Raw genomic sequence first — 144,179 nt, 5'->3', positions numbered from 1 at the left:
GCCTCAACTCTGTTCCAGCTGCATAATTTTGGTTTAGGACCCAGGGCTGCTGCTTCTTTTTTTTTTTAAGGAGAGGTGATATGTGTGTGTGTGTGTGTGTGTGTGTGTCTCCTTTATCGTAGGAAACGTTTCTGAGGTTTATGGAGCTTAAAGGTTCAAGTGCTTTTTGTCTCATTCTTCCTACTTCCCACGGAGAAGTAGGAAGAATGACTTGACTTCCACAGGACTTCTTCTCGTTCAAACACACACAAACACACAAGCACGCGCGCACACACACACACACAAAACACAGAGGCGGGGACGCGGGTCGAGTGCCTCAAGATATCCCCACCTAGCAGCCTTTTCAGGGGAGGGAGTGGGGGGGATCGGGACTTCTACGTATCTCTAATTAGGCTGGCTTTGAAGACCTATTCAGCCTGTCTGAAAGGCTCTGAAGATAACCGGGGTAGGCTTTTAAGGCACCTCCACCCTCTTCAACTCCTCCCCCCCTCCCTCATACACACATAAAGTGTCCCGCTTTGCCTTCCTTTCCCCCTCCCCCCGCCCCCAAACGTGTCTGCTGCTTCAGCTTCACATTCCTCAACTCTGTTCCAGCTGCATAATTTTGGTTTAGGACCCAGGGCTGCTGCTTCTTTTTTTTTTTTAAGGAGAGGTGATATGTGTGTGTGTGTGTGTGTGTCTCCTTTATCGTAGGAAACGTTTCTGAGGTTTATGGAGCTTAAAAAACTCCTTAACTGCTCAGGTTGGGAGCTCAAAAGGGAAAAATTATATGCTGGACCTTTCCCCCTCCTCCCCATCAGGGCCCTTTACACATTTCCCCCTCTGTTTATGGAGCTATTGGCAAAAGGGGATCCCTCTCGGTCCCTCCCGCTCTGCGTTCTGCTGGGCAGATTTCGCACTGGTGCGTTTTTACGCATACAGCAATTTCTCTCCAGCTTTTGGCAAATGGAATAGATTGAGGGGTGGGAAGGCATAAGGAAAGGGTGCTTGTCAGGCGCTCTCATTAACCCGATTTGTGGAGCAGTGGAAACTCCACAGAGACGAGCTTAATGATCAACATTTGTAATCGAGGGAGATTTCCTTCCTGAGGGAGCGGAGGCGCGGTTCGGATCAAAGGGGCATCGCCTGCGGGCGGAACTGCACAGCCCGAACAGTCAGCTGAAGAGGTGATCAGAAGGAAGAAGGAGAGTCCAACCGTGCCAATCTCCCCCCCCAAAAAAGACCCCAAAAGACAATTGCTCACCCTTCTCCATACCAACCGGAGCCCAACGCCTCACCCTCTTCTTCACCTCTCGACCACCCCTCTCTCGCCCCGCAGGAAGGAAATATCCCTTGAAAAGTCATTTCCGTCTGGATTCCCGTTTTTTCCTCCTTTCTTCCGCTCGCCTCTCCACATTATAACCAATTGGCAAACGGACCCCCCCCATTATAACCAATTGGCAAACATTACGTTAGCTCTATTCCATCGACCTCCCAATTAAAACCAATCAGCAAACATTACATTAGCCATTTCCGTCTGGATTTCCGTTCTTTCCTCCTTTCTTCCGCTTGCCTCTCCACATTATAACCAATTGGCAAACGGACCCCCCCCCCGTTATAACCAATTGGCAAACATTACGTTAGCTCTATTCCATCGACCTCCCAATTAAAACCAATCAGCAAACATTACATTAGCCATTTCCGTCTGGATTTCCGTTCTTTCCTCCTTTCTTCCGCTCGCCTCTCCACATTATAACCAATTGGCAAACGGACTCCCCCCCCATTATAACCAATTGGCAAACATTACATTAGCTCTATTCCATCGACCTCCCAATTAAAACCAATCGGCAAACATTACATTAGCCATCGGACCTCCCCATTATAACCAATCCTCAAACATTACCTACATTGGCGCCATTTCATCATATTACCTCAAGCTACCTCAAGTACCGGTAACCATGCCTAAGCGAAAGTCATACACCGCCGAATTCAAACTTAAAGTAGTAACACGTGCTGAAGCAACCAGCAACAGATCTGCTGCCCGAGAATTTGAAGTTGACGAAAAGTCAATAAGAGAATGGAGAAAAGATAAGCCTGCTTTGGAGAAAATGAATCCTAGGAAACGCGCCAGACGAGGTCCTGGAGCAAAATGGCCGGATTTAGAGGTAGAGCTTAAGAACTGGGTTTTAGACAGGCGGGCGAATAACCAAGGAGTTTCTACATTGGCCATCCAAATGAAAGCTAGGCTTATTGCCGTTGAACGAAAAATATCCAATTTCAAATGTGGCTTAACCTGGGTGGGCAAATTTATGAAACGGAACAATTTATCCGTGCGTATGCGCACAACAGTTGGACAACGTTTACCAAATGATTGGGAGCAACTAGTTGCTAACTTTAGAGATTTTACCATTGGGAACATTAGAGAACGTGGAATTTTGCATTCTGAAATAATTAATATGGATGAAGTTCCGATGGCCTTCGACATTCCTGCCACGAGGTCAGTCGCTGAAAAAGGAATTAAAACAGTGGCAATATCGACTACTGGTCATGAGCGGACCTGCTTTACTGTGGTTCTGGCATGTACAGCAAGCGGAATAAAACTTAAACCAATGGTTATATTTAAACGAATCACGATGCCCCGTGAAAAATTTCCACCTGGTGTCTTCGTACATTGCAACAAAAATGGTTGGATGGACAATGAAGTCATGCTGTTATGGATAGAGAAATGTTTCCGAACCCGACCAGGCGGATTTTTCTCGAAGAAATCTTTGGTAATATTTGACAGCATGGCTGCACATAAGTGCGAAAATGTTAAAAAGAAACTGAACAGCCTTGGGGCCCATCTTTCTGTTATCCCTGGTGGTTTAACTTCCAAACTTCAGCCACTTGATATTGCAGTAAATCATCCATTTAAAACTTATGTTCGCGCTGAATGGGATGAATGGATGCAGTCTGGGACTCATACTTTTACACCGTCTGGTCGTTTGCGTCGTGCAACCCATGGAGAAGCCTGCAATTGGGTGCTTAATGCATGGAAAAAAATCTCTCCTGATACTATCCTGAATGGATTTAAAAAGGCGGGCATCATTGCTGATGAAAAAGAAGGTGCTTCAGACCTAAGCGACAACTCAGACGCAGACGAAGATGACGATCTGCGACAAGAAGCTGTCACCTCCGAACACCTAGAGGCCCTTTTAGCGGCATTTAATGATGATTCGGGCGACGATGCCTTTGAGGGTTTTTCTTCATCGAGTGAAGAAGAGGACAATTAAAGTATTTTAATCAATTTATAGTAATAGGACAAATATGTTTTAAAGTTTAATTTGGGTTGTATAGGGCTCTTTTATATTGATGTGAAAATATGGTAACTTTGTTTTAATAAATAAAAAATTCAAATAACGCAACAGGTTAGTTTATTCAAGTTTTAATGGGTAGTTGGGATTTGTGGGCTGTACGCAGCCAACCAAAATTATGCAGCTGGAACAGAGTTGAGGCATGTGAAGCTGAAGCAGCAGACACGTTTGGGGGCAGGGGGGGGGGAGAAGGAAGGCAAAGCGGGACACTTTATGTGTGTATGAGGGAGGGGGGAGGAGTTGAAGAGGGTGGAGGTGCCTTAAAAGCCTACCCCGGTTATCTTCAGAGCCTTTCAGACAGGCTGAATAGGTCTTCAAAGCCAGCCTAATTAGAGATACGTAGAAGTCCCGATCCCCCCCCACTCCCTCCCCTGAAAAGGCTGCTAGGTGGGGATATCTTGAGGCACTCGACCCGCGTCCCCGCCTCTGTGTTTTGTGTGTGTGTGTGCGTGCGTGCTTGTGTGTTTGTGTGTGTTTGAACGAGAAGAAGTCCTGTGGAAGTCAAGTCATTCTTCCTACTTCTCCGTGGGAAGTAGGAAGAATGAGGCAAAAAGCACTTGAACCTTAATCTGCCCAGCAGAACACAGAGCGGGAGGGACCGAGAGGGATCCCCTTTTGCCAATAGCTCCATAAACAGAGGGGGAAATGTGTAAAGGGCCCTGATGGGGAGGAGGGGGAAAGGTCCAGCATATAATTTTTCCCTTTTGAGCTCCCAACCTGAGCAGTTAAGGAGTTTTACTTCTCCGTGGGAAGTAGGAAGAATGAGGCAAAAAGCACTTGAACCTTTAAGCTCCATAAACCTCAGAAACGTTTCCTACGATAAAGGAGACACATACACACACACACACATATCACCTCTCCTTAAAAAAAAAAAAGAAGAAGAAGAAGAAGAAGCCCTGGGTCCTAAACCAAAATTATGCAGCTGGAACAGAGTTGAGGCATGTGAAGCTGAAGCAGCAGACACGTTTGGGGGCGGGGGGGGAAGGAAGGCAAAGCGGGACACTTTATGTGTGTATGAGGGAGGGGGGGAGGAGTTGAAGAGGGTGGAGGTGCCTTAAAAGCCTACCCCGGTTATCTTCAGAGCCTTTCAGACAGGCTGAATAGGTCTTCAAAGCCAGCCTAATTAGAGATACGTAGAAGTCCCGATCCCCCCCACTCCCTCCCCTGAAAAGGCTGCTAGGTGGGGATATCTTGAGGCACTAGACCCGCGTCCCCGCCTCTGTGTTTTGTGTGTGTGTGTGTGCGCGCGTGCTTGTGTGTTTGTGTGTGTTTGAACGAGAAGAAGTCCTGTGGAAGTCAAGTCATTCTTCCTACTTCTCCGTGGGAAGTAGGAAGAATGAGGCAAAAAGCACTTGAACCTTTAAGCTCCATAAACCTCAGAAACGTTTCCTACGATAAAGGAGACACACACACACACACATATCACCTCTCCTTAAAAAAAAAGAAGAAGCAGCAGCAGCCCTGGGTCCTAAACCAAAATTATGCAGCTGGAACAGAGTTGAGGCATGTGAAGCTGAAGCAGCAGACACGTTTGGGGGCGGGGGGGGAAGGAAGGCAAAGCGGGACACTTTATGTGTGTATGAGGGAGTGGGGGAGGAGTTGAAGAGGGTGGAGGTGCCTTAAAAGCCTACCCCGGTTAAGGAGTTTTACTTCTCCGTGGGAAGTAGGAAGAATGAGGCAAAAAGCTTGACAATTGGAAAGGGCAAGGAATGAAAACGAAGGGAGAAGTTGGGGGGTTGGCTGGTTTTTCTTCTCCCTACGATAAAGGAGCCGGATTCTCCCTTCCTGCCATTTGTTCTTTGCCAGGGAATTCAACGCTTTGCCTGCAAGGATCGTGGGAGAAATGGGGGATTTTACGGGGAGAAGGACTCTGGTTCATCTCAATGGGCAGAAAGTAAGAGGGAGGGACCCTTCCTCCCTCCCTTCCATCTACCTTATTTTATTTTATTGAACTCCGTGGGAGGAAAAGCTCTCCTAGCCCCGCTCTGAAGTGAAGGAGTGCGGTATATTCTTCCACGCTACGGCAGCCCTGAAGGGCCGGGAGATATTTGGGCAGCTCTCGTTTCAGTTCTACGGGCGAGGAGATGGGGGAATCGGGAAGATATTCCCCTTCCTCCAACTCTCCCCCCCCCTTGAGCAGGCTTCCTCCTCCGTTTCTTTAGCCCCCCCCATCTCAGCTGTTTCCCTTCTGCGTTCCTCCAACTCCCCCCCCCCGCTTGAGCAGGCTCACGAGAGGGAGAAATCCGTTTCTGGCTTCTTTTTTTGCTCCCTTCTAGCGAAGGGGGGAGGGATCTGGTGCTTTCTCCGCTCCTTTGTTATTTTTTTGCTCCCTTCTGGCAGGCGAGAGAGCATCTACCGTTCCTCACGGGAGGCACTTCGAGCCCCGCCGTATCTGAGAGGCTCTTAGTCGCCGAGCGGAGAAAGCACCAGATCCCCCCCCCTTCACGAGAGGGAGAAAATATCCGTTTCTGGCTTCTTTTTTCGCTCCCTCCCTCCAGTTTTTCGCAAGTTGTCCCAAGAGAGGACGAGCTGCCGCTTCCTCGCTCTGAAGGGAGGGAAGGAAGGACGCGGGATTGGGTTGGCCCTGTTAACTGGAGAGAGAAAGGGACAGTGTTTTTTTTTAAAACCAAAATGCTCCGGCAGTGAAGCCCTTTCACAGAGCAAAGCAGAAGAAGGGAGGTGTGTGTGTGTGTGTGTGTGAAAACAGAGTATGGTAGGTCGTTTGGAGCTCTCAAAGCCGCCTAACACGGCCACTGCTTGCCCTTTTTCTGTCAGCGCCTCACCCCCCCCCAAAAGGAGATTCCCTCGTTGCGTGGCGTTTGTGGCAGCCGAGAGCGCGGAGGACGCCGCTCCTCCTGCCGCACGTGTCGTGTGTGTGTGTGTGTGTGTGTGTGTGTGTGGTCTCCCAGATAAAATGCACCACTTGGGTTGGCCCTGTTAACTGGAGAGAGAAAGAGACGGTGTTTTTTTTTGTAAACCAAAATGCTTCGGCAGTGAAGCCCTTTCACAGAGCAAAGCAGAAGAAGGGAGGTGTGTGTGTGTGTGTGTGAAAACGGAGCCACAGCCGCGCCGCCGCCTGCTCCCCTTCCCTTCCTGCCGGACTTCCAAGCCCAGAGAAGGCGAGGGGCTGCAGAATCCGGGCTTCCTCCCACCTCCTGCTTCTTCCTGGTCGCTTCGCCCATAGCCAGGGGTGGGGTTTTCACGAAGGCGTCCCGAAACCCAAGCAGGAAAAGGGAGAAAAGGAGCCCGAGCCGGAAAGCACCAGATCCTCCCCCCTTCACGAGAGGGAGAAAATATCCGTTTCTCGCTTCTTTTTTCGCTCCCTCCCTCCCTTCCGTGCCTGCCACAGTTTTTCGCAAGTTCACGCATCGTTTTAATGTCGGCGGAAGGCTGTCCCAAGAGAGGACGAGCTGTGGCTTAGGTGAAACGGTTAAACTTCTGGTACCTCTACGCGAGCCCATCTCCTGCCCGGAGTTTGTTCACGCTTCCCTTCTCTTTATAGGAAGAGTACGGTACATTGAAGGGAGGGAAGGAAGGAAGGACGCGGGAGAATCGGGATCGTTTGTAGGTGAAGCGTCGGATGTGGCTTTAACGAGGCGGGGGTCCCTTTTGCTCCGAGCGTTCCCCTCCGAGGAAGGGAAGGGGAGGCGGCAAAATAAATAAAGGCAAAACATGCCCTCAATTTACAGCAAGCCCGTGCAGCCCAGCAGCTTTAAGTTTGCCCACAAAGGATTCTTTTTATGTTTCAAAAACATTTTAACCTTTCTCTCCTCTCCCACACCGACGACTAAGAGCCTCTCAGATACGGTGGGGCTCGAAGTGCCTCCCGTGAGGAACGGTAGACGCTCTCTCCTCCCCAGCCCCCCAGCTGCACACTTTCCCAGAGTCCCGGGCCCTTGAGGGCGGGGGTGGGGTGAACCAAAGAGGAAAAAGTGTGGGGGGTTGAGGAAGCACCGGGGGCTCCGAGGGCGGAAAAAGGGGTTTCCCCGGAGCTTTCAACGGCCTTTAGAGAACTAACCTCGCCAGCCAGTACGGTAGGTCGTTTGGAGCTCTCAAGGCCGCCTCACACGGCCACTGCTTGCCCTTTTTCTGTCAGCGTCTCACCCCCCCCAAAAGGAGATTCCCTCGTTGCGTGGCGTCTCCCAGATAAAATGCACCACTTGGGTTGGCCCTGTTAACTGGAGAGAGAAAGGGACGGTGTTTTTTTTTTTAAACCAAAATGCTTCGGCAGTGAAGCCCTTTCACAGAGCAAAGCAGAAGAAGGGAGGGGTGTGTGTGTGTGTGTGAAAACGGAGCCACAGCCGCACCGCCGCCTGCTCCCCTTCCCTTCCTGCCGGACTTCCAAGCCCAGAGAAGGCGAGGGGCTGCAGAATCCGGGCTTCCTCTCACCTCCTGCTTCTTCCTGGTCGCTTCACCCATAGCCAGGGGTGGGGTTTTCACGAAGGCATCCCGAAACCCAAGCAGGAAAAGGGAGAAAAGGAGCCCGAGCCGCCGAGCCAGCCCACTGCCGCGAGGAAAGTGGTGGTCCCAAGCTCTCCCTTTACAGGTAGTTAATCTGTGTAAAATAATTTACGTATACCCCGCCCACTTTTATACCCCGCAGGGGGGCGCTGTGCATGTAAAAAACGCATATAACCCGCGGGTTATATGGGTGAAAATACGGTAAAATTACCACAATTTTTATGTTTTAGTTTAGATTAATCTGACCAATACTCTTATAATCAGCTGTTGAATATTTCTTCCCAACTTTGGACCATACTGTGGAATGTCTATCTCATTATGTGCTACAAAGTAGATGAGATAGGACATTCACTTTTCTCATTTATAGCTCTGGAACAGGGTTCCACCAGCTACTACTGCTGGTTCACTCATGGTCGCGCAGCACGCGCATGTATAGTACTATAAAAATTCAAGATGTTAGTTTGGGGCATGGCAGGCCTGGGTTGCTGCTGGTTCCAGGACCCAAGGCCACCAAACCACTACTGGTTCAGCTGAACTGGTCTGAACTGGTAGGAACCCACCACTGCTGTGAAACCTCATCTTTTGATCCTTAGCCAGTGCATTCCTTTTTCATAGATTGTCCTTTATCACTGATTAGCTGATAACCTGACACTGCCTGGGGTTGCCATGGGTCAGACATGACTTTGCAACTAACGTCAACAACAACTGCATAAAACAAATGGTGTTTCAGGAATAAGGTAAAGTATGCAGATTGTTAATGATGATTTTTCTGCATCTTGTTTTTCTTTCCACAGAGCCTGTTACAGAATTTATCCTCAGTTACAAAATTTACCTCCCCAAAAGAGAGGAACACTAAAGTCCCCTTACTGGGAAAGGCTACATCACTGTCAATGTCAGTATTTATTTAATCAATTGTTAAAAAGTATTCAAATCTAGGCCTGTTGACTGGTAAGACTTGTTAACCAGGCAAAGAGCTAAAACAGTCTGGAGAAAAGAGATAATTTTGGAAGTGGCTCAGATAGATGCCATCCTGGTATAAAAGAAGGAGGAAAAGAAAAGGGATGGGAAAGGAGACTTGTAAGATTTTGTTATTATGGTCAATCCCAATAAAAATCAGATTTAGCCTTTCATGAAGTTGATATCCTGGTCTGGTGAGGCCAAAATTTCCCTTTTCTCACAGTTTTTTCCCCCCATTTACTAGGCTAATCTAGAGGTGCCAACTTGCCATATTTTTTGCTTTACTACCAATGTTGGATTGATGCTTCTACCTGTACAAACAAATCAACCTGGACATAAAGAATATGATGCAAGTGGAAACATTTCTATAATTATCTATTCTAATTATAGTTCTCAATTTCTACTGAAGATCTTTTTCCAAACAAATATGGAACACACACATACACACACACAAGTATTACCATATTTAGCATATTTTTGTTAAATAATGTATAACACAGATAATAATATAAATGTTAATTTAGTACTAAGTTAATAATCAAAAAAAGATTCCCCTTTTCCCCAACCTTAAATTTAATTTAATTTAATTAGAACTGCCTTAATTGCATAATTCAATGCAAATTATTATACTAATTATAAAGTATGGAAATTAATATTTCATCAAGCTGTTTTGCATCATAAACATATACTGCAATATATAGATATAGATAGATGATAGATATAGATGATATAGATATAGATACAGATACGTACATATATATAGACATGCATAGGCATTTTTGATTAGGCTCTCCACCCTATCGACAGAACTTTTCACAGATATCTGGTTTCTGCAATTTGCTCAGAAGGCAATTGAAACCCTGCTTCCCACTTATCCAGACCCACTTTTGTCACAAGGAGGTTGCTGAACTAACCCAGTGGGACCATGTTTTGTCAGACTGAATGAAACATGAATTGACTTTTTCAAAGAGAATTGGAAGGAAGAAGATGACATGGCGAGTAATCGCACAAAGAAAAAAAGAAGAAGGGCTAAACATTCTCTTGGTCATTTATGTTCAGCAAGGGAAAACAAAAAGAGAAAGCAGTGAAAATGGTTCCACAAAAGCTAATTATTCTGGCATTTTCTCACTGCAACCCACAGAAAAGGGCACCACTGAGACTTTGCTGGGATGAGATACGAATTAAACCTTCAGAAGGTGTCAGAAAATATTTGTAATACTTATAAATGGTTTAGGTGTATATGTATTGCAGTATGTGAAAAAGAATGATTGAGTAGAATGAGTAAGGATTACTATCATTTTACTTATTTTTTCAAGATATCCCTGTTATTATCATTTTTAAATTAACCTCACGTTTCAAAGACATTCCAACTTAAATCCTAGCATTGAAACACTTAGTTCTGAGGCCAATGGGACACTATCAAAGACATTTGCTGGGAGTTTAGTGGGCTTCCTTGTTCAGGTGATTGGTCAATAAGCCTGCTGGACTTGATAGGGCAGGGGTCCAATCCAGCAGGATCCTGCTTATATTCTAAGACCAGATAAGTCACTTCTTCTGCTGATGCTTGGATTTAAGTTATGATATCTTAAACCTGCAGTCAGAACGTTCGAGACATGTGCAAATAATGGCCGCTTTTATTTTATTATGCTCTAAAAATATGCTGAGTGCCAGTATTATTATATGACATGAGAAGAGTTGTTCATCTCACTGAACTTACTTTGTCCTCCTACAGATATCCCAATCTATTTATCTGGAACTATAACATTAAATTAATTACAATACTGTTCTATGTCTTGCCCACAAATGAAGCATATGTTTTTGATGCTCTTGATGGACTAATTAAGACTCCAGATTATCTCACAAAGAAAATGAATGTGCTGGAGGGGTGTAAGACAAGTTTTAATAGAATTGACTTTGGGAAACATAACTCATACAATGTTATGGGCCTCCCTGAATTCTCATCACATTCATATAATAATATGATAATTAATATTAGTCTACATTAATTAAAACAGCATGCCAGAACTGCCTCTTCAAACTTAATGCCTACTTCTACAGGCAGAGCATTTAAGATATATTTGGTTAAGGTTCCATACCTAGACTGCACAAATCTAAGTCACAACTGGATGGTGGCATAAAATTCGTGAGAGTTTTTTTTAAATCTCTTTGCCATCACCTGGTGCTGGTTGGGATTTTTCAGTAACCAAAACCTTAAAACTCAGGGGAACTCTATGTAGAATGATAAACTGGCATAAAAATAATTCAGGGAAGGCTCACTTTTTTAATAAATGTCAAAATCAAATCCTAATCAATGTTGCACAAGCATTTCCTGCAGTTTGATAATGGGGCTAGGCAGATAATGGTTCTAGGCCCACCTTGACTCTTCAGGTGCTTTTCCTAAGGCCTTCAGGATAATTTCATAGCCTTCTACAAGCAACCCATTCACAAAAGTTGTCTTTACATGGAGATGAAGGAGGAGGAAGAGGAGAAGGAGGCAGAGACGATGCACAGTGAATTTCAGAAAAAGAGATAAAAGGGAGAAAAAAGAGATGTGACCTTGCTCCCTTTGAATTCTGTCATGTCCAGCTTTGGTTACCCCGCCACCACTGTCTGTAACCCAAACTTTTTTTTAGGAAAAATATATCTAAGTAGTTTCTCCAAGAAAACTCAATAACTGTCTCTCCAAGCTCTTCATCAAACCATTATCTTGCTGCTTTCGTGTCAATTTAAAGACTATTTAGAAAGGATTGTCTAGAAACTTTTAACAGTATCCCCAAATGACACCTCTTCATTTTTTAATGTTTCTTAAATAAAGTACAGGTATATTCAGAAGTAAATCCACTGACTGGAAATGTCAAAATATTGCAGAAATTGCCCCAGGCTTTTTGTTTGGAACAGCATCTACTTACAGGTGTTGGGCAGATGATGCTTTCAATCATTACCACTTAGTTTTGTAGCAACTTGAAAAATCTTCATAGTTACCAGGTGACATCAGTTCAAATGCCCGTGTCTTGGCACTTGGTCATAGTCTTACTTTTATTCATTTGTAACCTCATTTCTATTCTTTCAACCTATCCTAAGAGCGTCTTCAATAATCATGACTGCAATGTAACTAAATGCAGAAATGATTTAGACACGGGCACATTAATTTAGATTTACATTAATAATGATTTAGACATGGGTACATTTTTAATGTTGTGCCTGTTTCTGCTAATTGCTGAGGTATTTGGAAAATATGCAGAATTAATTGTCTTAATTTGGAAAGTTATCTAATGACATTTGAATTAGCAGATGGAGTCACTTTGAGATAATGCTTCCCTAATGAGAAGAAATTTTGCTTTTGCTACAACATAAAAGGTAGAAGTTGAATGTCATTGGTTGGCTGCTTCTCATCGAATAAGCAGTCACATATATCAGGAAAAATAATTAAATATACCAACCTCAGCATGAATCTTTTATTGTTGATATCTTTGTCTTTTGCTGTTAGTTAAATAATTACTATGAGATTTGGAATAATAGGTGTTTATGGTCTTGAAGAACATTCCTTTTTTAATGCTTTGGGTGTCAAAGGAGATGCAAAGTTTTCATTCTTATTCTACCATGTGATGTTATTTGATGTTGTCATTCCATCTTCTCCTGGTTTGTCTCATGTTCTTTGACTTTCTCCTCTTTTTGTATATGTCTTCTACAATATGGAATCCCATCACATCCTCTTCAGATGAGCAAACCATATTATTTGCTGTTTTTGTATGTAGTTTAAGATTGGATCTATGCAAACTCTTTCTCTGATGAGTTCATTTCTGATTTTATATCTTCTGGTCACTCCATCAGCTTTCCACAAATGTCTCATTTCTATGGTGACTACCCTGTTTTCCCGAAAATAAGATCTCCCTGGATAATAAACCCAATCAGGTTTTTGAGCATATGTGCTAAAATAAGCCCTTCACCAAAAAATAAGCCCTCCCCCAAAATATTGCAACACAGCAGCAGCCATGAGATGACCATGCTCACCGCCTCCTGCACCTCAAAAAGAATAAGACCTCCCCCAAAATAAGGCAAAATGCTTATTTCAGGGGTCAAAAGAAGACCCCATCTTATTTTTGGGGAAACACAGTAACTGACATTTATATTCTCTTATTAAAGAGAATCTCAATCTTACATGGGAAAAGACCCAAATACAACAAGACCAGCATATATATATGCTGGTCTTGAGAGCTAAATAGCTTGAAATAGATCTATACTAGTCTCCCTTTATTTATTTATCAGCACAAATACAACACAAATGTAACAAAGGCAACAGTAAAAATATTGGGTTTCTGTCTGGATGGTCTCTTGTGAAGAGCCGATAGACAGAGAATGGAAGCAGTAAACTTCCTCCCATATTTGGGCATACCAGGGGTTGTGACTCTAAATACATATATTGACTCTAAATATCACACTCTCTCTCTCTGTCTCTCTGTCTCTCTGTCTCTCTGTCTCTCTGTCTCTCTGTCTCTCTCTGTCTCTCTCTTTCTCTCTCTCTCTGTCTCTCTCTCTCTGTGTGTGTGTGTGTGTTGCGTTTGTGCTGATAAATAAATAAATAAATGCTGTATTCAGTGTATAAGATCCACCCAGATTTTCAGCCTCTTTTTTGAGGGAAAAGGGGATATTTACACTCCGAAAAATACAATATGTATTCTAGTAGCATTTAATGGTCTTTTCTTGACCAGAGTTGAATGACAACTCTTTAAGGATTTGTTTAAAGATTATATATAGGAAGAAGAAATTGTGTTGTATTTTATATATATATATAGTTATTTCTTGCAACTCTTAATAGACTTTTGCTTATTGAATAGGAGACTTTATTATTTGTTAATAGACAAAAGATGAGATATGGAATAGAGAGATTTTGGTTGAACTGTTAGAGAGAAATTTACTGTATTTACTGAAAGTTACTGAAATAGTTTATCTTGAAGAGATAAGCCATTTCTTTATATATCTTTCTTTTATATTTTCTTTTCTCCCTTTTATTCTCTCGCACATTTAATTTTTTTAACTATTTGTACTAGTTTTTATCTTTGTATTTTTAATTTTTAATAAAATTATTATAGATGCTGCTGCAAAGAGGATGACAATGAGAACAAAGGCTGGAACTTATAGTGACATAAAAAGTTCTAATGCAAGTGTAATTTCTAATTAGGCAAAGAACTTGAACAATAACTTGGACTTTTTTTAAGAATAGGAATTTAAGACTTGAATATATAATAGTAGTTCTTCTCTAGGTACACTTTTGAAAATTAAACCTTATAACTTTCAATATTTCTTTCTCTTGTTGAACATTAATATTTGATTTGCCAAAAAGGTCTTCCATGTGTGCTAGAGGCATCAGCAAGTGTTAACTAGAAAGCTACACTGTGTTTTATGACATATATATTTTAACAAGCATTGGCTGTAATTATTATTATTAATGAGTTTGCAGCTCTTACATTGAATTGGTAGCTTTAAAACATTTTCTCCTTATTATGTGGTTATTTCTGCAAACATGTAAGAAGGAAAATTGAGGACTAGCTAATAAGCCAGGGGTTATAAGAAGATTACTGTTTTCCCAGGAGGGACAAGCTTCCATGTAAGCCTTGGCAACTTTTTTGTCTCTCCCCTCCCCCTCAAAACAACTCCTGTTAAGAGCCATCAAAGTTATATCAGTTCATAAGGGCAAGTGGTTATCCATTCATGACAAGTCCAGAACTGCAAGTGTAAAAGTAAGAACTAGTTGATTTAATAGACCAAAATTGGATATATTTTCCCATTGTTTCAGTGGAATTTCTATATACTATAGGCTTCTTGTTGGACATTTTGAATAATGCTATGCTCTCCTTTCCTTTTCCCTCTCATCTTAAAGAAGTAGAGAAGACATGTTTCAAATATCCATTGGAGTGACACTGTTAAAGATATCCAGCTGCCGCTTCATGTAGTTAATGTCTTCAAAGCAGTCTAGTACAGTGATGACTAACCTTTTTTGGATCACATGCCAAAAGCAGAGGAGCACAGAGGGGTAATGCACAGGCGTGCCCAAATCCATAACACCCTGTATATGCATGCGTTACCAGCGTTCCCCCTGCTTTTGGCGCACTTTTTTTTACCCTCCCTAGTCTCCAGAGGGTTTCTAGGAGCCTGGGGAGGACAGAAACAGCCCCTGCCTCCCCCAGAGACTTCAGAAGTTTCCTTGAAGGCTCTGGAGGGCAAAAAATGGCCCTACGAGCAATCCAGAGGTCCATTTCTCAATTGCCAGTTTGCCGGTAGGGGCGGTTTTTCATTCTCCGGAGGCTTCAAGGAAGTGACTTCCAGTTTGCTCTTAGGGCTGCTTTTTTGCCCCCTGGAGCCTTTAGGGAAGCATCCTGAAGGCTCCTGAAGGCTCCAGAGGATGAAAATGGCCTTAAAAGAAGGCCAAAGTCAGCTAGCCAACACACACATGCACTCTGGAGCTGACAAGGCAATGGTTTGTGTGCCCTAACAAATGACTCCATGTGCCACCTGTGGCACGGGTGCCATAGATTCCCCATCATGGTTCTAATAGCTTCTCTCATTTCATCCTATCCATAACAAAACTGCTGCAGGAAATGTGATGGTTTCTTCATTCTAGCATGTGATGAATTTTGAACAGGCTTCAATTGAATCAGTTCTACATGGGGCTGCCCCTGAAGAGTGTTCAGTGACTACAGTTGGTCCAGAATGCAGCCGTGTGAACAATATAGGGTGTACCTAGATACACCCATGTTACACCTATCGTCCGCGAGCTGCACTGGCTTCCTATCGGTCTCCGAATGCGCTTCAAGGTGCTGGTTATCACCTTTAAAGCCCTACATGGTCTAGGACCCGGATATCTGTGAGACCGCCTCCTGCCATATACCTCCCAGCGGCCGATAAGATCTCACAGGCTGGGCCTTCTCCGGGTGCCGTCGACCGGACAATGCCGGCTGACGACCCCCCGGGGTGGGCCTTCTCTGTAGCTGCTCCGGCCCTGTGGAATGATCTGCCCACAGAGATCCGGACCCTTCCCACTCTCTCGGCCTTCCAAAAGGCCACTAAAACTTGGCTGTTCTGGCAGGCCTGGGGCTGTTGACCCCATGAACGAGGTCCAGCCCCACCTAGGTTGAGTGTATGGTGTGTTGTTTTTAAATCTGTTTTCTTTTTCCCTATATTTTAACTTTTTATTTTTACTCTTGTATTTTGTAAGCCGCCTGGAGTCCTACGGGATTGGGCGGCATATAAATTTTTTAAATTACAATTACAATTAGTTTGTCCCTGAAAATCAAGTCTTAATTTTGAATCAAACAATATCCTTTTTAAATCTTCAATCTCCTTTCAGAAACTGAAGACAATCCCCAACAGTGGCAACCAACAAGACTATTGAGTAAATGAATTGAATCAGCCCTTTCTGAAGGACTAAAGCTTTGTCTCTTTGACGTTAAACTGAAGATTCTTAATCAATATTTTTCTTTATATGTTTAAAAAATAAATCCTCCACCATTAATATTTTTTCTCAAACTAGCCTTGTAGATATCTGACATTGTATTTGTAACATGTGTCTTTTGAATCAAAACAGATTTTAAAAAAATTAACAGTCACAAAAATTAGCATTTACAAAATTTGCATCTTTTTCCTCCAATGGATAATACTGCCTTTGAAGTAGCACTTAAATATGTTCATAGCACATTGTAGTGTGTTAAAATACATTTTCCCTGTGTTCAAATTATGATCTTCTGTTCTTATATTAATTATTTACAATGGAATTAGATAAATTGTGATGAATGTAAATTTCCAGGAAGATAATATGTATTTTTTTATGGATGCATTTCTTCCATGTCGGGGTGTCAAACTCACGATGACACATTGTCATCATGTGACATTTCACAACTTGTCAGAGTTTGTTGCATAAATTTAAATCCAGAAGCACACACAGATAACTAATGCAACAGGATTCTTTAACTTCTTTATATACATAAGAATAGATGAATGAATGTACAATACCAACAGGTGGTTCTTCCAAGTAAACACAAGGCAGGAGAGTTACAGGCAAACAAAAGCAGTTAGATTCATTTCAGCAGACAAGGCCAGACAGACTACTAATTTACTTCTCAGAGCAGTAGACTGCTAAAGTTACATTTCTCAGCACAGATCTTAATACAGCTAAACCACACCCAGACTTCTTACTTAAGTTTCTGTTTCAATTCTTTGCACAGACTCAGATCTATTTAAGCTCCCATCGGCTGATTTAGTTACTATGCCTATTCATTGACTGATCTTGTTCCCATTTCTCTCCCAATCATGAGTATTTTAACACAACTTTCTCCCCTTCACTAAACTGGGGGTGGGCATGGCCAGCATGTGATGTATCTGGCCCACATTCCATGAGTTTGGCATCCCTGTTCTATATAGATTATATCTAACATGTACATGTTAATGTTTTGTTAATTAGATTGTGATGCAAACTATCTAATCGGAATATTGTTGCTCCAGCCAGTCAAAAAGTTAACGTTTTGACCTTACTTTATCACTATAATTTGGTGCCAAACAATATAATATAGCAAATAAAATAATAATCCTTTTTAATCCCTATAGATGGTAAGTGTCTTCCTCAAGCTCCTGTCCTTTATCAGAGACCTTTGACTTTAGGGGTTTAGTGCAGTATCTTAACTGTTACTAGCACTGCACTCTCCTGGGCAAAGATGTCTGATGCTGTTCTTGCGATATGGAGTCACTCTCCCAACTTAGAAGTCACAACCGCTTCTGCTCCTAGGGGTAGCCCTCCAATAGGACCACTTTGGCCTTTAGTTTTCACATACTCTTTAGGTCTTGATATTTCTCCAGCTTCTCATCCTCCTCCTGAAGTTGCTCTCACTTGGCACTGCTACATTTATCACTACCACTATCTTCTGATCCTTATCTACTACCAAGTGTCTAATTGATTGGCCAGTTATTGCCTGTCTGTCTGGATCTGGAGGTCCCATAGGATTTTAACTCTAATATTCTCCGTTACTGAATGTTGAATTGCCAATCTAGACTTGGAATGGTCTAGCCAATTTACTATGCATATGTTCCTGTACACAATGCCAGCTGCTTGGTTGTGCTTTTCAGTGTATCCTGTTCGTTCCTGCATCTTACAATCTGCTTCTTTGTGTTGGACTATCTCTGATTTCTCTCTGTACAGTCTGGTCTTTGAGTCTTGTCTAGTGTGGTAGACTCCTGCTTCCATTGATCTAATGCTTAGTGCCTAGTCTTGTATTGCTAGGATCAAGGCTGAGCTCAGAACCTAAGCATGTTTGGCCTTCCTTGGTGAGGAAGACTGAGAAGACAACCTTCCCAAAAGAAGAAAGTGGCAACCTTTATTCATATTATTGCCATGGAAATTATGCAAACATTATTAGATTTTTAATGCTTCTCCAATTTATCTGTATATGAAGATAACTTCTTATTTATATGAATATATGAGTTAATGGTAGAATAGTTAGTTCCTGTTACAGTGCCGGTAGTCCTCAACTTACAACAGTTTGTTCAGTGACCATTTGAAGGTACAACAGCTCTGAAAAAAGTGACTTATGACCACGATTCAGTTTTATGACTGTTGCACATCCCTATAGTCACATGATCAAAATTCAGACATTTGGTAAATGATTCATATTTATGACAGTCAGCATGTTGGGTCAAGTGATCCCCTTTTTTTACTTTCTGGCAAGCAACTGCAGTGATTTATTAATAACTGTGCAAAAGGGGGTCATAAAATGGAGCAAAACTGACTTAACAAATGTCTCACTTAACAACAGAAATGTTGAGCTCCATGGTGGTCATAAGTCAAGGACTATCTGTATTTCCTATAAATCTTTGGTTTCAAGTGTTAAAAGTCCCTGCTTATAAACCAAAGTTCAGGCTGAAGTAACTTGGCCATTACATAAAACTGGGAATATCTTTATATTATAAAATAGATTTTTTCCTCTCCAAAAATGGTAATAAACTATGTATTTCTGTTGACATCTTCAGGTTGTCCAAAAATAAATCAGCTAATAAAATATTCATTTTCCCAAAGCTACCAGTTTTACCACCAACTGTGAGTATTTGAGGGAAGCATCTGAAAAAACTGAAAGAAAATACTGTATATTTGCTTTATTCTAGTAAATCTTTCACACTTAATTCAAGTATCAGTGTATGGTCTTTTGAAGTGATTTATAGAACATTAGAAATTGGCCTCTTTCCTAAGAAGTGATTCAGCTTCTGCTGCAATCTCATTGACTTTAATTTGATCACTTACACCTTTGGCATTAGTTTCAGATCACTCCCTAGTACAGTAATATTCAAGTTGAAAGCTCAAAAGGGATTTTTCATGCTACATTGTCCTTCTCCTTAGTGTTGTATATCTTCAGCCACTAGACTGTGTCTTTGGGGCATTTGTGCAGAATTAAGCTATTGAGGACAGAAAAGGTGAAATGTTATACCAGTCAGACCAGATCAGACTAATAATCTATCAAGCCCTTCTGTTCCTTGCTTCACAGTAACTGATTTCAGATGCTACAAGGAAACGGGGACCAGAAAAGCCGGTAGACAGATTATCATCAGAGGTATTGCTTCTCCTTTCATTCACTTTATTGTGAAAAGGAATGAAAGATGTCCAACATTAGGGATTTGCTGTATAAGAAAGCCCAGGGAAAGGGAAGATGCAAATGTGTGGGTAGACAGGAAAAAAAAATAAAGGATGCTTTTAATAAAAACATAAGATGGCTAGATCAGCAATGGGGATTTTGTGTCTGTGTACATGACATTAGAAAACAATTTAAAACATCTACAATAAATTTAAAAAATGGACATAACATCTAAATTAAAAATTCCCCCACTCCTGTAATTTTGACATAATGTGGCATATAATAGGCACACATAAATATGGTGCAACCTTTTATTACTCTTTTACATTACACTTTGGGATAAATAATTTGTCTTTCACAATGTTTTCTCTCATATGTGGCATTGGACATAATTCAAATAAAATTGCATCCATCAGTCTGATATTTTGAAAGTCAAGAAGCAATTCCCAGCATGAATACACCATGAAGTGCATTTGAAAATATTTTAAAATTTATATTGAAATGTTTATTTTCTTATTATACACTGAGTTTATGTACTGGGAAGTGTACTTTTTCTTTGTCCTTTTGTAAGCCTTTCAAATGGGTGAACTGAACAAAGCTTATAACATTTTTCTTTAAATAAAAATCTGTAGAATATGTATAGTGTACTTTAAAGAAATTACTTTTAAAAGTACCACCTCTTCTGCCATTTCTCATCAAGTTTGCATTACGTGGTATTTTAAGTACATCCCCTTTTCAGTACCTGGATTTTTCTCCTTGTTATAAACATATGTCCATACATGAACACACATTGAAATCAACATCTTAATGTTGTAACTTTTTTTTAAAAGAACCATGTATCACATATAACTTCTGAAATGCATGATACATTTTTCTCAAATGTTTTCATAGCAGTTCCAAGTAAGATGCAATTCAGTAGCTTTGAAACCTAGGTTAATGATTTTATGACTTCCCCACCTTTTTTGGTGACCAAGTTTATTGTTTGGGAATTAATAAGTAGTAAGGATGGGAAAACAGATATGCAGGAAAGCAGCATTAAAAAGTCTATAAGAGCAGCGCCCCTTTTGAAAAATATTTGGAAATTTGTGATTAGGATTAGTCAAGTATCTTCTGGGGTTATGCTATTGCCTGCAACCTGAAAATTGTAATTCAGCAGAAGAAAAATACATTGTTTTTGTCTCTCATCTTGTGTCTGTTCACAATGTACTCCATTGAGTTTTAGAAGTGGTTTGCTGTTATTATACACTGTTCACAATGCACCCCTAAGATTTTAGAAGTGGTTTTCTGTTGCTCTCTTCATAAGGATAAGACAGGTGGCTCAAGGGCACCCAGATGACTTTGTGCTGAGATGGGATTAAAACCCTTCTCCTTTCCCATTTCTAGCCCAGGTTGCTCTCTAAATTAGTATACATAGATGTAAATTTGATTTGTCCTTGCCTGCATAGTAGAGCAATATGTCTCTGTTTGTGTATCTAGAATCTATATCTTTATATCTCTTTATTATCATTACTATCAACATGAATCAACCACTGCAAGATGAAGTCCTCTTCATTAAAGATTATGGACCGTATTCTACAGTTTGATTCAGTGAAGGTTGATAGCTAGATCTTTTAACAACTTGCCAGTCTAGTCCTGAGACAGAGTAATTGGTCTAAAGCAGAGGTGGGGAACTATGGCCCCTTTATGACCTGTGGACTTCAACTCCCAGCCTTGGAGTTCCTGGATCAGGAATTCTGGGAGTTGAAGTCCACAAGTCATAAAGAGGCCATTGTTCCCCACTCCTGATCTAAATTCACCTAACTGTCTTCTATCCCTAATGAGGATTAAAACTGAGCTATCTGCCCCTAGGACAGCAGCTTAAACACTGCACTATACAGGTTCTCGTCTCTGTCTTAGATTTTTATGTTAACTTAATTTGTTTAACCATATATATTTTCATCTGCAAATTTCCACAGTGTACATGGATTTTAATAGACATCTCACATATAACCCCCTACAACCTATCCTGGCTTTGTGATACTTTCTGAAGAAAAATATAATTGTGGAAACAATAAATGGTGTGTAAGTTAAGACAGAGCAGGGGGAGGGCCAATTAGAGAAGACTAAGAGGAAAAGTGAGAAGATGTAAATAGTGAATGAGTGAAGAACCTGAAGGACTCAAGCATGGAAGAAGCAGGTAAGGCAGAGGAGAAGGAAAATGAGCTGGAGAAGCAAAGGACGGGTGGGAAGAGCAAATGAAGGGAAATGTATCAAACATGCAGAGAGAATGAATGCTCCCTGTTACTTTTTTCACCCACTGATATTTATCCCCCACATGCTATCCTTTTGTGCCTCATTCTATTGCCAGTTTTTGTGTTGTAACATGAATAGTTATTGCAGCCATAATTTAACTATATGATGAATCAAGCTTTATTTGCTGTAGAGCAAAGAAAATATTAGAATTATTACTATCTGCATTTTGACAGCTATATCTAGCTTTAATTAAGCACCTTGGGCTAGGTCAATGCTTTCTTGTGGTTCTTCATATTTTTCTGTGGGAAAAAAGTAGATTGTTATGTTACTTAGAAGGAATTTCTGCCAACCTGTGCCATTGTGTGACAACTGTGGCTGGCAACTTTCTAAACTGTTTCAAGCTATATTTTAACAGAGAATGCTACTGTACATTTTAAATGTAGGTTATATTCGGCATCATTTAAAACAGGAGGACACAAATTGGGGGAAAATAAGATACAATGGAAGGCTACAATACCCCAAATGCCATTTAGCTTTACAGTCAAAGGGAAAAAAATAATATACATTTCTTTCCAGTTATACCTTTCTTGAAGGCTATGAATCTTGGGCTGGAAGAACATTGTTTACTGGGAACTCTTTTAAGTCTGCTTCCTTTATACCTATACAGAAACAAATTTTGGAGTCTGAGGATTTTATAAAAATAAATTGGCAAACAGACAATGTACATTTTTCAGCCTATTATTTTTCATCCTTGTTGCAAGATGCATGCAGACATAAATCAAAGGAACTTTACAAATCTAATTCATTCCTCTGTACCTCTCTGCCCAACAACTGCCTTTCATTCAGGCTCCTTTCCCAGTACACAATGATTGATTGATTGATTGATTACTCCATTTGCATGACACCCCGCTGCCCTAGATCCATCTCTCCTCCTCTCTTTCCATGCCTTGCCTGCATCATTGACTTTCTGCCACCCATTTTGCTTGCAGGGCCTGAACTGACATTAAATGATCTTTAGACATCAGTAATGTCACATTCATCACTCTTTATCAGTTGTGACAGACCTAAATTCAAATGAAAACATGAAATGTAGACTGAATCCAATCCAACCGCTGATAGACTTTTGAATGGCATCCATCAAGAAATGCTGAGGTGGAAAAAAAATAAAATGAACTGCTATTGCCCTTGGTAAAATTACACCTTTGAAACAGTTTTTCCCAGCTATGAGCATTTTCTGTCACAGAATTTAATGAAGAGGATCACAGCTTAATTTTTGTCTCAAAGTAAATGTTCATGTAAGTGTGATGATATATGATGAGCTCTTCATATTTTCTCACTTCAGTTTTGATGAGGTGTAACAGACTTCTTTTTTAAAACTACCAACTAAATGAAGCTACAAAACTGATTTTACTGAAATAGTGCTGAAGATCATACAAATGCAATTTTTTTTAAAAAAAATCAAAATTTATTGTATCCCAAAATTCTATTGTGCCTTTCTTTTGAGCAGAACTTTTCTCCTAGGAAAAGGGGGGTTCAAACAAAAGACCACTTAAGCTGCTTATATTTTTTTATCCCTAAATGTATCACTAGCTTTCAAAATGATTGGTTTGAAGGCACCTGTGTTAATTGTAGAAAAATCATGGAATAATTGCCAGGAATTTTGGATGTGTATAAGATACAAAAGAAGAAGGAGGAGGAGGAAGAGGAGGAAAAGAAGAAGAAATTGTAATGATGTAAGGAAGTTCCTTTAGGAAAAGATCAAAGATTTGTGTAATTCTATATTTTACTTTCTGTCAAACGTATCTGGGAAGCCCCAAAGCTGCAAAAAAGGACTGATCTTCTGCTACCGTCCAACCCAGCAATTGGTATTTGTTATGCTGCCTCTGTATGCAGAGAATCTATACTGCAATCATAACTAAATAGCTATTGATCATTTAATCAAATGGGTCATATGTAACAAGCTGCAGGAAGATAAAGTCAGGAGCCCAGCTATCCCACTTTCTCAGCTGCAAAACCAGTCCAGAAGACCTGGAGTTTTCTTAAATGTCATGTATTTCAACTGGTCTTTGTAAAAAAAAAAAAAAAAGCACTGCTTAATACTGAGAATTATTGTTGTGTTTTATGTTGGACATTTATTCATTGCCAAACAGTGAGCAAAAAATTGCTGAAAGACAGTAATGGTTTCCTAAAGGAAAATCTTTGCTACCAGTTCGGAACTAGGAGTTCACACACAGCACACTTCTGAGCATACGCAGAGCATCCGTGATGACATCTGGGTGGATGGGTGGAGCCTCCTGCTGCTGTCATTACTGATTCAACCGAACTGGGGCAAACCGGCAGAATGCCAACTCCGCTGAAAGGTCGGAAACAATAGTGGGCAAAGATTTGGATGACACAGAAAGACTTTCTAATTTATATCGAAAGCTACAAATTTTTAAAAATATTTTAAATATGAATGTGATGTAATACATATTGGGAAAGCCACACACCAAGTAATTATGTTTGTGTTACCTTACTTTAACTGTTCCAAACAAAATCTAGGTGCTCATTCCTTTCTTTTCCTTTCACGTATTAAACAGGTGTTGCTTATTGCACCTTTTATTGAACATTTTGTTTCTTAGCCAAATATTTAAATATTTAAAACTGGGTCAAGATGTAAATGTATTAAAACAATAATGCGCCTCTTGTATATTCTCTAATAAACTTCATGATCTCACAGGTCTGCTTCGTTGGTTTTAAGAACTACCATATGATATTTTTAAAAATGCAGAGATTAAAAAAAATATTTTAAGAATTAACCTTTCCATCAGTTGCAGTTCCATTTATTATAGTTAAATGTGCTTAGTTGGCTGTTTAAAAGATTACATTTTTCTTATGTTCTTTCCAGTCAAGATTGCACCATGCAACTTATTTCATTTGGGAGTAGATTCTGGGAGTAGAACAGAAGTGGATTCCTCCCAGTATGGTATGGTTAGTTTGAAGAGGTAGTGAAAATCTGGCATACCAGATAAGACCAGTAATAATGGTTGCTTGGCCATGCCCCCGAACCTGTTCTCCTGTCAGAAGCTTTTTTTTAAAAAAGTTTTGTTTCCTCTGCCAGTTCAGGCAACGGAAAAAAAGCTTTAAGAAGTAAGAGAGAGGGTGGGGAGGAAGGGAAGGGAGATAGAAAGAGAAAGAAAGAAAGAAAGAAAGAAAGAAAGAAAGAAAGAAAGAAGGAAGGAAGGAAGGAAGGAAGGAAGGAAGGAAGGAAGGAAGGAAGGAAGGAAGGAAACTCACTTTTCAGCCAGGAGATTCAGCAAAGGAGAAAAACAAATGGTGTTGCTTTAAATTGGAACTGAGCATGCCTGGCTATGTTATTCTGAGAGTTGAAGTCCACAAGTCTTAAAGCTGCAAACTTTGGAGTCCTGCTTTAAATTGAAAAGCTGCTCAGAAGGAGGTTTGCAAGGTGACATTCAGCAATTATTTGGGGGGGGTTGTTTTCCACCGAGGGAAGGGAGAAAGAAAAAGAAAGAAAGAAAGAAAAAGAAAGAAAGAAAGAAAGAAAGAAAGAAAGAAAGAAAGAAAGAAAGATAGACAGCACAGCAGTTTAGGACTAAAATACTACTCAGAGGTCATCTAGCCCCTGCTGCAGCAGAAAACCTTACATTGTCTGGATTATTTTGATACCTCTAACAGAGAGGAAAATTGCCAGAAAGGAGGAGTTTACTAGGACAAGACTGCCATGCAGAGGAAGGCAGTGAGAGTCCTTGATTTATGACTACAATTGAGCCCAAAATTTTGGTAGCTAAGCAAGAGCATTGTTAAGTGAGCTTCAACACATTTTACCCAATCCATGACATCTCCTGGTGAGTGACATCAAGTTGGCCATGCCCACCCAGTCACAAGAACACCAAGCCACCCCCACAAAATAGGCCACACCACAGAATAGGTAGTAAAAAGTTTTGAAACCCACCCCGGGAATGGAAGTCCACAAATCTTAAAATTTCCAGGATTAGACATCCTGACTTAGACAAGAGAATAAAAAAAACTTCTTTGAAAAATAATACAGATAGTATACACAATATAAAGCTTCACTCGTAGAAGTAGAACATTTTATAAATGTTCTTTTTTTTTAAGTGACATTATCACTTCTGAAGGAAGTCAGTTCAACCTACTTCACTAAGAATTTACTTCTTTTTTTAAAAAAAATGGAGGGGAGAATCAACTATCCCAAGACTACCTGCCCTTAATAATCAAAAGCAGTGGTTTCAACTTTTCTCTTTAGAATTTTTGTTGGTCTGTTGATTGAACCATTAAATCTAAAGGGAAGTAAAATCCAGTCAAAAACTAGTTATTCCCATGACTTTTTCTGTCAACATTTGCAGCAACATACAATGAAGAGGAAATAATAAGATCAAAAGAGCCAAAGGCCTTTCCACAAGCCTAAGGGAAGCCCACAAGCAGAACATGAACAGAATTGCATTTCCAACCATTACCAGGCATCTTCCATTCATAGAGATATTTGAGTGCATGTAGAATCATAGAGTTGCAAAGTGACATTTAGGTTATCAACTTCAGCCCCTTATTCACTCCAGATATCTAAATTAAAGCATACAGAATAGATATCTGTCTAGTATTTGCTTGAATATATCCAATATTGTCCAAGAAAATGGTTCCATTGTGAAACTGCTTTTCTCTTAGCAAGTTTCCCTCTCCCAAATCCAATCAGATTCTGCTTTCCTATAATATCAAACCATTGTTTAATGTCCTGCACTCTTGAATGAGAACAGAAAACATATATTCCCCTTTACCTACGTTCTGAAGAATGCTATTACATCTCCTCCAAATCATCTTTTCCCAAAACTAAACATATCTCCTCCAATGTCTTTTCACAGAATGGTGCTTCTATTCCTCTTCATTCCCGTAGCACTTTTCTGAACTTTTCTTAATGCTTTTGAACTTTGTCCAATTATCAGAATAATGTTCTTATGGAAGTGTGATGAAGATATAAAAGATGTATCATGTATTAACTATATTTCAATGTAGTGCATGAACACAGAAAAAACAAATTATGACAATGGTTAAATAATTAATAGCTAAAATACAAATGTATTAAAATAAAACAATATGAAAGGGGTAAAGAGGAGGGGAGAAGACTTATTCACATCATTTTCACAGAAAAGACTTGGGTGAAGAGATGAGTCTGCGGTAAGAGCCCCAAGGACATGTTAATATACAATTTCCAAACATCTGAAGAAAAGCATTCCAGGTTCCCATCACTGAAAAAAATCTCCTTATATAGTAATATATAGAAATATAGTAATATTTCAATCAATCAGAATAGAGCTGGAAGGAAGCTTGGAGGTACTCTAATCCAACCTCCTGCTCAAGAAGGGGACTCTATATCTTTTCAGATAGGTGTTTGTCCAGTCTTTTCTTAAAAGCCTCCAGTGATAAGGCACCTATAACTTCTGAAGGCAACCTGTTCCACTGGTTAATTGTCCTCACTGTTAGGAAGTTTCTCCTTAATTCCAGTTTGCTTTTCTCCTTGATTAGTTTCTATCCATGTTTCTTGTCTTGCCTGTTTTGGAAAATAAGTTGATTCCCTTTTCTTTATGGCAGCCCCTCAAATACTGGAATACTATCATGTCAGTCCTTGTCCTTCTTTTCTCTAGACTGGCCATACCCAATTCCTGCAACTCTTCCTCATATGTTTTTGTCTCCAAGTCCTTAATCATTTTGGTTGCTCTTCACTGTTTTATGAGGATATCAAAGAGTATTGGGCCTGAGATGGAACCTTGTGGTACCCCACTGTTTATTTCCCTTCATGTAGATGTAGTACCATTAAGGATTACTCATTGAGTACAGTTTGTCAGCCAGTAACAAAGTCATCTGGATTTCATAATACTTATTTATAACTTATTTTCTATTAAAATGAGCAGCTCTAATTTTGATACAGTGCATCCAGTCACTAGGACCAACATTCATTCACAATGAAAAAATATTAGCATACATTAGGATTTTTAAAAGTTTACAAAATTTGTTTTGCACACATGCAATAGCAATAGCAATAGCAGTTAGACTTATATACCGCTTCATAGGGCTTTCAGCCCTCTCTAAGCGGTTTACAGAGTCAGCATATCGCCCCCCACAGTCTGGGTCCTCATTTCACCCACCTCGGAAGGATGGAAGGCTGAGTCAACCTTGAGCCGGTGAGATTAGAACCGCTGAACTGCAGATAACAGTCAGCTGAAGTGGCCTGCAGTACTGCACCCTAACCACTGTGCCACCTCGGCTCCATGCACCAAGTATGGAATAGCAACATATTTCAGATGTGAAAAACACCTTAGTTAACATGTCTATACTTCAGCATATGGAATGTGAGGGAGAAAAAAAAACATTTTATGGAATGAAGTATTGTCTTTGCCTTTATAATTTTCTAATTTTGTCATTTAAATAGTTCACTCTGGATACAGGTAGTCCTCAGCTTACAATAGTTCATTTAGTTACTGTTCAAAGTTACAACATCTCAGAAAGGAATGAGTTAGGACCATTTTTCACACTTACAACCATTGCTGCATCTCCATGGTCATGCAATCAAAATTCAGATGCTAGGCAACTGACTCATATTTATGACGGTTGCAGTGTCTTGGTGTCATGTGATCACTTTTTGAGACAACCTGATAAGCAAAGATAATGGGGAGGTCTGATTCACTTAGCAACCATATTACTAATTTAAGAACTACAATGGTTCACTTAACAACTGTGGCAAGAAAGGTTGAAAAATGGATCAAAATTAACAAACATCTCATTTAGCAACAGAAATTTTGGGCTGAATTGTGATCATAATTGGAGGACTACCTGTATTTTATTTTTTACTGTAATCTGTGAAGAATATTGTAATTGTGGTCAATAGCAAATCCAAATAATGTTAAAAATAAAGTTAAAAATAACAGCAGCAATAATTAAACAGAGAATAGGAGGAGGCATGAGAGAAATGAGGAGAATGGGCTGCTATGTAAACCCACAGACAGAGGGGAAGAACCAGAAGTGGTGTTCAGCCAGTTCTCTCCAGTTTGGGTGAACGGCAGGAGGCTACTCGCCCAACTACCGCTGTAATGTGCGAGCACTGTGCATGCACAGAAAGTGGCATGCATATGCAGATGAGGAATGTGCGAACAAAGAGTGCACATGCAAGTGTGCTCACATTTGCAAACTGGTAGGGAAGGTAAGAGAATTCCACCGCTGGGAAGAACCCAGGAGTGCAACTGACAGACTCTGAGAAGAAAACTAGAAAAACAAAATAGAAACTGGTTGTAATTCTCTGCTTTGGGAAAAAGAAAGAAAAGAAATCTCTTTGACTTTTTATCCCACCAGAACTTTAGACTGGACAATTAAAAGTTTTTTCTCATAGATTTTATCATCAGGATAGAAGTGGGTGATCAGATAGACACCGCTAGGCATTGACATTTCTCAGCAAAATTCCTTGTATTTAATTAACAGAATAATCATGTACCTTCACTTAATTTAAACAACTATGAAGGCCCAGAACATCTTTACTCCCAGCAGTTTTGCAAGATCTCATACTTGGCTACTTTTTTTTTCTGAAAAAAGAAATGAAAATGTTTTGCCAAGACATCTGAGAAATAGAGAGAGAAAACATAAAATAAAAAATATTTCTTTTCCACAGAATCTGATACTCAGATAAAGAGGTACATTGTGAATCAGCCATGAATTTCCCTCAGGGAAAAGGGCGGCCTATAAATCTTAATAAAATACCAAAAAAAAATGAAGTTACACTTGTTGTGTTTACACTTGATGCATTTCTGAAAACCATTGGGAGTTGGTGGTATAAAAATGACATTAATAAATTATGTCAAAAAATGGGAAGATTTAATTCCAATTTCTTTTCTGAGATTCAAATACAACAGGTTTTGTTTTGAGGTTCAGTATGTGATCAAAGGGTCTAATAAAACAGCATGAAATGTGGGCGGCTCTTCCATTTTTGAGAGTAGAATAGAATGAAAATAGCAAAGATGGTAAATGATGGTTATGTCACCCAGTAATCTTTTCTTCCCAAAAATAAACATTGCCAATTCCTTCAGACACCTTTCATGGGACATATTTCTACATTTGTCCACAGCTTTTCTCTGAATCTCTTCCAGTTTCTGAAAGAATTTGCATGATAAATAATCATGGTGGCACAATCAGAAGTCAAAAGGCAATAACATTCAACTTTATACAAATCCAAACAACAGAGGTTCAGCTACTATTTGTCTTTTTTCTCTCTCTGTAGAATCATTTTCAGAAATCTATCTTTTATTAAAAAGTTCCTTAAATAAAAGAAGGAGGGACAGAGGGAGGGAGGGGGAGAGAGAGAAAAGAGAGAGAGAGACAGAGAGTGTGTGTGTGTGTGTGTGTGTGTGTGTGTGTGTGTGTGAGAGAGAGAGAGAGAGAGAGAGAGAGAGAGAGAGAGAGAGAGAGAGAGAGAGAGAAGAAAAATGTTTTCCCTTCCTTCTAATATATTTTTTTCTTAGACATTAAATGCTGATGACAGTTTGAATATAAATAAGATATAGAAATTGTTCCAGAATGTTTGACATGACTGAACAAATTTCTGAAATATTACTTAAGGCTAATTTATTTTCTTTTATAAATCCAACATTTTGTATAATGTTATTGTTTTTCTATAGAATTTGTAATTTTCGTTCAGACCTACGATGTGTGCTAAATGACAGCAGTAGCATGACATCTTGTCATTTTAAAATGATTTAATTTTGAATATCACCTATTCTGAAAGATCTTACATTTCAGTTTGCTCATGGATGGCATAAGATAAGGATGTCTACTATCAGACCACTTTCATATATGTTTCCAGATGCACAGAGGTAGGTCTATCTAAAAAGTCTATAGGTTCAGCAAACTTCTTACATGCTTCTAGTCAGAAAAATATTTCTGCTATAAAGAGAGATGATCACAGTTTCCTCACCATACAAAATGTCCCTATTGTGTATGGCCATGGTTGTGCACTTTTCATGACAAATTAAGTTCATCCCACATCTTTACAAATTTTGCAAGAAACATGTGTGGGAATATTCAAATGAGCAAATTATTCCTGGACACTTAGCTAACCCTGAATATTTATCCTGTGTCAAAGTTTGCCAAACAGGACCAGTGTGTCTTGCAGAAAATCTTTTCCATACATGTGAAAAAAATTCATGAATAGTTGCATGTGTAAGGAAGCAACTTGTTTGTCTGGGCAAAGCAGCATGGCCACTCCACTATTGAGAAACTAGTGACAGGTCATTGTATACTTTTGCTTTAACAATACATTTTTCCCAAAGCTGAATTCAAGCAAAGTTCTCATCAAAGCTTGGCATGCCTCTAGTCCACACACTTTTTGGGTCTCCCCTGTTCTTAATGTTCACATTCCCAGCATGAAATCCATGGAAAAGGCTGTTTGATGTGAAGTTTTGGTGTGAAGCTAATCAAGAAGAGAAGCAACCTAGAACTAAGGAGAAATTTCCTAACAGTTAGAACAATTAATCAGTGGAATGATTTGCCTACAGAAGTTGTGAGTGCTCCAACACTGGTTCTTATGAGATTGGATAACCATTTGTCTTTAATGGTATAGGGTTTCCTGCTTGAGCAGGGGGATGGACTAGAAGACCTCCAAGGTTCCTTCCAACTTTGTTATTCTGCTTTCTTTAATATATGAATACACATTCTTGAGAATATTTCCCCCAATGATACACTGCTTCTGAAAGAAAATGGATTTAAAATAAGCATGCATGCTTTAAGGTCTGTAAGTTGTAGAGGCTTGAAATTGGTAGATTCATCTTAAATGAAAAAGAAATTGTGAGGTGGTTTAATTTCTCACCTATCCTTAGGCCAATGTCTTTCATTGCTGCATTAATTTATATGGCTTGAAGCTTATATGCGACTAGCACAAGAAACTTCTTTAAATTACTTTACATGATGGCTCTCCCTGTGTGATGTTATGTTTACATTCAGTGAAAAACTGAGAGCTTTTCTTTATACCATCTGAGGCTTCCCCCCAACCCATATGAAATAGTGTGGAGAAAAATTACCCAATCCACAGTGCAAGCTCCTCATAAATAATTTTGTTTTCATTTCCCGGCTATTGTTTATTGTCATAGTCTAGTCATATTATATCCACAAGACCAAGATATATTTGTTTGAGTGTGTACACATGTATACACCTATTCATGCACATGTGGGTGGGTGTACGTGCATGTGTATGTATCCTGTAAATAGGAAAACAGTATAACAAAGCCTGAATGATGTTCAGTTGAAAAATGAAAAGATTGCACCCTTTATCTCATTTTTTCAAGGAACAGGTTTGGTTATTCAATCTTTTAAAAACAGCATCTCTTCTTGTTAGAGGTTCAAATTATAGCCATTCACAAAAGTATACAAAAGGACTAGAAGAGACCAAACTTTTATATACCAAAGGACAATAAAGCTAGTATTATTTTTTTAATGATGGGTGAATAAGATATAAGCAGTGGCTTCAGGGAACATTTAGAAAAAGTAGAAGTGCAGATTGCTAAATGACTCTAACAATTCAACCGGAACAAACAGAAATCTTGAAATAGTCTCAGTATTTTACTCAAAGCCATCTCTTCAAGTACTATGGCAGTGTATCTATTCTACATTTGAAATTTATCTGGTCATTTCTTTTCAGTAGCTGCAATTTTGTGATGATCACGCTCAGCATGAAAGAAACCCCATTTGATGATTTTGCTTAGGTTTGATTGTTAAATGGTCTACGGCTCAAAAAACTAGGCTTCTTTTGAATTAATAGCACGTTGTACTTTTTGACATGATAGGAACAATCAGTGTGGTCCTGCTGCAGTATTTTAAACAATTGCATTGAATTCAATCCTGCTCTCAAGATCGAAAAAGTAGGCAAGAAAAATGCAGGTGCATGTGACTATGTATGGGTGTGTGTGCAATTTTTCTCTAAGCTGGAATTATTCTAACCATATTCATTGCATTTTGCAAATTCATCGTCACTTCTTTCTAACTGAATGGCATGTTTCTATCTACGTCTTTGGTATTGAATGTTTCTGAAAATGATGTACATAAGCAAATAACACAAGGACACAGAAAATAATCTATAAATAGTCCAATGCACTGAGGTTCCATTCAAATCAATAAAGTTATGTAGACTAGGATGTATACGCACTAATACATTTATGTTTTACTGTATATTCACGTTTCTTTGAGTTACATCCCAAAAATAGTATAAGGAGCTAGTGCAGTGTTTCTCAACCTTGGCCACTTGAAGATGTCCGGACTTCAACTCCCAGAATTCCCCAGCCAGCGAATGCTGGCTGGGGAATTCTGGGAGTTGAAGTCCGGACATCTTTAAGTGGCCAAGGTTGAGAAACACTGAGCTAGTGTAACAAATAATGCTATATTATTGTGAGATCTCACATTGCTACCAACCATTAGAGGGGTAATTCACATCTTTGCTATCTAGAATCATGTTTATGAGTTTCTTTTAAAAGTATTCTTGAGCTTCCAAAAATGGTAATTGGTTGGTGCTAAACAACACAAGGAGAAAAAAGGATATGCTTGAGAGAGCCTGCAAAATATCTTGTTGGAGTTGGTGGAATTCTTAGAATTCCTTATTAAAAACATTGCTTGATGATATTTAATATTGTGGGTGATGATAGAGCTTGGAAAGATACACCAAGGAAAGACCCATTTATGGTCTGAAGCAGAGGTGGTATTCAGCCGGTATTGACAGGTTCTGGAGAACCAGTAGTGGAAATTTTGAGTAATTTGAAGAAACGGCAAATAGCTGGCCCCGTCCCTGCTGCCTCCCAGCCTCCCAATTGATCTTCTTTTGTTTACCATAAACAGGAGAACAGAGCTGGAAAGCAGGTTAGTGGGATGGATAGGCAATGGGATTTTGCAGTATCCTTTCCCTGCCATGCCCACAAAGACACACCACACCACGCCACAAAGCCAAGCGCACATAACTGGTAGGAAAAAAAATTGAATCCCACCATTGGTCTGAAGGGATAAAGGAACTAAGGAAGGATATCACTTGTTCTGTGTAAGGAACTCTGAGAGGAAAAATGCTTGAGGAAAGTTTGAGAGAAAGCTCTGCCTCATACTTTATTATCTGACAATGTCAAATAAAGCTTATTTCTCTAATTTGATTCATGGTAAACAGCAGAAAAGAGAATACTTTTTTTTCATTTTCCAGGCTGTAAGGGATGAGTTTCTCATCTGTTGAAATTTTCAGTCAGGGACTTTTTCCCTATTACTTTTAACAACAATTATTATTATCATTATTTATTAATAATGCAGGCAGTGTTGAAACAGTATGAGAGGTGACAATAAGCAAAAGTGAGAAATGTAGTGAGGCTTTATGCCAAACAGCAGTTATACAGAATATTTTTTTTTTTGGCTTTTTAGCAGATGAAAAGAAAAATGTATTGTACGTTGCAGAGAAAATGCTCATATGTAAAGTGAAAAGGCTCAATGTTTTGCATGAAAAGGAGCTGAAGGTCATTTGCTGAATGTAACTGACAAGAATAGTATTGTATATATAAAAGCCAAGTACAATTCACTCATTATGAAATCTCCAGAACTGTAAAGCTATAAACTTGAAGTTTGGCATGTATATTCCTCTTGGCTTCTAGGTGCTTGCTATGAAAGGATTTTTTTTTCAAAATGACCAGCAGATCATTAATATTTCTGATATAGTAATTAACACACTCTGATGCTAAGAAGTTCTATTCCCCCTCCCTATCTGAAAAGAACTCTGTTCCAATTGCTAGTTGCCTTATATTAACACACTCTGATGCTAAGGAGTTAGACATTCTACTCCCCCTCCCCATGTAAAAAGAACTCTGTTCCAACTGCCAATTGCCTCACATGTCATTACCATAGTTCAAACTGGCAGACATTCCATTCCTTCACTCAGGAATGGTCTGGGGCTCTTTACAGTACTAAACGTCTGTACCTCACCAAAATTTCTATGCCTTCCACCTATGGAACTGCTTCTGGACTCAAGGCAGTGGAAGTGATATTCCCTTATGTGTTTCAATCACCGACCACCACTGAGCCAATGGATTGTGAACTGAATTTCTCCTGCATAGCCCAATCACATAGTTTGGTCACGAAGCATGGGTATCCAGCTAGTAGTATATAAAACAGAAATATGATATGCTTGAGAATAAATGGAATGCCTAGCAAATGATTGGTTGACTGACATTGGATCCATTTCTGCTAATGTAGTAGCAGTCCATTAATGGTGATAGTGGTTTAATGAGGGTGTAGGGTTGAGAAGGCCTGTTTTTACTACAGGAGCTGAGTGCTATGCAAAAGCACCCTGGGCTGATGGTCCTGGAGAAGGTTGTGTATGTATATATGTATAGTGAGGTGGAGTGTGTACATTTAGGGATGGACCTTTATGGACAGGGGAGGGGGAAAGAGTCTGAAAGAATGAGGGGCAAACTATAGCACCCCAATAGTGACAGATTTGGCAAGGTATGATGGGAAAGGGACCATGCTGTGGGGGATGGTGCCACAGCAGTGACGTGCAGTGAGGTTTATGACTGGTGAGGCACTGACACAGGGGTTTCAATTTTTTTTGACTTGTGGACTTCAACTCCCAGAATTCTACAGCCAGGCATGCTCAGTTCCGATTTAAAATGACAACATTTGTTCTTCTCCTTTGCGAAAAAGTTTTCCTTTATTCTTTTTCTTCTCCCTCCCCCTCCTTCCTCTCTCTCTCCCTCCCCCCCTCTCAAACAGACACATGCACACAGAGAAGTTGGATCCCACTTTCACTTACTCACTCTCAAATGAACACAAACACAGAAGTTGGATTGAATATATTTTCCAATGGCTTGAAAGCAGCTTCTCTGCCATACCCCCCCCCATTCCCCTGCTGCCTTCCGATCCGAGCCTTTGATTGCAGGTGGAGCCACGTTGCCTTTTCAAACTTGTAAGCAGTGAATCTGGGCTTATATACTTTTATCCAGCTATGTGTGTATATGTGTGTGTGTATGTGTTTGTGTGTGTAAAGGCAACATAACTCTGCATGCAATCAAACTACACTTGGGGAGAGATCTACACTTGAGGATGAAGTTTGAATTCCTCCCCCTCCCTCCGACCCACACATGTACCTTCTCCAGCTGTTTCACAGAGGATTTCAACTCTGCTCTTGCCTGCCATCATGAAAAGGAAAAAAAATGTAAAAGGAAAAAGGCAAGAGCTGAGGTCAGGCTGAGTTAGTTGCTGCCAGAGTCACTGTGGATGACTCTGCTTAGTGCTTAACTGTTTAAAAAAGCCTCTAAAAAGTGCCCTCTATAGGAAGAGGCGGGAGAACAATGTGCCTCATCTACATCAGGAATTTTTCGGCTTTTAACCCTTGCTTAACTCTGCTTGAGTGATCATAAAACACCAGACTAGATGAGGCACATTGTTCTCCCACCTCCTTCTGTAGAGGGCACTATTTTAGAGGCTTTTTTAAACAATTAAGCACTAAGCAGAGTCATCTACAGTGACTCTGGCAGCAACTACCTCAGACTTTTTCCTTTTACATTTTTTTTCTTTTCATGATATCGATGGTGAGGCTCTGCCTCCCCTGCCTCCCCTGACTGCACGTCCCTGTGCCACAGGTACATTGATATTCATGCCTGGCATATAAGAGCAGCCATATGCCTGCTCTAGTTTTTCTGTCTGGTATGCTGGTATGTGATAATATCCAGCTTTATATCTCAAACTCATGCTGGCAGGGACCACAAGACATACCTTCTCTATCATAGCTCCTGCCTTCTGGAACCTTCTCACTCCAGAGATGAGGATGGCCTTGACCTGCTGGTCTTTCAGAAGGCTTTGACATCTTAGTTATATGCCCTAATCTTTAGTCAAAGTGATGTGATGCTCTATTTATTGTTTTAGGTATTGTACCAAAGACTAACAAAATCAATTTCACCCAAAGAAATGGAACGCAAGTTTGCAAGTTGCAAACTTGATTGCAAGTTATTTATAAATGGTAAAAAAACTAAAAAACACATATGTATTGAATCAGAGTTAATAACCAACAACTTAATATGTTTTCCCTTGCTTCCACTATCCCAAGAATAAGAGAAATCAATGAATTTGTGAGACTTGGTAAAACATCTACTGAAAATGAGAATATAGATGAGGAAAATTTTATACATCCAAACAGTAGTAAAAATATACTGAGTAGTATGTCATCTGCTGTGAGAAATGAATGTTTATCAACAGAAGCAAAAAAAAGTACAAATGTGCTTCTGTCTACTTCATTATATAGAAGTGAGAATTGAGCATGTCAGGAAAAACATAAAAGTAAGCTGAAAGCAGTCAGAATGGGGTACTTCAAATTGTGTGCGATTAAAGAAAAAGAATAAGTGCTTAAATGTATATGGATTGAGTACCAATGTATGTGACGATTACTACAGTACTGCGCTGTGGTGTTTTGATCATACAGTATGAATGAAGATCAAGCCTCAAACAAATATATTGTTGGAAGAAATGTCCATCTGGGTTCATTTCCAAGTGGGGAGAAAGACACTGGAAACATGGAAGCTGCTTGGAAAGATGTTTTAATGATGGACAGGATTACATAGTTTGAGGTCCTGGGCAAAAAAGGGAAGAGATGCGGAGTGCCTGGGTTTTATGCCATCTTTGGGCTTTTGAGTTGGAGCTTGTATTCTGATTGGTTGTCAGACTCACATGGGAACATGCAGGGGTAACTTTGTAGGTTGTCTGTTTCCCAGGCTTGGTTGAGCCTTGCTGGATGATGTAATCTTCCCAGGTGCCATGTGGTGAGTTCTGTTCCTAGATGGGTCCTATTATGTCCTGGAGGCCATGTCTTTTGTGTTGTAGCTGAGCTGGTCCAGACTTCCTGCGGTTATTGGCAAAGGTGGGGGCTGCTTTCCAAGAGCATGTTTATTCTTTTCTCATCCAGGAAGATATAATATTCTGCCTTTTTAATATTTCCTAGAATATTTCATTTTTCTAGGAGAAGGGTGGGTGTTATCTTCCTACAATATGAAGAAAGAATTAAAGTCAAAAATAAAACTCAGAAAATTACAAATGAATGGATAAGGTTGATTAGTTCATATGTATGAAGAATGGAAAAGGACAAAGTGGGTATCTCCCAAATCTCCTCCCACAATGATTATCTGGCTTTTGAAATGTGAGTACTCCAACGGTTCAAAGGAAAGAAACTGACAACAGGTTCCACTATATTGAATTGATCTTACTGCCAATAACTTGCTGCAGCCAAATAAATCATCTTGGGGTTTTGTGTTGTTGCAGTTCCCTCCTTCTATTCCATCCTCCAGAAATATAATTACTCCTTTACAGTCTCTGTCATCCTTTATTCTATGACTTCCTGGCTGGAAGTTTCTGAAACATTTTTAACACAGAGAACTATATCACGGCTTCAATTGACAACTTATTGATAAATCTGACAGAGAATACCACCTGATCCCATCAACTATCCAGAGCAAACAGCAAGAGAGCAAACAGCAAGTTAATCAGATTTGTTTTTAGAATTTCTTAAAAGATGACTATAAAATTTACTTCCAGCTAATGCAATTTAAAAATATATCTCAGTTTTCATTTGAAAACATTATGGTTAGTCACGCAGTCAGATTGGATTTGGTATTTTTTTCTACCCACCTATTGAATCCCTCCCAAGGACTTGGGATAGCCAGATGTTGATGTTTGGTGGTGTTAGATGTATTGTCACAGGATGTTCGCAGTGTAGTTGCTTTCTGCAATTGACTGATGATGATTTTGTCACTGCCAATGGCATTCAAGTGGTGTTTTAATTGTTTGTTACTTCTTATCCTATCATATGTTTCATTGACACTGAATTTTCTTCTGAGATGCTTTGTGTTGAAAGGCATCATTGAAAGTGTGAATCATCCTTCACGGTTACAAGTTCAGATAAAATAACAACAAAAACAATGACCGCTCCTCCATGGACCTCAAGTATTTCTCTGCTCAAAGAATATTCCTAAACTACCTTCTGTTGAAATTATTTTAAATTGCATTGAGCTACAGTAAGGTTTCTGTATAACTTCTACTTTATTTGCATTTGAAAATGAATGAATTTGTGTACAGAATAATATTTAGAAGTACAAGTAAAAATTCAAAAAGTAGTGGAAGTATGGTAGTAAAACATACATATGTAGTATAAGGAGATTTGAGATAAGTATATCCCCCAGGTATAATTTTTACAACACTAATACCTTAAAATAAAAATAAATATTTTCTTAGTCTATTGAGTGGGTTTGCTGAATTAATGCACAACAGGAATACCACTAGAATTTAAATTGCATTAGTTTTTTTAAAAATGGAGGAAATTACATCCAGCAGCCTCATTATTATGGCAATCAAGCTGTCATTTCCCTGCATCATATATCATCACCAGTAGAACTAATTTCAGACTCTCAATGTGTTTCCTACTCTCAGGAGATAGTTGTTGCTGGTGGTGATGAATGAAAGAAAAAAGAAAAAAACTCAGAGTGATTGAGTTTATGAACCTGCAGAGCTAAAAGTGGCAGAAGGGGGAAAAATGGTTCTATTTAGAATGCAAACTTATTATGGATGACACCAAGCACCTTTGAAAGTGCCACTGGCAGCAGTTTGTGTGTAAGGCTATATAAAGAGCACTGACATCACTAAAGGCATATCGCTCTCCTGGCTCTAAAGCCTAAAATCATTTAAGTGCTATCCTAAATATATTTACTAGGTGATTATAGCTGATTCATACTTTTATGCTTGTTCTCATTACTCATGTATCATTTCCCTATGACTAAGAAGTCAATGTTTCATTCCTTTTATGTCAGCAACTGGCACATTGAATGTTTTGACCTTGAAACATGATTGTGTTACACTTGGGAGCATGCTAATCTTCTATGGCCTGTGATAGACAATAGCAGCCAAAACAACATAGAACCTGAAATAGGGGTGTTATTTAAATTAGACAACAATGAGTTTTGATGATATTTTCCCCTCCTTGCCCTTGCAACTCAAAGAACACGAGGTGGGGAAAAAATCAGGGTTGTAGTCCATAGACAGAAAAAAGGGAATCCCTTATCAAACCATCTCATTTCCAAACACCAGTCCAGAGGTAAAAACCTGATTAACAGTCTGTAGTTTGTAACTAATCAGGGGTGAGCTGCTGAAGATTCGCAGGGGTTCAGGAAACCTCTAGCTAAGATTATGTGCAGTTCAAAGAACCCCTAAATCCCACTCCTGGCTGGTGCCATCCACCCTGACCCTCCTCCCAAGAGTCCTGTTTTGACCTGTTTTGGGTGCAGATCCCCACATGGAAGCTTGGGGAGGGTGAAAAATAAACCTACCAGAAATTGGGGAAGGTCAGAAACAGGCCCATTTCCAGAGGGCCTCCAGTGCCTTGGGAGGCCGATTTCCGACCGCCTGAAGGCTGGTGGAAAGGCTCTGGAGCCTGGGGAGGGCAAAAATGTTTCCCCCGCCATGGTGCAAGAGGATGACTAGGCCATGCCCACCAGCAGCATGCCCACCCAGCAACAGAGAACCCCTTGCTAAAATATTTGAAGCCCACCCCTGTAATTAATGTAGAAGTCATGGACAAAAGTCATAAGGGAATTTTTTCTGTAGCTGAAAAACTTTATTAAAGGAACAGGATGGGTGAAACTTGGAAAAATAGAAATACACACAATAAGATACAAAATAAGCATTGCTGGTGAGCACAACAATTAGCAAATATAGATAAATCTAAATCTCACCAATGATGCTGTGTGTATGCGATGTGGACCTCAGATTAATATATGCCACGGATTTGGTTGGATTCTCCCTGGTGCTTCTGTTTCCTTTCAATGCTAAAAGAAATGGAGTCCAGCTTCCCAGGATGCCCTTGTTTTTGGAGTGAGAGTTGATGGGTAGATAACCCTTAAAGGGCCAGGTCAATTTCCAAACAATACAGCCTGGTATTTGGCCTCTGCCAGTAGATAGGGCCAGAGAACAAAGACAAAAGAAATTATATCAGCAATGGCAAACCTATTTTGGCTCATGTGCCATAAGTGGGGGGAGCACAGGGGGAGTCATGTGTGGGCATGCTGCACCCATGATGCAATGCACGACCCCCCCAGTGCACATGTGCGCACTACAGGCGCGACCCCCCATTTTTTGCATGCTTTTTTTGGCCTCCCCAGGCTCCAGAGGCTTTTTTAATTTTATTTTTTAAATTTTTTATTTTGAACACATAAACACATCAACAGAAACAGACACATGATTTAAAACAACATAGGAACAAGAAGTTCCATCGTATATCATACAGCAGTTCCGTATTGGTTTCTTTGCAGTAAGTGTTTTCCCTTCTATACATTTCTATCTTTCATTCATGATCTCCTTATTCGTTATCCATTTTTATGTACAATTCTATATTTATTTATACTTAGCTATTTATAACCAAATATTTTTTACGTATATTGTGCTTTATATTCTTACTGTCATTTATTCTCTTACATACAATTATAGGTATATATTCACATAGTTATTCTTTTGCTTTGCCATTCTTATACTATTGTTATTCCATTTAAAAGGTTATAAGGTATAGTTTGGATTGATTTGTTTACCATCCCTAGGGCCTGTTGTAACACCACCTTATTTTCCTTTCTTTTATTTTCTCTTTACCTTCCTTCTCTACTTCCTTCCTTCCTCCTCTCCTTCCCCTTCTTCCTCCCCTTACCTCTCCCCTACTCCTACCCTCTCTTCTTTTCTTTCTCTCCCTTCCTCTCTCCTCTCCTTCTCTTTCTCTCCCTTACACCCACCTCTCTTTACCTCTTTCTTCTTCCCTTACCTCTCCTCCACTCTTCCTCTTCCTTTCTTACTATCTCTTCTTCTCTTTCTCTCCCTTCCACCCTCCACTCCTTTCCCTTCCTTTGTCCCTCCCTTCTCTACTTCCTTCCTCCTCTCCTTTCCTTCCTTCTTCCCTCCCTTTCTTTTTCTATTGTTATTGGTGTCTCTTTCAAATCTGTTTATGTTTAAATGACTTCCGGTTTGCTTGGAGGGTCATTTGAGTGCTCCAAAGGCTTCAGGGACTTTCAGGAGGCTTCCCTGAAGCCTCCGGAGCACTCAAAATGACCATCCGAGGGTCAATACAGTCAATGCTTCAGCAAGAAAAGGAGAAAGGAGTAAACTTAGAGGCAATCATGCAAGCAATACAGAAATTGCAAGCAGGAGTTGATAGCAAGGATGAAAAGTTAGACACCATTGTAAAGACATCTGAGAGTATAGAAAAAAGAATGGAGACAATAGAACAACAAAGTCAAAGCATAGTACAAAAAGTTGACAAAATGGAAGGAAAAATGCACAACTGGATGTTGAAATATGAAGACAGAATTCAAAAAAATTAAGAAAAAGTTCAACAAGAGAAGAAAGCTGAGAAGTTAGACAGTAGACTGAGTGACATGGAAAGGGAGAGCAGTGGAATATTAAGATGGGAGATGGGTAGGTCTGAATTTTTTTTTAGATTTCAAACCATAGAAAAAGAAAGAGGAGAGAACCTAGCACAGATAATATCCGAGATATTGACAAATATATTAGAGATATACCAGGAGAAAATGATGGATGGCATAGATGAAGCGTTCTTAGTACATACAGGGTATGCAATGAGAAATGCTCTTCCAAGGGAAGTCCATGTAAGATTTACCAAGAAAACAATCAAACTACAAATTCTATAGAAAATGAGAGATAGAAAATTAGAATGTAAAGGCAAGGAGATTGTAGTTCTCAAACAAATTCCGAGAGGAGTGAGAGAGAAGAGAATATCATTTTTTGACTAAAGTTCTGATTTAAAAATGTGTTAATTACAGATGGCTCATACCAGAAGGTCTATTATTTACATTGCAAGGACAAAGATACAGGATAGATACAATTGATAAGACAGAAGCTTTCTATGCAGAATATTCAGAGAAACAGCTGAGAAAACTGGAAAAGATGAATTAGTGGCACAACTACTGGAGGCACCTACAATCGAGACAAAAAGCAGAAGTTCCTGAAGCCTTTGGAGCACTCAAATGACCCTCCGAGCAAACCAGAAGTCACTTAAACATAAACTGGCATTTGAAAGAGACACCTATAACAATAGAAAAAGAAAGGGAGACCACTTGGGCAGACCACAATCCAATTACAATTAAATGGAAAGGCCAAAGGACAAGATCTAAATGGACATTAAATAATACTATATTGAAAGAAAAAGACTGTATAAAAATGTACAGTCTTCTTCTTCTTTAAAGAGAATAGGAAAGAAGATACATCAATGCATAATCTTTGGGATACAATGAAGGCTGTCACTAGAGGTCTGATAATAGACTATACAAGGAAGGGAAACTTAAAGAAAAGACAACCCTTGTGATTATTCCTTTTAAAATGTTGGTATTGTCATTACTAGACTTTTTTTTAACAAGCTTTCACCTAAGAAATTAAGGCATCATAAAAAAGTAATAAATATTATTATAAACACTGGTGTTATAAACTTATATTCCATTTTTGAGAAGTAAGGTCTATTACAGTGATGGGCAACCTTTTTGGCGTGGTGTGTCAAAAATCGGCAAAAAATCGAGCATAACTCGCGTTGTGTGTCACTTCGACAAAAACATAATTTTGCGCAATTTATAGTTTAAACTACAAAAATGTATAATTGCAATATATAATTGTATTTAATAAACCAAAAACAAATTATTTAACATACCTGCTTAGTAACTTCTTTGTTCATCAGTCGATTTCATATGTTGCCCTTGATATTATTGAACTTGTTTGAGGTGCCGTGAACCAGGGCTGTGGAGTCGGCTGCTTCCAGCTCCACGTCCTCATCAACATGCCGCTCCAGCCCGCCCCAAGAGAACTCAGATATTCTCTTAATAATTGCATCTTTATTCTGCATATCGTGAAATAGAACTGGCGCACATCTTAGGGGAGTTTCTTTAATAAATTCTCCCTCATTAAGCGCCTTTGCATGCTGAGCTATGGAGTGAGCAATGCTCAAACTTGCAGAGTTTAAATTTGTAGAGCCTTTCATAAATAAACAGCGCACTGTTCCCGCGCTCCTCTCCTGCGGGTCCTCCCTCGCCGCGCTGATGACGTGTGTGCGCACGGCACGCACGCCTTACCAGCAGCCCCTGCGCTCAGAAAGGGGCGGCGGTGATACAGTAAGTGAGTGTGGGCGGGGGAGATCACACATCCCGGCCCCCCCCCCATTCCTCCAGCACAGATTCTTTCATCCTCGGCGGCCGTGCAGGAGCCGAGGATGAATCACATGAAATCCTGTGCATGTCACCCCAAATGGCTACGCGTGTCAGCACTGACACGCGTGTCATAGGTTCGCCATCACTGGTCTATTATATACTAATAATAACATAAGATAAATCAATTGTGTTGTGCCTAGTTCAGTGGTCCCCAACCTTTTGGGCACCAGGTTCTGTGGAGAGGGGTTTTTTTCTGCAGACTGTAGGAGGCATGATTTCATGTGCTGCCTGCATCCCACAGATGGGGCTCACTTGTTTGTACAGACCCCTTTCTGGTATACTGTGGAGTGGGGGGTTGGGGACCTCTGACCTAGATGATCTCCTGTTTGCATCTAAGTGAGGTCCTCAAATTCTTGTCTAATAGCTCCACTATTATAAAACAATTACAAATAGGGTAACTGACAATTTTTTGTGTGTGGTTTTATGCACTGGGACTTTGTCACCAATGCCCATTCCATTTATTGTAGCATTCTATGTCTCTCTGATATCATATCTGGGCTTCACAAAAGGATAAAGTATATTTAGAAGCTGGATTGCAAAACAAGTAGATTAATGGTGTTTATAACAATTTGCTGAATTTGCATTCTCAGACTTCTCTCATATCTTTACACATCTTTATACAAGCAAAAAAAAAGCCATTTGCCTCTTTTTGTTTAAATTACGCCTCTGTTGTGATAAATTAGGAGCTCAAAATCAAAAAGACAGAGAAAAAAAGAATCAACCCTTTCCTCAACTGGGAGATACCCAAAAGAATTTATTCCTGATCCACAAAAGAAAATATTTAAAAATGTGATATTGTAGAAAAACTATGTGGAGTTACATACCAGATATTTTAAAAAAATATTTTAGGATAGCTCAGTTAATATGAATAATAAATACAGTGGATATTATGATCCAATATTTTTGGAGACAAAGCAATTTTGATTCTCATGTCTAGAAAATGCAGAGTTAAAAGCTTTAGAAATTGATTCACACAAAATATGAAACACTTGCTTGCAAATTCTGATAAACAATGTGACAGAGATATAGTACAAGAGTTTTCATAAATTATTGGGGTATTCATTTAACTGAGGTAAATTTCCTTTAGACTTTAATATATCTATGGAAATCTATATATATATAATAAGCTTGTGAGAAAAGATTACAGATGATAAAATGAATACTTCAAGAATGTCATAGATGGATTTCCTTAAATGTTTTAAAATACTTCAGGTAGATTGATAAATTATTAAGATGTAAATGCAATTTTAAAATATATATAATGAATAACTGGATTTATCAAGCACAAGGTACAGCAAAAATTATTACTTATTTTACAAAGAGTGCTATACCAGATTTACAATCTTGGATTAATGTTAGCTGTTTCTTTTTTGCTTATGACTACTTTTTTTTAACAATGTAATGGAAATAGTAGTCAATATAATTTAAGTGGCCAAAGTTTAATTATATTCTTAAAAATCTGAGCTTTTTTATATACATTGTATTATGTTTTGTCTTCTTTTGTTTCTTTTCTTTTCTGGGGGGAGTTTTGTATTTTTTGTATGTGTTTTTCTTTTTGTATTTCAAACCAAAGGTACAAGGTATTTAGATTTTTCTTTTTACTGAAATCTCTGGGCTAATTTAAAATTCTTTAAACATAGTTCACTGAAATACATTATATTCTTCTAATGAATTTATTTCTAAAGAATGGTTGTTACCAAGGGGCTCTGAATTAACACATTATTGTTACATTGTCTTTGTTCTTGAAGAACATACATGGAATATCTGATTGAATATGAAACATCAATAAAACGAACACCCACCAAGCAACTCTTTAAACTCTGATGTACAAACAAAAATAAAAATAAACATCAGTAGCCATTGATAAGATTATTTTAGACTTCAGTAATAATTGTGTAAAACCAAAAGTGTTTTATCATTAAATAAATCTTTTTCCCCAAATGTTCAGATTTCAGAAAGGACATTTATTAACACATGGAGATTCAACATAAACTAGGAAGAAATTTTGGGACCGGAGTGTCTTTTTTTTTTCATTCTTCTTACTTTTCCCAAGACATATCTCTAATTCTAGCACATTCTTGATATACTCAGAAGGTTTTGCCTGTCCAGCTTTCATAACCAATTGACCCGAATTCCTGACCTCATCAAAGATGTGTAAGATTTCTAACTTTTCAGTTGAGTGTAAGCAATGATTATCAGTGCATAGATATTTGCAGATATTTCCATTTTTTATTCCTTAGGATCCTGTTTAAGTGATTTGACATTGTCAGAAAAGTACAGTAGTATTAACTATAGGGAAATTCTGTGGATAGATCCAACAATTATTTTTATCTTTTCCCAGGTTGGTTTACTTGAGATCTTTAGGGACATCAAGTCCCAGAATAGAATTCCCAGGCAGTATGGCCAATGGTTATTAACTCTTGAAGATATAAATCATTTCCAATATTTGTGTTTCCCCAATGTACAGATCTATACATGGCTCACTTCATTGTACTGCATATATCACATTTCTCAGTTTGTGTCTGGGTGTTTTATCTTTGGGGTGAACAATCTTCTGCCTTAGTGTATTCTTGGGTGTGAAGCAGTGGTTGGTTGCTTGGTTTACGGCCAGTTTGCTCGTGCTCATGAGTGCATTGTGCTATGCTTCTGTGCACCACTACCGGTTCAGCTGAACCGGGCCATACTGGGGGCAACTCACCTCTGGTTTGAAGTGTGCGCATATGTTGTGTTGGCTGAAGATCCTCCTTTGTTTTTCCAACATTCCTGCAACATATGGAATGACAACATTGCTTTGTGTATTGTTTTCTTTGTTGTCTGTTATGGAGGAACTGCTGTAAGGTCTTTTTTTAGATTTGATGAAGGTCCACTTGGAATAGCCCCATATTCTGAGGACTTCCTTGATGTGTTTTAGTTCTTTTGCCTCCCCCCCCCCCCATCTTTGCTGGGAGGCAGCCTTTTAGCTCGGTGGTGAAGGGTTCTGATGATTCCCATTGTGTGCTCAAGTGGGTGGTGAGAATCAAAATGTAAATATTGATCTGTGTGTGGGGGGTTTCATAAACTTCAACGGCTTCTGTCTTCCTCAATGTGTACTGCACAATCCAGGAAGGCTAGAGTATTTTTCTTAATATCTTGCCATGTGAAGTTTGTAGGCTGAGAAGTGAAACATCTTCAAAGAAAAACCAGAAAGTCCAGTTGCCTCTTGAAAAAGCATATTTGAGATTTTTGTAGAGAACTTTATATTTCTCACTGGTTCCAGTCGGAATGCATTTTGTTTTCAGGAACGGAAACAGGCAAAAGAAAATAGCAATGGAAAAGATGCCAGATAGGTCTAACAGCTTCTTTACATGCTTACGCAACACAGAGAGAAAGATGTATGGATGGGAGAAGAATTCAACTTGTGTTGATAGTACAGATAGTCCTCGGCTTACCATAGCTCATTTTGTGACTGTTTAAAATTACAATATCACTGAAAAAGTCACTTATGACCGTTTTTCACACTTATGACCATTACAGCATTCCCCCATAGTCACGTGATCAAAATTCGGATGTTTGGTAACTTTCTCATATTTATGATGGTTGTAGTGTGCAGGGGTCATGTGATCACCTTCATTTGCAATCTTCTGAGAAACAAAGGTCGGCAGTTTTGCTTAGCAACATGTTACTAATTTACCAAATGCAGTGATTCACTTAACAACTGTAGCAAGAAAAGTCACCAAATGGGGCAAAACTCACTTTCACAAATGTTTCCCTCAGCAACAGAAATTCCAGGCTTAATTGTGGTCATAAATTAAGGACTACCTGTAATTACCTGATCGTAAATTGAGGACTACCTGTATTTTACCTGATCATAAATTGAGGACTGTTATCACTGTGTCATTCACACTAACAGTTTTCTTTTTTAAAAAATTGCTGTCAGTCCTACCATTGTAATTGTGACATAAGATTGAGTACCAGCCAGTTAGTTGAGTTTTCTGTTTGCTAAAGTAAAATCAGCATTCAATTTTTTTCTCCCTCCACACATACTGTTTTTCTTCTCATTAAGCACAAAAGGCTATTGTCTAAGCATTGTTTTTCAAAAGCATATCAGTCCTTAGAGAGTTAAAGAAAGGAAGAGCATATTAATTGTTTGCCCTAACATTTTATGCATCAGTGGAAAAACAGTTTGCATGTTATAGCTCAGCTGTTCCTTTAAATCAAATGAAAATAATCTAAGGGCCTTTTTTTATTCCATATAAACCAAACTGTTTTCTGTGTTCAGGAACAGAAAAGACTAAAGGCATCATTAGAATAAAAAAAAAATTGTGCTAAAGAATGAGCAGATGCAGAAAAGCACACATTTGAAAAGGATGTGGTTAGTATCTTCCATTTTCTTTCCATGATATGAAAATGAGTGCTGAATACAACATCATTCATTGACATGATGACTCTGGGGCATGACTTTTGTCAAATATTCTTTAGGGTTACACTCTGGAAAGAGAAGATCCTCTCCTGCCTTCAGATTAATGTTCTGTGAACCTCTTTTCCGGTTATCTGTTTCCAGAAAGGGAAAGCATGGAAGCATTTGAAGATAATAACAAAAGCTTAATGTAATTTTAAAAAGAAATCTTCCAGAGGATTACGGGTCTCAAGAGGCATAAGACTTGGGGTTTCCTGTGGCTTTGCTGTTGAAAGGTTGACATGAGAGAATGGTTAAAAGGAGGACATTATGTCTCTTCTCTTTATCTTTAGAGCCTTCCAAATCCAAGTCTCTAGCTGAGACTGATTCGCTACAAAAGTTGAATGTCAAGTTTGGAGAGAATTTAGCAGCTGAAAACAAAGAGAAATTTGCTGAACTTTGGGAACAAAACTAGGACTTGACTGTGGCTGCAGCTGAAGAACATGGGGGAATACTGAGTTTAGCTGGATTGACACCACTGCAAATGGGTTGTGCTATTTTTAATTTGTTTGCTTCCCTCATTCTTATTTGATGTGCATGTAAAAAAAGCTAAAACAACACAAGCTGTGGACACTATTTGTTTAAGCCAGGGGTGTTAAACCTGCGGCCCATGGACCAAATGCATCATGTGCTGGCCCACCCCCAGTTTAACGAAGGGGGTGGGAGTCACGATATGTCACGTGATGACAATGTGACACCATGAGTTTGACACCCCTGGTTTAAGTTTCCAGCACTCATGAAATAAATTATAGTTTGACATTTTTAAAATTGTCTATACTACTCTTCCTTTGTTTTAACATAACCAGCCTAGAAAAAAGATTTATCAAGCTTGCCAACTATTTTTTAAAGTTTAGAATGAACCTAATTACCCTATGATATTTACAAACAAAGCAAACAGTGTATCAATAAATATTTCAGAACATAAGTAGGTCAACATATTCAAATTTTACTTTTATATTTTTTTTAAAAAAAATTACAAAATCATGCTTTAACTCCCGTTATAGCAAAACCTAACACAATGTGTGAATCTGAAATTTGTATTTCAACAAGTAGTGCTAATTCTTCTTTCTAACTATGGACCAAGAATTATGGGGCAAGTAACTTTTGAGAAATGCATTACGTAAGAAACAGTTTTAAAATGTTTTTTTTTCTTTAAATTTCTAACATCTAGCTGAACTACACAGGTACACTCTGCAGTATAGAATAGTCTCAGCCAGCAACTCCCTGCTTAAAGAAGCTGCTAGTTCTGATCCTAGATTTGAAGCAACTCAACTAGATTTGAACAATAAGTATATAAATAATATATTGTTTTCTTTTCATGTTAATGGATTGTCAGGCCTGTTTCTGTTTCTGTGTTTCTGTTTCTGTTTATTTATTTGTATGCCACCCTTTTCCCTGGGGGGACTCAGGGCGGCTCACAATCAAAAGGAAGGGGAGACAGACTTTTACAGATAAGACAATACATGATTAAAACGTAACATTCATACCATTCGGGCGGGTTACAATCTTTAGCCCCAGGCCTGATGGGATAGACAGGTTCTAAGGGCTGTGTGGAAGGTCTGGAGGGTGGTGAGGGTACGAAGCTCCACGGGGAGATCGTTCCATTGGGTCGGGGCTACCACCGAGAAGGCTCTCCTCTGCGTGGTGGCCAGTCGGCATTGGCCAGCAGATGGAACTCGGAGGAGGCCTAAACGGTGAGATCTAATGGGTCGTGTGGAGGTGATCGGCAGTAGGCGGTCTCTCAAGTACCCAGATCCACTACCATGAAGGGCTTTATAGGTGGCAAGTAGCACCTTGAAGCGTATCCGGAGATCAACAGGTAGCCAGCGCAGCTCGCGGAGGATAGGTGTTACGTGGGTGAAGTGAGGTGCACCCACAATCGCTCGCGCGGCTGCATTCTGGACTAGCTGAAGTCGCCGAATACTCCTCAAGGACAGCCCCATGTAGAGCACATTGCAGTACTCCAGCCTAGAGGTCACAAGGGCCCGAGTGACTGTTGTGAGAGCCTCCCGGTTCAGGTGGGGGCGCAACTGGTGCACCAGGCGAACCTGGGCAAATGCCCCCCTGGTCACAGCTGACAAGGCCTCAGTATGACATAATCTGTTCCAGGTATATGCATGGGTAGCAGAGGTGGGTTGCTGCCGGTTTGGCCCGGTTTGACTGAACCAGTAGTGGAAGTCAGGCCTGGGCCACAGACCCAGCAGGAACCCAGGCCTGCCACACACCCAAACTGGTTCCCTTGCTGCCTCTAGGCTTCTCCATTTTGTATTTTAGTGACTGCGCATGTGCAGTTCACTGTAAATTGTTCTGTGCATGGACAGGGGTTGCGAACTGGTAGTAAAACCAGCAGCAACCCACTCCTTTCAAAAAGGAAAATTGGTCATTCCTTCAACTATATGATATCATGTAAAAGAGGGCAGGGCTCAATCAAATTGTTGCAGACACCTCTTGACTTTTTTGACTCGCCCTGCAGATGGCCCTGTCCTTTCCTCCCATTTCAATGGTGGGCACATTTCAGATGAAGCATAGTCTCTGACAGGGCTAAAGGAAATTGTCTTTAAAATGTAAACTTGGCAAATACTACAACTAACTTTACTGAAACTATAATTGTTTATTTAGACAAAAGCAAAAGGACAAGAAGGAGAGAGTCTAGATGCTGCTTTTTAATTAAAGCATTGATTTCCTATACCTAGAAATAAGAGCCATTGAACTTACATCGAGAAGGAGATATGCAATAGGATTCAACTCTCTGAACATGGACAGTAGAAATATATTTGTAAAAAAGCAATTTCAAGGCTAATTAGCTCACGTTATAAATAAGCACAGAGACTGCAACGACTGTCTATAAACATCACCTGACATGCTCTCATTATTGAATATTACCTAATTTAGAGCATTGGCACATAAATCATGAGCCATAAATTTAACACCCACCATTTTATTTATGCAGAATCCTTAAAACTATACATTGGTTACAGCGGCAAAGTAGAAATTTGCTGGTATGACTAGCAACATGCTTCTGAAATGACATTTCATTCTGTTCTTCATAAAGAGGAAAAACATGGATTAGTGTTATGCAAAATCTCAGACTGGCCAGTTATGTCAAATCTTTAAGTCACTTCAACATATTGTTTTAGTAAGGTACCTTCAAATTGTTGCAGAGATATTTTTATAGAGCTCCAAAGATTCAATAGACTTTTTGCCTATGTGTTCACTTTTGCGGGGTGTGGGGAAGAAGGAAGGGATCAACTTTCCTCCCTACAAAGTTTTGATTGTATAGAGGTCTCTGATATTGACATGAATAATCAACCACTGAATTTAACTAGTTCTACAAATTCTGCCTGTTGCAGTGCCTGATGAAATGCTGCTATAGGTTTCCTTGATTTGGACACAAAATCAAATCACTGATTTCCTTTTTTAACTTGGATTCTCAGATAGACTAATCAGAAATTTCACAGACATGGTATAGCTAGGCAAGTATGTTGCAGGAAAGACTCAAGTCGCTGTCAATGAGAGGATGCAAAATATTCTTGTTTCATCATAGCAGTAGTGGGTTCTGGATCCCGCCAGAACCAGTACACTGAGACAGGGTTGGGCATGCTCATCGGGCATGCGTGCTGCATATGCATGGGCACACTACTGCCAAGTGACACTGAGCTGCTTGGTGGAGGTCGCACAGGTGCTGCATTTTGTGAGTGCGTGCACAATTGGCTCGTTTCCCTCAAAAAGCAGTAAGGAATGTGGGTGGACTTCCACCTACCACCGGTATGCCCATACCGGGGAATACTGCTCTGAACCCACCACTGCATCATAGTATATCGATTTATTTGTGTCATAGAAAATATATGGAAGAAAGAAATCTAGTGAAAAATAAGTTGTGATCTCCTTCATTAATGAAATATCTTTCTGATTATATAAATCAGCAAAGACCATACAAAAGCCTCCATGAGACTTTGTTGATTCTTCAGGAGAAAATGGGAAGAAGGTGGAATTGAGGAGCACCGGGAAATAGTTAGAATTAGACACTTATAGTAGCTGTAGATGGCCCGAAATGGAAGCAGCTGAAAGGAAACTTGAACTGAGCTATATAGGAACCTAGTCATGTGTAAAAGATCAGGCTAATTGCCTTGCTGATGGTTTATGTTGTACCAAAGAGTTTGCATTAAGGTAATATTTCTTTTTTTATGTTGATTTAGTTAACTCAGGGGGACAGGTGAGCTTTCATATCTAGTAGCTGAAACAGTTTTGAATTTAGGGACAGAGTGGCTCAGTGGCTAAGACGCTGAGCTTGTCAATCAGAAAGATGGGCAGTTTGGCGGTTCAAATCCCTAGTGCTAAATAACAGAGTGAGCTCCTGTTACTTGTCCCAGCTTCTGCCAACCTAGCATTTTCAAAGCATGCAAAAATGTAAGTAGAAAAATAGTAACCACCTTCGGACAGTGCTGGCTCTTTGGCTTTGAAAGGGAGATGAGCATTGCCCCTAGAGTCAAGAAAGACTAGCAAATATATGTGAGGGGAACCTTTATCTCTACTATATTCTACCACAACTCCTTGAATCATCCCTCTTAGTCAAAGCTACAGGAGACAGCTTGGGGGAAAATGATTACTGTCTTTCCAAATTCTTTAAGAGTAGCCTCTCGTCCTCTCACAGCCAAGGCAGAAAATGGCAAGTTGTTTTGGCTCTAGTGGTATCAATCAAATAATTATTTGAGTTATCATTTTGAAAGGAACGTGAAAGATATTAAGTATAATACTGTGCTACCTTGACCAGAAGATTCCTCTCTTTCATTCGCCCCCCCTTTTTTAAAATGTAAACTTTATATAGCATCGTCATCATTGTAACTTTTATTGAAATTTGTTTTGTACCAAATATTTCAGTTCAGTTCAGTTCAGTTCAGTTGAGTTTATTTATAGGCCGCCCTTTTCCCTGAGGGGACTCAGGGCGGCTAACAACTTGTATGGAAGGGGAAGACATACAATAACATAAAAACACAATATATAATTAAAACCAAGCAACATTCATACAACATTCGGGTGGGGGCAGACTATGGTCTTACCCCCAGGCCTGGCGGGATAGCCAGATCTTGAGGGCTGTGCGGAAGGTCTGAAGGGTGGTGAGGGTACGAATCTCCACGGGGAGATCGTTCCAGAGGGTCGGAGCTGCTACTGAAAAGGCTCTCCTCCGCGTAGTTGCCAGCCGGCACTGGCTGGCAGATGGCACTCGGAGGAGGCCTAATCTATGCGATCTTATGGGTCGAGAGGAGGTAATTGGCAGGAGGCGGTCTCCCAAGTACGCAGATCCACTACCATGAAGGGCTTTGTAGGTAGTAAGAAGCACCTTGAAGCGCACACGAAGATCAACAGGTAGCCAGTGCAGCTCGCGGAGGATAGGTGTTATGTGGGCGAACCGAGGTGCACCCACAATCACTCGCGCGGCCGCATTCTGGACTAGCTGAAGCCGCCGGATGCTCTTCAAGGGCAGCCCCATGTAGAGCACATTGCAGTATTCCAGCCTAGAGGTCACGAGGGCGCAAGTGACTGTTGTGAGAGCCTCCCGGTTCAGGTAGGGTCGCAACTGGCGCACCAGGCGAACCTGGGCAAATGCCCCCCTGGTCACAGCCGACAGGTGGTGATCAAAGGTCAGCTGTGGATCCAGGAGGACTCCCAAGTTACGAACCCTGTCTGAGGGGTGTAAAATTTGCCCCCCCAGCCTGAGTGGTGGAACACTAGCCAAATTTTTGGGAGGGAAACACAACAGCCACTCGGTCTTTTCTGGGTTGAGTACAAGCTTGTTAGCCCTCATCCAGTCCCTAACAGCTTCAAGACCCTGGTTCATCACGTCCACCGCTTCATTGAGTTGGCACGGGGCGGACAGATACAGCTGCGTATCGTCCGCATATTGGTGGTATCTTATCCCGTGCCTCCGAATGATCTCGCCCAGCGGTTTCATGTAGATGTTAAATAGTACGGGGGACAGGACCGACCCCTGCGGCACCCCATATGTTAGGGGCCTCATGGTCGATCTCTGTCCCCCGACCAACACCGACTGCAACCTGTCCGAGAGGTAGGAGGAGAACCACTGCAAAACAGTGCCTCCCACCCCCACCTCCCGCAGTCGTCGCAGAAGGATACCATGGTCGATGGTATCGAAAGCCGCCGAGAGGTCAAGGAGAACCAAGATGGAGGGGTGGCCTCCATCCCTGGCTCTCCAGAGATCATCGGTCAATGCGACCAAAGCGGTTTCTGTGCTGTAACCAGGTCTGAAGCCGGACTGGAAGGGGTCCAGGTAGTCGGGATCAAATATATCTATTTGATAGATATATATGTGTGCGTGTACGTGTTAATATATGTCTGTACGCACAGGGGCATACACTCACACAGAGGAAACATTTTGTGAGCATGAAATAATATACATAGCTCTATGATGACTACGTTCACTGGCAAGGTGACTTCTGTTTGGCCATATAATCGTTCTGTTATCAGCCGATCATTTTTGAAGAAGAAATTGAAAGGTCACAGTGACTCGAGGCTTTTAAAAAAAGATGATTGATGAGAAAGGAAGTTCACTTTCCTTGCCCTGCCACCTTAATTATTCTCGAAAGTCTTTTACTTACTATTAAATGGCAGGGAAAAAAACCCTGCTTTCTTCCTGTTAAGTGCTGTAGGGAAAATGCCCACATACTGTAAATAAGAAATCAAAGCCTTGAAGATAAATACAACAGAGTCTTTTTTAAAAAAAAAAATTGGCATGCACAAACCTATAATGATCACCAGGTTCTGGATCTGGATTCCTTTCCTTTCAAGATGATCTACCCCCATGATGGCAAACCTATGGCACATATGCCAGAGGTGTCACACGGAGCTTTCTCTGTGGGCATGCGCACCATTGCCAGTTGGTCTTCTGGTTTCTGGCGCAACCATGCATTCTGGACAGCTCATCTTTGTGGGCACTGGAGTACAAGAAAATAGTCTGAAAATGGTGCAAAAAACAGCCAAAAATGGCCCAAAACAGGTTGTTTACCGAGCCATTTTTAGACTGTTTTCAGGCCAATTTGGGGTTGTTTTTTGGCCATTTTTCAGTTGTTTTCAAGCCAAAAATGTCCTGAAAAATGTCCAGAAAAACATCCAAAACATAGGCATACATGCACTAGCCAGGCGGTCTTTGGATTTCTGGCCCTCCGACGCATGCATATGCACGTGCATGCACGGGCATTCCGGTTCGAGCACTTGGTGCCGAAAAGGTTCACCACTACCCTGATAGATCCCACTTTGAAATCAAATTATTTTTAGAAATTAAAGGGAAGTCATTCAAAATACTTTCCCCCATTAGTAAACAAATTCCAGGTATTGTATGCCTAATGTTACCCAGTTTTACTGTTGCATCTACTAACAAAGGGCAAGTCATGTGTGCATAATTATAGTTGGTCAATACAGAGAAATATATAAAATATTTGTAGTGGTAATTTGTATGTAAATATTCTAAATTTGCACAACAAATGGTATTTTGAATTCTATATATGAAGTAGAGTGTATCCTACATCATTCTATATTGTAAGGTCAATGAGGATATATCTTACAATCTTACACGGGAAAAGACCCGAATACAAGACCAGCATACCTACACACATGAAAATCTACATGTGTGTGTGTGTGTGTGTGTGTGTGTGTGTGTGTGTAATATATATATTCATACATACATATACATACATATATGTAAGGTGTGTGTCAGACTTAAATACTTTTCCATTGTTGTACACTTCTAATGACAGATTGTTATATTTATACTGACAATGAAGGCCATGTCTGAGGTTGCTTTCTGAGTTCATTAGTTGCTATGGAAACAACAATGTCATATAATTTCTAAGTTATATGGCTTTTTGTTTGTATAGTAAAAAAAGACAGTTAAGGCTGTACTTTGAAATTTGTTTCAGTGTAAGTTCTATTAAAATCAATATATATTCATATGTATGCATGTATACAAGTATATTAATTCATTTGAATAGCTACAGAAACCTTTTAAAATAATCGCGTCCTCTTTTTCTTTTGTTGTGTAGCTACATTGGCCATAATCCTGCTGTTAGTGTATTTTTAAAATCCAGTTGTTGTGGAAACTTTCTTATGTGAGGATTTTTTTATTATATAACAAAAATAGAAACTTCATGGGGCCCATTCACATTTTAACTTTTGCTTAAAACAGACGTTAGCAAATGTGAAAGTACCACAATGCAGTCTACTGTGGATTTTGAATTAGACAAACTGGAGGGAGGGGGGAAGCTTTATTTTATAAATAAATAAATAAATAAATAAATAAATAAATAAATAAATAAATAATAAACAAACAAATAAATGCTTTACTGCAATCTTGAATTTTAATACCTAGAGATGAAATAAAACTGATTTCCATAGTTTAATCTGAAAGCAATACTTTGCTTCATGGTAATCTCCCAATAACCCAGCAAATCGCAATCAAATGTACTCTACAATGATGACTTTGTCACAGGCAGTTAACAGCCACAGCAGGAAGACAACATCTGTAGCCTCCCCAGACTCTTGTCAATGTGCCACATCTCTGTGACTTTTGCAAGGCAACCTTGTGAAAGCAAACCGAGCTTATTCAGCTATTACCAGAGCATCAGACATTGAGGGCATCCATGCTGCTGACCTTCCTTTCCACCATATGGTATTTTTATCCAATGGCATGTTCAGACTGAAGTAAGAAATAAAACCCATTTATTATATGATCAAGGGTGAGAGAATGTTATGCCACAAAGATATGCTAGGTGAATTGGGAAGGGAACAGATTTGACTCAGGTTTGCTTGGCCATCTATGACTAAGAAAGAGAGAAAAAAGTGCAATCATCTATCAGAATTGTATCTGTCTCCTCGAAAAACAATATCCTTGCTGAGGTGACCTCTCATACACAAGAGATAAATTCATGGCACCCAAAGCAACCATGGATCAGTTTAGACCATTATATGTCCAAAATGTATTGAAAAACCTCAGGGCTTGGGGAGATAGCACAGGTTGGCATGGTGTGAGTCATTTCACTCTCATGGGTATAGGATACATTTGAGGTAGCTATGACACTTGAGGTTTCATTCCTAGGAAGGATGAGGGACCAATTAAAATGACATCCTCAGAAATTAATGCTATTTAAGAGTTAGATCAACTCTGAATATTTAGGCGCGAAAGCGATTGATATATAGTATAGCCCATTCCCCACCCCTTGGCATCACAGCTACAGTCCAATCATAATTCTCCCAAGTGTCAGGTGCAAGATAACTTCAAAAGGCATCACGAAGATGGAATGTCGGTGCTGTTAGTCCTGGCGGGAAACTCCCACGCATGCGTAGTCCGATCAACTGGTGAACTCCAGAACCTTCCTCCAGCACAATGAGTAACCCCTCCCAAATACCATGCCCTCCCTCACCGTTTCATGGCAGCCGAAGCAACAGCAAAGCAGAGGCTGACACATCCTTTGATTAAAATTATAACCAGATATATCATTAATGAATGTTAACCGATGTATTTCTATGAGTCATTTGAGAACTATTATTTCACTGTAATGTACTGCATATAACTCAAATAACTGGGATACTTTGTCTTGTGAATGTTTGGAAATGACCCTTATACAAAGAAAGGTGTGGAGCTGACAAAGAACAAAAAGCAAACACTGACGTCTCTAACATGTAGAGTTTATTTGCTCTATTCCCTAGAGCTTTCAATGAAAGGGGCTGAAAACAAAAACAATTCTTTTGAGCCTCAGCTGTCCAAAACAAGAATTTAGAGTAACATTGAAAAAAGAAATGTCTAACTAAGAAAATAAACTGATCTGGCAAAAGCAGTTTGAGGATTATTCTCCTGCTCTCACGCAATATACCTCCCAATCTCATAGCACAGTCAGAGCATGGTCACTGGATCCTTCCTTCCTTCCTTCCTTCCTTCCTTCCTTCCTTCCTTCCTTCCTTCCTTCCTTCTTTCCTTCTTTCCTTCTTTCCTTCTTTCCTTCCTTCCTTCCTTCCTTCCTTCCTTCCTTCCTTCCTTCCTTCCTTCCTTCCTTCCTTCCTTCCTTCCTTCCTTCCTTCTGAATATTTTTTCTAGGCATAGGCAATGAGCTGAATTCCAGACAGCATAGAAGGTGGAGAGTTTGTTTACACAAGCCTGAATAGGGCAATCCACTAGGTCCTTTCTGTCCAGGCTTCTCTTTGGCATCCTTTGACACCTATCATTTCCCTAAACCTTCTCCCATCCTAACTCCTCTTTCTAATATTTCTACCCTGTTTCTAAACTGAGCTTAACTGGGGAGGTTCTGTTTGTGGTCCAATGATAGTTTGGCTTATAATGTGATACCCAGAAAGAAGATTTCTCAGTGATATCCTAATTAAGAAGCCCCCACATAAGGAAATAGGTTTGACAATTACGCTAAGGCAAGATTGCAAGACATTTTTTTCCTGCTTATTTATTTGGAGGTTTTCTTTTATGAATCTGAGTTTGGTTCTATTGTAATAACTTTATTTAAGGCAATGGTGTTGCTTTTGTTTACAGATTCCCTTATAATCTGCTGTCGGCTTCCATATGAAGCAAAGAGGAGAGAAGAGGAGGGGACGGGACAGGACAAGAAATGTACACAGATTCTTTAATAAAGCCACAAAAATGAGCTTCAAAGAGCTTTGCTGCAAATAATGACACATTTCTGTGTAAAAGATGCAAGATGGCAATAATTTAGATATTTTTATTTATTAACATTTTTTAACCGATTACTATCCAGTGACATTTAAGTTTACAATAATAAGAAAAAATAATTGTAACCAGATCAGTAATGCCTGCATAAATACAGCAGAGGGCAGATTTAAAAAAAAACTGGTTACATAATGTGAAAAGGAGATTGATGTGTGAAAGAAAAAGATAGAGGGAGGGAAAGAAAGACTGCCGGCATGATAAAAGAAGCTCTAGAAAATTTCTTGGGGAAAAAATAAGAGTTATGGATCAAGGAAAAAAAAAATAAGACTACAATAGGAAAAGAAAATACACTATTTTTAAAAACTATTTAAAAAAATAGTTCTGACTAAAAATATAAGTACAGGGGCTTTGCAGGATTACCTGGTAAATAGGAAAATAATTAATGTGATTAGCAAATAAATATAGTCATTTGTACTGGTACTATTATAATATGGAGAGAAGTACTTAGGAGTCAGTCTTCTCTCCTAACAACTGCCTAGAAAAATATCTGCAGTTTCCTGGAAACATTTTCAAAATGCCTTTGTCTTGTTCCTGGGGCTGAAAAAGAGAATGATTGTTCAAAGTCATCCAGATGGCTTTATGCCCAAAGCAAATCTAGAATTCAGTTCCATTTATATCATGTAAGGACAGGTTTTCTTCAGGACTTCTTCCCCAACCTAATCCTTCAGGTCTTCCAATGGTGCACTGCAACTAAGTCTATCCAACTTGCTGCTAGTTGTCTTCTTCTTGTCTTTCCTTCCATCTTTCTCTGCATTACAGACTTCTCCAAGGAGTTTGATCTCCACATACTGTAATGTGTTCAAAGTACTGTTTCCCAAATATAAGTCCTCCCCCCAAAATAAGCCCTCCCCAAAAATATTACAACACAGCAGCAGCCACGAGGTGACTACGCTTGCCACTTCCTGCACTTCAAAAATAATAAGATCTCCCCCAAAATAAGGCCAAGTGTGCCAACTTGTAAAGCGTTTCCATGACTATTATCAAGTTGACATGGGAAGGAGAATTCCATGCATACCTTCGATCAGAGTTGGGTCTCAGATTTATACAACAGGCATGTGAGGCACAAAGTTCACAGCCTGCTGCAGCACCTTGTTGGTGGGTATGATTTGTGACACAGACTGAGGGGAGGGGAGACATAGGGGTAAAGTTCAGAGACCATTAACCGAAATCAGTTTTGGTTCTGCAGAAGAACATGCCAAAATGTTGCTCCTAATAAATGACTGGATTTCTTTTGAACTTTGTCTCGAGGCTCGTAAATTAATTAGATCATCCTTTGGAAACTTCACAGAGTGCTTATATCGGGGGTCAAAAGAAAATAAGACCTGTCTTATTTTTAGGGAAACATGGTATGATAATTTGAGCCTGATAATTTGCACCTCAACTCTGAGTTGATGTTTTTGATAATCTATTTCCTAGTTATCCATGGTCTTCTCTTCTCCCATACTAAAGTTTGAAAGTATCAATACTATTTCTATCCTGCTTTTTCAAAATCTACTTACTATAAGCACTGACATCCAATGTAATAAACCTATGTTTACTTTTGATTTACATACTTAGTTAGCCTTGTCTGTTGTTTACATCTAAATATGCTTCTTTGGAACCTGAGAATCAGAATGAAATATTTGCAAGACTTGATGGGCCTCTCAGAGAAATGCATGACATATCCTGGATCCCAGAAAGAGAAATGTCTTGATTATTCTCCTTATCCATTAGACTTGCAATAACAGAGTTTCCATTGTTTAAAGGTTCGTAGGAGCAATTTCATGAGGAAGGACAGAGATACTAATTATAACATCAACAGAAATAGCTGGCTGGCATGAGATGATAGTTAACATAAATAATGTTTGATATAGTACTTATCAAAACCATAGTAGTTAAGAAGGCAACATTTTAAATAGTGAACATTTCAATTATTAACCCAGTAGAATTGAGTGGCTGGCACACTGTGAAGTTATTAGGTCTAATTTTTGTCACCGACTAAGAACATATTTCCAATGTCACTGCAGTGTATTTTCCTACACTATGAAACTGAATTGTTTCACTCTCTACAGCCAATTTTATGGTTGACCTCCCTGCTACTTGTCTTCCACATCATTTATCATTTAATATACAGCAGTACAATCTCTCACTTTCTTTCCTTCCTCTCCATCAAATTATTAAGGCAGAACTTCTGACACACCCTCACTTCACCAGTCAAGCAGCTCAACCGCCTGACAGGAGACAGATCGAGAGAGTGGGGTGGGGGAGAAAGACATTTTTTTCCACTCCAGCTTCAGAATCGCAATAGCTTCTGTGTCAACCCTTCAACTATAGGTGGAAAAATACTTTTCAGATCAGCAAAGACACAGTAAAATAAAGTGGCATGAACAGTGGCAATCTCTTTGTAAAAGAGAAAATCTGTAAAAGCCATGGATTGGGTATCTTGAAACTTTCCTGCTAAGCAAGGCAATCAGATATTGTCTTTCATGTGCCGTGTTTCCCACAACAAAAATATGTGAGGAAAATTGGGAATGAAAATTTGCTGGGTACACAAATCTTTGGATTTATACGATTTCTTATATGTTTTTTATTTTGAAGGTCTTTTGATTGTCCAGAAAGATAGAGTCTTGAAGGCATTCCACAATGTGATGCAGAGGATTGCAATAGGATACAACATGTGGAATGAAGACTTTACTATCAGTATCCCTAGTTCAAGACTCCTCTCATATACATGCAGGACCCTTACAGTATTTTAAAACTAGAACTCATGCTTAACATATGGCGAAATCTAATACCATCAATAATTTCATTTTAGTCATTTTGATCATTTCATTGACATGACTACAAGTGCTAATCTTACTACTGTGTTGTATATTGGGCAAAATAGTGAGACAGTTACTGATAACATAACATGTTCCCTTCTTCACTAAACTTCAGACAGAGAAAATTCCACTCTGAAAGATAATTAGCATTAAATAAAATGCATATTCACAATGAGAAAGATTCAATGTGATCATGAGAGGGAAGGAAAAGTTAAAGTCACATATTGCAATCTGAATTCACATCCTGGGAATTAAAGCATGAGGTAAATATAAAATATATTGAATTTGAAAGATTGTTCAAAGCCATTTTGATAATTTTGGTTGTTGTTGTTGTATATCTTTAATGATACTTTTGTATCATTAAAGAGCCAAGGTGGCGCAGTGGTTAAATGCAGCACTGCAGGCTACTTCAGCTAACTGCAGTTCAGCAGTTTGGCTGTTCAAATCTCACCAGGCTCAAGGTTGACTCAGCCTTCCATCCTTCCGAGGTGGGTAAAATGAGGACCCGGATTGTTGTTGGGGGCGATATGCTGACTCTGTAAACCGCTTAGAGAGGGCTGAAAGCCCTATGAAGCGGTATATAAGTCTAACTATTGCTATTGCTATTGTTTAAAAAACCTGTTTATATAATGCTTATGTAATAGTCATTATGCACCTTGACAAAAGCTTGGTACATTGTACAATAAGGTATCTCATCATTTCTTTGCTATATGTGGAAACTAATGCTAATAGGAATTATAGCATAGAGATTGCAAACTATATTACTTTCAAGCCTACAGACCAATTTACAATCTGGTTTTATAAAAGATATTCAAATTTCAGATAAAATTAGATACAATTAATAATAATGTCATCATTGGATATGGAAAAAAAAACCTTTTGATATGATGAAGATAGGAGGGCAGTGTGGTGTAGTGGTTATGGTGCCAGTCTAGAAATCAGTATAATGTAAGTTCTAGCCCCATCTTAAGGATAAAGGCAGCTGGGTGACCTTATGCCAGTCACTGTTTCTCAACCCTAGGAAATGACAATCCACTTCGGAAATCTTACTGAGAAAATTACAGCAACTAATCCAGGCTGTTGGAAGGAGTCAATACTGACTTGAAGTCACAACCATATAATAAAAATGAGGCAGTTTTTTTTTAAAAAAACCCTCTTGACAAAAATTGTATTTCTTTTGTTTTTATTATAGTTTCTTGTCTAAAAGAAGAGAAAAGAAACAGACTGACAGAAAAAAATTACATTTTTCCCAATACTGGCCTGCTTGTACATATCATCCTAGTCTTCAAAAGTCAGTGTTAGATGGATCCTCCCACCATTGGAGAGAAGGAAATTAGGAAGATCCTATTGATTTATCCTTGTTTTCTTTGGTTGGATTTTTTATGAAGTTCTGCTTTTTTTGTAGCTTGGACCAGAGTAGTTTGAAGAATAGATGCCAGTACACTATTGCTGTGCAGCTGATTTAGTTAACTGGGCTACAAAACTAGCACGGAACAGCTGCTTCATGGATCTAGAAAACAGTGTTTGCAAAAGTCTAACAAGAAACTAGGAGGAGTTGAGTTCTGCTTTTGTAAGGTCCATCAACTTCTTTACAGTTTTCACTAAAAGTCTAATTCAATGGCTGGCAGACTGCATCCATTTGAGGAACAATTGGGAATGTCTAGTTTAATGAAACTGACTGGGTATGTCTAGTTTAATGAAAAAAAGGACTAGGGGAGACCTGATAGCAGTGTTCCAATATCTCAGGGGTTGCCACAAAGAAGAGGGAGTCAAACTATTCTGCAAGGCACCTGAGGGTAGAACAAGAAGCAATGGGCGGAACTAATCAAGGAGAGAAGCAACTTAGAACTGAGGAGAAATTTCCTGACAGTTAGAACAATTAATCAGTGGAACAACTTGCCTCCAGAAGTTGTGAATATTCCAACACTGGAAGTCTTTAAAAAGATGTTGGATAGCCATTTTTCTGAAATAGTATGGGTTTCCTGCCTAGGCAGGGCAACTCTGCTATTGTATTGTGTTAATTCAATTAAGATTAGATTAGATTCAATTAAGTCTGGACTTTTTGGTGTGTGTGTGTGTGTGTGTGTGGTGTGGTGTGTCTGGCTTCAGTTAGTTTTCAGAGTTTTCTTTCAATAAAAAACCAAAGTTTGGAAAGTTGAGCATTTATTCCTCTTCTCGTCATCCTCTTGAGAAACTTCATTTATTAATAAATCTAAAAAATGTAAAGAAAATAAAAAATAAGAGAGGGGAAGGCTGGGAAATGCTAGGCCTGTGATTAAGTATACATCTTTCTAATTCTACTCAAAGTGTAGAATATGGAATAATGGGTTTAAATTGCAGAAAACCAGATTTACATTGAAGCTACATTAAATAAAGGTGTTTTCCCCACATAGATTATATTCAAGCGAAGAATGGAAAGTCAGTTGTCGTGGATGCTTTGATTATTATTTTTGTATGGAGGAGAGTTTGGAGATGAGGGTCAAAATAGTCCCTTCAAGTACATGATTCTATGATTCCATTGATACAAACACTTAGAACTTTTCACATAATATAGCCAAAACTGATAAGAAGATATGATTGGGGAGACATGAATGATTATAATCCCTGACTCGGAAACAATTTCATTTATGAATGTTGACTAAATATGCAAAACATACAGACTAAATTGTGCACTTAAGCCAGTATATGTAAAATGTGTAATCACCATGAGAAAGAAGGATCATGTCACCCTGATCTTCCTGCCACAGATGGAGTGCATCCTTTCATATTTACTTTGGATATGAAAATGCCTTTTTGAAAGGAGATATATTTTTTTTAAAAAAATATTGTTTTGCATTTCTGGGAACCCAGACAACCCTTCTGGCTGCTCTGCTTATAAGGTTCAATTGATAAAACAGCACTTGTCCTCCAAAAAATTAAAAGATGTCAGACAAGAGGGTGACAGGTGCTTTGATTGAGTCTAAGAAGCAAGCAACAGATGTCTATATGATCCAATTTGAAATTAAGCAGAAAATGAATATTCATCAGTGAAACTGCTGATTGAACAACTTCTTCAATCAGCCCACTTCTTCTAAAAAGGTATACGCTGCAGTGTGATAATTCACAAGATGAATGTATATTTGTAGGATTGTCTGTGTGTGTGTGTGTGAACACAGAGAGAAAAAAAGAAAGAGGGAGGGCTTATAAAAATTATTATAATGGTTTTAACCGCAAAAAAGAAAATAATGATTTTGATTAGAAAAGAGCCACTTATATGAGAAATAAAGCATGTGAGTTTGAGCAAGTTAGCTAAAGTCCATCTGTCAATCAAATTCCTTCCTGATTTTTCTTGTGAGTTATTAGATAGAGAGAAGTGCAAATCATCAGTTCTTACAATGAACACTTCAGGATTAGGAATAATCCATCCAATTTTCATTTTGATATCACGGGTTTTTTTGATTCTCAGAAGAGATATATTGCTGCTTTAGAATGATTTTCTATTAAAGTTGGGATTTAGCATTTATGATGAAGTTTCCATGATATTAAATCGGTTCATAACCTTGTAACTTGCACCTAGATGAACAGGCAAAGGCCTGTTTATCTAGGTCCTAAAATAACAGAGGTTAAAGTATTTTGCTCATTGTCCAGAAATACTCCTGTTTGTATTAGGCAATAATAGTCCTGAATCAGAACATGAGATCTTTCTATTACTATTCATCTTTCCGTTTTTATTTCCACGCCTGTGCCCTATTTAAGAATAGGTACAGGGATGTGTATGGCTTGGTTCATATATAATTTTAAATTATCATGTAATTTTAAATTATCAGGCATTAGAGTTCACATTATGTACAGTAACAACTCAAACATTATAGCTTAGCATGAACCAGGTTGCATAGTGATGAACGAGCTAGATGTGTTGACTCCCCCAGATGCTTCCCCAATTATCTCTCCAGATGTCTGCTCAGAGAGAGATCAACCAATTCCAGGCATGTCTGGAAGGGAGTTGGCTAATTGCTCCAAGGAGCTGTCTGAGAGGGACTTGGCTAAAACAGCAGGACAGCCCTGAGGCTTTAGCTGGAGAAAGCATGCAGCTGGAGCCAGTCAGTGATGAGGAAGAGGAACAGCCTTCTATGCTGATCCAAGAGCTTGTAGAGTAGAGAAAAGGCAGTAGCAGAGATGGTCAGCCAGATTAGTCGTGAAGAGAAAGACTCGTCTTTCTTGATGTGCTGCACCAGAAGTTGGCTATTTAGCACAGCAGAGAGAGAGAGAGAGAGAGAGAGAGAGAGAGAGAGAGAGAGAGAGAGAGAGAGAGAGAGAGAGAGAGAGAGAGAGAGAAAGAGAAAGAGAAAGAGAAAGAGAGAGGTGATGTTGGGAATAACATGTTCTGCTGGTGGCTAGACTTAATTGGGACAGTTCTGGGGTTTTGGTGAAGCGAGTTGCAGGAGAATATTAATAAACCCTCTAAATGACAGTTATACATTTTTGTGTGAGTGGGACAGCACACTAGGGCTAAAACTCATGGGTTAAGATTAGATACAAATATAGCCTAGTTATATTTGTGTATAAAAATTAACACTTGTGAGTGAATAAAGTCTACCGTTGGTAATGGGTTTTATGAGTAAATCTAATGATATCACTACAATAAGGAGACAGGCCATTTTTTTATCTTGACTGACTAGTATTCTTGCTTAATTTTACCCATGTGTATTATTATATTTAGTGCCATTTCTCACATTAAAATGGTCAGAAGAATTTACCCTTATTCTATTTCTCAGTAGCATTTTATGGCATTAATTTTTTAGCTTTTAATTTACTTCAGCATCTACTATAGCCGCTTATATTCTGAAAATGACGAAGGTCATTCTGCAGAGGGAAATGAAGGGAAAAAACCAGTTTATGTCAACAAACTAAAATATCATGTACTTAGAAACAGAGCAAAAAAGAAAAAAGAAACATTTTCCATCTTCCTTTATTTTGAAAAACTCTTTACATTATATCTGGAACATTAGGCAAGGCATTGAGAACCATTCAAATTAATTCCTCTCAACTTTTGCCAGATTTTGCACATTTAACAGATATCACCTCTTCAGAGTTTTCATCATTCGTTTAAATAAATTTAACCCACTGTCCCTGAAAAATATACCTCCTCGCTACATATGGTGTAAAAATTATTTCATCCAAAGAGAAGATTGTTTTATAGTCCACATCTTTTTGTTGTTGTTGTGGCTGTCACCTACAAATCAAGAAAAGATGAGTAGGGCAAACTATTTTCCAAACCACCAAAAGGCAAAACAAGAAACAATGGATGGAAACTAACCAAGGGGAGAAGCCACCTAGACCTAAAGAGAAAAATCCTAATGGTGAAAGCAATCAACCAATGAAATAGCTCGCCTTTCAAAGTTGTGGGTCCATCACTGGAGGCTTTCAAAAAGACACTGGACAGTTTGAAATTCACTTTTGCACTGAACTGAGCATCTCCCACTTCTTCAATCACCAAATCTGTAATATTGGAATGAAGAGATGTCAGGATTGATGTTCCTTACCTCAACATTTTTTTAAAAAAAATTTCACAGTTATGTTATCATGTTTACTGAGGAACTCGGGAGATGAAGCGCCAAAAGAGATGCCTAGAGCGCCGCTGGAGGGCTAGTAACTCTGAATCCGACTGAGCACTGATAAGAGCCTATATCAGGACCTATCTCGTGGCAATACGGGCGGCAAAATGTGCTCATTTTTCCACTCTTATTGCATCCGCTGAATCACACCCAGCCGCCTTGTTTAGAATAGCCCACTCCCTCTTGAAAGGGAGGGATGCGGACGACCCTTTACAGGGTAGAGCTGAGGAATTTGTTCAGTTTCTAACGGATAATGTCGCTCGGATTCAGACAGATCTAGACTCCAATTGCACGGTACCAGCCGAGGTACCGGGGGAAGGTCTTGAGCGGATTTTATGGAGCGAGTTTCAACTTGTCGCTCCTGAGGAAGTGGACAAGGCCATGGGAGCGGTGAGTGCCTCCACCTGTATACTGGACCCGTGCCCCTCCTGGCTGGTCTTGACCAGCAGGGAGGTGACATGTGGCTGGCTCCAGATGATAGTTAACACCTCTCTTCAGGAGGGATCCTTCCCGCACCTCCTAAAGGATGCAGTGGTGAGATCCCTCCTGAAGAAATCCTCTCTGGACCCAGCCATTTTGAGTAACTATCATCCAGTCTCCAGCCTCCCCTTTGTTGGGAAGGTTGTTGAGAAAGTGGTGGCCTTTCAACTCCGATGGACCTTGGATGAAACCGATTATCTGGACTCCTTTCAGTCGGGTTTCAGGCCTGGCTACAGCACGGAAACTGCTTTGGTCGCGCTGATCGATGATCTCTGGCGAGCCAGGGATAGGGGTCATTCCTCTATCCTTGTGCTTCTTGACCTCTCAGCAGCCTTCGATACCATCAACCATGGTATCCTTCTGCAACGGTTGCGAGAGGTGGGAGTGGGAGGCACCGTTCATCGGTGGTTCTCCTACCTCTCGGACAGGTTGCAGTCGGTGTTGGTCAGAGGGCAGAGATCAACCCCTCGGCCCCTCAATTATGGGGTGCTGCAGGGTTCGGTCCTGTCCCCCTCCTATTTAACATCTACATGAAGCCGCTGGGTGAGATCATATGCCGGCACGGGATTAAATACCACCAATATGCGGACGATACCCAACTGTATCTGTCCGCCCCGTGCCAACTCAGCAAAGCGGTAGAAGTGACATCCCAGTGCCTGGAGGCTGTTAGGGTCTGGATGGGAACGAACAAGCTTGCACTCAATCCCAACAAGACTGAGTGGCCATTGATGCTCCCTCCCAAGGATGGTCCAACTATTCCATCTCTCAGCCTGGGGGGTGAAATTATACGCCCCTCAGAGAGGGTTCACAATTTGGGAGTCCTCCTGGATCCACAGCTGATGCTAAAACATCACCTGTCAGCTGTGACCAGGGGGGCCTTTGCCCAGGTTCACCTGGTGCACCAATTGCGACCCTATCTGGACCGGGAGGCCCTTCAGATGGTCACTCACATCCTCGTCACCTCAAGACTGGATTACTGTAATGCGCTCTACATGGGGCTGCCCCTGAAGAGTGTTCGAAGACTTCAGTTAGTCCAGAACGCAGCCGCACGAGCGATAGTGGGTGTACCTAGGTACTCCCACGTTATACCTATCCTCCGCGAGCTGCACTGGCTTCCCATAGGTCTCTGGACATGCTTCAAGGTGCTAGTCGTTACTTTTAAAGCCCTACATGGTATCGGACCTGGCTACTTGAGAGACCGCCTCCTGCCAGTTACGTCCCAGAGGCCCATAAGATCGCACAGACTAGGCCTCCTCCGGATTCCATCTGCCGGTCAATGTTGGCTGGCGACTCCTCGGGGGAGGGCCTTCTCTGTAGCTGCTCCGGCCCTATGGAACGATCTCCCCGTTGAGATCCGGGCCCTTACTACCCTTCTGGCCTTCTGCAAAGTGACTAAGGCCTGGCTGTTCTGGCAGGCCTGGGGCTGTTGATTTTGTCCAGCCCCATCCTAAGTTGTGAATGTTGTGGACCTTTTAATGTTGTTTTGTTTTTTGTATGTTTCCCCTTCCCTTTTTTACTTGTAAGCCGCCCTGAGTCTCTCGGGAGTGGGCGGCATACAAACTAATTAAATAAATAAACAATAAATAAATAAGAGTGCTGCACTAGATGCAAAGTTTTGCTATAAATGTTGAGCTCTACTTTATGAGGTTATTGATAAGGTAGCTTTTCCAAGTTGGGAACAAGTTGAAGAATTGTTCCTTCACAATTCATTCAGTTCAGTGGGCATTGTGACACTTCCTGTTCATCTAATCCAAAAAAATTGAGAAATGATGTTTTACTTTCAGTCATCAGCATGCTTTCTAGGAAGACTGCAGTCTTCGAATGACTAAATGGAGATTAGTTGCAATAATTCATTTATTGAAATCAGATTAATGCTGGACTAACTGTTGCCCTTTTTGATCAATATAATTTATGCAATAGGTATTTTACCAGTCGCAACTAGCAAACTAATTTCCTAGATTGAGGAATTCACTCCCACTCCTTCATTTGTTTGGATTGCCTTCAGTTTCTTCCTCATCTTTCACAAATGGGGTGAGTTAAAGGCAAGTGAGCACCTTACCAATCCATGAGATCAGTGGTGAGATTCCATTTTTTTACTACCAGTTCTGTGGGTGTGGCGTAGCTTTGTGGGCATGGCAGAGAAAGGATACTGCAAAATCCCCATTCCCTTCCCACTCCTGGAGGAAAGTTACTATAAAGCCCGCATTCCCTCCCCACTCCACTAACCTGTTTTCCAGCTCCGTTCTCCTTTTCAGGGCAACAAAAGAAGATTGTCTGGGAAACTGAGAGACTGTGGGGGCGGAGGCAGCCTATTCGCCGGTTCTCCAAACTACTCAAAATTTCTGCTACCAGTTCTTCACAACTTGTCCGAATTGGCTGAATACCACCTCTGTATGAGATGTAACTTGTGAAGCCAGATTATCAGATTCTTTAAGTGCCTAAAGCAAATCACTTCATCAAAACTGAGCTTTGGACTTCCAGTATTTCTCTTGACAGGAGATGCCTATACTAGGTTGCCAGTTTTCTTTATGAAGCATCCCTTGAGAAAATATGTAATCCAGTTTATCAAATTATTATTCACTTTGAGAGGCGGTGTATAAATTCATATGTCACTCTCATGGGTTTGAAGCTTAGAGGTGAAAAGAACACACACACACCCAATTCAATGTGTTTCATATTAGTAACAGAAGAATAAAAAGATAGGAGGATTGCACCTTTATCTTTGTGGCACACTATCTTTGTGTCAAATACTAAGGCTCCATTCAGCAAAATGCTCACGAGAACCATCAACGTATCTAGCATTGCACGCCTCATTTATAGTACTGTAAGTTAGGTGATATACTTTACCCTCAACTGTAAGTGATCTGCTCCCTGAATGTTAAATGCAGAATATAAAATTATCTAACTGAATGAAGGGGACAGTGGGAAAAATGTAACTAATTAAACTTTTACTTTGGTGGTCAGATATTTCTACAATATACCCGTAATGATAATACTAGTTATTATAAATATTTATGTATCATTTCATAATTTAAAATCCCAAAGTGGTTTATAATGATGCTAAAATATGCAAGATGAAAATAGAATAAAAACAAATGCCAAACATTTTTTTAAAAAAATATATATGTTTAAACAGTGTGAGAAAGTAATCAAAAATCCCCAAAATATGGTGTGCGGTGTTAACAGCTGAAGAAGGCCAACATAGAAGATGATTTTTAAAAAAGATATCTAAAGTTTATCAGTATTGGGGTTTGATGTATCATAGAAGGAAGGGCATTCTGTAGAGAAAATACAGAAAAGAACTTTGCTCATATCACTATCAACAGTACCCACATGTTAGAATGACAACTTGGAAAAGATTTGTCAGTTTTGAGAGTGACTAGGCAAGAGAGGTCTTCCACTAGTATCTTATGTCTCTTAAAAAATAATCAGCCTAGTGACTGAAAATGCCTATTCTTTGTTTTTGCTCTGCATATGGGGACATTCTGATGGTTGCTATTCAGGGGTCATGCGATACATTGTGGGAATTTTCATTTGTACAAGAAGAACAGACATAGGCATGCTGTGTTTATCTTACTGTATCTCTAGCAGCTTCTTCCCATATAGCTGTCTAACTCTACCTTCAGAAGTAAGAAAGAAACATTAATTATTACATCTACATTGTTCACATGCTCCTCCGTAAGCCAGCTCTCCCACCCCTGGGAGAATCTGGGAGAACAAACAGGCCTTGAAGCTTGCCTGTAGTGTCAGCACATTCCAGGTTGACAAACAGAATAAACTCTACAAGTTGAGAATCCCACACTGAGAATAGCCCGCTGTGGGACCTTTTATGATTAAACTAAAAAAGTTCCCAATACAAGTCTTTAGAAAGATCTTCACTGTCACAACATCTTACTTTCTAGCATTGATGTACAATTCTCTGTAGTCCAAGAAAACCAAGTATTGTGCAGGAATGAAGGCATCAGATGTCAAATGGAAACTTATTCAGAATTAACATTTGACAGTACCTCTCCCCAACCCTGTGGAATGGTTCGTGAAGATGATGGAGCTTGCAGAGACAGCTAAATTAACTTTCCAGAAGGGAAAAAAAATCATATCTACATTTATGGTTGACTGGAAACCCTGTATAGACCTTTTGCAGGAAACAGAAAAAAAACCCCACATTCATGACTTGTAGTTTTAACAAATAGAAAAAATAATAATAATAATAAAGTCAACTTGTGTTTAATCATAAAGTAGGAGATAATTTTGAAATCATATTTCCTGCAAAAGAAATCAGAAACTTATTTCTTTTTTTCTATTCTTTATCACTGCACTTTTGTTTTTTTCCCTTTTACTGACTCTCTCTCTCTCTCCCTCCCTCCCTCCCTCTCTCTCTCTCTCTCTCTTTGTTCTTTCTTTTTTTGTACAGGTAGTTCTCAACTTACAACCACAATTGAGCCCCAAATTTATGTTGTTCAGTCAGGCATTTGTTAAGTGAGTTTTGCCCCATTTTACAACCTTTTTTGCCACAGTTCTTAAGTGAAGCATCATAGTTGATAAGTTAGTAACACGATTGTTAAGTGAATCTGGTTTCCCATTGATTTTGCTTGTCAAAAGGTCATAAGTGGTGATCAGAAGACTCTGGAACACAGTAAGGATCATAAATATGAACCAGTTGCCAAGCATCTGAATTTGGATCACGTGAGTATGGGAATGCTACAAAGGTCATGAGTGTGAAAACAGTCATGTCACTTTTTTCAGTGCTGTTGTAACTTTGAACGGTCACTAAATGAACTGTTGTAAGATGAAGACTACTTGTATTTGTTTGTATTAGTTCTAATGTTCGCTTCAAAACTTACAATTTTTTTTAAAAGGAAACTGACTAAGGATTCAGGATATAAGCAAAACTATAATAAAACAACTATTGTTTTATTTAGCATGCAAACAGTCAATCTAGGAAGTATCAGACTTGAGATGGGAAAATATGTGTTCTGATTAGCTTTTCTTGTGTTTCTCCCCCCCCAGCACTTTCTGAATTTCATAGCATCCATTGTTTAATGAAATAGCTGTCTTTTAGAGCCTTGCTATTCTATTTCCACATTTGTGTTGAAGAAACACACCTTTAGTTGTCACAACAGAATGACTGAGATTTCTAACATATGTGCTAATTCAGAACTACAAAAAGAATGCAGTTCAAACGCATATAATGGCGCAATTTTCTGAATTAATAGGCATCGGAGAACTTAATTATAGAGCTGTGTTACATAAAACCTGGAAATTACAGAGATTTTACTTACTGACAGTTCATTCACACATGCAGTTATATGAAAAGTATAGTGGGACATTCTGTCAAATAAACCTCTAGAGGGATTCAGTATTTCTGTTCAGAAATGGAAATTAAAGCATCAGAAGAATACTTAATTAGATATTAGGCTTCCTGGAAAATATGTTTCTTGCTTTACTGATTTCATGTCTGCTTAATGAAGTTTCTAAGTCGCTATATCTTATGTATTACAGAAAAAGGAAAGAAAGAAAAGAAAATTGTATTTGGAAATGAATACAATCCAAATATCTTTATACACACTGTTTATAAAGTTGCTTACTGTGCAGGTTTCAACTTCTAAAATGCCAAAACAAATGAAGCATTAATTCCTTTAATCTAATAACTAACTAACTAACTAACTAAATAATTAACTAACTAACTAACTAACTAATTAACTAACTAATTAACTAACTAACTAACTACATACATGCGTGCGTGCGTACATACATACATACATACATACATAGCCAACATGATGAACAGTAAGAAATTGTTGGAGACCTCTGGACTGCCCAGAAAACTGCCTATCCTTACACAAGTATTTTATTCATATAAGAATCTGATTCTTATGAATGAAAGTAATTTTGAATCTAATACCACATATGAATATTGGAAGAAAAATGGATGATACCAGACATTCTGTACTACAGTAGTTGCACTGATTATCAGTGTGTATCTAGTTCTAATTCGAACTGTTAACTCTGACCTTTAAAGTTTTAAACTGTATGAATTTGAGCATTTATTAAAATCAATGTCAGATGCCCTTACTGATAATTTGATATTAGCAACCATAAGATTAATAAGAACAGCCTTTTTTCCCAGCTGTGACCCCTGCCCTATTCTCTCCAAATAGACTAATTCTATTCTAATAACCAGCAATTTTCTTGAAAGAGTTTATTGAGCTGTTTCATTGGTACTGAAGTGTCTGTATTATAGTTTAAGGTGGCAGGAGTAGGCTTGCAAGGCAATCAGGACTGCATTCAAGAATGCAATCAGTCACCTAGAAAGCATCTTAGTTTCACAGTTTTAACTGTATTCCTAAAAACAACAAATAACATTAGGTTACATTAAGCTGATAAATTATTACTGCACTACTGTCGCAGAAGGATACCATGGTCGATGGTATCGAAAGCCGCCGAGAGGTCAAGGAGAACCAGGATGGACGCATGGCCTCCATCTCTGGCCCTCCAGAGATCATCGGTCAATGCGACCAAAGCGGTTTCTGTGCTGTAAGACACGATCTGGGTGTCGGCAAAATGTTCCACAATTAAAGACAATAATCATAATAAATTAGTGATACAAATAAAGAAAGATTTAGAAAATTGGAAAAATATTCAGTTATCACTCATGGGATGTGTAGCGACAATTAAAATAAATATCTTACCAAGAATCCTATTCCTGTTGCAAGCCGCACCTATTAATCCAGGTAAAAAATTCTTTCAAGAATTAAATAAAATAACTGCTAGGTTCATTTGGCAGGGACGAAAATCAAGGATTAAACTAAAGTTTAATTGCAAGACAGCAAGGAGAAGGGAGGGTTAGCATTACCAAATTGGGATTTATATGCATTAGCAGTAACAATAACATTGGTGAAGAACTGGATAGAGCTAAAGAATAAAAGAATTTTGACCTTAGAAGGCCATGACCTGCAAGTAGGCTGGCGTACATTCCTATGGGATGATAAAAATAAAACGCACAAATACTTTCAAAATCATTTAATCAGAAGAGCGTTATTGCAAAAATGGCTCAAATTGGCTATCATCGACAGAAAGGATGACTCACCCAAATTTTACAGATTTGAACAAAATCCTAAAATACAGAGACTTAATTGATAGGGAAATTTAAAAACAATTGAAGAATTGGCAGATCAGAAAATGAAAGTTGACTGGCTAACTTATCTCCAAATAAAAACTAAATACAATAAAGATATTAAATTACATGACATCAAAACAGAACCACATGGATTGGATAAAATTATTCAAAGCTCAGATAGAAAGATGATAGGAAGAATATATAAATTCCTCCTGAAGTACAAAATGGAAGAGGAAATTGTGAAAGAACAAATGATAAAATGGGCACAGAACTTTGGCTATAATATTGAATTAGACAAATGGGAAACATTTTGGGGAATAAATTTAAAAATGACACTATCAGTTGCATACAAGGAAAACCAGTACAAAATGTTTTACAGATGGCACCTGGCACCAACAAGGTTAGCTAAAATCTTAACAAATACCTCCCCAAAATGTTGGAAATGTGAATCAATATACGGAACATATTACCATTTATGGTGGACCTGTGAGGAGACTAAACTTTTTTGGAAGAGGATCAAAAATTGGCTGGAGGCAATAACAGGGGTTACAATAGAATGGAAACCTGAAGTTTTTTTATTAGGAATTATGTCTGAGAAATACAAAAAAGAAATCCAGTACTTAATACTATATATAATTACGGCGGCAAGGATTGCCTTTGCCCAGAAATGGAAAAACAAATTAATTCCAAGCGAAGATGAAATAATAAGAAAGGTTATCGATTGTGCCGAAATGGTTAAACTAACTAAAGAAATCCAGAGAAAAGATGAATCAGAATTCTACCAGATATGGGATAAATGATATAGGTGGATGGAGGAAAAACAAAAATCAATGAAGGAATATAACAAAACTCAAAAAATAATAGTTATGAGTAAAATAAGAGGGTTAGGATGGTGAAATCCAAATGAAATACAATAGAAAGGGGAATAATATAAGGTGAGCGGTATCGATTGATGAGTGCTATTATAAAGAACAGGAAGTTCCTGTGCATATTATATTGTATAAATGTGGTGTACGTCCAATTTTTGTGTGTGTGTATTTTACATGATTGTTAATAAAAATCTTTTTTTTAAAAAAAGAGAGAGAGATCTTCTCCCACTAAAATATTTAACTGCTACAGGGGACTTGTAAAACCATCCCAATTTCTCTGCCCACAAATTTAGTGGGGGGATTTTTAAGGTCATTTGTATCCAGCTCCAATATAAAGAGAATACCGCTCACTGCTCCAATGGGCATCTTTTTAAGCCAGAAAGCCCTAATGAATATAAAAATAAACCTGGCAGGGAGACAGGCCACAGGCCTCCTGTTCAAAATGCAACAATTAACAAGAGTGAAATGGATATTCTGACAAAACAATACATGCTTCAGCATTTCCCTTGCCCCTTTTCAATTCTTGCAGACCCTTATGAGTAGGAACATAACTTGACCAGTGTTGGTTCTTTTCCCACAAAAAGCCCACATTTTACTTTCTAAAATCAACCAGGTGACTGAAAGAACTCTTTCATATTTCTCTCTGTTCAAAAAGCTAGGCAGGCTTGTAGCAGCATCAAGCTAATTACAGATTCTGTCCCAGCATTTACTAGAATGCAAATTAGTGAAATGACTCCTATGTAATACTACTGAAACAGGTACACCCAAAGGGGCTTTAAAATGTCCAAATGGTTGCTGCTACAAAGTCATCAAAGCCCCGTATCTATTTTTATGTATCATGCATGTAGCTCATGTAAAAAAGGGGTGCTACTTCAATTGTGCCATCTTGATTTTTTAAAGCCCCCACCTGTGCACAACCCTGTACCAGTGGTGAAATTCAATTTTTTTTACTACCTGTTCTGTTGCTTAGTGGGTGTGGCAGGGGAAGGATACTGCAAAATCTCCATTCCCACCCCATTCCATTTGAAGGATACTGCAAAATCCCCATTCCCACTCCACTCTGGGACCTGAGGTGGTATTTGCCAGTTCTCTGAACTACTCAAATTTTCCTCTACAAGTTCTTCAGAACCTATCAGAACCTGCTGAATTTCACCCCTGTCCTGTACCCATGTGTGTTATTAGAAAGTAGTTTGTTTGCTAACTTTTCAAGCTATAAAAGACTATCTTGCTAAGAAGAAGTATGCATATTATGAGATCGTTTCAGTATAAATTTCTTTTTTTCCTTTCTTCTACAGGCACAATAAACAAAGTGTGGTGTGAATAGCTTTTTATTTTGGGAAGATAACATAACTGAAATGAATGAATGACAATTCATAATTTTTATGAAAAAACTCTTAATAAACATAAATTTTGAAAAAGGAATGAATGGCGGTTCAACCCTCTAGAGAGGCTTACTACTGAGATTTTTGAATAAGATAACATGACACTACTTGGCTATAATTATATATGAGCAAAAAAAAAAGCACATGAAATTGTAGCATGTATCAACATAAGCATGAGCCTTAGTAATGAGAACCAATAATTCCACCTTAGTATTTGTCCAAAGCCATTCAAATGTCGTTTTCAAATTTGAGCACCGAACTTTAAGAAGATTTCAGAGAATCTGGAATATGTTTGGGGAAGGAGCATCAGGAAGCTGCAAACAAATTAATTCCCGTTAAGCGAGATGAAGGAAATGAGAATGTTTAAAGAAGATTGGGTGATACAGTGGCAAACTTTAATTTTGAAGTGATATCAAATAAAATAGGCTGTCAAACATAGCCAGCATGTGACACAGGTGGGATGCGTCACATGCCGGCCATGCCCATGCCTGGTTTAGCGAAGGGAGGGGAAAGTCGTAACCCCAATGTGACTTAATTCCACAGAAAGAGTTGCAGTCTTAATATCCTCACTCCACAGCAATCTATTTTTCCCCAAATTATTTCTTTTTGATTTTTATTTCTCCTGCTTCGCATTCTGTATGCATTTGTGTGTCTGTGTGTATATACAGTATGAATATGCACACATACATGTGCCCTTCATGGTATTGGACCTGGGTACTTGAGAGACCGCCTGCTGCCAATTACCTCCAATAGACTGATTAGATCCCACAGATTAGGCCTCCTCCGAATTTCATCCGCCGGCCAATGCCGACTGGTGACTACCTGGAGGAGAGCCTTCTCTGTGGCTGCTCCGACCCTCTGGAACGAGCTCCCCGTGGAGATTCGAACCCTCATCACCCTCCAGGCCTTCCGCAAAGCCCTTAAAACCTGGCTGTTCCGACAGGCTTGGGCCTAAAGAGCTGTTGCCCACCGTCTCGAATGGTATGACTGCTGTGTGTTTTTTAAATTATGTATTGTATGTTCCGTCTTTTTTATTTCTTGTCTGTACCCCCCTCCCCTGATTTGAATTGTGAGCCGCCCTGAGTCCCCCTTGGGGAAAAGGGCGGCATATAAATGTAATAAAATCAATCAATCAATCAATCAATCAATCAATCTTTTAGTTTAATAAGTGAAATGTTGAAGATTATGTTATCTCTCACTTTATAACCTTACAACTAAGCAACAATGTGCCTGCAAAAACAATGTTAAGAGAAGAACCAAGACATCACTAGACAACCCAAGTCCCATTAGGTCATTGTTTCAGAGATATTTCCTTACATAAACAAAGAAAAAATGGATAGGCAAAAAGCAGTGGTAGCACAAGCAACGCCCAACTTCCTGCCAGTTTCCCATAACTTTTCTTGTAGGAAATTGCAAATGACAATTGGGTAACTATGGTTCACCACAGTGGCATGATACTGCTGTAGCACTGAACCAGCCACAACTGCCAAATTTCACTCCCATGGAGTCATGGTGTCAACCATCCCAATATGCTAGTCAGCAAAAGAAACTCCTGAGAGACATGTTTTTCTCCAAGAGTATATTTTACTGAAAAGCCATGTGAGTACAGAAGTAGAAAAGCCCATTCTAACATTTTGCATGCAAAAGCTTAAGATAAATTTCCCTCCCCCCCCCCGGTGCTCCCACGGTCCTTTGTCCACCAATGAGTTGTACCTAGGTTTGCCTCAGACATTTTCTGAGTTGGTGACCTTGAGGTGGAACTGTCTCAGGCTCCCAGATGGCACTTGCATTCCAGAGTTTCCCTCCTGAACCAGCCTCACATTTCGATGCCTTCCCTCACCCCTCCCATTATTGCTGTCTGGTTGTGAGCACGCTGCATTGTGACTCAACCATGGCACATGGGTTCCATATTTTTTATGCATTCTTTAATGCATAAATTAATTCAAATGACGCACATTGATTCAAAAATTGTTGTTTTATGATGCACTGTTTTTTTTCCTAACTGAATGTTACAAACAATCAAACATACACTAGTGGTTTAGTAGCATAAAAATGTTAACAATTACAAATGCCAGAAGGCATTGTCTGTTCATATTATGAATAAAATTAGGAAGAGAAAACAATGAGAATAGTGAACTATTCTATATGGTAACAATAATTGCAACGTTGTGAAGGACAGGCAAAAGTGAAGGACTTCTCAATCCTCTTAGATATGGTTGAATACCTATGATAATGGTGCTTTGCTATAACAATATCTACATTACTTTATGGAATTTAAGGGCCACAAAGGTGATTTGCAACAAGCCAATCTTCCTTGAAAATATGTTTTGCATCATCCTTTGGAATTATTATAGAAATGATGAAAATTGTATAATATGATAAATAGATCAATAACACAAATAGGGAACCATATAAAATGAAACAATCTAGGTGTTTTCTTTTATCAAACTGAAAGTAAATATATATTTTAATATGAAAATGAGATGAGTCCTTATTAAGAAGACAGGACATTCTATAATATAAAAGCAACATAATAAAAATATTTGAGTATCTTGCTAATAGGATGATGACCTCAAGAAAATGTGTCTTGTGCATATCCTTATTTTATGAATAAAAATGAGATTGAAGCATGTAATCAAAGACAGCAGCTAACAATCATGTTTCAGCAATGGGAACAGTGGGAAAAGAACAGGAAAACCAGCAATGATTTGCAGAGTATCCTCACCATTCTTAAACTGGTTTTGTTTGAACGATTGCTCTAATTTACTTTACAGCTGGGACTTAAATTCAAGTAGCAGAGTGTTGCAGAAGGCAGGCAAATCAGATCATTAATGGATTGTGTCTTAGACAGATGGAAAGGTAGAACCAATTGTGCAGTCTATATATCAAACTGTAACATCAGGGTGCTATTTTCAAAAGAAGCCAAGTAATTTAGAAACACATTTCAGAGAAGCTTTTGAAGAATTGCCCACAGGGACTATGTATCTTTCCAGAAAAGGCCAACTTCAAATACTAACTTTGCCAAAAAGAAATGAACTTTCCACTCCCCCCCTTTGCTGGAACTTTGTAGTATGAAAAAAAATACTCAAAACCAATGTTGTCAGTTATTATACATTAACCTTATTTGGGCATTATTTCTTCAAGCATTTTTTTTTTTTTTTACAAAATGTTGTATAGAAGAAAATGAGAGGCATGCTCGGTGATCAGGTCACAGCTCTGGATGAAATTCCCGCCCCTTGATGTATGGAATGAAGAATGTAACAAGAAGAAAAAGCTTTAGGATCTTTTTTTTAAAAAATTCCACCCTGAGAACAGTAAGGAAGTAAAGAAAGATCTGGGTATGATAACCAGTCCAACTTTCCCCTTAAAGGTAAAGGTAAAGGTTTCCCTCACTACCTTATGTGCTAGTCGTTTCTGACTCTAGGGGGCGGTGCTCATCTCATTTCAAAGCTGAAGAGCCAGCACTGCCCAAAGACGTCTCCGTAGTCATGTAGCCAGCATGATTAAATGCCGAAGGCACACGGAATGCTATTACCTTCCCACCAAGATAGTCCCTATTTTTCTACTTGCATTTTTACATGCTTTCAAACTGCTAGGTTGCAGAAGCTGGGACGAGTAACGGGAGCTCACTCTGTTACAAGGCAATAGGGATTTGAACCATCAAACTGCCAACCTTTCTGATCGACAAGCTCAGTGTCTTAGCCACTGAGCCACCACGTCCCTTCTTTCCCCTTACAGGATGTTAATACTGTGAGAGAATAATATCTAAAGGGAACTTTCAGTGGGGGGTTGCAGGAGGTACGCCCCAGTATGGGTGTACCGGAGCCTTCCCGGAGCACCGGGTACCATTCGGTATGGTGCTCCAGAGGGCCCATCTGCCTGCCCAAGCTCCTTACCTGTCCTTTAAGCCTTTGGTGCTTCCGCATATGCACATGGTGCATATGGCACCTGCGCAACACTCTGCTGAGCAGCTGGAGTGTCACGTAGGCTTGCAGAGGCATCACAGGCAGGTATGATGCATGCGCGCACCGCACTTGTGTGTGAGCACACTGTACACGTCCATGTCAGCAATGCCGAACCTGTTCCAACCATACTGGTTGGAACGGGATCTGGAACCCACCACTGGAGCTTTTGTACAAGAATTATCAGAACTAAGAGGCATGGTAGATCACACAAAGAAGGTTCTATCTAGCTCAAACTCTATTTACAAAACAACCAGCTAATGACTTCTGTGGAATTCACAATAATTACATAAAGGCTAGTTATTTATGTGTGAATTTCTCTTTGACTATAAGCTCCTTATTAGCTAACATAGTTAACAGGCCTTAATCAACATGGCCATATCACACCCTTTTCTGCAGACCTTTCTCTACCTTTTCAGAGATTTTGCACATTACAGAGTTTTCAACTCTGTCTGTCTGTTTGCCAGTCTGTTTGTCTAGCTAGCTATTATCTTCAGATGGAGAAAAAAGACAGACCTTTCCCACTCCATTGGCAAAGGCAGAATAGTTTGCAAACCTGAACTGTCTTTTCTTCACTAGTCGCGAGGGGGCGGAGCTGCAGCCGGTGCAGGTGGAGCATGTTTGCAGTAGTGCCTCCTGGTTTTATTTTATTTTATCAATTTTTAGTACTCCTACTGGATTCTTTTTTATTTAATTAACATTTTTTGGTGGAGATAACATCGGAGAACATAATACAAACAAAAACATTTGTTGCTGCCGAAGAATTAAATAAGCATGGGAAAAAGAAAGAAACGCCATGGCAACAGCCCAGGATCTCTCCCTCCAGTGAAGACAGCAAAACAACCAAGAATTGAGGAGCTCTTTGTTGGCAAGAGATCTGTAAGTAAAACTAACCCCGCCCCATCTCCAACAATCTGGAGAGAAGAGAACAAGACCGGCAAAAAGATATGGCAAATCAGCATTTACTATACTTTTCTAATTTGGTGGGGGGGGGAACAAAATGAAAGCCAGCTCTTCTCACAAACAACTAGTCCAATAACTTCCTTTATGGAGTCTAAATTAAAGACTAAAAAGGCAAAGAACAACCAGATAATTCAGAGTATGGAGAGTTTACCCTGGGAAAATTCAACCGAGTTTATGGCAAAGCAATGCCTTGTCACAGCGCAAATGGTGGTTTCAATATTTGAACAACTAATTGCCATCCAACATGATGTAGAGTCATTGAAAAAAGATTTAGCTGCTTTTCTTCAAATACAATATCGGGCCCCAAGTACTCCCACTAAAGTTCTGGCAGAAGATTTGATTAACTCCCATTCGCAGGATAAGGAAAAGGAAATAGAGCAAAGAGCCAGAGAAACAGTTAAAGAGATGGATAAAAGGAGGCAGTCCTCTCAGAAAAACAGTCCCCCCCCCAGACAAGGCAACGAGAGAAAAAGGTATCAATAAAGAAGAAATCAGGAAAGCATCCCTCCCTCAATTACAACAATTACACCGCTCACTACAAACACAAAGGATAGCTTTTAGAATCCATTTGAACAGACTTAATTATGGATGTTGGAATTCCAGAAATGCAGTATTAAATTCCCTAAGCCAGCTTCTTCACTGTCACAGGGACATGATTGATCTCTGTGCTGTGGAGTGATTGATCTCCGTGCTATGGAGTGGTTACCTGAGGCCCCAAATTGGAAGCGGATCCTTCTTTCTTTCAAACAGCCGACCATACCACAGATGTTATTCAAGATGAAGGCATATTTAGCCTCCTTCCAAATCTTTCCTATCAAAGTCTTTGGTGAGGAAAGGGTTACTCCGTTAATAGCTAACATGCAAGCCTCCAAGGTGACTGACACCACCTCATTTTCAACCTTGGAAAAGAAAGAGAATGATAGTGGGAGTCAACTAGTCTTGCCAGGAGAAGAGATACTTAACAGCTCAGAAGCTGGCCTCATTAACGCTTTTGGTGCTCTCCCAAGGAATGATCAAGACAATATATTATACAAGTTAGAAAATTTAAAGAAATCCTTATTGGTCACAATGGACACAACAGAGTCACTTATAGACCTGGTTTCCCCAATAATTGAGCCTCTCATTCCCCCCGCCAAGAGGACAAGGGATTACATGAATACAAGATCATAGAAAATAGAAGCCAAGACCCAAAGGGGGTATTAAAGACCCCAGTAGAGATGGAGATGTTTTCATCCCTGTGTTAAAATCCCATGACACCTTCAGCACCACCAGCTCCAAACCAAGATACCGAGAGTCGACCCACGTCAGAGCCACCATTGCAAAGAATGAAAGATGACCTAATAACGCCTTGTCCTACAACCAGAGAAGGGGCTTCGGAATGGCAAGCTCTGTTAGCTGGTGCTAAAACCTCTTACCTTGAACACGTTTTTCAAGAGTCTACACATGACCTAGACGGGTCCTCCCTATTTTTAAAGAAGGCCAATTCAGTGTGCGATGACACCTCAATCCATAGTAACAACCAGACAACTTCCCTTTGTATAAATCAAGTTTCCTGATGAGCTCCAAAAGTTGACCCACTTTCCTTTATAACCTGGAATATAGCAGGTTGGTCCATCCCATCAAAAGACCAACTCTTTTTTGACTATATATCACAATTTGACATCTTCTTCTTGCAGGAAACTTGGGCTTCCACAGAGATTCAGTTAGATGGCTATTGGGTTAACTCAATTCCGGCTGCCCCAAGCAAGGTGGGGGGGAGAGCTAAAGGGGGTATTGTGACATTAGTTAATACATCATTGCATTTTAAATGTGTACCACTGCCACCTTTCCAGCCATGGGTTGTAACTACATTACTCTTATTTAAACAGGTGGAGATTTTGCTTTTTAATATCTATATTCCTCCACTTAATAAGAATAATGTGATTAACAAGATTTGGGACAGCATAGAAGATTTTATTCTTGGCTGTTCAGCAAAATTCCCCAAAGCTGCAATAATTATAGGGGGGGAATGGGTCCAAATGATCAAGCATTATATAAGCAGTTTGGAATTGGAATTGGAATTTATTTGATTTGTAAGCCACCCTATTCCCCGAAGGGACTCAAGGCAGCTGAACAAAAGCCAAGGGAAGGGGAACAAATACAGAAAAATAAGACAAAACAGGACAACGATACAAACGATTAAAAAAACACAACAAGCACAGCAAATTCGAGTGGGGGGGGGGACTCAGCCCCAGGCTTGCTGGGACAGCCAGGTCTTAACGGCTGTCCGGAAGGCCTGAAGGGTGGCGAGGGTCCAAATCTCCATGGGGAGCTCGTTCCAAAGGGCCGGAGCAGCCACAGAGAAGGCCCTCCTCCAGGTGGTCGACAGCTGGCACTGGCCGGCAGATGGAATTCGAAGGAGGCCTAATCTGTGGGATCTAATGGGTCTATGGGAGGTAATTGGCAGGAGGCGGTCTCTCAAGTACCCAGGTCCAATACTATGTAGGGCTTTATAAGTGACGACTAGCACCTTGAAGTGTATCCGGAGACCAATAGGTAGCCAGTGCAGCTCGCGGAGGATAGATGTAACATGGGTGTACTGAGGCGCACCCACAATTGCTCGCGTGGCTGCATTCTGGACCAACTGAAGTCTCCGAACACTCTTCAAGGGCTGCCCCATGTAGAGCGCATTGCAGTAGTCCAGTCTTGAGGTCACAAGGGCATGAGTGACTGTTGTAAGATTCTCCCGGTTCAGGTAGGGATGCAATTGGTGCACCAGGCGAACCTGTTTAAGTTTAAGTTTAAGATTCACTATGATGAAAATGTAACAGATGAATCTTTGCATGCCAGACAATTTAAAGACCCTAAAGCTAATCAGGCAGGCTTATGTATAAGACAAATTGCTGAACGTTTGGATCTGTGTATCCTTAACGGGTCCCCATGGGGCAACTTCCCAGCAGAATATACTTATCAGGGAGCAGGAAGAAAATCCACAGTTGATTACTGGATAATATCATATGACCTCCTGAAGTTCTTACAGAAGATAGAGGTAGACTCGCAATTGGAAAGTGATCATAATATGATACTCCTTACTCTCACATTGCACCAGAATTCTCCAAGGGCAGGCACAGCCTACCTATCCAGGTCAGAGACTCAAAATACCCAGGTAAAAATTAAATGGAATGAGAAAAACACCAAGGAAGTTACTAAATGGATGTTAGCCCCTGAAACCATAGAGTTACGTACATTTCTACTAAGAAATAACTGTGGGGAATCTTACCTAGAGGGGTTTGAATCCTTAATTTTAAATCTGAATTCAATTCTCAGTAACAGATCACTAGCTCACCCCAAAATGCTAGTTTCAAAAAACAAAAAATAGTTTGATAGAGCTTGCGTTCAACTAAAAAAGATATATAATGAGGAATACAAGAAAAGTGCCCCCTCCGAGGAGCACACTTACTACTTAAAGCAGCTGAAAGCACAATATAAGAACCTTATAAAAGAAAAGAAAAGTACGGCTCTGAAGGAGTCTTGGCATAGACTAATTACGGAAGTCAGGACAAAAATTACATCCCTTTTTTGGTACATCACCAGGGGACTGGGAAAACCTCTCCTACCCCCAACAAATCAGGTTCCGATTCATGCCTGGGAAGAGTATTTTAGGGAGCTTTATACGGATTCTGACTATGTAACCAAGGAGAGCCAAACTAGTTTGGACCAAATTCCTTACTGGCCCCCTGTTACACCAGAAGAGATATCCCGGTTGATCGGAGCCCTAAAGGCTAATAAGGCACCCGGAGCTGATAATGTCCTGCCAGAAATAATTAAAAAGAACGCCAGTTGGTGGCCTCCACGTTTAGCATCACTGTTTACATTTATAGAAAAAACAGGCCATATGCCTAGAGATTGGGGAGTAGCAATTATAATACCAATTTATAAAAAAGGGAATAGAAATGACAAAGGCAACTATAGACCCATTAGTCTTCTAAGCGTTATTAGTAAACTGTATGCCAAACACCTAAATTATAAACTTCAAGATTGGCTAATTTCAGGGGGGATAATCAAAGACGAACAAGCCGGTTTTAGAGAAGGAAAATCGACAGTGGATCATATCTTGGTACTCCACCATTTAGTACAAAAATACACATATAAAAAAAAAATCCTCTCTTTTTGTGGCCGTCCTGGATTTTAAGCAGGCCTTTGATTCAATATCCAGGATCACCCTCTGGGAGAAGTTAAAATGCACCACTATCGATAAATGCCTCCTCTTCCTCATATAAAAATTATATGCCAATTCCACCCTGAAAGTGAGGTGCAACCCCCAAGGGAGTTTAACCGGCTCAGTAAGGGTACAAAAAGGGGTACGGCAGGGTTGCATCCTGTCCCCCTCCCTCTTCAACTTCTATATTAATCCCCTGATTGATCTTTTACAGAACCCTAATTTCCATCCTCCTAACCTAGCACAACGCAAAGTGCCAATTCTCTTATATGCTGATGATGCCGCTATCATTTCACAAACCCCCATAGGACTGAAGAGAGCAATTAGGGCAACACTCGGCTGTTGCAGGCAAAACAAGCTGGTCCTTAACTTCGATAAATCAAAAATTTTAGTTTTTGCTAAAAGACCAAGCCAATAGTCATGGAAATTAGAAGGATATAGTTTGGAACAGGTTAGAATGTTTAGATACCTTGGTGTGGTTTTCCACTCGCAAGGGACATGGAAGGCACACCCTGATCACACATTGCAAGTAGCCATTAGGTCCTCAAATGCAATCAAACATTTCTTTTACACAGGTGGAGGTCAGTTAGTACCTGCTGCCTTAAAACTTTTTGAGGCCAAAACATTGGCACAAATTCTTTACGGGGCACAAACAGGAATTTTTGCAAAGAGAGGCTTGTTAGAAACCATACAAACAAAATTCCTGCAAGCCACCTTAGCTGCACCCAATGGAACTCCAAATGCCCAGTTAAGAATTGAGAAAGGCATGCCTCAAATTCAGGTAAGAGCCTGGAAGATGATGATCATTTATTGGCTTAAAATGCATTTCTTTCCAGAGGGACTCTCCCCACTAGTGTTGACTGACAATTTCCCTTCCCCCTGGAAACAGGCAATTGATCAGAAGCTGGGCTCTTATGGGCTCTCACCATTATTCTTAATGTCCCTAGGTTTTGAGCAAGCAAAGCAAGTAGTAATTAATAGAATGAGGGATATGGAGTTCCAAGAAGAACTAAATAGGTTGCCTATCCACAGTAGGGACAGAATCAAACAGGGTGTGTGGGAATCGGCAAGATATCTAAATGACCTGATCTCCCCAAAACAAAAAATAGCTTTCTTAAGAGCCAGATTTAACATTCTTCCTTCAGCACTCCTCCAGGGCAGGTATAAGAGAACACCTATAGCAGAACGGGTTTGTATATGTGGTAAAGGAGAAGTGGAAGATAATTCACATGTTCTATTACACTGCGAGCTATACAGAGCTTGTAAGTCTGCACATATTCTCCCCTTATTAGAGAGATTGCCAGGGAGGGCAGACCATTTTTATCTAGGCTTTCTCCTCCAGGACACTAACCCGGTTACTATGTATGCAGTGGCAAAGTTCTGTGCTGCTGCAATGTCCATAAGAAAAAAATTGGCCACAGAAGTATAGTACCATCTTGTACCAATTATCTGGACATACCTCTAACAATCTTTGGACCATTATGTTATTATCCACTTTTAATGTCAATACTTTTTAATTACATTTTAATGTTAGTATTTTTTAATATAGTGTAAAAGCTAATGTGTATTGCTGGTCCTTGACTGTAATAAAGATGACTCTTCCTGACTCTCACTAGTCTTCTATGTGAAGAAGAGAAAAGGGAGAGGATAGAAAGGAAGATCAGGGAGCTTCTCCAAAACCCCTTATAGGGTGGCCACAGTGATTGCAGGGTTCAATTCCTCCGTCATTAACATGAGGTACAATTCCTAGCTGATTATTCCTATGGGAATGTAGCGCTTAAAAAAAAACTGCTAGAAAATGTTTATGCAGACTTTTAGAGGGCATAAGTATTTGAGAACTGTTATTTTATTCTTTTTCTTTGAAAAACAATCTTTTATGTTTGACTTCAGGTGGAAGAGTTTTTTCAAAATTTTGACAGCTAAAGAAATCTGTTTTGAAACTGGCAAAACTATTATGTTGCCTTTCAATTTAAGCTATATTGCAACCCTATATCTTTCACCCTACTCATCTTAAAATTGTGTAAAATTATCAAAGCTGAGCTTCAGGGAATCAGAATAAAATAGGTTCAAAGGGTTGCATCTTCACAAGCTTTTTGATGAAAGCAGTGAAAAAAAAGACTCCTGGATCATTTCTGCATCTTGAGAGTATGTCGGTACATTTCCTCTCTCCTAGTTGGTGGGAGTAGCCAACAAAATGTGGATTTGCAAGACAGTTTCAGAGGCTTAAAGATACTAGACTATATAAAACATGGCTGGAATTTTACCTAAAATGATTATTATCATGATTAGCGTAGAATACAGCAAACAGCATGTATATGGCAAACCTATTCTTTTTTTTTATCTTAAGAAGGATAATGTGAAAGTCTCAACTGACCATTCTTGAGGGATGTAGAGATAACAACTCTTAGTGTATCTTAGGATGACTACAGTATGTGGAAGATTGCAAAGAGTAAACAGTAAATAGCGTGAAATAATTAATTATTTAATTGAAAGTAAAGTTAACAGAAATACTGTGAATCTAAGAAACTAAGAGGAAGGGGAAGGCTGTATGAAACTGGAATGCAGACTGTCTAAACTTGTGGAGTGGAGCTGAAAAATTTATAAAAGAAAGTGAATGTTCACGTTTAATTATGAATCAAAAGGGCCAAAATGCATTTCAGAAGCATGAATCACTGTTCTCCAGGTGGTTGTGAATGTATATGAAAACTAAAATCATATTCTCATAACTGGGGAATATTATGCTCCAGGGAATGATATTAATGGTAGAATTAGATAGGGGTTTTAGGGGAAATTGTGCGTTAACCATGGGGAAAGCAATTATTTTGCTAGGTAGCATTAACAGATTGGTAAGACTGATTAAATCAAACCGTTCACAAAATAGTAATTCAGAGACCTCAGAATCTATGCCAAAGATTATTTTTGTACATCAGCAAAACGTTCTGTTTGCCTCAAATGTACAATTTAAATGTGTATTTATGCATATCCACAGCAAATAAATTAATATAAATACACCTTTTTTAAAAAGAAGGACAGAGGGAACTGGTGAGGAAATTAAGAGTGAGGCAGGGTTTTGGGTATGGAACAAGCACTTGTTGATAGCATCAAGAAAGGTTGTTGAGAAAAATGGTAAAGGAAAGGAAAGAAGTGAAAAAAATAAAAGTAAAAGTAGCATGGTTGCAAGAAGCAAAATCATAAGTCGTCTATGAAAAAAAAGTTAAATGAATTTTCCAATGAAATTAAAGGAAAATTCATGCAGAAAATCCTTAGAACAGAGCAAAAAACATACTTGATGGAATTTATGAAAAGCTGTGGATGTAAGATATCGTTTGTAGTAAAAAAAAAAAGAGTAGAAAAAATATAACAATATGTATATATAGACAGATCTGTAGAAAAATAGTCGAGGAGAATAAGGAATGGTTAAGTTTAAAAGAGACAGAGAAATACACAGCATTTTGGACAATGCTATTTGTCAGGGTTCCAAATAACATCCAAAATTAAATCAGAGTCCAAGGCAAAGTCTTGCTCAAAGTTCCAATTTATTAAGAGAGTCATGTTGGCACATCTGTGGAAGCCCGACTCTGAAAGCTTCCCAGTTTTCCCCACTCAATTGAAATCTTGCCCCCGTACCCAAAAGTCCATCACATGGTCCAATCTTCCACTGCCATGCTGACAGTTCCACCCATCCAGTTCCAGTCAGGTGCAGAGGTGTAAAAACAAAGGATAACCTTGGCTTACTAGAAAGGAATTTTATTTTGGCAACATCACATTCTACTTCTTACTATTCCCCCTCCCAATTCCCCACAAATGAAACATCATAGTAGAATAGAATATTAGTGTAGCAGGCCAAAGATCCCAAAAGGCACCGGTTGTAGGCCTGACACTATTATTGTTACTATGATGAATGTTACTCAAAAGAATTGTAACCCTAGACAACACGCTGTTTATATGGATTTTGAACATGTTGCTCTTTTTATCTGTATTAATAATAAAAAAATAAAAAGAGAAAAATACACACTTTGGGTAGAAAGAATTTTTTTTCAGAAGTACATGCAGACAGCTAAATAAAAAGCCTCCAGCAAAATAATTCAAATTAAGAATAAAAGTGATGAAATGCTTTGGGATGAGCCTGAAGTGAGGAAATGCTGAAAGTTTTTTAGAGATTTCTATCAGAATGATACTGATATGATGATGAGTGGAATTCAAATGAATTTCACTGGCTTTTAAAAAAAATGCATGAAAGGTAAAGTATGAAGGCATAGCTATGAGTTTGTTTAAAAAAAAAACCTCCACAAATCTATATAATGTAAATAAATAAATGTTAACACATGGATATGATTTAATTATGGAACATCTGTGAAACTTGTTTAATATATGTGCACAAACTTCATGTGTACCTGAAAATTGGAAAACCCTCCTGTTGTTCACCACATTAAAAAGCAGTGCAGTAGAAGTGAATACTAAAAAACACAAAAGTGACAGTGAACAACATCTGTCAAGTGTGGTAAGGTATTACAGCTAGAAATTAATATGCAGAAAAGATTTTAGCTCTTCGCAGGTCACTGAGAAATGTATGAATGTAAAAAGAAACATTTGTTGATTTAGAGAAAGGCTAAAGGACTGAATTCTGGAATATTTTGCATGAATCTGGAGTTGAAGTTGTTGCTGAGCATAGTGATGATTATAAAACTCATAAGTAGATCACCTGTAGTGTGGAATAGAAAGCTTGTAAAAGTTACAACACTGGGTAAGGAATAATATAAGGATCCTGCCTTGATTTCATTGAAATTCTGTGGGTATAACTTACTTGAACTTCAGTAAGGCATTTGACAAAGTAGACCACAATCTACTACTTGACAAGGTAGAAAAATGTGGGTTACACAGCTTCACTACCAGATGGAAGGCATGATGAAAATCTAACAAAAACTAAAATATGATGCTGCTTGGTTACTTGGCATATATATATAAATGTACAAGGAATGTTTCTAATGATGGCACATGACTGCAGCTTGGAGATGAGAGGTTTATATTCAGATATGGCAAGCTGAGTACCTGAATGTTTTGTAGCAAATATTGTATAAAATGCATGATACTATGTGGAATATGCATCTGAAAATAAATAATTAATGAGTGAATAGGTTAAGTTATATCATGGGTGTCAAACTCACCACTTCATGTTGCTGTCATGTGATGTTTAACGATGTTTTTCCCCTTCACAGAGCTGGGGTGGGTATGGTCTGCATGTGAGGCATCCAGCTTTTGGGCCACCAGTTTGACACCCATTATATAATAATGGGGAAAGGGCTAATAGCCGCCCTGAGTCTCTCGGGAATAGGGCAGCATACAAACTGAATAAACTGAACTGAAACTGAACTGAAACTAATTTATTTAATCAAAACTATTATATATTGCCATCAGCATCCATAATACTAAAAGAATACTGTTTAGCTATTGGTCTTCTCCCCTTGTAAAGACACTAGAACCAAAGGTCACCCGAAGAAATTGAATTTTGGAAGAATTCGTGTAGACAAATTGATTTTATTATTTATTTATTTGATTAATTTTTATACAACACATAATGAACATTTAGAATTTTCTGTCATGGGATGTGGTGCTGGTTATTTGTCAGGCTTTAAAAAAAAGATGGGATTGATTCATGGAAGTCATGAGAACCAATGACTATTAGCTTGATGGCAGCATGAGTGTCTTTGAAACCCATCTGCTGAAGAATATTGGGCTTCCTTGTGTAGTTAGTTGGCCACTGTGGAACATCATGGGTTGGACTATATGGGTTAGAGCACTGCTTATGTTCTTATGGGAGACAACCTAATTTTAAGACCTTCTGAAAGACATGATGTATGTATGGTGTGTATGACTATATACTAGGCAAAAGTTTATTATTTTTAGCATTATGTTTTTAGCATTACATAGGGACATGGTGGCTCAGTGGCTAAGGTGCTGAGCTTGTCAATCAGAAAGGTTGGCAGTTCGGTGGTTCAAATCCCTAGTGCTATGTAATGAAGTGAGCTCCTGTTACTTGTTCCAGTTCTGCCAACTTAGCATTTCAAAAGCATGTAAAAATGCAAGTAGAAAAATAGAAACCATCTTTGGTGGGAAGGTAACAGCGTTCTGTGTGCCTTCAGCATTTAGTCATGCTGGCCACATGACCGTGGAGATGTCTTTGGAGCACTGGCTCTTCAGAGCGCTAGCTCTTCAGCTTTGAAATGGAGATGATCACTGCACCCTAGAGTTGGGAAGAACTAGCACATATGTGCAAGGGCAACCTTTACATTTACCTTTACTGTGATGTTTATTGAGTTAGATTATAAACATAAAAGCAACTTTTAAAATTGCATTACCAATACTATCAAAGTAAATCATTTGACAAGGAGGAGCTGGAAGCAGAGCAATGGGCATTAGAACAGCTATAGCTATTTTGCATTTTCAAAAAAACAGCTAAAGAAGGATTTGTTCAAATGGTTTGCATCAGAGGTGGTATTCAGCCAGTTCCCTCTGGCACTGGCGGTTGCGGGAGGCTTCACCCACCTACTCAAACATAATGCATGGGCACTGTGCATGGGCAGAATGTGGTGCGCATGCACAGATGTGGTGTGCACACACTCACATTGTGAACCGGTAGGGAAGGTAAGTGAATCCCACCAACATTGGTTGCTTTCTGTCTTATATAAATGCACGTATTGAAATAAAGCTTTAGTGGTTAGAAGGATTTGTTAAGACATCAGACTAAACATCCAAAGACTCTGGGTTCTAAACCCATTTAGGCCCAAAGTCAGCTGGATGACCTTGGGCTAGGCACTTTCTTTCAGCCCAAGGATGGAGGCAATGGCAAACTTCTTTTGAAAAATCTGGCCAAGAAAACTGTAGGCAGACTAGTCTAGGCAGTCTCTGAAAATAGAACACAATTGAACAGAAAAAAAAGAGAAATGCTATTGGTTACAGAAATACAAAGTTATACTCTTTAATACACTTACAGGCAATAAATGCAATCAAGGCAGCTACTTTTTAAAATAAACTAGTAAAGCATTAACATATGCTAAGCAATTGGTTTCCTATTATTTGATTTTTTAATTTTTTAAATTATATTTATTATTTGATTTTCTAAGTTTACTTAAGGCAGTACACTTACCTACAATTCCTGATTTCTATTTTCTCTACAACAACAGCCCTATGCAGTAGGGATGACAGAACTCAGGGTTAATTTGATTATTTTACATACCCGGTCAATAATAATTATCCAAGGAGGCAGAATTTCTATGAGAAATTCCATCAATCAATCAATTAAAATACAGCTGAAAGTCACCCCCTACTCAAGCAGGAGTCCCTATACCATTTCAGATAAGTGACTGTCCAGTCTCTTCTTCAAAATTTCCAGTGAAGCACCCACAACGTCTGATGGCAAAATGTTCCACTTCTATCACTCTTCTATCACACTTCTATCCACTTCTATCACTCTGCTTTCATTGTTCATCTTTTTTTTTTTTTACTTTATAGATAGAGAAATAATTTAGTCTCACCTGAATGGATTCATGGGTTATGCACAAGCATAAAATATACTCATGACATACCAATTTAGTAGAACAGGTTTTTATTTGAAATGTTGAGAGTCCAATCAAAGCTGGACAGCCATTTGTGTGTATTTTAAAACTGATTATGGTGAAAAACTGGTTTACTATTCATAAACCTCTTCCACAACATGCAACTGCCCCCTTCTCAACCTCAGCTCCCAGAAAGTTTAAATTATATTTTTTATGCACCCCAGGACAAATCTTAGTGCTAGAATGCACTCCTGATAGGATTGACTAAAACATGGAAGATCTGCAGCTCACAACATATGGACAATATTTTGTTGTTTTTAACCAAGCCGTTATTGTCTAAGGAATAACCTAGAAACTCTAGGAAGAGTGAAAGAATCTGGATGTGGTTGTGAATTCTTTTTTCTAACATCTGGATTCACATGCATCAAAAAGTTTTAGGAAATCTCAAAAGGTTTCAGCAACACAATGGGTTCTTAATACATTACGATTGTTAATTGATATGGTATTATAATATTTTTCACATGCAGTGACATGTGGTGAAGCTTATGGCTGGTGGGGCAAAAAGAAAAAAAGCGTCTTGACAGTGGGCAAAAAGAGATTTAAAGGAGGAGAAGCTACCGGGAGGGGGAGGGCGGTGCGTGGAGAAGGACCAGTAGACGATGCGGCGCTGCACAGGCTCTGGGATGAGCTCGAACTGCTCCTCCACCCGCTGGAAGGGCCACTTCTCTGCCACACACCATGCCACGATGTCCAGCAGGGACTCCGGGCTCTGCATATTGCCCAAGGGCAGCACTCCGAACGCGGCATAAGCCATGGCCAGGGCAGAGGGGAAAGCGACGGCAGTGGAGGAAGCGGCAGCAGTGGCCGATGAAGTTTCCGTGATGCAAAGTGCCCCACTGCCACCAATGCCACTGCCCGCCCACTGCCCCAGCCTGCAGCCAGCCCAGCACCATACCCGGGTCTGCAGCAAAGGTGCTTGGCGGCTCCCGTGATGCAAAGTGCCCCGCCGCCACCGATGCCGCTGCCCGCCCGCTGCCCTGGCCTGCAGCAGCCCAGCACCATACCCGGGTCTGCAGCAAAGGCACTTGGAGGCTCCCACGATGCAAAGTGGAGAGTTGAACTTGCTTGGAGCATGAACTTTTCCAACACAGGCGCGTTTTACAAGCAAGGCTCCTGCTACTACATTGCGCAGTTGCTCAACTGCAAGGCATGATTCGCTGCTCCCAGATCAGGAGGCGTGAGAATCACGTGCCTCCTTTGCATACAAAATTTTTCGCTTTTTAACCCTTGCTTAACTCTTAAAAGGCGAAAAATTCCTTATGAAAAGGAGGCCCATAGTTCTCTAGCTGCCCCCTACAGTTAACACTAAGTAGACTCAAAATCACTGTGACTTGGAGTCTGGAAGCAACTACCTTGGCCTTTTTAAATATTTTTTAAAAAATTCTTTAAAATTCTTTCCTTTTCCTCATGACTGGTGAGGCCACACCTCCCCTGCCTCTAGTGACTGCACATCGCTGCTCACATGTAATATTTCTCACATGTATAAATATACACCCTTCCCATCCTAATTGCACCTCAAATCATTTCAGTCCTACATCAGTCAAACCACTCTGTGCATCTGATAAGCTGATCTGTAGTTCACAGAAGCTTAAATTAGTTAGTTAGAAAAGTTCCTATGTGACTCTTTCTGATATTCTGCTACCACAGACTAACATGGGACACCTCCTGTAATTTGCAACATCTCTCTGTCAACCCCCTTTTTATTTGTCTTCATTCTCTTTCTTTGCATTCCTTTTGTATTTTTCCCTTCTTACTCATATCATCTCAGGCTATACAGAAAGGACAAGTTGATCTCAATCAAGATCTGAATTGATCTCTTGAGGAATTTAAAAATTAGTCCAAAGATCACTCAACTAGGATAGATCAAAGTGCAGTAGCATAATGCAAAGTTTTGTGTTTCTTTGCCTTATTTAGAAAAAAAACTTTCCTGCTACTTTTTTTCCAGATAAATTATAAACACAATGCAACCACATACTTTAAATCTACTTGAAAATGTCAGCATCTGTGGTCACCAACCATAGAAATTTTTTGGGAAGGAGGAACGTAGATGGGGCCACAAATAATAGGTTATTATCTCCCTTCTTCCCAATAGGGCCTTCGATATTCACAGGTACCCATATGCTGGAAATTGGATTTTCAGTATAACTTTGGTATTTATTACTTTCAATTTCATTGTATAAAACATATACACACACTTGTGACAGAGAAGGAGCTTTGACAAAGCTATAAAAAATCAAATCAGTAGTTCTCTTGCAAAAAAAACAGAACTGCTCTACTTGCTAAAATATAATAGAAAAAAATCAATTGTTCTTTTATACTGTTGTTGGTTTTTTTCCCCATTCTCCATCCTTCATATGACAATAAAGCAGAAGCAGCTTATGATTCTGGCACTTGAGCACCAAGTTAACTTGTCTCTATATTAATTATGTTATTCCTAATCCAGCCAGGTTATTGTATCTTGATTCATGACTGACAAAAGTCAATGATTCTATTTCAAAAGTTCACTTGATATTACTCTTGAATGTGTGCACTTTGCTTTATGTACTCACAAACCCTAACAAATTCATATACAAATGCAATATTTTTGAGGTCAGCCAGAAGGAAGATGAAATGCAGAATCTCTTGGGCTTTTATAGAGTTAAGGCTTTTGAGCAAGACGTTTATGTGTAGCCACTTATTGTTAATGATTCAGACTGTCTTCCCAATGGATCACTTCGTTTGCACAGATTTTTGCTGTTGAAAATAGCTGGAAGGGAGCTTTCAGCTGGAATTGGCTACTTTTGCATGGTCAAAAGCTGCAGTGTCTGGAATTATTATATTGGTGGGGGAGAAACAAGGGCCAGTCCTGGAGGCTGCAGAAAGTTCAGAAGAGGGCACTGCATCGGAGGCAGAGATGGGGGCAAGGGCATCTGGCTGTTCTCAGCTGCCTTCAGAGCTGGGATAGCAGTGAGGCAGAAGAACAGCTAGAGCCGTGATGGCTAACCTATGGCACACATGCCACAGGTGGCACACAGAGACATTTGTCGGAGCACGCAAGGCGTTGCCCTGTTAGTTGGCCAGCTAACTTTGGCCTTTTGAGGCTATTTTTCGCCCTCCATTCCCAAACTTCTGGTTTGCTGTAGGGCCAGTTTTTCATGCTCCGGAGGCTTCAGGGAAGCTCCGGAAGCCTCCGGAAGGCCTCCGAGGGGGGAAGAGGCTGTTTTCACCCTCCCCAGGCTCCTATAATGCTTCTGGAGCCTGAGGAGGGTGAAAAAAGCATGCCAAAAATGGGGGGAGCACTGGTCATGCACATAGCATTATGGGTGTGGTACACTCGTGCACGACTCCCCTGTTCTCCCCCCTGCTTTTGGCACGTGAGCCAAAAAAGGTTCACCATCACTGAGCTGGAGCCTGTTCCCAGTGTGTGCGTGTGCAGAGCTGCCAGAAGAAAAGAACAGCTAAGAAATCAGGGTTGACTTTGAAGTGAAGCCACAGGTGGATGGTGAGTGGCCCCTCCCATAAGAAATAAAGAGGAGCAAAAGGGGAGTGGGCTTTTGCAAGAAACAATTTGTTTGTTCATTTGTTCATTCGTTTCAGGAGTGTGAAGATCTGTCAGTGAATCTCGGAGACTCTGTGCCAAGTCTTCCCTTGCACAGCGCTGCATTTAGAAAATATTTACATGGCAGCTTTCCAAGCTAGATAAAGCCTGTGGTCATAAAGATGGCGCAGTGGTTAGAGGTGCAGCACTGCAGGCTACTTCAGCTGACTGCAGTTCTGCAGTTCGGCTGTTCAAATCTCACCGGCTCAAGGTTGACTCAGCCTTCCATCCTTCCGAGGTGGGTAAAATGAGGACCCGGATTGTTGGGGGCAATATGCTGACTCTGTAAACCCGCTTAGAGAAGGCTGAAAGCCCTATGAAGCGGTATATAAGTCTAACTGCTATTGCTATTGCTATAAATTCACCTTTGAAAGACTGTTTACTGAATGTGAATGAGAGCAATTCACATTCGTTTAATAAAAAGGGTTTTGTCGGGACCAGGAATCTGTTTTGTGCTTTTTGGAGACGCCTAGGCCAGAACAAGTAGCTTCTTTTAAAGAGCTGCACATAAAAGCTATGTTCATGCCGCTGCTCACCCTAGAGCACTCCTTAGCAACCAAAAGTATTTCACAGCCCTAATGTATAAATTTGAACAAAACATGATTTGCTTCTTTTTGTCAAGCTGGTCATATCTTACTTTTTTTTTAAAAAAAAAGTCATTGATTATACAATTTCCCCTCTTTAGGCAAGACTTTGTTCTTTGCAAACAATGCAATCCTCTCAAGCAGTTCATTAGTTGTTCAGAATGCTTGGGGTTGGGAACTCAAAGTCAGTTTGAAGCTCTGTTTGTACTCGAATATAAATATTGAAACATTTTTAAAGGCAAGATAACATAAGCAATGTTTAGGCAGAGATATCCTAGGTGATGTCCAAAAGTGCCTTCCCTTTTTTTTCCCAAAGAAAATCAAATTGTATTAACTACGGTTTAGAGATCTATGTGCATGAATTCTCTAGAAACCATGTAGTACACAAAGGCAAAATACAATTTTCTGTCAAGCATCTGTGCTCTTTTTACATTCCATCTGGTCAGCTACCACTGAACCATAGAGAGCAGATATAGAGAAACAGTGACCTTCTACAAGATCTTTGGGGGAATTTCTCTTCTCAGTAACCACAATCACGATTGCAATTTACTTACTGCTTCTGGCAGTACAACTTTTCTGTCTAACAGAATCACTATGAAGATAAGGATTTTGACCTTGCCAGATTTAGCAATCCCTCTGTATAAGACTATTGTCCACTATTGACAATTAATATCATTATTAGTTGTCAATAGTTTTCCCTGGAAAAAATGATTGTAAGTAGTTCCAACCCAAAGGCAGTAAACAAAATTTGCACAACTGTTTGTGTGTGAGAGAGACATCCGAGATGGTATTCAGCAGGTTCTGACCAGTTCTGGAGAATTGGTAGTGGAGATTTTGGGTAGAACTGGTAAATACCATCTCTTACTGGCTCCGCCCCCATCTATTCTCTGCCTCCCAAGTCCCAGCTGATTGGGAGGAAATGGGGATTTTGCAGTAACCTTCCCCTGCCATGCCCACCAAGCCACACCAGGGCCACCAAGCCAAGCCCACAGAACCGGTAGTAAAAAAAAAAATCAATCCCACCACTGTGCGAGGGGGATAGTAGGGATAGAGCCTTGTGCAAATCAATTTACACATAGTGGAGAATAGACATACATTTTCATCATGATCTACTTTTGTCATTTGCCCTTCTTTCTCCCCCTCTCTGCCTCTCATCAATTTCCACAGCAGGTAGAGATGAGTTTGTCCCATTCGAGGAGGGTCTAAAATGTTCTTCAATGTCTCATGCAGCTCTTCACACTTAAAAAAATTGACTACTCTGAACCAGTCTGCAGTCTAAGCATATGAACTAGGGAAAGTCCCATTTAATCAATATTATCAGTAAATATAATGAATCTTTGTACTTTCTTCTTTGAAAGTAAAAAATATCAATGTCAGTGAGACTTATTCCTAAATCAGATTGCATGTTGTTGAAACAGATCAAACATTTCAAAGAACTCTTTAAAAACACTATATTCTCATTTTTTTTATACAACCAAAAATCATCCATCACTGAGCATTTTATCATCTGACGGTTCCTGTTGGTGATTTCTAGGCTAGGCATTCTCAAATGTTAGATGTCCTACTGAATAGCAGGGAAACTATCCCTCACATTGAAAATGGAGGGTCAAGGAATCAAAAGGTCCATTTGCATGTCTTGACTGATCACACCAAGCAAAGGAGAAGAATGTTCTCATTCAAAAAAATCAGTACCGATTAATCATGAGGCAAAATGATATGTATCTAGCTGAGATTTATTTTGTGACAGAAGTTTGTTGGTGAAATGAATGAATGAATGAATGAATGAATGAATGAATGGGCAGGTTATTGAAAGGTGTACCATGGCAGGAGTATTCAGTGGTGAAAGTAGAATTAGATTCTAAATTACTTCTATAAGGGGGAGACAGAGACTAAAATCGTAATGTCTTCAAATCCCAATACTTTATATTGTTATTTCAGGAGTATTTTCCAGAAAAAGGGGAGGAGAGTGAATTCTTATTATAGTGACAAGAAGAAGAGCATATATGTTTTGTTGTCAGGTACAAATGATCCGATCCACACATAAAGTTCCAGTTAACCTAATTTATTGGTAATCATGCCCATATATAAGAATCTTCTCAACTAACACCTGCCTGGGGTTAGATAAGGGTCTATAGAATTCAAGGAGGAAGGGATTGGACTTAAATTCATTTGTGCCTATGTAGATTCCAGGCTAATCTCTATTTTAACTCTACCCCAGATTCTGCCACTCCCTCTCCTGGATTTGTGTTACTAACATAACTTTATTTTATTCAATAGTCTCAGTCCAGGGACCAAAAGAGCTGCAAGAATTGCAAAGAGAGTGAAGGAAGGCAAGTGGCAAAAACAGCTTCCCAGCAGCAAGACCCACCTTTTGGGTCATACATTGTGATAGCACACATTTGTACAAAAGGGAGTAGAGGTTGTGTAAAATATGATATTTTTATAATCTGAAAGCCTTAGATCCTGTGGCACTTCTGGAACTGAAAATGAAATTAAAGACTGTGTTCAATGGCCACAGCTTGTCATGTTCATTCACTTTTTACATGGTCTCAGTAAGACATCACCACAAAATAATTGCTATTTGGTGTTTTCCTATTTTGATAGTATTATATTTTTGCAAAGAGTAGAGCACTTGTACAAAAAGCTGGATCGCTCTTTGTGTTGGTCTTCCACTATTATAAATAAAAGTGTGTTTTTGACTCATTATATAAAGGTTGCAAATACATTTTTAATTGATACCAAAAATATCAACTCAAGGTAAATCTAAGAATGAATCTCATTCGGGGAGTGGGGGGGAAGAGGAAAGATTTTTTGCTCGTCCAAAAAGGAATTGGGGCAAGATATCAACCATAGGTCATAAGAACAAAACATATTAGAATAGAATAACAGAGTTGGAAGGGACCTTGGAGGTCTTCTAGTCCAACCCCCTGCCTAGGCAGGAAACCCTATAGCAGTTCAGACAAATGGTTATCCAGCATCTTCTTAAAAACATCCAGTGTTGGAGCATTCACAACTTCTGGAGGCAAGTTGTTCCACTGATTAATTGTTCCAACTGTTAGGAAATTTATCCTCAGTTCTAAGTTGCTTCTCTCCTTAATTAGTTTCTACTCATTGCTTCTTGTTCTACCCTCAGATGATTTGGAGAATAGTTTGACTCCCTCTTCTTTGTGGCAACCCCTGAGATATTGGAACACTGCTATCATGTCTCCCCTAGTCCTTCTTTCTATTAAACCAGTTCCTGCAACCATTCCTCATATGTTTTAGCTCCAGTCCCCGAATCATCTTTGTTGCTCTTCTCTGCACTCTTTCTAGGGTCTCCACTTCTTTTTTACATTGTGGGCGTAAAGTTTGTGGCATAAAGTTTGTGTAGAGAAAAATACACCTATCCACAGAATTTGAAGTGGAGCTTCTGGACTCTAGATGCTACCAATGGGTGGCCATGGAATGAGTTATATAATATAAGAATTCCAGCCAGTGCCTTGAGTGTAGCTTGAGCAAACACTCTCAAAGTTGCCTCTAAAGTAGCGACCTACAAAATTGGCAACTTTAAGATTTTTGGACTTCAACTCCCAAAATTCCACAGCTGGCATCTTAATTTTTAAGATAAAAGAATAAATAATAAATGATTTAATACACAGGGGAGTATTATGTAAATAAATTGTTACAGTGTTAATTTTATAGTGTTAAGTTTAATTTTAACTTTAATTTTATCCCAGCTCTGTTTATTGTCCGAAGTAAAATGCTCAGACACACCATTCAAAACCACAGCTACTGTAGTTTAAAAGAACTTCAATATTGTTACTCTGATGAGCTAGAGAAAATATAGGGAGATGCAGGAGGCTTTGAACACAAATTCTATAAATCAGATAGGAGCTTATGGAGAATAAGCAAATAGAAAGTTCTTCAGTAGTCTTCCCAAGCTGAGTAAAGCCTGTTAAAGCTTAAGATCCCAGCTGATGGGTGTGTGTTTCTGGTCATTGAACGGGAAGAGATTTTGGAATCCACAAGGATAACTCTGTGAACAGACTGAACAACTGCGTGATTACTAAATAAAAAAAATCTACATTAGGAATCATAAAGAAATGTTGCCGTACAGTATTCTAGACAAAGCTGGAGTACTTGGAATTCTGCGCGCATCTTTGATTATTGGATTTTAAAAGACTATCGGAGAGCTGAAAAGGGTGAAGGAAAGGGCAAATAAAAGAAACCGAAGCTGCCATCTAAAGAACAATTTCAATAGTTGATGTTTTTAGTAGAAAAAAGTCAAGCAAGAGCGTGGGGAGCTAGAAGATTTTCTAGCGTTATGCAATCTATAGCAAAAAATGAAAAGAAAGCAGTTTTCGGCTAAGCACATAATAACAGAATTTAGAATTTAACTGAATGGTGGCTCAGCATTAATAGGCAAAAGGAAAGAGTTCTTCATGCTGCACTCAATTAAAGTGTGGCATTCACTAGCATAAGATGACCAACAACTTAAATGGTTTTAACAGAGTATTATTTGTACCACTTAACAGGTCTTTACAAACTATTTGGAGGAGCTCTTGAAGTACTTCCACAATCTTCACTGTTTGGAATGAAGTCCTTCCTCAAAGACTCAGGGTGGACACTTTGAGGACTCTTTCCAGACATATTCATGAGCAGAAGTGGGGTTGGAGAAATTCAAGCCTGAAACTACAGAAAGCTACTTTTAATTGGTGGCTATATCTACATTACCAGACTATTCTTCAAGAATATCAGCAACCAACCATTGCTGAAGGGCAAAAATGGACATTGCCCTCTACTACCTCACATCCCATTGCAAAGATTTTGTTGCTCCAAATTGAAAATAGTATTTTTCAGTTTGTGCTGGCTTAATATTTGCCTTTGCTTGTTGTTTTTCCTTTAAGGCAAAGCTCTACACATTTGCTGCTGTGCAGAGTCAGGAACCGCTTCACCTACTATAATGACTCTCATCCACTATCTCTCTATGCTTGGCTACCATTGATATTGTAGAGAAATGCTGATCATAACTTGTCTGACATGCAGAGGACTATTGGCTTGAAATGTGGTGGTGGTGGTGGTGGTGGTGGTGATGACGACAACTATTATGTCTCTCCCTACTGTTGTTTTCAAATGCATACTAAGGTCAGCAGTGCATTGTTTACTGGTGAAGGCTTTCATGATTGGAATTCTCTGAGCAGCACTGGACTTCAGCATTAAGTGATGGTGGTCAGACCAGGGGTGTTATAGTTGATTTCATTGAGGGCCACATCAGGGTTGTGTTTGACCTCGGGGAGCTGGGGGAGCATGGCCGGAGTGGGTGTAGCCATCTTGACATGACTCATGTAAGGGATGCCTGTGGTGGCCTGGACAGGGCTGGGGGGATCCATTGTCTCCAGTGGAGAAAGGTGAGACCAGGGAGAGCACCAAACAACAGCCTCCTGCAGCCCTTTGACAATGAAAACAGAGCTTGCGGCCCTCCCAAGCTCCATTTTCACTGACAGAAGCACTATGTGTCAGTCTTTCGCTGTTTCCAGGGCAGCCCCATGGGTCAGATCTAAGCACTCTGTGCACCAGATCTGGATCTCAGGCCTTGAATTTGACTCCTCTGGTATAGACAACAGATATCCTGATGTGTCTAGCATCTTCAGAGGCAAGATATCCTGCTAGGCATCTGATGCTTCTGTAGGTTTTTTTACTGGCAAAACCTTAGGGAATCTATTCTCAATCAGCCTTCCTTTAAGATTTCTGGGAATCACTGGGAATACTTACACATTCACCTATTCTCTCATTTCATTATCAAAGCATATATGCCAGTAGCACCCTATTTTACATTGCTTTCAGAATTTCTGAAATGCAACAGCAGTTTGGCAGAACAATTGTTCACACAATTTGCCATGTTTAAAACAGTGGCAAAAGGAAAGGCTGGCTTTCTTTTATTAAGACCTCTTCTCATCTGTCTCCTCCTCCAGCTCTCACATGTTCCAAGGAATACATGAAAAGGGTTTATTGAAGTCTGGTTCCCAGCTTGACCCTTAACAAAGCAATGGGACTGATGCACAGACATTCTCTCATCAAGGAATTCATATTTCACTTTTAATGCCCTATGTTCCTCTTTTTCATTTCCAGATACTATTGCTCTTTCTTTGGTCTTTCCCATCTCATCAGCTTTTTTTTCTTCCTCTTTATTTTTATTTTGATATTTCTTTATAAAAAGAAAAGAATAGTGCTAAGAACATTTTATGGCATTTTAAAGTGCAAATATTTTATTTGTGTTTGGTTAAGGTTTTAACTAAGCACAAATTAATATGATTACATTATTCATATAATGGGATTATCTGTGCATATGTGATGGGCTGGCCCCTTTAGTTCTCTCAAGCCAAGTTCCTTAACCTCTTTCCTCACAATCCTAACAGTTATACTCCCCTACAATTTAGGAATCTTTTTCCATTACTTCTTTGGTAAGTTCATTCTGCTAAACTAGACCATGTTGGTGTATTGTCATATGCTTATTATTTAGATTTAATATAGCCTTCCAATTTAGTGGACACTGGGCAGCTTACAAAGTATACTAATTAAAACATCAACCATAAACAAAATTAAACAAGAGAGCTTAGACTAAAAGCAAACAACAAACAAAGAAATTAACCCTTCCAGTAATACATTAAGCCTAGGTCTGGCACCAAACATAGAATTTAAAGGCTTGGAGTTTGGACTAGATGACCTGCAAGATCCCTTACAATTCTGTTAATCTATTAAAACCTCAAATAAAATGGTTCTGTCCAAATCCTAGGTAGGATTCAGAGGGCAGGAGCTGAAACAGAGAAGGCATATTTCCTAGGTCACACAAGATGACAACTTGCATTAGAAGGAATCTGGAGCGCACCCACTCTGCCCTTTACTGGGAAATGTCCTCTTGGCACCTTTATTCAGGAGGATGGAATTGGAAATCTCCTTTTAGTTTTTACTTTCATGAACTCTACAGAAAGCAGAGTAGCCAGGATGTGTAGAAGTTTAAATTCCATATTAGAATGAGACTATGGATTTCATAGATTGTTTTTTATGTGTACTAAGATGAGGGAAGTAATGGAGAAGGAAATAAGAGAAAGGAAAAGAAAAAAAATAAGAATCCTACAGGCTTTACTTAGTGCAAATCTTCCAGATACAAATACATTTCTTCACATACAAAGAGTACAAAATAGATCTATTTCTTTTCTAAAAAGACACAATTTGCATCAATCCATATTATAAATATCTTAAAGTGATCCCAGTTTACACCTAGCTCTATTTTCCCATGGGGGTTTGGGGCCTGGCTATTTCAGGGACTACCTACCTGTTAGCCCTGCAAGGTAGTCCAGACAAGAGTCCAAGAGTACAAGGGCTACTTTTACCACAAGGTTTTATTAAAAGAATCTTTCAAGATTTAAAGCATTTTTCCTTTCCTTTCTTTTTCTTTCCATTCCCTTTCCCTTTCCTTATTTAGAAAAATTATTTGCCACTCATTTCATATCCAATGACTCTGGGCAGATTACAGCAAAAAACATTAAAGAATAAAAGACACTTGTGTATCTTTTGAAAAGTTGCCCGCATTCTCTCTTGTTCTTTTGGGTTGAATCCTCTTTTACAATCTGGTTGTCCCATTCATGGGTTTCCCTCCTGTCTTCCAAGGTCATTCCTACACTTCATACTGTTACATTATCTCCAGTTATCTCTGCCCATTTGGTTCAGTCCAGCAAGAGTGCCCCTACTCTGCTGTAGTTCCTGCTCCGGAATGACATTTGCGTAAATTTAACCCTTATTACATTCAGGAAATTACAGTATTGAAGATCTGGTTGTTCTCCCAGACATTAAAATAGTGTGATTGTGGTGTCCCCTTTTGTCCTTTTCCTTGTCTTGTTCTGAATATTTCACTCTTGTGGTCTTTCATTTATTTTACTATATATCAAAATATACCAATATCTATCTATCTATCTATCTATCTATCTATCTATCTATCTATCTATCTATCTATCTATCTATCTATCTATCTATCTATCTATCTATCTATCTATCTAACTATCTAACTATCTAACTATCTAACTATCTAACTATCTAACTATCTAACTATCTAACTATCTAACTATCTATCTAACTATCTAACTATCTAACTATATCTATCTATCTATCTATCTATCTATCTATCTATCTATCTATCTATCTATCTATCTATCTATCTATCTATCTATCTATCTATCTAATTTTTTTTAGCTATTGACTGCCCAGAATCATTTGGGGGTCTTCTATATATAATATGAAATGAAGAGGTAAATTTCCTTCTGATTCTCCAACCCTACTTTAACTAGGGTTTCTTACATAATGGGAAGCCAAAAGTCTTAAACAAAATAGGGCTGCATCCTTTCTCTTTTGTTAGAGAGGAGAAGGTTCTTTCTCTTAGCTCATTGCTTAAAGTACAAGTTTTGCTGGGCCCTGCAGATTATCCAGACTGGAAGATTTAGATTTGATTGATTAACGTTTCTTTCCTATTTGAATCTCTTGGAATGTCTTCTCTTTTTCATAATAGTGCCTTTGGGAATGCATACACAAATTCTACATGAGCTCAGTCATGAATGGTAGGTATTGCTTTGTTAGAAACAAAAACCTTAAGGCAGATTGAATATTCCTAATAAAGATTTCTGAGCCTTCAGGGAAGCCTTCTGATTGCAACGAATACATTTGCATTTAACTTATATTCAAAACTTTCCTTGTCAGTGGCTTCTGGGCAAAATGTAATACTTATGTTATGTGAAAGCTGCACTACATGAAATGGTCAGATGCTCCGATAATTTCATTTATCTGTTGATTTATTAAATTTATACAGTTACTCACCTTACAATAATCTGAAACAACTTATAATAACAACAATTAAAAACATAGAAATAAAACAGCATCTCCACACTATACTAAATAATATATCCCAGTTCTTACTATAGCACCATCACATTATCATATTAAATCCATATTTGATGGGTTTACTCCCATCCTAATCCAGTGCTTGGAGAAAAAGCCAGGTCTTTACATAGGGTCCTTCCAGATCTTGGGGAATGGCTGTTCTAAAGGGCTGGGCCTGCTTCAGAAGAAACATGCCTCCTAGGTTCCAGCAGGTGACATTTGAGAAATGAGAGCTGACACATCCAGGGTTAGGGTTAGCAACCAGTTCTCTGCCTGGTTGCTGGGTGGGCGTGACCATGGTGGCCATGGCATACTCAGCCTCCTGCACCATGGCAGGGAACATTTTCACCATCCCCAGGTCTGGAGGCTTTCCTCGAGCCTCCGGGAGGGCAAAAGTGTTCCCCTGGGCTCCGGAGGCCAGATATGGGCCCATTTCTGGATTTCCAAACTTCTGGGAGGCATGTTTTTCATCCTCCCAGGCTTTGAAGGCTTTCCTTGAGCCTGTAGGAGGGCAAAAATGTCCTTCCCCAGGCTCTCGAGGCCCTGCGGAAACTAGATAGGGGCCCTTTTCTGGACTTCCATAATTTCTGTAACTTCTGGGGTGTCTGTTTTTTGCTCAGAGAGAAACCAACTCAGAAAGAAGCTGAATAACTTTGTCCTAAATATTCCTTGAATAATCCCAGAGACTCCATGTGGGCCCTTCACTTACTTGGCATGATGAAGGGCCACATGGAGACTCCTGGTAAGGTGGGATGGGAGGGGCCAGCCAGTCCTTGCAACTATTGTTTCAGTGAACCAGATGTAAAATTAACATCCGGTTCACCCAAACTGGTCCAAACCGGCTGAATTCCACCCCTGAATACATGTATGCAGCAGCAATGTAGCACAGGAAAAACACAGATAATTAGGACTGCACAATGGTCAAGCACCTGAGTGAAATCGCATGCCCTACATGGCAAATCGAAACCTAGATGCTATAATTAACAGTTCAAAAGTTTTATTTAGCAACGTAAGGCAAAAAGCATCTGACACTAGAGTGTGCCTAGCTCCTTATGAGTGGTGCAAAGGCATTTTATAGTCAGGTGTAATCAACTAGTCTGTGCATGCCTAATTCCAGAACTGTCAAATTTTATTTTCCTAATAAGGAATAGCCTAATTCCTACTACTAATTGGCATACCTTATCTCTATCGCTATGAGCGTAACATTTGTCCTTACATTCCTTTCTAATCTATGTACATGACTTTCTTGCTTCTGTATAATAGTAAAGCACCAAGTTCCCTTTTAAAATGGCATTAATTGAGTTTTTTAATAAAACATCTAAAAGGGCCCAAAACACTCTATCCACACTCGTTGGGGGGAAGGTACACCTAGCTCAAGAACCTGAGGCTTCTACCTTGCAGTCAATACTTATGGCTTGGGTAGCTAATTTAGCCCCCTTGTCCCTATTGTTATATAGCAATAGCAATAGCAGTTAGACTTATATACCGCTTCATAGAGCTTTCAGCCCTCTCTAAGCGGTTTACAGAGTCAGCATATTGCCCCCAACAACAATCTGGGTCCTCATTTTACCCACCTCGGAAGGATGGAAGGCTGAGTCAACCCTGAGCCGGTGAGATTTGAACAGCCGAACTGCTGAACTGCAGTCAGCTGAAGTAGCCTGCAGTGCTGCATTTAACCACTGCACCACTCTTTTTTCACATGGGTCAGAGGGGAAACCTGACATTTAAAAGCCCTGGCAGGCAGCACCTACCTGCTTGCCCTTACCTGCTCTCACCTGAGGGCAGTAATCTAGCCCAGCCTCTCCAAGTTTATACTTCCCAAACAGTTTCATCAGGCAAAAGACGTCTTCTCCTTTAAGCTGCCAGACTCTGCATTGAAATCCTTGCAGGCCTGCCTAACAAAAGAGATGGAATCATGAGAATATATTGTGACCTAAGTGAGACATTTTGAAGGCCTGGAAGCATCCTTGTTACCCTCAGTAAATAAAAATGGTTTCATAATTTTATATGCTGAGAGTTACCTCTAAAAAGTATTATAATGTAAACAAGTAGGTCAGAAGCATATTGCTGCTACTTTGCATTCAGCAGAAGATGGTTATGACTGTTCTGTTAATAGTAATAGCCATCAAACTGTCAGTCTGAAAATGCCAAGTGGGAGAAACTGTTTTTTTATACACATACATGGACTAGCATAAGAATAAAGTACAATTATTATGTGCAAAGGCAACACATGTGATGGGTAACTTGAAAGTCCTTTAGATTGACCATTAAAGGAATGCCATTAAGGAAAGTGTCAGATAGGAAGAAGCACTTGATTAATCAGATCTTTAGACCATAATCAAGCAATAGCTCAGTCAGTTGGGGACCAATTGGTTGAAATTTGATAAAGGTTCTGAAGATCACTATGGCTGAAGGGAGTAGATCTCAGAACTGAGAAAAACAAATTTACAATTTGTAGATATATGAGCCAAAAGAAAGACTGAGGTAAACATTTCTTCAAATTGCTAGGAGATGCCAAATATGATTTCACATCAGATTAACATTGAGAACTTCAGCAAATTATCCTTGAAAAATCTGAACTATCCAGGAAGCCAGAAATAACCAGGAAAACCTCAAAGCAGAGGAAGATTGCTACACACTATTCCTGGTTATAAATATGAAATGGTGTGAGCTTTTACCAAAAATGCAAGTAGTCCAATTAATCATATTCAGAACAGCTACAAGTTGCTTAGAAACTCAGGCATGGAGTGTCTCTGAATTTGGAAGAAAAATACTCTCTGAAGTAGCTTTTACAAACACACACATATATAGGTTAGGTAAAGGTTCTCCTTGAATATATGTGCTAGTCATTTCCAACTATAGGGGGCAGTGCTCATCTCTGATTCAAAGCCAAAGAGCCAGCACTGTCCAAAGATGTCTCCATGGTCATGTGGCTGGCATACTATATGCCAAAGGCCCACAGAACACTGTTACCTTCCCACCAACAGTGGTTCCTATTTTTCTATTTGCATTTTTCCATGCTTTAGAATTGCTAGGTTGGCAGAAGCCAGGACAAGTAACGTGAGCTCATTTTGTTATGTGGTGCTAGGGATTCAAACCACCAAACTGCTGACCTTTCTGATTGACAAAAACATTTATTAAGGGGTGGGGAATGTCATATGTATGGTACAGAAACTTACATAAATTTGGCACATGTGATGCACCAGAAAGCAACTAATCAAACAATAAAAGACATTGATTAGACATGAAAATTGAACAACGGAAAACATTGATTCTAGATAACTTGCCACAAGTGGCAAATTTACAGGTTTCATCATTTCCTTTCGCAGTCAGAATATCTTTCTTTCTTAACACTTACAGGTAAATTCAGGAAGTTTCTGAATATGCTCCCTATTGTTTAGTTACTGAAAAGGCTAGTTTTTGCATATCAAAGGAAATGACCTTGGCTTAGTGGGAGAGAATGTGATTTGGAAAAAAGAGGCCTAGACTGCCATAGTAAAATGCTAATTTCACCTTTTAAAAATGCTAATAATGAAGCTTAAAATTTTAAGTAACATATACATGCTTACCCTAGATTTGTCTGACATTTAAACAAGTCCATCCCTGCAGTAAACAAAACAAACAAAACAAAACAAAATGGCATTAAAACTGTACCTAAACTGTCAAAATTCAGATGGTCACTAGATGACACATGAGAGAGAAAAAGCACTAAATTTTGCTGCTAGTGATCATCTGAGTTGTGACAACCCAGGTATAGTAGATCTAGCTTTACTCCAGCATGAAAACAGCTCCTTTTGTATACATGTTAAGTATTTTTTATTTCATAAACTTGTTTACAACAAGGTATTGTTCTTATTTTGACAGTATAAGAACCAAACTACTGGGTTTTTTCATAAAGTATAAAGAGGGGTGGTTTTTTAAAAAAAATTCCACAACTTATTTTAATTATTTTAATGTAATAGTTTTTGAGAGGTTTTTTTTAAAAAAAAATACAACTGATAACAGCTGAAAATAAAACTGAATACCTTTCATTCTGCACCATTCCAGTAAAACTATATATTGAAAATCTTTCAATAATGCAAATAAAAAAGAAAATATCTGAGTGTGTACATGTCTGCATCTATAGATATGACAAGACCATCAGCTAGATTTAAGCAAGACTAAAATGAATAGAATGTTGTTTGCATAAAATCGGTCAAATAAAATCTATAATTTTTGTAGGATCCAAGTGAGGAACAGATGACTGGAACAAGTTCCCAGAAAAGGAAAGAGATGACAGAGAGAGATGAGAGAGAGGGAGAAAGAAAGAGAGAGAGGGAGGAAAGGATGATAGATAGATAGATAGATAGATAGATAGATAGATAGATAGATAGACAGACAGACAGACAGACAGACAGACAGACAGACAGACAGACAGACAGACAGACAGACAGACAGACAGACAGACAGACAGATGAAATAGAGAGATAAGAAATAGATATTGCATTCAATGTGGTTTAGGATGAAAAAAATATGAGAAATGTAGGCAGAAATACTCTACAGTTCTATCTCCTTCTTCCCAGTCAGCTCTCCTCCCTTGAAACCTTAATCTATACATCTGACTGTGTCCTGAGATTTATGAAAACTTAAATAGCAATAAATGTGTTACCTTAGTAAGATGCAAGCCTCCTGTTTCATTTTGTTGGAAGAGATAAAGCTATCCCTTTCATGTTAAAGAAGAAACTGATAGAGATAATTATATAAAATTATGAATATTGCACATAAATTTGTTCAGAATATTGTACTTCACTTTTTTTCTTTTTTATTTGCCTTCGCAGAAGAAGGCTATCTAGTAGATATTCACTTGTGATTTTGTGATGTTTTTGTTTCCCCATCACTCAATCTTTTCTGTAGCCATGTTTTTTCTTTGATGGCTGGCTATCTCTCACCTTGATTTGTCAGTCACATGATGCTGCCCATTAAGAAGCACTTTAGGGGATGAATTACTTTATCTGAAGCTGGTGTTGCCTCAAAGATATGTCCCTGTGGAAAATGATAAATGTCAATATGGAAGTATCAGAATTCACTGAAAAGGAAAGGCACTTTTTGACATTGTTCTTAAATGTGAGTCGTTTCAGCTCAATTTAGTTCTGATAAAGTGTCAGATTTATGATACTTGTGAATTTTTTTTTTAAAAAAAGATCTTAAATTGTATTATGTATCAGAAGTGATTTCCTGCCAACTTGTTTAACTATGTAATTATAATTGAAGATAGATTAATATTTGATAATTGAGATAAAAATCCCAGTTTAAGGCTTGGTCATGTTAAGTTTCTCATGGAAACAAATCAGTTTCATAGTCAGATTAACTCTCTGAAAAGAAACAGAAGTTGGTTTTGTTAGACCTCTACAAGAGTCTACAATGGAGTTCATTCTGAGAAAACAGCTTTTTGCCATAGGCAAATGTCCTCTGACAGTGGGAAGAGAGCAATTAAATGACTTTATTCTTTTTAAAGAGAGACGCATGCAAATTTATATGAAGTCTGGGGACCTATTGCAAGACCTATTGCTTATAAAAAGTGGAGAAAAACAAAAATGGGATTTGAGATTAATAGCTTAAAATAGGGAACGACTTAAAGGACAGTTTCATGTCAAAAAAGCACACAGGGGATCACACAACCCATTTATTTCATCATGAATCTTCATTGTGAAAATTGGCCAATCCTATACAATAAAATATACTGTCCTTGGAAAATGATTTTTTTTCTCTTATCTGAAGCTTTGTGATACGTTTTCTGTCTGCATCTTGAATATAGATAGCCCTCAAATTATGAAGTGATTGGAGCCTGCTCATTATGACCATAAATTGTAATGCCCATGAAGTGAGCCACCCACATGACTGACGAGACATGACTGACAAGACATGACTGACATGATTTTTTTCTTTGCAGCAACAGCAGGCAGTGGTCATTGAGTAAATCAATTGTATGCTATGGGCCACTTTTGCCAAATGGAAATAAATGCTGGTTTTCAGCAAAAATGGATAAAACGTGGTCACATGATTGTGGGACACGGCAATGGGCTATAAATGTGGGTCAGTTGCTGAGAGCCTAAAATGTAGTCATATGACCATGGGGGGGGGCACCATCAGATCTATGGATTTGAATAAGTATCCCCAGGGAAGTTCATTGTAATTTCAAACAGTTGCTACCTAACAAGTCATAAGTCAAGGACTCTCTGTATACTAATATGCTTATAATAGCTATTCATTAGTAATAACGTATACATTTTGGTTTTTTTAACAATCAAATTCATGATTATTTGGAAATACATCATAATATATGATATATATTGTATTTGTGCTGATAAATAAATAAAGGGAGACTAGTATAGATCTATTTCAAGCTATTTAGCTCTCATCAGCTAGCCATACCCTTACTGGTATGTAAGTATGTATGTATGCATGCATGTATGTATGTATATATGTATGTGTGTATATACATACATACATACATACATACATATATATATATATATATATATATAGTTTCGATCTAGCAATTAGACACATCTGTCACTTGCAATTTTTCTTCCCATAATTATTTAGCATTTCATTTCCTGTTCTTTCCACTCTATTTTGAAGATTTTTAGGAATCCTGAAATAATCTATTAAAATGTACTAATTTTAATGAAATTATTATTAAATTATTTCCATTTCAAAAAAGTCTGAATTGCACCCATCTACCTTGCCACTATGAAATGGAGGATTGCAGGGGCAATGCACATGTAACCATTGGTCAAAATGACATATTTTAATCTGAAATTCTTTTAAAGCCACAGTTGAATTTTTTACCAGTTATTTTAAATCCAGATTAAAACATTTCATTTATGAATGACAAAACTGATGGTTGCCTTTACTACTGTATATGCACTTGAGGTAAACAACAATAAAACCCCAATTTTTTTCTTTACAATATTCATTCATCTCCCTTTTGTGTTTTGGAGGTTTACAATATGTGCCTGATATGGTAATGTTCTTTATGATAATACATTATTCTAATCTATATCTACAAAAAGTCCCAGTTAGTAAACATTTTTCCCAAATAGCATGTTCTGTTACAAAACAGTCCTCTTTTTCTACCACCTTCTGAGAAAATGGTTGGCCCTACTTCATGAAAGTGTTTCAGAGGGACATTGACTAAAACTCTAAAGAAATGAACAGCATCTTCAAAGATCTGCATAGATATATTACACCAAAGTCTTAATAAGTGCCACTGATGTAATCAGACTTGCTTCCAAACAAATATGCACAATGTGGGAATTTAAGTTTCTGAGCAGCTGGCATTTCAGAATAACTAGTTCTCATGAAGTTCTTTCACATATGTTATAAAGTGCAAAACATGAATTTAGAATCAGTAAGAGTGAACAATATATAGGATCAACAACTCTTGGATGAGATTAATGTAGCATTTCATTTGTAGTAAGGGAAACTATATCCATATATAATTAAGAATTTGTTATACATGTGAAGAATAATTAACAGTTTTTTGTCTCGTGTATGAATATTTGTAGTTCTCAAAGTTACAGCATTGCCAAAAATGTTACACGGTTTAAAAGTAGTATGGTTTATTTTTCGGAACCAAGTAAGCATCAGGTTTTACACACTGGTAATATGCATGTCATTAATCATGGGAATAAAATGAAGACTCAAATGTGTGAATGTAACATGGTTGAAATCTATAAAAATAAAAATATAAATGTATGTTTGTTTGTTCAAAATCTTAAATCTCCGAAAGTTCTTCACCAATTGCTTCGAAATTTTGACACAATGTTGCATGCGAATACGCGCGTGTTTTTTATACCTATATTATATAGATGTCACACCTGTGACAGGTAAAAACATGTTTATTTGAAAACCAGCACCATCTGTTGGACATAAAAGCAACACACGCTGTACTAAATATTTCACGATTCCATTTCAATTTTTCCGAATGCATTGTTATATTGAATTTTCATAGATTTTGATTTATTTTCATTTTGATTTAATTATTTCGTGTGACATTGCGTTGAAATTGAGCTGTGTCATTTACCATAGTGTTCATTTCGTGAGTATAGTGTAGTCAGAACAGTTCTGCCTCTCTCCTGATGGTCCATTTATATGTGTGGCTGGGGTGCGGCCGCACCCTTTCCCCTTTCTGCCCCTCCTCCGATGAGCTTCGGCCATTTTTGCCAAGGGGAGACAAAGCCCTTTGGCTTCCCCTCTCTCCCCTCCCGTCCCGCTGGGCCTTTTCTGTCTGCGGCGGGGTGGAGCCCGCGCCATCCCTTGGCTGACTCCCCCGCCCTTAAGCTGGCCTCCCCCCGGCCAGTCATGCACGCTCATCACCCCCCTCATAGAGAACCAGCTACAGCCTCACAAGGCAGCTTCGACGGGGCAGCAGCGGCGGTGTCAGTGGCGGGGGTGTCTCTGGATGGGACCATGGCTGGTGAGGGCTGCCTCGTGTCCACATTGCCAGGGGCGGCTCTTCCCTCCTCCTCCTCCTCCTGCTCCTCAGGGGACACCAGCCGCCTTCTCTCACTGCCGCCGCTGAGGGAAGCTGGGGGTGGCAGCCACCTCCTCCTCCTCTCCTCCTCAGCCTAGCCGGGACGGTGTCTGAGGAGGGCATCGTCGTCATCATCGGTGGCAAAATTGGGCCTTCCTCCCACAGGCCCCAATGCAGCAGGAGCTGCAGCAGCAGCCTGACTCAGCAGCAGAGGCACAGGAGAGGAAGAAGGTGGTGCAGCTCGCGATGCTGCCTTGGTAGGCTAGCAGCAGCAGCAGAAGCAGCGCCAGCTTGGAGGACTTCCTCACGGCCTGCTGGCCCAGCTGATGCCGCCTCCCCCGGCCTCCGCCATCGCCTCTGTCTCTGTCTCCTCCTGCCCTCCCAGGGCATCTCTGCCTGGTGCTGCTCTCACAGGGAGGAGGAGGCATCAGGGGTCCAGCAGGCGCCCAGTTGAAGAAGAAGAGTGGCTTCCAGATCACCAGCAAGACCCCGGCGCAGATGTCGGCCAGCTCAGCTCCAACAACAGTATCATCAAAGACTCAGACAGCTGCAATGACCTGGAAGAGTCACACACAGAGGACTTCTCCTCTGAGATGCTGGATGTCTCGCTCTTCCGGACCACCAACTTGGGGGAGCCCAAGCGCAGCTCCTCCGAGGAGATGCTCAACAACTTCCACAAGGCTGACAGCCCCGGCACCATTTCCCCCAACCAGCCTCACCTGGCCCAGCAGCCCCGAGGCCTGATCAATGGCAGCACCCACCTGCCACTCAACTACACCCATGGGGTACACCCCCCAGCCTCCCTCCCATGCTAGGGTCCCCCGCCCATGTCCGGAGGGTCCCCATCCAGCCCGTCGTTCTGGTGGTGGCCTGTCGTGGGGAGCTTGGAGGGTGCCAGGCAAGGGCCTGTGGGAGCGTCCTCTGTGGCAGCTCTTGCAGGGGCCATCGTGGCTCACTTCCATGCGGGGGCTGCCTCTGCCAGGGAGCCGTGGCCGGTGCAGTGAGTGGCACGGCCTGCCATGTAGGCAAGACCCTCATGAACCTTTCCGCTGCTGGCAACAACATGACCCTGCCTGGTGGGAACCACCCTGGGAATGTTTCTTTCTTCACATGCTATTGGTAAATGTGCCCGGTCCAACGTCTTTCCAGCAATTGAAAATTGTTTCTCACATGGACAATTATATGTTGTGTGTTCTAAAGTCAGCAAACCAGAAAATCTCTATATCTGCACAGACAATGGAACAACAAAAATTATTGTATACCCACAAGCATTGTAAAATTAAACGTATTAGTAACTAGCACTTTCTCTTTTCTTTCTTTTCCATTTAACTAGACTGGGCCATAGCAACGCGTGGCCGGGTACAGCTAGTAGGAGATAAAATAGTATCGGTGGAATTTTTGTTTTACGTAAACAATTTTCTCAATAAGAGGTTCTGATTTTCATCTTGTAATCCTGTCTGTTTTGGTGATGTCAATGCCATGGCACAGAAACCAAATTATGAGTTTTTGCAATTGATTTATTTGGGTCTAAAGGCTGAAACTTTATGGAGGATAGAACTTTTCCTAGTTATGAGCCGTGTGTGAGGTAACACCTTATACTGTAATCTCAGGTGTTTTTTTTTTTTAAAAAAAAAACTTCATAAAATAATTACCCACACAGTCCATCTTTTGAATTAATGTACAACATGGGTTGCCTTGTTTTTTTAACAGAACTTATTTTGAGAAGTATTTAATGGAAATATTAGTATTTCAAAGATCAGTACAAATAAAGATAAACATACTATTCTCAGCCAAGCCACAGGATATATAATATTCTACGATTTTATAATAGTAACAGAGCCAGAAGTAATAAGATTATCTTCAGTAGTATCACTCAGTTTGGCAGGTAAAAGTAAACATTTTTTAAATTCTTTGTCAGGTTCTGTGTTCTCAGAGCACTTTGTAGTTATTTAAACCATCCGTTTTCCCTTCAGTACAAAGTTATGTTTTGAAGACTGATTTATCAATAAACAATAGTATAATACAGTACATATAACATTTACCCAGTAAGGAAATTGGTTCATGAATTAGCATTCACACATTCACCTATTTCTTTTTTTTAGCTACTTTAAAAAAAATGACCAAAAGTATACTTGTTTACTTTCCCAAATATATTTCTCTTTCACCTTTCTTACTCTAGAGTTCTGCTATCCTGAAATTCAAAGTTCACTTCTCATGTTAGAACAATTATTTGATCTTTTCTTTCATTTTTGATATTGGCTTGGTGCAGAGGTGGGTTCCCACCAGTTAGCATCTATTCGATGGAACCGGTTCGTCAAATCTACCGAACCGGTTAGAAGAGGTTCCACCAGTGGACCCGGAAAGCAGGCCACACCTACAGAAGTGGTTCCAAAATTTTTTGAAACCCACCACTGGTCCTTGGATATGATTATTCTACACTATCATGCTCATATTTATAAAACTCAGTGTCTCTGTGAAAGGTAAGGATGACTACTGCATTTGTGGTGCAATCAGAACATTGCGTGTGTTGAAGTTGTTTTAACGCAAACCAAAGATGCCTTTTAAAAAACAAGTTTACATCATATTCTTATGCATGCCAGTACTGTGTGTGAGGTAATTTAAGGTGTTTCTGATAAGTGTCATCGGCATCTTCATATCCGGTCACATGGGCAGCAAGCCACTCCCATCCTGTCACATGGGCTGTAAGCCACTTCCACAAAGGAGGCCACACCCACAGAGTAGGTTCGAACAATTTTTGAAACCCACCACTGGCTTGGTGTCATGTTATGCTCCTTAACTATTACTTTAATGCTCAAAGTACTGAAATCTATTTTAAAATGGAAACATGTTTATTAAAAGTTTGAAAATTCATTGAGAGACAGATATTGGTACTGAGGTCATTTTAAAATAGTGATATCTACAGAAATGTTTCTATAATGATTGGTCCCCAATTTCACCTACAGAGTCCTAAAATTAATTGGAAACCTCTCAGTTCGGAAATAGTAAAGCTCCTGATAAAGACTTAATCTTACCAGAATTCTTAATATTAAATTGTTCCACTTTCTGGGCATCTATGTATGCTCCCCTCTTCACAGTCATAAATACTTCTTTGTGCCCCCTCCCAAAAAAAAATCTTGGATTTACTCTAATATTATCCCAGTTTACAAAAAAGGGGATAAATGTGATCCAACCAATGGCCAAGCAATTAAACTTCTACCTGTAATCATCAGATTATATTATTGATTTCTATATTGTAAACCTTTTTGCCTGGATGTCCTCTGAAAACATGCTTATCCCAGAACAACAACCTTGGCAACTTTAAGATGTGTGGACTTCACCTCCTAGAAGCATGGTTGCCTGGGGAATTTTGGGAGTTGAAGTCCAGACAAAGTTGCCAAGTTTGAGAAAGGCTGTCCTAGAGCCAGCCAGCTTCAGGACTGAATAGTCATCCATGGATCAATATACCATACTACATCACTAACTGAGAAATACTATAACCAGCATAAATGTGTCTTCTGTGAAATCTTTATTGATGTGAGGGCAGCCTTTGATTTTTATCCACAAAAATGATAGTGGAAGAAATTAGCCTACTGTATTAGACTAATAGACCACTGTCTTCTTAAGCTAATAATGCTATTATAGCATGATATATCTATCTATCAAGTTAAGGACAATATATTTGGTTTTCTAACCTATTTTGTGTAAAATAATATGTTAAGTAAAGCTGTATCCTCATCCCAGTATTATTTAACTTTTACATCAGTAATATTGCTGAGATGTCTGGTAAGTCAGAATTCCAGCTTCCCTTCCTTGCTCAGTACTCTATCTTTATTTTCCTTTATGCCCGGGCTACCATCTGTAATCCAAGTATTTGAATATGACTTAAATCTCCATTGCTTTACTGTTCTCTACTCAACATATACCATTCTAAAACAAAAATACAGTATTCCCTAGAGTTTAGGAAATACTAAGATCCCAATTAAATAGATGAAGATTGGCAAACCCATTGAGCAGATATTTTTTTTAATATCTAGGTAACTCCATTTATAATTCTCTATCAGTCTATATTCAAACAAGGGAGCTTCTAGAAAAAACTCCAAAGGTATTCCTCTAAATTTAAAAGTCATTTTGGTAATTATTATGTCCCAGCAGCTATTGAGCTATTTAAAGTCAAAGTTCTAGGTTTGATGCTATATGTATATATAAAGAATCTCTTACGTTAGAAACTATTCAATCCAAATTCTTGAAAATATTACAAGTACCTTACTCAACTTCTAGTGTTCTGACACAGCTGAAATTCGCATGATTTCCCTTGAGGTCTAATTAAGACTTTTGCTTATTTTGATTCTGGTTGAAGCAAATCTATAAAGAAGTTCCTTAGTCCATCTTATCTTGCCTGATAGGTTCTATTCCACCCTAAAAAGACAAATTAATGATGATTTGGCACATTTCATATGTCAGCACTATCTGCTTTGGAACTTGATAAAGTCATGGCTGAACTAAAGCAGAGGACTTGGTATCTAGATATTCAAAAGGAGAGAATCAACATTTTGTATCCCTTTTATAGCACAATTTTTTCTCCTCCCAGAACTTTCCTTAGATATTTCATTAATATCTTATATACTCCATGTAATTAATTTATTTATTTAGCCCAAATTCAGGTGCTACCTATTAGAGAGAAAAAATGGATAGATATATGAGTCTGCCATATGGCAGCCAAACTTATTTTAAGTCAGATTTCTTGGTAGTATATCTTGGTGTGATTCTCAGTGGTTAAAGATGCTGAGGTTCAAGACTGGAGTGCTGCATGACAGGGTGAGGGCCTGTTACTTGCCCCAGCTCCTGCCCACCTAGCAGTTTGAAAGCATGCAAATGCAAGGTGATCAATGGTGGGAAGGTAACAGCGTATCATATGCCTTAACTTATACTCATACTGGCCACAAGGCCATGGAAATGTCTTCAGACACCACTGGCTCCCTCAGCTAAGGAATAGAGATAAGTACTGCTCCCTAGGAGATGACTGGAAAGGGGAAACCTTTACCTTTACTTTGTCTTATGTAGTATTGAAATGAAAGTTATGCACTAAATGGCAATCATATTAAATATTTCCAATTATTACCCAGGTAATTCAGGGTCCGACTCATACAGCGGGACACACTCTTGATTTTGTGTTTCTCTCAGGGCAGTGGAGATGTGATCTGGAATTGAAGGGCATAAAGATCTTGCCCTTGTCATGGTCAGATCACTTCCTACTGAGGCTTGATTTTCTGCAACTACTCCCCCACTGCAGGGAGGTGGAACCAATTAAATGGTTCTGCCCCAGGCACCTGATGGATCCTTTGATATTTCAGACGGAGCTTGGGGAGATACCTGACTCCCTTGCCCACAGTCCGACGGAGTCCTTGGTCGCTGCTTGGAACAGAGCGTGGCTGGGGCTCTTGATTGGATTGCGCCTTTGCGGCCTCTCTGCGGCAGTGCATCCAGGAGGGCTCCTTGGTTTACCGAGGAACTCCGGGAGATGAAGCGCCAAAAGAGACACCTAGAGCGACTCTGGAAGGCCAGTAAATCCGAATCTGAACGAACACAATTAAGAGCCTTTATTAGGACTTATCTAGTGGTGATTCGGGTGGCTAAATGTTCACATTTTTCCACTCTCATTGCGTCCTCAGAATCATGCCCGGCCGCCCTGTTTAGAATAACCCGCTCCCTCCTGAAAGGGAGGGATGCGGATGAACCCTTGCAGGGAAGAGCTGAGGAATTTGTTCAGTTTCTGTCGGACAAAGTCACTCAGATTCAGACGGACATGGACTCCACTTGGACAGTACCTGCTGAGATGCCGAGAGTGGGCCTTGATCGGATTTCTTGGAGCGAGTTCCAGCTTGCTACTCCTGAGGAAGTGGACAAGGCCATGGGAGCTGTAAGTACCTCCACCTGTTTACTGGACCTGTGTCCCTCCTGGCTGGTTTCGACCAGCAGGGAGGTCACACGAGGCTGGCTCCAGAGGATTGTTAATACATGTCTACAGGAGGGATCTTTCCCGCTGCCCCTAAAGGATGCAGTGGTAAGACCCCTCCTTAAGAAGCCTTCTCTGGATCCAGCTATTCTTGACAACTACCATCCAGTCTCCAACCTCCCTTTTGTAGGGAAGGTTGTTGAGAAGGTGGTGGCCTTTCAGCTCCAACGGACCTTGGATGAAGCTGATTATCTAGATCCCTTTCAGTCAGGTTTCAGGCCTGGTTACTCCACTGAAACTGCTTTGGTCGTGCTGAACGATGATCTCTGGCAAGCCAGGGATAGAGGACATTCCTCTATTCTGGTGCTTCTTGACCTCTCAGCAGCCTTTGATACCATCGACCATGGTATCTTTCTGCGACGACTGGGGGAGGTGGGAGTGGGAGGCACCGTGTTATGGTTAAATGCAGCACTGCAGGCTACTTCAGCTCTGCAGTTCTGCAGTTCAGCTGTTCAAATCTCACCGGCTCAGGGTTGATTCAGCCTTCTATCCTTCCGAGGTGGGTAAAATGAGGACCTGGATTGTTGTTGGGGGCAATATGCTGACTCTGTAAACTGCTTAGAGAGGGCTGAAAGCCCTATGAAGTGGTATATAAGTCTAACTGCTATTGCTATTGCTATTGTTAGCCACCTGGAGTCCTACGGCATATAAATGTTATTACACTTCTAAACTTCTAATTGTTAAGAACTCCAATAGGCATTGTAACCCTTCTCCCAGGTGATCACTCTTCCAAAACCTTGAAGTACTGCGGTTTGCAAAATTCTTATCAATGGCTATTAGAAGTCATCTGGTTCATCCTTCATTCTATTTATTGTTAGCTATTAACTGCTTTAGGATTTTCTCACAATGTTTAAAATTCCCTTTTATAATTATACCTTTTATAGTTATACTGTATTGCTGGTCCCCCCCTCACTTGCATTTGGTCTTGGAAAATAAATAAATTTGGAAGCTAACTATAATGGTTACCAAAAGGCAGTGGATTGCCTTTCCTTGTCTCTTTCTTCCCAACTCCGTTATTATTTTCTAATTTCAAGACATATCTCCCTTTAGTGTTTTGTTATTTCGATTTGATGACATTTTTAAATTTAATATCAATAGCAGTAGACTTATATACCGCTTCATAGGCCTTTCAGGCCTCTCTAAGCGGTTTACAGAGAGTCAGCATATTGCCCCCAACAATCTGGGTCCTCATTTTACCCACCTCGGAAGGATGGAAGGCTGAGTCAACCCTGAGCCGGTGAGATTTGAACCGCTGACCTGCTGATCTAGCAGTAGCCTGCAGTGCTGCATTTAACCACTGCGCCACCTTGGCTCTTATAAATATAAATTTAAATTAGAGTCCTTGGGTTTAATGCAACTTTTAAAGTTTCTTGCTTTGTGCCTTGAACTTTACAGTCATTGTTTCCTTTACCCATTACTGCTGACAATCATAATTAACATGATGCTCATCACTCTTTCAGCCACCATAAAAATCCAGATGTATAAATTGCGCTTGTTGCCCCTATTGCTGACCCCTACTCCTCTGCACTAATGAGTTTGGCAAAAAAATAATTATTCTATTGCAGGCCAAGTTAAGGAGATTGGTGAATATCCAGGGATTCACTTCATCCCACAAGATTGGGAAACAAACACCCATAATTATCTCTAGAGTGGGATGAGGTAGGTGACAGGAGACAGATGCCAAAATTGTAGGGTTTAGAGCTTGTGAAGTTGTCTAATTATCAATCTATGGAGGGATGCTTAAGGTTAAACAGTGGTGGCGCAGTGGTTAGAGTGCAGTATTGCAGGCTAATTCTGCCAATTGCCAGCAGTTTGCTTCTCACCAGCTCAAGGTTAACTCAGTCTTCCTTCATGCCGGGCTTAGTAAAATGAGGACCCAGATTGTTGAGGAAACATGCTGACTCTGTAAACCACTTAGAGAGTGCTGCAAAGCACTGTGAAGTGGTATACAAGTCTAAGTGCTATTGCTAAACTATAGGAAGCATTTCTAGTGCTATTTGTATATCTCTGCATGCATCTCATGTATCCGTTGGACCATTTCTAAGCATGAGTTTGTATGAGTGAGCAACCCATGTTCATAAACAGCTTGATCAACTGATGAAAAAATAGTTTCCCTTGTTATCTGTCTTATGTAGCTCCGCCCACCCACATTGCACACTTGTCAAATTGACTGAGACTTTGTTATTCAGTGCAATACTTGATTAACAAAATATTGTTTAGTCTTCCTAGCATGAGGTGAAGGCCATCTTCTCCCATATTTATCAATCCCTATTTAAGTGTTTCAGATAAGAAAACTTTTCAGTTGTGGTGACCTATCTTCTAAAAACCTTCTTCTGAGGGATTGATATAATGCCTGCATTACAATTTTTGAAACACTACATATATTTGCATGCATTATCGTGACCGCATTTAACTTTGTGTTTCATTATATGGAACATTTTTTTAGTTGCTGAATTTAACTTTATTTCGATTTGTAGTTTCATGCTAATTATTGTTATTTTATATTTTAGACTTTTTAATTAACTCTGGTCTAATGATCCACAGAACTTCAATAATCAGGCCATCTAAAAATATAACAAGTAAATGAGTAGATATAGGTTAGGGCTCTTAGAGTGAAATTAACACCCAGAACAAACCTGTCATCCTTAGTCAAAACAAAAATATCTCCTTCGTATATTATAGCCTTCTAATTTATCTTCAATGGATGCTATTCCTGGTAAAGGATGCCTGAACCTTGGCTTTCTGGAATCTTTTTTGTTTTGTTTTGATTATCCACAAATATTGATCCTCTGATTTTTTTTATTTTTTATTTTACAAAGTTGCTTTCCTCTCTCTTTTAGAACATAGAGGTAAGGAGATATTAAGCCTAGATTGTCATGGACATAACCAGAGCTTTTTACATATAATTTCTAAGTTTGCTCTCCTTGTTTTCTTTTTGTCAAGGCAACAGTGTTTTTTTTATTCCTGATACAATGTGACACTTCTTATAAACCATCTATGGAATCTCTAACTGGACTTAATTATGTGTTCTTTTTTCATATTTCAAATGTTTTATTCATTTTCAATTTTGTACATTCACTTATATACTGAATATTTGCAATAATAATAATATAATAAAAAAAAACCCAACCTAAACACAACTCATCATAAACCCAACCTGTCGCTTTCATACACCCCTTCTTCTCCCCCTCCAACTTTCCTTTCTCCCTCCAACAATCACCCCTCCTACTTCCCTTTCCCCTCCTATCTTCCTTTCTCGCCTTCCTCACCCTCCTTCCGCTCTCATCCTCCTTACATTCCCCTCTTCCTCCCTCCTTACTTCTCCCTCTTCTTTTCCTCTACTTCTCACTTTGGTGCATTTCTCTATTCATTAATCTATTCAGTTACTAAAAATTGCGCTAAAAAGAAAAGAGAAGGAAAAAAAAATAAAAAGAAAAAGAAAAAAAAAGAGAAAAATAAAAAGAAAGGATAAGGAACAACAGTATACAAGTGTATTCTTCTTATTCTATATATTGTTCTTAAACTATTCTGGAAAAAAAATAAAATCTGGCTGATGACTTAGTCCCAAATATGATGGGATGATTTGGCCATGACCTAAGGAATTTTCTGTCTTAGCAACAGTGGCTGTAAATTATATTTGTAAAAGGGGAATCCAAGAAAGAGTACAAAAACAGGGTCTTATCTGAAAAATCTAACTCAGATCACTGTGTTCAAACCATAGGCACAGTCAAGTCCAGAAACCAACCTGAAGTGGCAAGAACCAATCAGAAGTGCAGAAAGGTATGGCAAGGAATAGTTTCATTAAGGTGAGTATTAGCTGCTTCAAGACCCTTCAGCACAGGGGTATCAAACATCTGGCCCATGGGCCGGGTGCACCACGTGCTGGTCACACCTTCATCCAGTTTAGCAAAAGGGGGGAAAGTCCCAATACATCAGGTGACGATGCTGTGATGCTGCGAATTTGATACCCCCACTTCAGAAGATGAAATGACACATTAATATATTATATAAATAATACATAACCAGTTGACAATATCAGTGAAAGATTTTCAGGTGTAGATTATCAGCCTTATGAGCTATCCACACAGGAAGCACACCCAAATGAAAGAATTCTACTTTATTGTAATGTCGCACTAACATAAACTTGCAGTTAAAACAGGTGTAATCCATGCACTCCTTGAAAAAAACGTGGTTGCTTCATTACTGCAAAATGTGTTTCATTTGTGCTCCTGCATATTCTGAAGCATTTCTTTCGAACCAAGCCAGAAGCATTGCACAATACTAACTCAGAATCCATCAATGTGCCATTGTGATGTGTGATAATGAAAATTTCAGAATGTCTAAAGGTCAGTGTAAATCCAGGGCAGACTAATCCAGGAGGAAACAGGCGAAGTAACCTGACAATATAGATCCTAATTTTTTTAATAACGTTTTGATCCTTTGTGCAAATGCTTCCTATTTTCATTTCAGTTGGGGAACATCAAAATCTCTCTTCTACTGTGCTCCCCACATGAAACAAACTTCTGTTTTAGAGTCTTATTTAAGGTGCTTGAGAAGTTCTCTAGAATTATTTTGGGAGTAGATTTTTGTGTCAGGTTTTTTTAAGCTGATGCTTTTATGCGATATGCATTCCTATTACACATCTTTCTATCACTTTGCCACATTCCTGACAGCAATTGCTTCATGGGGTTGGATACCAAGAGAGATTATTGCAAATAAAAGAAAATATATTCATCCACTCATGACAGCTACTTCCGAAGTATAATACACCAACATGCAAGTCTCCTTTGGAAAACATTTCAAAAGTAATCTATTTCCCATCAAATTAAGCAACCATGATAGAAAACAATGCAGATGAAATTTGCTTTGCTGGTGCCAATGGACCATGACTGTCATACTAAAATAAAATCAGAAATGACACCATTAAACTAAACTCTCTGAAAATTTAACCAGATGTATCAACTCAATCAAATTGCCTTAATCAATTGTGTTATGCAACTTTTAAAAAAACATTATGTTCTAGTTCCATCTTCAGATTTTTTTTTTAAAAGGGATAACAAGCAGGAGAATAAATAGTCCCAGTGACTATTATGACCCACGACACAATTCTGTTTTAAGTAAAGAAAAAAATTAAAGAATAATGTTAATATCGTCAAGATGTAAAGATTGTCACTATCAGGGAGAGCACTTGGGCAAAGGAATATAAAGATGGAGGAATGGGCAGGATAACTTTTCAATAGTTTCATACATTTCCTTCAGCAAAAATGCAGTCTGAATCAGAATTAGAAGCATTAACATTTTATGAGAATTCATTTTCTTGCCCCCTGTGGCTTGCCAAGAAAAAAGATGACACTATTGTCATAACATTTTTGCAACAATTACTCATCTTAGGATTCACTTCTATAATAAATTTGGCAGTGAAGGATAGAAATTTGGCTGGAGTAGAAGATTCTGTGAATTCTATCTTCCCCTCAGCCCACAATAGCTGCTGAGACAAGGTAGATCATAATTATTCTGGTGTAACTATTCATATTTTTTTTGTTAACAGAGGATAAAAAAATACCTTCCAACACCTACAGTATAAGGTCCTTTGATCATAGATTATTTTAAAAATCATATTGCGTCCTGTAAATTACACATTTATAGGGCAAATTATCCTGATAGATCCTTATATTATTTGCTTGGGATTTTTTATTGGTAGATGTGTTTCACTCCAGCCACCAATTTAGCTTATCCATCTTAGAGTAAAACAAGCCTGCCATTATTAAATTTAAAGCAGACTCAAAACATATTTATTCCCACAGGCCCTTTATGCTCTTAGCTGTTTGTATGTTTGTTTGTTTTTTGTTAGTTTTCTTTCTTACATTTTTTTGCATTTTTTGTTTATAACTGTGACACTGTTGTTTTTATGAATGTTTTTATTGTACCTTATAAACCATCCAGAACCATTAAGGCAGTGAGTACCATTATAATTTTCTAAACAGACAAAACAGCTAATATAAATTCCATCTATAGCCAATGATATATTTCTTTATATTTCTTTGTCTTATTTTTAATTATGACACAAATCCCACATTCATTTAACTAGAAATGCATTCTATTGGATTCATGACACTTATCTCTTCATAGAAATTCATAGGAATCTCTAGTCCAAATAGGGTGATATCCATTTATGTGATGATACACAGAATATTAGAATATTAATAAAGTCCACAAGAACTTGGCAAAATCTTTGACCCTCTTTGACACAACTATACCTGATGAAAATTAAATGACACTGTGAATTTATCTTTTGTGTGGTTATTATTATTTTTTTTGCCCTTGTGGTTTGAATTTTTTTGATAGTGCTATTTCTTATGCATATGTCAGATAAGACATCACTCAAATACGGTCTCCGTGCATTGGAAAATAAGATGGTTGAAAAAGACCAGTTAGAAATATGTAAATTAAAAATCTAGCATGTGCAATCTATCATTATTAATTAGACCTGCTTAAATAAATTGTTATATAACATTTGTAGCATAAATGTACATTAGTGTTTGAATATTTAGTTATATCTCTGAAAATTCAAATATGTTAGATGTTTTCACATGTTTCCTTGAGCATTTAATAAAAAGAAAAAAGTGAACAACAAAAAATCTTGTAGCATCTATTAATTATTGTTAAATTATTATTTTCACACAAAAACATGTTTTTGAAAAAAATCTATTCCTATTTGGAACAGTTGAATTTAACTGGTACATTACTCTGTGTGTGCATGAATCTTTCTTGAGTATATGAAGTCATGTGTGTGTGTGTGTGTGTGTGTGTGCATGTATGTGTATTTGTGTATGTGTATGTGTCTCATACATTATAGAGAATATTGCTTACAAAATCACATACGATCTCATGCAAGACAAAATCTACATTGGTTTGCATTTTTAAAGTCCTCATAACTACTTATAAACTTGTACGTTGAATAAAAAATACTGAAATTATGACAGCACACTAAAAAAACTGCATAAACAGATTGAGGGAATGTCACACTTAAACCACATGTGCACAAAATTCAGGAGAGATATCATTTGAAGCTAGCCTCTAAATGTAAAGAATGATTATGGATGGATTAAGATGAGTTTATTCTGTAGCATTTCTCTATTGCTTGTGAAGCCTAGCTATTGAAAAGATGTGACTGCACAGTATTCAATCAGATTCTCAACAATATATAGAATAAAGGATGGTTATTAAACATTTCAGTCTCAGCTGTGATCTAGATGGCTCTAAAGAAAATGCAGTGATAAGACTAAAGGAAGAAGGGAATTGCATGACAGGACAGCTGAAAAAAGTTTGAATTGTTTTTGATTCCAAGAAAAAGAATAATTATGAAGAATTTGTTTTAAAAAAACCTGCTCATCAAAAAGTAAAATTATATATATTGCAATACTGTCAGCACCCTCAGTATTAAAGCAGTACCACATTCAGACCAGCTGTTGCTAGCTAGCCTACTCTTTTAGTGAATTGTTTGCTATTTATTCTTGGTTTTAATTGTGACCTTCAGGTGATTTCTACAAGCTTAAAATGAATTGACCTTAATCTATTTCTCGGGAACTATCCAGAGGTTTTTTGTTGTTGTTTTTGAACTGGAGATATCAATGGGTTGTTCTACACAGCCTGGCAGAGGTGGTTTTCAGCAGGTTCTGACCAGTTCTGGAGAACCGGTAGCAGAAATTTTGAGTAGTTCAGAGAACCGGTAAATACCACCTCTGACTGCCTGCCCCCATCTATTCTCTGCCTCCCGAGTCCCAGCTGATCAGGAGGAAATGGGGATTTTGCAGTATCCTTCCCCTGGAGTGGGGAGGGATTGGAGATTTTACAGTATCCTTCCCCTGCCACGCCCACCAAGCCACACCCACCAAGCCATGCATGCCACAGAGCCGGTAGTAAAAAAATATTTGAATCCCATTACTGCAGCCTGGCTCAAAACGTCTCCCAATCCACTTTAAATTCCTTTTATGGATTTTCCCAGGTTTGATTCACTAATTTATACTGCAACTACTATTTCAGTACTCTTCAAGTGACATAGTAGTTAAACATTTGCTTAACATGCAAAGGGTCACTGATTTGAAACCAGTTTCACTTTTAAATTTATTTACCTTTTTCTTCTCTTTCCCTGGGCTACAACTTCACTGTTCATTTGTTTTTAACAGCCACTGATTCATTGTTTCATTGTTTTTGCTGTCACTTGTGAGGCAGAAGGGTTTTACTTCCATTCCCAAGGGCTTCACGCTAGTTAATCATTGGGGCTATTTTTGACTTGGGTAAACAGCAAACCAAAACCAAAAATAGAAATAGAAAAAGATCCAGCATTAGTGCACAGGTAATTTCTTTTTAAAAAGGAGTCAGAAGTGGTTATTTTAGAGAAAGAAAAAAAAGTTAACATACCTTTTTTTGACAGATATTGAATTGGTGACCCTCTATGTGTTAGGAAAATGATACAACCACCGTACTACTGAAATATTCAACCAGTGGCAGAAGTCCCAGATCTGGGGAAATGCAAAAGAGCCATTCCTATCACTGTACCCAGTAGCCAATTGAATTGCAGAGATTTGTTTAGAAGAAATTAAAGCCCAACAGGCAATTGGACAGTTGCTAAAGCTGCCAAAAGATGAAAGACATTAGTTTAAATGAAAGGCATATAAATGTAGGTGGAATTCACTTTCACAGTGGGCTGGAGGCATATAGATGACGGCATTAACTCTTCCTGCTTTCTAGAAATACTCAGTGGCCTGTATTTGCAAGGGGAGAACCTGGTAATGTGGATATGCCCAACGTAATTTAATGCAAATTCATTTTCCAAAATCAATTTGTTACATTTTAAACCAAGGGGCACAAACATAGCAAAATCAGAGGAAGCAGCTATCTTTGGGGTCAGAGGTATAGGGGAAATCACTGGGTTTTCCCTTACTATCCAGTTTTTATGTGATCGCATGTGGTACGGTTATAACATCTGGTCTAAAAAAATGTAAACCTATAGATGGCAGGAAAGAATTATAACACCATGGGTAGAAGATGAAGTGCTTACTCATTGCTGGCTGATGCCTTCACCTTCTGGCTCTTTTTCAATAAATGAATGAGGGGGAAAATAATAGGCATTTGATGCTGCAAGAAAACATTGGACCACTAGATGCATTAAAAAAAAAGTTGCAGAAATATGTTTTGTTTCAATCTATTAATCATATTGTTGCTTTTTCCAGTCCAGTTATATTCCACTTTTCCTAAGGCAAGGAATTTTAGGCAACCTAGTGTAGAGGGAAGGAATGTGAGTTTGGGAGGAAGTTGAACAGGAGGAAAAAGGAATATTTTGGAGTACTAAGAAGGTGAGAGGAGGTACTCATAGGACTCTTCCAATGTAATATTAGTAGAAAAATGTGACTATGCAACCTTTTTCTTCCCTACCAAAATTTGCCACAGACTCATGGAAGAGGTGTTCTGAAACCAAATTTTCTGCTATCTGATAGATTTGCTTTGGGATCCACTCAGCTAAGTTTGCTCCCTAGTAGGTACAGGGATATCACATCTGGACTTGATCACTGAAAAACATCTAGATGGGAGGAGAAGGTTTAAGAATTCCTGCATCTCTTTCGTCCAATCTAGTAGTTATATTGAACAATGCAACTCAAACATGACAAATCTAAATACTTACTGATGCAGAGAAGGTAGGACTCATGAATCTTTTGCTCCCGTGATATAATATTGCCAAGAATAATATTGCCAAGACACACGAACAACCACCATTTTTTCTCCAATTGACTTATCAGAGATTATTCTCCACTTTTATTATTATTTACTAGCTGTACCCAGCCACGCATTGCTGTGGCCCAGTCTGGTTAAATGGAAAAGAAAGAAAAGAGAAAGCGCAAGTTACTAATACTTTTAATTTCACAATGCTTGTGGGTATACAATAATTTTTGTTGTTCCATTGTCTGTGCAGATATAGAGATTGTCTGGTCTGATTGTCTAGAACATGCAACATATAATTGTCCATGTGAGAAACAATTTTCAATTGCTGGAAAAACATTGGACCGGGCACATTTACCAACAGCATGCAAAGAAAGAAACATTCCCAGGTTCCCTCCGAGCAGGGTCATGCCATTGCCAGCAGCAGCAAGGTTCATGAGGGTCTTGCCCACCTGGCGGGCCCTGCCACTCACTACACCAGCCCTGGCTCCCCTGGCAGCGGCAGCCCCCGCATGGAAGTGAGCCACGGTGTCCCCTGCAAGAGCTGCCACAGAGGATGCTCCCATAGGCCCCGGCCTGGTGCCCTCCAAGCTTCTTGCGACAGGCAGCCTCCAGAACGATGGGCTGGATGGGGCCCCTCTGGACATGGGCAGGGTGACCCCAGCATGGGAGGGAGGCTGGGGGTGTCCCCCATGGGCATAGTGGGGGGGCAGGTGGGCACTACTGTTGGTCAGGCCTCGGGGCTTCTGGGCTGGGTGAGGCTGGTTGGGGGAGATGGCGCCAGGGCTGTCAGCCTTGTGGAAGTTGTTGAGCGTCTCCTCAGAGGAGCTACGCTCAGGCTCCCCCAAGTCGGTGGCCCGGGAGAGCGAGACATCCAGGATCTCCGAGGAGGAGAAGTCTCAGTGTGCGACTCGTCCAGCTCGTTGTAGCTCTCCATGTCTTCAGCGATGCTGTTGTTGGAACTGAGGCTGGCCGAGATCTGCGCCGAGGTGGCGCAGTGGTTAGGGTGCAGTACTGCGGTTCAAATCTCACCGGCTCAAGGTTGACTCAGCCTTCCATCCTTCCGAGGTGGGTAAAATGAGGACCCAGACTGTGGGGGCGATATGCTGACTCTGTAAACCGCTTAGAGAGGGCTGAAAGCCCTATGAAGCGGTATATAAGTCTAACTGCTATTGCTATTGCTATTGCTGCTATCTGGAAGCCGCTCTTCTTCAACTGGGTGCCCACCGGACCCCTGATGCCTCCTCCTCCCTGTGAGAGCAGCACCAGGCTCTGCGGTGGAGGCACATTGGGAAGGCATGAGGAGACTGAGATGGAGGCAGCAGTGGAGGCCGGGGGAGGCAGCATCAGCTGGGCCAGCAGGCCTGGCGGGAAATCCTCCAAGCTGGCACTGCTGCTACTGCTGCTCCTGGCCCACCGAGGCAGCATCGCAAGCAATGCTGCTGCATTGGGGCCGGCAGGAGGAAGTCTTGACACCACCACCGATGATAACAACGCCTCCCTCAGGCACTGCCCAGCCGGGCTGAGGAGGAGAGGAGGAGGAGGCGGCCGCCACCCCTGACCCAGCTCCCCTCAGTGGCGGTGGCCAGAGGATGCGGCTGGCATCCCCTGAAGAGCAGGAGGAGGAGGGAGGAGCCACCCCTGGTGACACGGACATGAGGCAGCCCCCACCAGCCACGGCCCCATCCAGAGACAATGCTGCCGCTGCAGCCACCACCTCACGGGGCACCCAGTGACCGCCTCAGCCCCACTGTGCCTCAGGCTGACACCGCTGCCACTGCCCCATCAAAGCCGCCTTGGCGGGGCCGTAGCTGACTCATTGTGAGGGGGGTGGAAAGCGTGCATGGCTGGCCGGGCTGAGGAGACATTCTGCCTCCTCAGGAGCTCTGCTGGGCTGGGTGGGGGGAGGCCGGCTTAAGGGTGGGGGGAGATGCCACCCCACCACAGATAGCAAAGGCCTGGCGGGAGGAGAGGGGAGAGAGGGGAGGGGAGGGTGAAGCGCTTTGACTCCCCTTGGCGGAAATGACCAAAGGAGGAGGGGCAGAAAGGGAAAAGGGTGCAGCTGCAGCCCAGCCACACATATAAAGGGACCATCGAGACAAAGCTGAAGAGAGGCAGAACTGTTCCGAATATACTATACTCACAAAATGAATGCTATGGTAAATGACACAGCTCAATTCCAATGCAATGTCACATGAAATAATTAAATCAAAATGAAAATAAATTGAAGTCTATGAAAATTCAATATAACAATGCATTCGGAAACATTGAAATGGAATCGTGAAATATTTAGTATAGTGTGTGTTGCTTTTATGTCCAACAGATGGTGCTGGTTTTCAAAAAAGCATGTTTTTCCCTGTCACAGGTGTGGCATCTTTATAATAGGTATATAAAAACACGTCCGTATTCGAATGCAACATTGTGTCAAAATTTCGAAGCAATCAGTGAAGAACTTTGGGAGATTTAAGATTTTGAACAAACGAACATTTATATTTTTATTTACATAGATTTTTTTAAGAACTAGCTGGGTGTGCTGGAACCAGAGGTGGGTTGCTCCCAGTACAGCCCAGATTGGCAAACCGGTAGTAGTGGCAGTGGGAGGCTCTGCCCACCCAGACATTTTTGCGCATGTACAGAAGCATCGCACATGAGTGAACTGGTAGTAAAAAAATTAAAACCCACCACTGGCTGGAACCTGTCTCCAACTATAGGGCATTCTATGACTTTGGTGGTTTAAAATTATTTAAATTCTTCATCCTTAACACCAAACCCTCAGAATGAATTCTTCCCTCTCTTCCTTTTTAAGGGGACTTGGATACCACGTTTTCATCAGTCAGCCTGTCTCTCTCTCTCTCTTGCTACTATTGCAATTCTTACATTCTATTTTCCTTCCAAATCTGCTTGCATTCAAATGACAGTATGACTTTGGAATCAGCTTTCTACTGACTTTTAGCGTAACCCCTATCCTTTAAGCCCTTAAAAAAATTAATGTGAACATTTAGCTTTTAAATTATCTGAATTTCCATTTTCAAGGTTTGCAAAATACTTCGCCTGATCCATTCCATCCAGAACACAATCCACAAATCCTTCAGCAAGATGGTGCTTTACAGAAAATACTCCTTCATCATTTGTAATAATTAACTTCATGAATACAAACCAGAATTTAAATGCCATTCCATCTCTTTTTAAAACAACAACAATAAAGCGGCGGTGGTGGAGGGGGGGCAGAATGGGAGAGTTATCTACATCATTACCAAAGGAGATTTTAGAGCAGACATGTCAAAGTGATTAGTTCACTGACATTAGATAAACGTTTTTATCCTGTACCATATTTTTCATCCAGGTGCTGTTGCTCATCACTCTGAGTGTCATATTAAATGCTTTAAAGACATGTTCTAATTCCTGCCAGGCAGCCTTATGTGGTGTGAAGTATCACTAGATCGTCCATGAAGGTAATTAATTGTTCAGCACCTGAGTGTTTAGTTCAAATTGCCTTTCTTTGCTTGAGGGCAGGAGAGTTCAGACACCTGATTAGTAAATCCAAGCTGGGTTTTTCATAGCCATCTATTTTAGAGAACAAGAGAGTGAGAGACAGAGACATTTCTTTTCTTTACCAGGCTACTTCCTTCTATTAAGGAGCAAAGATTAAGAAAACTAAGATGGAGTATCTATTTTTGTTTCATTTGAAAGTAAACACCTGCTTCTTGTTTTAGGATTTCAGTTTTGAAATCCATAGGACTAAGAACTCTGGATATATGCCACTTGGATTGCAGAGGTGGGGGGAAAGAATCAAGATTTTGAATGCTGAAGGGTCTTAAAAATTGTAATTCAGTAATATTGTGAAGATTCCCATGTGGCTGAAAACACACAGTCAGCCTGTTATTATACAATTTTCTTCTTTAGAAAGGTGCAAATGATACAAAAGGGGCATTGCTGATTATATTGCTGATACCGATTGCTGATACTATTGCATTATGTAGAACAACTAAGAAAACCTTCCCTTGAAACAATGTAAGACAAATCACAAGACTGTACACCTTATTCTAATTGACATGTTATGACTGATTGTACAAGGAGAAAGTTTACATGCATATATCAGCATATGATTGAATCCTTTCCAAAGGATTTTTAGGCCAAAACTCTGCATAAGTAGGGAATGTTAGCAGGAATGTTGCATGGAAAAAGGGGTGGAGATTTAATTAAGTGGCTACAGCTACCATCTTTATTTTTTTTTTAACTCTCCCCTTGGATGCCAGATATATGATTGTTGGAGTTTGGTTAGAATAATCCTCCAAAGTCCTGTGCATTCTTCAGTTTTGTTGAGATATATTCTCATTAATATTGTGTTGAGATATATTCTCAATAATTTTCTTTTAAAAATTCCAGGAAGAAACTATTTTAGAATAAGCAAATTAAAGTATAATTTCCTCCCACAGATTACCAATAATGTTAGTTAAATTTCAATGCAAAAATGGTTATATCTCTGTACTCTGATATATTATTATACTCATTAATTTCAAGTTCAAGTCACCAAAACTGTTTTTTTTTTAATAAGAGGAGTAAGTCCAGAATGCAAACCCTGAGCAATTTAAAGCTAATTATTATTATCTACTTGTTCTTCACTTCTTCACAGGAGCAAAAGGCAGTATCAGTTCCCTTCTGACACATTAGAAGTTTCTTTTCAAAATACTTAGAGCTTTCGGAGGACCATGGTACAATTCAACAAAATCATGGTATCAAAAGGCTTAAATATTATATAAAAGTTTATTTGTGGAAAAAAAAACCTCAATTAAGTTTAACTTCCATTATATTTAGTGGGGCCTGCATGCATGTGTTTCCATTTAACATTTCTCCATCTTCCAATTACCCTTACTAGCCTACAAGCTGAATGGGTATAGCATAGCTTCTCACTCCTACAGTGAGTCAATATTTAGGTTTTCCTATAGAGACATTTTGAAGGATGAATGGAAGATGGAAGTTGCAGTTGGTCATCACTGCCATACTTTGAACTTACAGCTAGATAATTGAAAAGATATTGCCATGGATTTGAACATTGGAAGGACAAAATTTGTTCAGTCAAAATTTGTCCATTCCCAATCACTATTATATATGCCAGTGATTGCAAACCTTTTAGACACTGAGTTCCCAAAGTGTGTGCATGCCCAAACTGAAATGTGCATGCTTGCAAACATGCGCATGTACGAATGTATGCATGTGCAAATGTGTGCATGCACGAACATGTGTTTGTGCATGCGCAGGCATGCATGACTGCACATCAGAGACACAAAGGCAGGGTATCCCAACAGGGTTTGCCATTACTGCCATAGCCTGAGGCCTTCTGGATTTTTAAGAATGTTTATGGATTGACTGACGGATTATGCAACCACATAGGTAGATAACTCACAAAATACTCCATCAATATTTCCAGCAGCTATCCTGATTAGGAATTCTGAAAGATATTTACTTTAAACTTTAATAGAAGAATCTCACAGCATATCCCAATCTTTTCAGGCAGACCTTTCCAACTTGATGATCTTACATGAATTAAATTCAGCTTCCATACTACCCACCTCCTGTGGCTTTTGGTTACAAAGTTTTAATACATTAAAGGATATTAAATAAATTAGGAAATATAAATAATATAAATAATAAATATTATATATAAATAAATAAATATTAAAATATAAATAATATGCCTTGCAAAAATCACGCTTAAAAGGTAATGAGAATCTTAACCACAAAATGTAGAAAACATGAACAAAAATCCCATCAGCTAATTTATTGCAAGAATTTGTTTTAAACACACAAAAAATAGGGCATGAATTAGTTATTATGGTTTATGTATGCTCTAATTGGCAAGGACAGTTCAGTACCAATCTAATAATTTAATGTTACATATCTTGTGAGACATTAAGAAGATAATATTTCTTTTTAATGTTGGTACAAGACAAATGAAATAGATTAACAAATGTAGATGGTCTCCAAAATACAAATATATTGATCAGTCTTTAAAAAGCATTATCAGTTAAAGAGCAGACAAAATACATACTTTTGGCATGTAATTATTTTTATTTGTTAATTTATTTTGTCCCTTTGAATCAGTTTTGATATGATTGGACAGAAAGAAAGAAAAAGATATATGGTAACAGCACATTATCATACTCGCAAAGATGTAAGAATAGCAATAGCAATTGCACTTAGACTTGTATACCACTTCACAGTGCTTTACACCCTCTCTAAGGATATTCAGCATATTGCCCACAACAATCTGCGTCCTCATTTTACTCACCTCGGAAGGATGGAAGGCTGAGTCAACCTTGTACCAGTGAGAATCAAACGGCTGAACTACTGGCAGTTGGCAGTCAGCAGAAGTAGCCTGCAATACTGTATTCTAACCACTGCACCACCACGACTGACATGAAGTACCTACAAAAGATTAAATTATAAAATTTATAGAGCTTGAGGAAATGGCGAAGTTGACCTCTTTGTTCAGGGAAAACTCAATAAGACTTTTTTAAAAAAGATTGGAAGTCTTATATGCACTAAATATGAAAAAAAGAAAAGTCAGAATTGATTATTTTGGATATGGGGATTAATAAAGAAGATGGGGAAAGAGAAAGATGGCAATTATTCAATAGAAAGAAGAGCAGAAGTCAAAATTTGATATTTCCTATTTTCCATTTCATTTTCTAATATCCTTTTTTCATTTGTGTATTTCTATTATACTGTAAAATTCTAATAAAAACATTTGAAAAAAGAAAATCTCAGGCCTGCGTTCTTTAAAACAAACTACAACTCTTTTTAAGCTGTACTACAATTGTTCCACAGGGATGTGGTGGCTCAGTGGCTAAGATGCTGAGCTTGTCGATCAGAAAGGTCGGCAGTTTAGCAGTTTGAGTCCCTAGTGAGCTCCCATTACCTGTCCTAGATTTTGCCAACCTAGCAGTTCAAAAGCATGTAAAATGCAAGTAGAAAAATAGGGACCACTTTGGTAGGAAGGTAACAGCGTTCCATGCACCTTCAGCATTTAGTCATGCTGGCCACATTACGACAGAGACTTCTTCAGACAGCACTGGCTCTTTGGCTTTGAAATGGAGATGAGCACCACCGCCTAAAATCAGGAACAACTAGCACATATGTGCAAGGGGAACCTTTACCTTTACAATTGTTCCAATTTCTCTGAGCCTCTTTCTTTGAAATAGTATTTCTAAGTTGCCATGACACTCTATGGCTTTTACATGGCAGAAATTCCTATTAAGTGCAATCAAGCTTGCTCTCAATTACACTTAATGGACTCTCACTTTCAAGTGCAATAAGCACATAAAGAATTACATTCTGGCATTGTTTTTGTTGACCCAGAAATTGAATTCACTGGGCTTCCTCTCTAAGAAAAGTGAACTTAAAGTAACAAATTTAGACAATTTGTCAAAATTTGGAAGCAAAGGATCAGTTATTTTTCCACTCCTAAACACTGGGCAGGAAACTGCTAAATGGTTAATAAACATTTCTGTTAATAATGAATTAAAATTGAGAACTAATTCTTTCTTTAAAAAAACAGGAATACATAAATTAGATGTTGGATTGCTTTCTCTTCTCTTCTCTTTCTAAGAATATCAGCTCTAGGGAAAAGCCAAAAGTATTTCACACAATTTAAAAGGTGATTATCATGAAAGAAACACTAATGCTTTTTTAAAAAATAAAAATAAATAAAATAAAACATCCTATGTGCAGTATACAGATACTTCATGTGCAGCTTGGGAAATTACCTTTGATTTACATGGGAATGGGTTGGATAATTCATAATAAGTGCCTCTACACCAGTAAACAATCATTCCCATGGTAATTATACATCCCGCTTTCTCCAATACTACTTAAATTGCAAGTTTTCCTTTGCTGGGATTTACAGCAAACTATGGGAAATAAGAGATTATTCCCGACAGTTAAAAAGATAAGATGCCTCCATAGGCAATAGAAAAAAAATCAACATCATCTCAATGCCCACCCTCTTTCCCTGTGTGTTACATTTTGCTTTAGGGCGTGCATGCAGGATTGTGTGGTTTCATATGTTTGAATTTCCAAGTGCAATCAACTTTGAATCATATTCCAGAAAGAACTCTTTTCAGCAATTTAAATATAAAAGCTACATGACCGATATATCTGTTAGCTTTATAATGACCATAAATTACTCTATAATACAATACAAATGTAGTATTAAGATATTCATTACATTTATAAGATTGTGAGGTTGATTCGATCTTATTTCTTAACTAATCTTTCATAGTATTAACTTATCTAAAAATATGATTAGAATTGGTCTATTATATTTCCAATGCTTAGTATAATTATAATTATGCCAAAATTATGAAAAGATTTAAGTTACACATTGTTGAAAATGTATTGCGAAATCAAGCCAATCAAAAGAATAAGAAAGTTACAGGTTCTAGTCCAGCTGAAAGATGATTTGCATGTTGCATTAAATACAATTTCCAACAGTTTAATAGGACTCAAGTCCTATTTACAGAAGGAATATGGACATATGTAATAAACATTTTTCTCCCACAACTCCGACTGGACCTGGTTTTTCAATAGTATATGTTTGTAGGCTTCATTGTTCTCCCTTCTCACTCAAAATTTATTTATAAGGCAGGGCCATGTCACTCATATATTTTAGTACTATATACTGAACAATGTCCTTGCAAAGAACATTATTGCATATAGCTGCATCTACATATCTGCCAATAATCGGTGCAAATGGGGAACTTTGCCTTTTCTTGTTCATCAGTTAAAAAAAAGACATGTTAAATATTTCCAAGTTTGGATATATTAATCTGCCCTGTGCAACATATTCAGCATCAAGTGTTTTGAAGTCTGCAATATAGCTCCTTGTCAAGTTTTGTTGTAGCAGATATTCAGTTAAGTTCTTTCTTTCATTTTTGTGTGGCAGGCAAATAGAGTGTTAATGGACCTCAAATTACAAGCTATGCAACAAAAATAATATTTGGAATTTATTGAACATTGTTATATTCATATAAAAAAAGGAGAGGATTTTGTTGGAGAGGTAATAAGGATAATGCTTCTTTAAAACACAGGTTTTTCCAATGTTATATATATTTACAAAATTTGGGGAGAAAATGTGATTATGCTAAAAGCTAAAATTTTCAGTAGATAATGTTCTCTTGAATTATATACATAGAATTTGACAACTGGAGAACATAAATGGATTTGGTGTCCTTATTATAGCAAAAAAAAAAAAAAGAAAACACTTGATAGTGAAATATTTGTCCTTCAAATATTTGAAGGACAAATAAATAGCTCATTTTACTCAGTAGATGCAAGACCTGATTATGCTATCTACAAGCAGATTACCTACAGATATAGACTTTGCATGGCTAAGTAGAATGAAATATGGGGCTCATTTATGCAAAATATAGATTTAAAAGCATGATAATTATATCAGTTATAAATAAAATTATATATTTGTGTAATATTTGTATTAGATAATTGTATGTAGAATTGTAGCTGCTTACTATTGTAACACAAATATAGTCTATATTTTATTTTATTTTTAATCATTTTCTATTTCTGTTGGGGGGGGTTACTTATTTTTAAGCACATAGTGTGCACTCTTTTTTAATAATGTATATATTTTTGTGCTTTGTTCCTTTTGTTTTTTCTGCTATTATTGCAGTATTTTAAGCTGACTGTGCCCATTGTTAGGAGTCTGATCCTAACCGACTCAAATAGGAGGGAGACGGGGAACCCCCTGCAGGGTAAGGCTGAGGAGTATGGTCAGTTCTTGGCGGACAAAGTTGCTCGGTTTCGATCGGAACTGGACTCCACCCCCGCAGATCCAGCCGAGACACAAGGGAATAACTTGGTAGACCATCTCTGGGTTGAGTTTCAGGATGTTGCCTCCGGGGATGTGGACAAGGCTATGCGAGCTGTGAGTTCCTCCACCTGCATACTGGACCCGTGTCCCTCTTGGCTGACTGCCAACAGCAGAGAGGTGACACGAGGCTGGATCCAGGCGGTTGTTACCGCCTCTCTTCGGCAGGGACACCTCCCCACCGTGCTTAAGGCGGCGGTGGTGAGGCCCCTCCTGAAGAAACCGTCTTTGGATCCAGCAGTTCTTAATAACTATCGTCCAGTCTCCAACCTCCCCTTTGTGGGGAAGGTTGTTGAGAAGGTGGTGGCCTTACAGCTTCAGCGTACCTTGGAGGAAGCTAACTATCTTGACCCCTTCCAGTCTGGCTTCAGGCCCGGTTACAGCACTGAAACCGCTTTGGTCGCATTGACCGATGATCTCTGGAGAGCCATAGATGGAGGCTATGCGTCCATCCTGGTTCTCCTTGACCTCTCAGCGGCTTTTGATACCATCGACCATGGTATCCTTCTGCGACGACTGCGGGAGGTGGGGGTGGGCGGCACTGTTTTACAGTGGTTCTCCTCCTACCTCTCGGACAGGTCGCAGTCGGTGTTGGTGGGGAGGGAGAGATCGTCCCCGAGGCCCCTAACCTATGGGGTGCCGCAGGGCTCGGTTCTGTCCCCCCTGCTATTTAACATATACATGAAACCGCTGGGCGAGATCATTCGGAGGCACGGGATTAAGTACCACCAATATGCGGACGATACGCAGTTGTATCTGTCCGCCCTGTGCCAACTCAATGAAGCAGTGGACGTGATGAACCGGGGCCTTGAGGCTGTTAAAGACTGGATGAGAGCTAACAAACTGGTGCTCAACCCGGAAAAGACCGAGTGGCTGTTGTGTTTTCCTCCCAAAAATTTGGTTAACGTTCCATCAATCAGGCTGGGGGGGCAAAATTTATACCCCTCAGACAGGGTCCGCAACTTGGGAGTCCTCCTGGATCCACAGCTGAGTTTTGACCACCATTTGTCAGCTGTGACCAGGGGGGCATTTGCCCAGGTTCGCCTGGTGCGCCAGTTGCGGCCCTACCTGAACCGGGAGGCTCTCACAACAGTCACTCGAGCCCTTGTGATCTCTATGCTGGAATACTGCAATGTGCTCTACATGGGGCTGCCCTTGAAGAGCATCCGGCGACTTCAGCTAGTTCAGAACGCGGCCACGCGAGTGATCATGGGCGCACCACGGTTCGCCCATATAACACCGATCCTCCGTGAGCTGTGCTGGCTACCTGTTGATCGTCGGGTGCACTTCAAGGTCTTACTTACCACCTATAAAGCGCTCCATGGTAGTGGATCTGGCTATCTGAGAGACCGCCTCCTGCCAATTACCTCCCTGCGTCCCATCAGATCGCACAGAGTAGGCCTCCTCCGAATTCCATCCGCCAGTCAGTGCCGACTGGCGACTACGCGGAGGAGAGCCTTCTCAGTTGCAGCTCCGACACTATGGAACAACCTCCCCGTGGAGATCCGTACCCTCACCACAGTCCAGGCCTTCCGCACAGCCCTCAAGATCTGGCTATCCCATCAGGCCTGGGGATAGGATTATTCTCACCCTGCCCGAATGTTGAGTGAATGTTGTGTTTTTATGGTTAATTTCTTTTATTCACGTTTCTTTTTCTTTTAAGTCTTGTCTTGCACTACCTTCCCCCCATTGTTGTAAGCCGCCCTGAGTCCCCTCAGGGAAAAGGGCGGCATATAAATGTTCAATAAAATCTAAATCTAAATCTAAGTTGACTCATCCTTCCCTCTTTCTGACATCAGTAAAATGAGGACCCAGATTGTTGGGGGCAATATGCTGACTCTGTAAACCGCTTAGAGAGGGCTGTAAAGCTCTGTCAAGCTGTATATCAATCTAAGTGCTATTTTTACTGCTATTATTTTAAAAGTAATATATAAAAAAGACAGGGACTCCCTCAAATGATATTCATAAATTGCCAATGAGGAGTTACACAACCAGACAAGGCACTCAAGCGATCAGTTTGACTAGCAAACAGATGTTGATAAAAATACACCACTTAACTAAGTTAAACAGAACTATATCTTTAGATATGATTGGACAGTCAATTTTAACTTTGCAGATTGGCTGGTTTAATTGAAGCTGCAAAAGTTCACTGGTTAATATTTATTTTCCCAAAGCTTCACAGAAGAAGAAAACATATAGCCCAAGTCTTTCATTTAGTTTCTGGCCTTATAAAAACATATATGATTTTTTAAAAAATGCGTGGGAAAGAATCATCTATGTATTGAATCATCTATGTTTATGTATTGAAAAATTATATTAGGGTGAGATCAAAATTGTATTCATCATTACCAGTCATGGTTTCAAATGTTCTCCCCAGTGTCAGGACGGAGAAAAAGTGATAATATCTCTTAAGGGACGCTCCCAATGATATCATCATTTGTGATAGATAATGATACAATTTCTATTGCACCATCAATCACTCTATCATTTTTGTTTTGCTATAAAACCCAGGAGAATGCCATTGCATAGCCTCATTGCTCATCTCCTCAGTTCTGTTAGCCTCTAAAGTTTGCCATTTATGCCCCTTATAAATCAAACACAATTGGCCATACTCAGTCATAAGCAAAATAATACACTTTTAAAGTGTACTGCATTTATGAGATTAATCTGTATAAATGAAAGCTGATTTCCAATGTGAAAATTCACAGCAACATAAATTAGTTAATGTGTGTCAGTCTTACAGGCTGACCAGACAAGAAACATGACTGGATGAGCTAATTGTACTTTATTCTAAGGTTACATTAACACAATCTTGCAAGCGTGAAAATACAAATTTCCTGTAATATCCTTTATAATTTTACAAACTATAAAATGTCTCTTCCGAGTTCAGTTGCAGGCCCAAAGATGCTTTTCCAAAGGACAACTGGACTTT

The 144,179-nt window shown here is 39.4% G+C and overlaps 1 long non-coding RNA gene across 2 annotated transcripts; it reads right to left on the bottom strand.

The window, feature by feature from the left end:
• Positions 1 to 37,226: 37,226 nt before the first annotated feature.
• LOC148049245 (uncharacterized) lies at positions 37,227 to 129,930 on the bottom strand. Of its 2 annotated transcripts, none has more exons than XR_015695399.1 (3): positions 129,777 to 129,930; positions 108,865 to 109,008; positions 37,227 to 37,632 (listed from the first exon to the last, which is right to left on the bottom strand). It is a non-coding gene; the product is annotated as an uncharacterized LOC148049245 (long non-coding RNA). The 2 variants fall into 2 exon arrangements; XR_015695400.1 differs by having other exon boundaries at positions 108,879 to 109,008.
• Between the last annotated feature and the right edge of the window lie 14,249 nt (positions 129,931 to 144,179).

The sequence above is a fragment of the Thamnophis sirtalis genome, unplaced genomic scaffold (assembly GCF_051295495.1).
Source record: "Thamnophis sirtalis isolate CommonGarterSnake01/CBP01778 unplaced genomic scaffold, rThaSir2_p1.2 scaffold_2, whole genome shotgun sequence".
Lineage (NCBI taxonomy): Eukaryota > Metazoa > Chordata > Lepidosauria > Squamata > Natricidae > Thamnophis > Thamnophis sirtalis.
Note: the sequence above shows the minus strand (reverse complement) of the source record. Positions and strands in the feature narration are given on the sequence as shown.